The 124,110-nt window shown below is 38.8% G+C and overlaps 7 protein-coding genes and 1 pseudogene across 7 annotated transcripts in view; 3 read left to right on the top strand and 5 right to left on the bottom strand.

The window, feature by feature from the left end:
* Window positions 1-8,944: 8,944 nt before the first annotated feature.
* Window positions 8,945-13,090, top strand: LOC132149687 (transcription factor Sox-10-like). The gene is made up of 3 exons (XM_059559088.1): window positions 8,945-9,559; window positions 10,843-11,105; window positions 11,318-13,090. The coding sequence occupies exons 1-3, from the start codon at window positions 9,132-9,134 to the stop codon at window positions 12,049-12,051; spliced, it is 1,425 nt and encodes a 474-aa protein (XP_059415071.1). The 5' UTR covers window positions 8,945-9,131; the 3' UTR covers window positions 12,052-13,090.
* A 5,780-nt stretch (window positions 13,091-18,870) lies between these two features.
* LOC132149692 (DNA-directed RNA polymerases I, II, and III subunit RPABC2-like) lies at window positions 18,871-20,900 on the bottom strand. Its single transcript, XM_059559094.1, has 5 exons — window positions 20,729-20,900; window positions 20,479-20,548; window positions 20,131-20,261; window positions 19,280-19,351; window positions 18,871-19,186 (listed from the first exon to the last, which is right to left on the bottom strand). The coding sequence occupies exons 1-5, from the start codon at window positions 20,746-20,748 to the stop codon at window positions 19,096-19,098; spliced, it is 384 nt and encodes a 127-aa protein (XP_059415077.1). The 5' UTR covers window positions 20,749-20,900; the 3' UTR covers window positions 18,871-19,095.
* A 3,315-nt stretch (window positions 20,901-24,215) lies between these two features.
* LOC132149779 (GTPase IMAP family member 8-like) lies at window positions 24,216-26,853 on the top strand. Its single transcript, XM_059559179.1, has 3 exons — window positions 24,216-24,414; window positions 24,627-25,214; window positions 25,787-26,853. The coding sequence occupies exons 1-3, from the start codon at window positions 24,318-24,320 to the stop codon at window positions 26,851-26,853; spliced, it is 1,752 nt and encodes a 583-aa protein (XP_059415162.1). The 5' UTR covers window positions 24,216-24,317.
* Window positions 26,854-28,813: 1,960 nt separating this feature from the next.
* Window positions 28,814-30,996, bottom strand: LOC132148696 (GTPase IMAP family member 7). Its single transcript, XM_059557394.1, has 3 exons — window positions 30,735-30,996; window positions 30,269-30,328; window positions 28,814-30,124 (listed from the first exon to the last, which is right to left on the bottom strand). Exons 1-3 carry the CDS (start codon window positions 30,766-30,768, stop codon window positions 29,214-29,216), a joined length of 1,005 nt encoding a protein of 334 aa, XP_059413377.1. The 5' UTR covers window positions 30,769-30,996; the 3' UTR covers window positions 28,814-29,213.
* A 93-nt stretch (window positions 30,997-31,089) lies between these two features.
* LOC132149778 (GTPase IMAP family member 8-like) lies at window positions 31,090-33,833 on the top strand. Its single transcript, XM_059559178.1, has 3 exons — window positions 31,090-31,221; window positions 31,995-32,611; window positions 32,890-33,833. Exons 2-3 carry the CDS (start codon window positions 32,017-32,019, stop codon window positions 33,831-33,833), a joined length of 1,539 nt encoding a protein of 512 aa, XP_059415161.1. The 5' UTR covers window positions 31,090-31,221; window positions 31,995-32,016.
* A 12,605-nt stretch (window positions 33,834-46,438) lies between these two features.
* Window positions 46,439-71,392, bottom strand: LOC132149777 (GTPase IMAP family member 7-like). The gene is made up of 3 exons (XM_059559177.1): window positions 71,365-71,392; window positions 47,655-48,013; window positions 46,439-47,620 (listed from the first exon to the last, which is right to left on the bottom strand). The coding sequence occupies exons 1-3, from the start codon at window positions 71,378-71,380 to the stop codon at window positions 46,787-46,789; spliced, it is 1,209 nt and encodes a 402-aa protein (XP_059415160.1). The 5' UTR covers window positions 71,381-71,392; the 3' UTR covers window positions 46,439-46,786.
* An 18,521-nt stretch (window positions 71,393-89,913) lies between these two features.
* LOC132149683 (GTPase IMAP family member 8-like) lies at window positions 89,914-103,861 on the bottom strand (annotated as a pseudogene).
* Window positions 103,862-121,802: 17,941 nt separating this feature from the next.
* LOC132149682 (GTPase IMAP family member 8-like) overlaps window positions 121,803-124,110 on the bottom strand; it is a 2,775-nt gene continuing 467 nt past the window's right edge. Inside the window, exons 1-2 of the mRNA XM_059559082.1 lie at window positions 123,917-124,110; window positions 121,803-123,073 (exon numbers count right to left, since the gene is read on the bottom strand). The exon at window positions 123,917-124,110 is cut by the window's right edge and continues 467 nt beyond it. Of these exons, the coding sequence (XP_059415065.1) occupies window positions 121,896-123,073; window positions 123,917-124,110 (1,372 nt within the window). The 3' untranslated portion in view covers window positions 121,803-121,895. The remainder of the gene's footprint in view (window positions 123,074-123,916) is intronic.

The following is a 124,110-nucleotide window of genomic DNA, read 5'->3' as shown; positions in this document are numbered from 1 at the left end:
TAAATAGGTGAATAAATGTTTTATACATATTACGGATATATTTTCATTATAAATAAACATATATATATATACACGCACACATACACGCACACATATGCAAATAATATTAAAAAAGTAAATAGTTAATAACATTTAAAAAGTATATGAAAGAACTACAGATACACACACACACACACACACACACATATATATATATGTATGCAATGAAAACAAGTAAATTAGATATAAAAAATATAAGCATAAATATGAATAAGTATAGATAATTAAAATATTTAATATATATTTAAAAAGTATATGAAAGAAAATGTATAATTATGTGGTCACGCATAATTTGAAGGTTCAGTTCTCACTATTAACTGTGATTTTTTTCTTAGTAAACTAATAATTTGCTGTGTATTAATAGTTATTAATGTACTGTAAGTTTAGAAGTGTGGATTTAGGGATGTAGAAGTACTAATAAACAGACAATATTCTACTGATATAGATGATAATGTTAAACACATACACACTCCACTACAGAAATAACCTCTGAACGTCTCTGAAATACAGCAAATAAAGACGATGAAGTAAAGTGTTGTGTGTGTGCTCGAGTCAAGTATGACACAGGTGAGTCTCGCTGGTGCAGGTGAAGCTGAGGCTCCGCCCACAGGATCTCAACCCTCCAGCAACCCATCAGCTCCACCTCGTTCAGAGAAACAAACCCTGGATGCATGAGACCAGTCCATCAGCGTCTGACCTTTCCTTACACACCAGGAATTCTCCAGCCGTCAGTACTAAAGCAGACAAAGGGCAAAACCTTTCCTTCTCAGAGGAAAAATGATAAAAACTCTCCCCACTCGCATCTTTTGTTTGCCCCACTTCCTGTCAGGCCAGAAACTGGCACACATGCAGACCCAGTGTGATCAGGTGAGTGTGTGTGTGTGTGTGTGTGTGAAGGCCAGCCATCAGTCCATCACGAGACATGCATGTCCTCATACTGACCTTTTGACCCCTGCACATCCCAGTGACCGTCTCCAACGGCAACCAGCAGCAGCATCACTGTCACATGCTGCATGACTAAAACACACATATTCACACACACACACACACACACACACACACACACACACACTCATACCATCACACACCGGACACACACGCACACACACCGGACACACACACGCACACACACACACACACACACGCCGGGGACACACACGCACACACACCGGACACACACACGCACACACACACACACACACACACACACACACACACACACACACACACACACACACACACACACACACCATCACACGCCGGGGACACACACGCACACACTCATACCATCACACACACACACACACACACATTATGCAATTAAACTGTGCAGAGAGAGAAAAAACAGCCAGCAATGTTAGAGATTTGCTGAAAACAGCAGTTTTGAACAACAGAATGAACAATAATCCAGAGAAAGTTCAATAATTCACTTTAGTTTGCAGCTCTTTGGGGCAAAACTCTCCTTTAATGAAACGCTGATGGACTGAAGTGGTTAACTGCAGCACATATCATGTTTTCATCGCAAATGGACTGATATCAGTCATTTATTGGTTTAGTTAATAAGTCTAAATCACGCGCTCTATTATAACGGGGATTTACACTAATATAGTCTACGAATTAATAATAAAACTCGTGATGAAATAATACATTATTGTGTAGCACGAATACGGTCGCGTTAATGAGCTACAAACGAGCGAGTCATTTCGTTAATGCCCTGCTTCCAAATAACAATTATTTTAAGTTTTATTAAATGTTTAAAACTATTAAACATAACGGAAAACAAATTCATTTCAACTTTATTTTAATGCATTTAAATGCGCCATTGAGAGCCGTACAGAAAATGAAAACTACACAAAAACAACAATCATTGCAAAACAAGAACGACGAAATAATTTTAGGCCTATTTATATTATTAAGAATAATAAACTATTATTTACATATGAAATAGATGTTATTATTATTATTATTATTAATAACATCGAGTTCAAATAATAGTTTTTAACAATTTTTATTATATTCGATCTTTAGCAAGTTTGAAATGGAAATACAAACAGGATAATTCTGATCGGATACATGCTATTAGATGAAAACCATTTTGACAATATTTTGCTGTAATTCTGACAGTTTTCAAAAGCAAGAAAGGAAAGGAGCGAGTTAATTATTTATTAATTAGTCCAGGTAATGACGACCATCTCGCGGACCTGCGGGTTTCGATTATTTTAACTAAAAATGCGTTTTAAGTTATTATATGTAATTTGAAATAATAATTTCTGAACTATCACAGTTAATTAATTATTATTCGTATAATTAATATCGTATTTTTAAGACTTTATAAGTAGACTTAAAGACTTTATAGTCTTCTCATTAAAAAACGGAAACCATTGCTGAGAACGAATGTCAGTATCAATGACAATTTATGAAAAATGTAAACAAAATAAAAATAGCATAATCAATCGACATCAGCCCAAATTAATTTATAGTACAAATTCTCAATGTTCGAAAATGTTAATGCAGAACCAACACGCCATAAAAAATAATAATAATAAAACTCTCGCTCATCCAAAATGACCACGCGCTGGAAGAAGCTACAGGAAGACAAACATCCAGTGACGGAGCTACACAACAATTCAACACAAACAAATCAACTGCATGATGATCCCCTAATAATATTAAATCCCCAGGTCAGCACTTTATGTGTATGTCTCAGGTGCTTAGACCGAGTGACGCGCGCGCAGTCATATTCCTATAAACGACGTTTTCTCCTCACTTCCAGCTCGCGCGCCTTTCCCAACTCCCCTGACAGAGCAACCGGGAGAAACTCACATCAGAGCGTGCAGCAGGCCTCAGATCCGCGTGATCCCGCGTACATCCGAACCGCATGTGTGCGTTTGAAGCTCACGGAGAAAAGACGCTCCAAAGGGAGACGCGCGTCTTTTCTCTTTTCTGTTCTTTTTTTATATACACAGAACTGCTTTTTGTTCCTCATTTTTTTCATTTAAGAGGGTAATGGAAGGGGGGTGTTCGTTTGATCACATGATTACAATTCACCTGAGATAAAACAAAGGACACAAAGAGCGCCGGAGCCCGAGACAGAGAGATGCTCTCATGGCCAGGATCCCCTTATCAGAGTCAACATTCATGGATAATGAAAAAGGCAATGATTTTTGGCCTGAGTGTGGGGGAGAGGGAGATGGAAATACAAGAGGTTATTGTTGACCAGAACAGCGCGCGTGTTTGTGTGCGTTTGGCCCGTCGTTCGCCTCTCTTCTCGTCTTTCTATATTTTCTGTTTAAACGCATTAAATGCTCTCTCTGTGTGTTTATGTGATGCAATTATGACACCAACACGTAGCACGACAGGAGTTCATTCCAGCGTTGAGCGCGCGCCCGCGGGTCACGGCTGCAGGCCTACATGCGCGCACACCATCCCGCAGATAAAACTAAGCCTAAAATCAGCTAAAAAGTCGCAAACTAGATGAAGATACACTCATAGACGGGCTATTCCGCGCGCTATTGCGCACAGCAGGTGTTCAGAGACGCGCTTCTGGAGCTGCTGACAGGTCCGGTGTGTGGCCTCCTCCGACTCACCCCGCGGCACCCGCAGGAACAGTTGAAAGAACACCCGAAAAACCCTGTGACCCTATAATGAGGAACCAGCGACCACCTGTGAAAGTCTGACTCAACAACAAACCTGCATTATAACATTACTGACGGAACATCAGCAGCTAATGGACATTTATTTATTTTATTTATTTATTTATTTAGTTTGACAGGGACATTGTACATTAATAAAAACATTCCTGTAAATGTACCAGAATTAGCCAAGGGCTATTTTTCATCCGTAGTCCCTGGACAAGATGTTACAAGTCAACCTAAACAAAATATGATTAAGAATACATAATAGAAATTTTAATAATTACACAATACAATAAAAAAATCTATTTAAACAATTTAAGATCAATTAAAAACAATGCAACAAAATACAAACAATAAGAGGATGTAATAATATTTTAAGCAATATTATATCTAATACGCAGATATAAGATTCTAGTGATGACAGATCTGAGTACTGATTAACCAATTCTTCAATTGAGCCCTAAATAAAGCATAAGTGTCTAGATCTCTTATAGTTGTTGGAATAGTGTTCCATTCTTTTGCAGCTTTAACAGAAAAAGCAGATTGACTAAATTTACTTCGTCTAAGTGGTATGATACAGTCTTGTCTTAATGCACCTCTTGTAGAGCGATAATCAGTTGTTCTAATACGAACTAGCTGACCAAGAGGGGGAGAAGATAAACCATAAATAATGTTATACATCAAGCATACATTTGCATACTTAATCGTGTTTTCCCAACTCAATAAATTATATTTTTCCAGTATTGGACAATGATGAGAATATACCGATTTCTTATCAAGGACCTTGAGTGTACGTTTGTATAAGGACTCCAATGGTTTTAAAGTCACTGAACTCGCCTGAGACCAAGTGGTTAAACAGAAAGTCATGTGAGAGAGAACCATAGAGTACATAAACATCTTAGCTGCTTCTAATGACATGTTATCTCTAGTAATATTAAAATTATAGAGATTAAACTTAACCTGCTTGCAAACCTTTTTTATGTGAGCTTTAAATGTAAGTTTAGAATCAATCAGTATTCCCAGATATGTATATTGTGGCACTACCTGCAGCCTCACCCCTGACACATAAACATCCGGCTCTTTAATAATACTGTTAGACTTAGAGAAAAACATACACACTGTTTTGGACACATTTAGTTGCAAGCAATTCTCTTTTAGCCATGCCGACACATTAACCATAGAATTCGTAAGTTCATTTGCAACTTGTGTCAGACTATTACCATGTATATAAATCACTGTATCGTCTGCATACATTTGTATATTAGTGCCAGGACATGAAAGATGAAAATCATTTATATACATAGCAAAAAGCATTGGACCCAAGATAGATCCTTGCGGAACACCAGTTGATATACCTAAATCATTAGATAGGTGATTGTGTAGTCTAACACATTGAGATCTATCTGATAGATATGACTCTATCCAATTAAGTGTATGTGATGAGAAATTAAAACAAGCTAACTTAGACATAAGGATTCTATGATTAACGGTGTCAAAAGCTTTCTATAAAAAAAGACATCTTTGCATTCTTATATTGCCTATATATATATATATATATATATATATATATATATATATATATATATATATATATATATATATATATATATATATATATATATATAATTTCCCAAACTTTGTCAGCCGAGCAACTTATTCAGCCCAGTTATTTCCCAGACAGCAAGCTATTTCGGCCCAGAACCGGTCCACATCTGGCCAGCGTGAAATCCATGCGGGCCAAATGTGGGCCAGATCTGGGCCGAAATTGCTTGCTGTCTGAGTACATTTTTTGTTTTTATTAAAAAAATTTTTTCTTGACAACACATTCGCACGTTCACTGTCGGTTAAAATCACACACACACACACACACACACACACACACATATATATATATATATATATATATATATATATATTACTGTTTCATTGTGATTATTTTTATTTACCAATTATTTATGCATTTTTTATTCGACGTTTTATGATTTAATTTATTAGTGGCTTTTATTGGTATTCACTTTCATTATCCCATTGTGTTTTCCCCCAACTCAACTCTCTGTATTTCCAGTTTAGATTATTTTTGATTGCAAACTTTTATATGTGTTAAAAATTATGGTAGCACTTTATTTTACAGTCCTGTTCCTCATGTACATACTATGTACTTATTATAGTAATTACAATAACTATGTATTAACTAGGTACTAACCCTGAACCTACCCCTAAACCTAACCCTACCCCATGTAGTTACCTTGTATTACCAGAACGTTCTTAGATAAATACACTGTAGGTACACTATAAGTACATGTTAGTACACGTACTGTAAAATAAAGTGCAACCAAAATTATATATTCGCTAAACTGCGTGTAAGTCTGAATGATCATAAATAAGCATAAGCTTTGATTTAAAAATGAAACAGAATCCAGATTCAGATTCCTAACCGAGTTTGAATTATTACACTCATCAAAAAAGGGCGTTTTCACACTCATGCCATAAAAGTCCCAGTTCTGTTTCCCAGAGCAAGCCTACAGTTCTTAGAACATTTCCGACTATTAAGAACCTTAAAATGTTCCATGGATGTTGCAGGTTCCTTATGGAACCATCGATCCCAATAAAGAACCTTTATTTTTAAAAAGAATAGCCATTTAAAACTATTTATAATATAACAACTTTACACCAAAACGTTATAACTGAGAGCTAAATCAGTATATAAAGATCCAAATATGTGAATACATGTATAAAAATGTTTAAACTCGCAAATACAATAAAATAAAATGATTACACCCTGATTGATTGCAGCAGAAATCACCGCCCTCCGCGGAGAAACTTCAGGGCGAAGTCCAGCAGCCAATCAGAGAGCGACCCGCGAGCCTCTGCTGCTCCTTTAAGAATTTTTTTTCCTTTTTTTTTTTCCACGAACTGATTTTTTTTTTCTCGCTCCTCACACAACGAGGCTCTTTAAGCCCCGGCGCGCGACACAGAGCAGGCATTCAGAGCGCGAGCGAGGGGGCTGAACCGACGGACTCTCGCGCTGGGCGGGCGACCTGCTTCAGTGCTGTAAGAGCTTCACATTATTACCTCTCTCTCTATCACTTACTCTGTGTGGGAATATACGGCTATGTACCGAGAAACCGCTAAACACAGAAATTAGTATCAGTAATGTTAATAATAGGCTACATATGCCCTGCTTTGACTTTATTTCTCTACACCTTCTTATTTACACGTGAAGTCGGGTTTTCTCTGTGGATTGAGCTTTGGTAACAAGGGCGTAATTGTAAAGAAGAACTTTTTTTATCTTTCTGGATTAACAGTGTAAAATACTCAACGCAAGTTGGCGTCACGAGGGATAACTTTCGAGATTTGCGTGAATGTGTAAATCAGAGTCGTGTTGGGTTAATCTGTCTTTAAGGGGAAAGTTGCTTAATCAGTTTTTGACGAAACGATTTGACACAAACACTTCGGTCATTTGGCAAAATAAACAACTAAATAAAAATAAATAAAACACAGCTCGTTAAATAACGAATTTAAAGTACTTATTTCCATGTTGTTGGAGATATTATAAATAAGAGCTTTTAAAAATATAGACACTATTTTCTATAGTCTTTGAAACACGTTTTACTCGCGCATTATCGAGCAAATCCCGTTTCAAACTGCTCTACAGACCCATCTGATTTAAGTTAAATTTGCTAATATGAAAAGAGGAACACTTAAAGTAGCCTAAAAAATCTACATAATATGTTCACCCAAAAAGCAAAAGAACTCTCCGATATTCTGATAAAAAAAAAAGAGATGCAATCAACAATATCTCATTACTGGAAGCATATATATATATATATATATATATATATATATATATATATATATATATATATATATATATATATATATATATATATATATATATATATATATTATTATTTTTTTTTTTTTTTTTTTTTTTTTTTTTGCCAAATCTGAGCACACTTGTTTAAATTTTTGGGAATATTTGAATGGGATTGTTCCATTTAGGAGAGCGGTGTTTTGGCATGAGTGAATTAAGGGCAAATTATTGCCAAACCAGGCGTTATGACCCGCCCTACTGTACTGTGTGAACCTTGTCAAGAATATCCCGAAATAATGTAGCTGAAGATTAACTGAATAAGATTTAAATAGTAAACGTTAGCATTGGCGATAAAAAAAATAGCAGTAGAGTTGTGAGAGGTTAAAATGAATGAACAAAGTTTCTAAGTTCTGTTAAACAGTCGCTTTTTACTGAAATGTGCTGAACGGAAAACAGAGCAAAAAGCGCAATTAAAGAAATTGACCGATACCTGTGTTAGCCTACTAAAAACTAATTATCAAGTCTCACGAGGTGCATTATAGGCTATTTGTGTCCCAAAGAAACTTCTACTTAACACACAATCGGGAACAGATCTAAACGTTTGTATTCCAGTGACCCAGTCAAATGTGATTACTGAATTAATATTAAATGAATCTGTTAAGTCACCTGTGACTGATCTTAATTAAAACTGCTGTCAGATGGATGTGTGTGAGATCAACAGCAGGCCTAATTCAAGTCGCATCTCTAGTGTTTTGCCGTATATAAAACAGTAGGTTATCTGTTGTGTTCAGTTCAAATTTTAAGAGAAAACCTGGTTCTCTGATTGATCCTCAGTCAGACCTATAGACGCTAAATAAATATTTAATTCTGTATGTATGGTTGAGTTTTCAGAATCGCACTGCCATGACTCTCTGTGTTTTTCTGCTGGTTATAAGTCGTCACTTGTGCTTTCAGCAACAAACAGTGTGTAATTCAGCAGCGCAGCCGCCCGCTCCGTGTTTATCCAGCAGCGCGCGGAATGAAGCCCGTATTATCCTTCACTCTCTCTCCCTTCACTCTCTCTCCCGGGAGCTTGAACAAACCCACAACCCTTCAACAGTAGCTTGTTAGCAGAAGTGAAGCTAAAATAACACACTCACACACTGACGCCACCGTATGACTGCTGGAAAAAAGACCAATCCTAAATAAAGTCAAAGCCTCAGTGTTTGTAGCAGTTTTTCCTGAACAGGTTTATCTTGTTCGGAGTGCTGGGTCATGAACAGCCAAGAGGTTGTGCGGTTATATCCCATTACAACTCCGTATTTATTTTATCACACATTCAGAAAAAATACTTTATAAAAAACATGTAAAGGTAGCGTGACAACCTATGATAATAAAATAAATAAACATTTCTTTGTGTGTGTTTTTTTGCAGGTTTTTCAGCAGATCTATATCCTGAGAAAGTCGGCGGAGGGATTCATTCAAGCATTTAATTTTAAAAATTAAGCGAGTTAACGTTCCACTGGAGGACGTAAAGTAAATAATAATATATAATATTTAAAAAAGCATTGGCAACTGTTTTTAGTGAATAAACTTGAGAACCAGAGGCCCTGCGAGAACAACTAGGCCTTCCACAGACACCTGTGGCCGCAGAGCGAGGACCGATGTCGGCGGAGGAGCACAGTATGTCCGAGGTGGAAATGAGTCCCGGGGTCTCGGACGACGGTCACTCCATGTCCCCCGGACACTCGTCCGGTGCTCCCGGCGGGGCGGACTCCCCTCTTCCCGGTCAGGCGTCTCAGATGCCGGGCGTCGGTGATGATGCGGCCGGGGTCTCGGTGAAGTCCGACGAAGACGACGACCGTTTCCCCATCGGGATCCGTGAAGCGGTCAGTCAGGTGCTCAACGGTTACGACTGGACGCTCGTACCCATGCCCGTGCGCGTGAACTCGGGCAGCAAGAACAAACCGCACGTGAAGCGCCCGATGAACGCATTCATGGTGTGGGCGCAGGCCGCGCGCAGGAAACTGGCGGATCAATATCCGCACCTGCACAACGCCGAGCTCAGCAAAACACTCGGAAAACTCTGGAGGTGAGAGACAAAACATAACTAACGTTTACCTGTGTAACCCTTACTAAAGATGCTGTGGCGCCACCATGGTGCAGTGATGTTAGTACCATAGTACTTATATATAAAATATGGTAGGCTACTAAATGTTTGCCATGTCATGCACAAATTAATATTTATATCATATACTCCAAAGGTATCTTTATCTATACAGCACGTTTGCTTTTCACTTTGTTTTCCTTAAAATATTAAATTTAATCATAAAAGATGCATAAGAAATAAAATTAACAGTAAAACGTAAAAAAATGTATTGACATATAAGAGTAATTAGTAATTGTTAAAAATATAATTAATAAACATAATAAGGGGGAAAAAAGCAAAACAAAGCATCTCTATAAAATCAAGGTGACTGAATTGAAGGTCCATCTGCACATTCTCAATCCCTTCACATCATAAACCACTCAAGAAACTGCCTCCATGAATTCATTACTGCAATTCTCTCATTAAATAACTAATGCTGGAGTTTAATGGCTCTCTTGGGTTCTGCTGCCCATCTGATGACCACACTACTGACTGCACACTGCTTCGCTGGTGTTGTTAACTCAGCCTCTGGCTTTGGGTTTCTCAGGGGCTTTAGCTCAGAATAATCATTCCTTCAAGATGCCAGATTAGAAGGACAAATCCCTTCAGGAGCTGCTGTGGAAAAGAGCACACACAGACACACACACACTGGCCACAGTCTGTAAACAACACTATTAACCTGAGCTAGAAGCCCAACTTCAGCTATTACGGAGGACATTTATCTAAAAGAGTTTATTTTCATGTGGGAGCGAGTGTTTATAGCTGCAGTCTCTGAATGAGTGTCTCGCTCTACAGGTGACGGCACAACAGGTGGAGAATCACACCGCAGAGTTCGTTCAGACACCAGCTGGAATATCAGACACACAAACTGATCGTCTGCTCATGTTAAACTCTCAGATGAGAAATCTGAGCCAGTTTCAGTGTTTAACATCTCAACAATCTCAAAGTCTAGTGTCATTATAGTTTATTCAGTACTTAACTTCTGTTGATTGGAATAAGATTGTAATGTCAGTTTATATTGGTGCCTGAGTTATGAATTTATATAGGAGTTTACTGTGATGATAGGATTAGATTCTCTTTATTTGTCCAGTGATTAACTGTTAAATGTCACATTGGTTGAGCATTTCACTATTGAATAATCTGGTATTTTAAAATGCATGAATGTTTTTGCATTATATATACTGTGCAAAAGATAATCCTTTTTTTTTTTTGCATGTTTGTCTCAGGCTGCTGAACGAGTCAGATAAGAGGCCATTTATCGAGGAAGCTGAGCGTTTGAGGAAGCAGCATAAGAAAGATTATCCCGAGTACAAGTACCAACCACGTAGACGCAAGAACGGCAAACCGGGATCCAGCTCTGAGGGTGACGCCCACTCTGAGGGCGAGGTCAGTCACAGCCAATCACATTACAAAAGTCTGCATCTGGAGGTGGCACATGGCGGAGCCGCAGGATCACCATTGGGCGAAGGACACCACCCTCACACTACAGGTGAGTAACACTCACCTACACTGCTGTTAAGACATCTGGGGTGACTTTTATTCATCAAGGACGCATTAAATCAATCAAAAGTGACAGAAAAGACATTTATAGTGTTAGAAAAGTAATAAATGCAACATCGGTGAGCAAAAACCTTCAAATATATCTAAAATCTAAGTGACCCCAAACTGCTTCCTCTAAAATGCATCCATTTGTTCCTTCAGGTCAGACTCACAGCCCTCCGACGCCCCCCACCACTCCTAAGACAGAATTGCAGGGTGGTAAATCCGGTGAGGGCAAGCGTGAGGGCGGAGCCTCCAGGAGCGGTTTGGGGGTGGGAGCAGACGGAAGCTCCGCCTCGTCATCTGCTAGCGGAAAACCACACATCGACTTTGGAAACGTGGACATTGGCGAAATCAGCCATGAGGTGATGGCCAACATGGAGCCGTTCGATGTGAACGAGTTCGATCAGTACCTGCCGCCCAACGGGCACCCGCAGTCATCGAGTGGCACAAGCGCTGGGTCTTCGGCGTACACTTACGGCATCTCCAGTGCGTTGGCAGCCGCTAGCGGTCACTCCACTGCCTGGCTTTCCAAGCAGCTGCCGTCCCAGCAGCACTTGGGATCGGATGGTGGGAAGACGCAGATTAAGAGTGAGACACACTTCTCCAGTGATGCAGCGGCGAGCGGGTCACACGTCACATACCTGCCACACTACAGCGCCGCCTTTCCCTCGCTGGCATCCCGCGCGCAGTTCGCCGAATACGCTGAGCACCAGGCGTCCGGCTCGTACTACGCCCACTCTAGCCAGACCTCTGGCCTTTACTCTGCCTTCTCCTACATGGGCCCTTCACAGAGGCCCCTGTACACCGCCATTCCAGACCCTGGCTCCGTGCCGCAGTCACACAGCCCAACACACTGGGAGCAGCCCGTATACACCACCTTATCTCGACCGTGACGCGGCGTTCTGGTTTGGTATCCAGTCGATGAAGGGTCCAACAAAAGTGTGACTGAATATCATGACAAACGCTCACCTGCACCACAATCTACACAGACAGGAACCTGAGAGAAACTTGTGTATGTGTGTGGAGATCTGCAGGGAACATATTCTCACGTGCCTCAGGCTGATAAAACCTTCACAACCAACATAGATTCACTCAACGCTAGACGAATTAAAGGAGGCAGAAATTTGACACCAGTGGTCCCTCATGAAACATATTACCAAAGTTCTGAGACCAAAACATTAAACAACATCCAACAAAAATAGGTGCATTTTCATAACTCTTGAGTGGCAGTAACACTCAAACCAAACATCAGTACAGAAGTCGCTCAAACACTAGATCACTCAAGCTTCACACACACACAAACTTACAACTGATGATAGTATCTGTAAATCCATGTTGTTGTTGTTTTGTATGAATGAATAATCTCTTTTTATTAACCAAAACAAGGCCATATTGTTTTTATCAACAAATAATGACGTGTTTTCGTTGTTGTAGTCGTTTCTATTGTTGTTACTCTTGTTATTTGTGCAGCCATAACTACACTGAAAAGTCTTCACCACTGTCTAGTGTTTGTTAATGACATTAGTGTTTTATGACTTTCAGCGTGTGTAAATATCAGTGCCAGGACGTGATAATTACTCGTCTTTACCTTTTACTCCAAACACAGGCAATATTTCAGTCGCATCGGAATTAACCGTTTCCAGTTAATAAAGACATTTTTTTTAACTTAAGTGCCTCAGTCCATCAGCAACGGGTTGTCATCGAGGATAAATTTGAATTAAATCTCACAAATCTATTTTTTTTTCAGCGCGCTAAATTTATCAGCCGTTTACCCGCTATGAATATTTAAATGCCCACGTGACAAATAGTCTACATGAGTTTGAAAGAGCGCGCCGTTTGGTTTTTTATTGAAATAATGTCGTTTCAGAACAATGCCAGGCTTAACGTTTAATATATTTTTTTAAATCCTTTTTTTAAAAGAGAAATAAAAGATTGCGGCTAATAAAAACATGTCTGTCGCAGTCTGTACTGTAAACAATGTTTCCCAGATAGCACACGCACGTCTGCAAGAGGTCTGTTAAAGATCGCTTCATCTGGAAAGCATCTGCTGTGTACAAACATCTGATAGATGTCTTTAAGATGTCATATTTACATAATCATATGCATCATTTGTCATCTGAAAGGAAACGTCCTATAGACGTCCTGGAGATGTAAATGACATCTCTGTGATACCTGTGCTATCAGGGTTAGTTATTAGTTATTAGATGTTCTCTTCCCTTTGGTACTGTTATAGTTTTTGCCCTGTTCTTTAGGATTTTTCAAAAACAGCAAACAAACAGCATTCTTGTTGTATATTACATAATATTATTTATATTTGTTGTTTTGTTCGGTTTTTATCAGTAGCGTTTTATTCTGATGTTGGAAACTGTAATTTTGTGGTGGGTAAAAGTGTTGTTGTTTTTCTTTATCAGTGTAAATAGAAGAGAGCAGTGACTAACTTCCCTCACTTTAAATAAAGCTGCAGTCTGTTCAAATGCCTCCTTGTCTTCATACTTACCTGGATATTCATTTTATTCTTCCTCTTACTTATATATATATATATATAGTTATTACTATGTATACTCAGAATATAATACTTTTCTGCATTTAAGGCGGATGCTTGACATGATCTCTTTCCATAACATGCAACCCAATGAAGTCATGTGACAGCAATGTAGTTTAGATTGAGTTGTCCATGCAGTATGCTAGTATTACATTCTGAATAAATGCAGTGTTATTATGAGCTTGTAAGTTCATTCTGGTTGGATGAGACTAATATCATGCACTGCACATCTCTATACAGCCTCTGCATTGACACTGTGTGTGTGTGAATGCTGCCCTGCTTATCTGCATGTGTGTGTGTGTGTACTGAGAGTTGAGGCTGATTTCTAATTCCCCTGATTTAATCATCTGTGTGATACTTTGGTTAAACAAAGAGACTCATTCAGCTCCGGCTGAGCGAGAGGAGGGAGGGTCTCACTGGATACAAAGACACACACACACACACACTGCAGGTCTCACTGCAACAGGATTTGAACATTCCTAAACAGTGTGCATGAGAGAGAGAGAGAGAGAGAGAGAGAGAGAGAGCAGTTAGACGAGTGCAAACCATAATCTAAAAACGTTTAATTTTCTGCTTTTGTATCATCATACGACTGTGACTCCGTGAGTCACGAGGACACAATTAATTGCCCATAAACCACTGCTAATGTTTTGCTCAGAAGTGAATCTAAGTGCACTATTTACTGAATACTGAATATGTATATTGTCTGAAATGAAATCCAGTAACATGAAGGATGTGAAAACATAACTGTATGTGACCTTTCTGTATCATGTATCCAACATAGTGCGCTCAGTGTCACCTTCCATTTCCAGATTGAGGAATGAACTAAAGTGACATCTAACATGTATTTAAACCACTGCTTAGACTGGACGTGGAACGATCATATAAACACTTCATTAACATTTTCCAATAATACAATTGATATATTTTCACTAATAACACCAAAACTACGAGATTAAGTTAAATAAATGCAAGAAGTCAGAGTGTATTGCCCTTTTGGTGGGGACTATTATAAAGCTGAAACATAAGTCACATTAACCAACTGGATCTCAAATAAGAGCCAACCTCAAACAAACCATTTTACTGCTGTAGTACCAATATTTTTTTTTTTTTGTGAATGGTTCTTTTAGATGTCAGGCATCAAATAAATTCGAAAAGCAAAGTCTTACTGCAAAGTCTTTCTGTATTTCTGCAGAAGAAAAGACAAATATTCTAGTGGTAACGAGCAGTGTTGCCAGATTGGATGGACGATTTCCAGCCCAAAAGCTTACAAAAACCCGCCCACTCCAACAAAAAACCGCCCAAAACTTTAACTAACAAAATAATGTGATACAACATGTCAGTCAAAGGTGTTAAGAGCCATTTTAACTCCTTAAAACTAAATAATAAATAATAACGTTAGATAAATTTCCCATGGATCAAATGGTGGCAAATACATTAAAGACAATTACCGAATATGATTAAAATAGGTTATGCAAGCAGTCACCGTCAAAACATTTGATTGATTTACAATTGATTCACCGATACCATCGAAAAAACATATGCATCATTTTCAATGTCAACAGTCAGAATTTAAATGCATAAGTGTCCAATATAAGTGATAGGAAAAAGCAACGTAATTAGGTATTTCACACTTGTTTATGCACACATATAACAGTCAAAACTGTGTTGTCATTCATTGATAAATACTGTATGAAAATTAACAACAACAATAATAATCGCCATCCGAATCCATGAGTTTATCACTGAGGTGATATGTAAATATATTTTCACAGCGGTCCACATGAAAAACAATACCGCCCTAATAGGGGCTATAAATTAAATAATTTAACTGTGCTCTATTTTAGGAGTTCTAGTAATATTAGAGTCTTGGTGTCATCTTTCCCTCAACAGGTGTAATTCACGTTTTGAGTGTTAAAACACTCTCCCACTCTTTACCATGTAACATATATTTAGGCATTATGATCACTCATACAGTTCATACATTTAAAATTAGATCCGTTATTGCTCATGAATCAATCAATCAAGAACAGTCTTTAACCAAACTTTAATGAAATGGTACAAGGCAGACATATTCACATTAAGATCATGTGGGGATAATATTCATTGGTTAAAAATAAAGAAGCTCGTTTAATGTGTAACACTAATACTTTTTAAATGTACTTTTAGATTTAAATGTGTTCATTTTCTAACTGAAAAATGTCAACATAGACAAACAAGGTGTTTACACCGAGTCATGTGGCACATTGTCAGCCTTGCACCTGATGTTGCAGCTATATGATAAAATGTCATATGCTAAGTAGAAACACATATATTGGCAAAGATTTTATTTTTTTTATCAGTAACATAGGTCAAATGTATGTATGTTCAAATCACAGTCATCTAAAATAAAAAAGTACCTTTTATGCCTCAAGATCACTATTTTGTTGAAAACTTCAGCTGAGGTGAAACAAACGTGCACAGGCAGAGATCATAGACATAATATACGTAGACGCCTCATGACGTGCTGGAGCGTGATCCAGCGTCGCCGCCATATTGGTTGGGTCTCTCCACTCAACGCTAGCACCAGAGTCAATCGGAGTCAACGGAGAGCGAGCAATTATGCCCGTATTTTGTGCAGCTTATGGTTGCAATAACCGACGCATTATTGATACCAGATCGCATGGGATTACATTTCACAACTAAGATTGAATAAGATTGAATAATAATTTAGGTTATTTTACCATTTATACAATTATGTCATCGTAACTAACGTTACTTACGTTTAACGTTCAGCAGGAACTGGTAACTTTCTCTCATTATCTCTTGCTGTTTTTTTCTCTCTCTTCACACACAAGGTTTCCCAGTGATACAGGCTTGAGGAGGCAATGGGAAGTTGCTATAAGACGGGAGGGTTTTGTTTTTGAGAACCATCATTTTATGCTTGTGTCATTTGTGGTGTCTGTATTTCACAAAGTAAGGCTGCACCACATCGCAAAATTAACTATCCTGGAGTTACAGAGTGCAAGCATACGCAAGAAGCTGTGCAAAACAGTTCTTTTTAAAGGATTTTAGCTCCCCAGTCCCAGTTGCAAGCCTGACAGGGTAATGTAAGATGCTGGAATGACCTGGAATTATAACGTTTACTTTAGGCCTTTAAACGCCACACCACCAATCTAACCTGCACCTGCTCTTTTACTGCACTGGTCACTGTACTTTACACACATGCATTTGCACTAATCATATTTTGCACAAACTGCACACTGTTCTAGCTATTACTGTAAACTGCCTAAAGCTGTTACTGTACAAAGCACAGTAAACTATTTCTATGAAAACATCATTGCACTACTGTTATTCTGTATATACTGTAATACATTGTTTAACAATACTTTTACACACTCATCCAACTGTATTTATTATCACTGTTCTCACATTGCTGCTGTTCATAATGTATATATAATCCTACATTGCTCTGTTCATAATGTACATACAATCCCTACATTTGCATTCCTATTTATATTCTGTACATACTCTGCTCAATACTGTATATAGTAATTCCACTATACATTCTGTATATCATAGCTTCACTTACTCTGCACTTTTATGTATATAAAACACTATATTCTTGCACTTCTGGTTAGATGCTAACTGTATTTCATTAGCTCTGTACTTGTACTCTGCATAATGACAATAAAGTTGAATCTAATCTAATCTAAAAAAAAATCTGAGCTGGTACAGTATATATGGGAAGCTTGTACGTATATGTGTTACAGAAAGTGAGTGAGTGAGTAAGTGAGTGAGTGAGTGTGTGTGATAGTGTGTGCGTGTGTGTGTGTGAGAGAGTGTGTGAGAGTGTATATGTGTGTGTGTGTGAGAGAGAAATAAATTCAAATGAAAAATCAAACTTGTTTCTTTATTAAAATATAAAATTCATTCATTTATACATTTATCAATATTCCTGTGTGAGTGTGTGAGGGAGAAATAAATTCAAAATAACAATCAAACTTTAAAATATGAAATTCATTCATTTATACATTTATCAATATGCCATTGTTTGTGTGTGTGAGAGAGAAATAAATTCAAATGAACAATCAAACTTTTTTCTTTATTAAAATATAAAATTCATTCATTTATACATTTATCAATGTGCCATAGTCTACCATATGTCTTTGTTAAAGAGCGTAATACAAAGTCTTTCAACATGAAAGCAGAATTTTTCAATGTGTGACAGCGTCCTGTATCATAACTAAGTCTCTGCCGTTTGTAACAAACCAAACCGTGTGAAAATCCGGTAAAAACTCGGGGAGTTATGATCATTGTAGTTGAGGATACACCTTCCTCGGTAGAAATAAATGCGGCGGGCGGCGCATTGGGGACCCATCCAAGATGGCGCCGCGCTGATACGTCCGCTCCAATAGGCAGCGTCAGTCTATGAGGCGTCTACGTATATTATGTCTATGGCAGAGATGGTGTCGTCACTCGTATCTCGTTTCTGATTGGAGGAACTGAGCGCGTTAGTTTCCTCCGGTCTCCTCTACATGACCTTCAACTTCCGGTGAGATTCTGAAGCGCGTTCAACGGACTCTTTAACCGGGAGAATTTACGAGTGTGTAGAAACACAATACTCACCGTAGGTTACATGACAATGATAACTTGGACAATGTAATAAATCCAGAATAGAGCCATATACACACAATCATGCTATATAGAACACGCGTTTGTAACGGTACTTACTCCGTAGCCAATGTGATTTCGAACACAGACAGTTTACGGACCTTAAATTCCATCCACAGGAATGACATCAGCAGACGTTCATATATTTTGAGTAGTTGTTTCACCTCAAAAGGCAGATTCAGACCCTTTAACCAGCGCAAACGATAAATATTTACGTCAAGATCCCGCTGTTAGTGCGTCAGTCAAGTGGAAACGGTTGGTCATCGCTGATACATTCGAAATCAAACCCCGCGAAACTCTTTTCATGGCGCGAAACTCTTTTCATGGCTATGCTTAGTTTACATTAAAAAATGAAAAAAATTTTTTTTATAAATTATTTATTGTTTTCCTCACTTTTCCTAAACTCTATTTTGTGGTAATCAACAGCTTAAAATCAAACTATTTAACACATTCAGCGTGAATCTACTGATAATGTAACATTGTTTCACAACAATTTGAAAAATAAAAGCACAGTGTATAATTTTCTACAAAAAAAGTTTAATATTGCATGAATAAAACGGAAACGAATGAACAATAAATAATGAGATTGAGAGTGAACTGGTCCTCTTTGCTGAGAGTTTATCATGTGTTTGTGCTGCCCTCCTGTGGACAAACAGAGGAACTGCTTGATGAAACATGAAGCTCCAGAGCAGAAGACTTGAGATCTGAGCTGGAAACTGCTGTGTGTGTGTGTGTGTGTGTCTCAGTCAGTGATGATGAGCTCGTCACAGCCCCAGTCCTCATAACTCCCATCTGGCAGATACCGACGGATGATGATGGGGATCTTCCTGCTCCTGATCAACACACACACACCACACACACAAACTCACTTATTCTGACACTGTCAGAGATGCTGTAATATAATAAAGTGTTTTTTTTTGTCGTACTTTAGTTCTTTCATGGCGATCTGCAGTGGATCCGTCTCTCCTTCCAGCTCCACCATCACTGGTGCACACATCCTGTCAAACAGGAAGTGATGTCACTGATGATTCATGCAGAGTTATGAGCATTTAAATAAAACACAAATATAAAGCTGCTTCGAAACAATGTTTCTTTAAAAAAAAAAATGCTATACAAATAATCTTTACTGGCTTTTTATTTGTTTTATTTATTTATTTTTATTAACTGATGTTTTTATGGTTAAAAAAAAACTATTTAGAAATAAAACTATTAAACCTTTTCATTAATTGAAATAAGACTCAAATAAAACCTAAATATTGGATGAAAAGCAAACTAAATGGAAATTATAAATGCTTTCTTTGCAGCAACTTTGCATTTGAAAATAAAATAAGTTTAAGTACTACCATGACTGATACTAAATAAAGGGAAATGTTTAACAAAAGTGACAAAAGCACAAAAACATCTGAAATAAAACAAACTCAAAATATGAATAAATACAGTAATAGTATATTAATAACAGTAATCTGATACTGCTGTGTGTGATGTATATTTGACTCTCAGCATCGTAAGGTGAAGACTCAAACAGGAGACAGAACAAACACAAACTGCTGGAGACACAGACGCTGGTGAGGAGACTCAGAGACTAATGAACTCTAGACGAGAAGATCGCTAGACATTTTTTAGCGCTCGTGATTTCAGAAGATAAATAGCACAGATACTGGACAACGATGAAGGTTTCTCCTCATTCACACACACACACCAAATGAGATTTACTCTGAAAGGCTACGCCACACATTCACTAGAGTTCACTTGGGTGTGAGGGTCAGAGGTCACTCACGCGATCTGCAGCGCTCGTGTCCCTAGCACTCGTGCGCGCTCGTATTTGGTCATGTACGGAGTGGTGATCCTCTTCTGATTGGCCTGCTGTCCTTCGCCCGCCGGCAGGATCTGAACGTGCTCCTGATCCTCCTGCACACACACACACAGAGACAGAAAGAGAGATTATCAATATGCACAAAAGATCCCTCAAATACTGGAGGCATCTTAAACCTAGTCCCACAGAATCGCTACATTTTAAAGCGCTACAAACCCAATAACTGAACCCTGAAAAGAGTCCACTCGGTCAGTTGGTTCTATATATCAGATATACATTCATCAGACACGACGATATAAACTCTGTTCTCACATCTTCCACGTTCTCCAGATCATCCAGAGCCTCCTCATCTTCAACATCATCGAAATCTCCGTCGTCGAAACTGAGCAACGACAAAACACAGAACCAGACATGAACAAACAAGCAGACAAACAAACGAAATACTCGCTCGACCTCGCGCTTTAAATCCAGACAGGATTCAGAAACACATTCATAAGAATCTCGTCGTGTTTACACTCACAAACATCCCAGAAACACTCTAACAGACGCGCTGGGAACTCACTTGTCTTCGTTGTCAGACATTATTGATGTCTCGTGTGTCGTAAAAAAACTATTTAATTGTTAAATTCCTAAATAATTATAGTTTATAGTGTATAGTCTCTTCGCGAATCAAAGCATGGAATGAACTTCCGGTGGTGCTGCAGTTTCCAAAGCCCGTACAGAAACACGAGCGCAACAACACTGAACTCGTGCGTAAATAAAACCGACGAATATATATATATATATATATATATATATATATATATATATATATATATATATATATATATATATATATATATATATATTGTATGCTTGAAATGTAAGATATTACACTCTTTGAAGACAACGTTTTCATTAGTTTAGTTGAACTTATCATTGAATATACATTGAGTTAAAAAAGCCATTGTTTAAATGTACTGAGAGACTGTGAAATACAAACGTGTCAGTACGCAAATAAAATAAAAATGCGTTCATTTGAAAGCTTTAATGAGAAAATTTAAACAAAGTTGTGAAAAGCCGCCTTTAACTTTTCTCCAATGCAGTTAAAGTGAAAGGGAGTGAAGGATGAGGGTAAACAGATAATTAATATTAAAGGGATTTTAATATTAATATTGGCGCAGTAATATCTTCACTAGAGGGAGCGGGGGCCGGTGAGAGGATTTTTCATGAGTGAAGATATTACTGCGCCAAGACGAAGTGCTTACAAGCACTTGCCATGGTATTCCGCCACACAATATAGTTATCCATTTTACAAGCGTAGAAAAGCGCAACGTTTTGTTTTGTGTTACCGTCCTAGGTCGAGTTACACTACGCGAGTAACTGTATTTAAATAGGGAAAACGTGGAGGTGTTTGGTAGCTTCTCTGCGTGGCCCATATTGAATGGATGGGCTCAGCTAAGAGCTTTCAAAGTGTCACCGCGCGCCAAAGCGATTGAGTGCACGCACTGAGACGAGAGAGGCAGGCCCGGTTCTACGGGGGTGCTTGAGGGTGAATAAAAGTGAAAGCACCCTCAGATGAAAAATTATTAATAGCACACATAAACGAGATTTTGCCGAAAATAAAACACAGACGGATTTCACACTCTTGCCTATAATAGGATAGCCTACACAAAATAAATTAATTAATAAAATTAAACAAATAGATATATATTAAATTAATTATTTCGTTATGCTTTTATGTTTAATGCATTGTAGTTGTCCTTTCGTGATTGCGATACGCAAAAGGTGAAGGTGTCTCTTTAATTGCCCACTTTGCTTGCGTGCGTGCTTCCCGCTCAGAAATTTTGTTAGCTGACTTTCTGAGACGGGGCTTTAGGTAACGTAAAAATAAGTGTCCATTTTTAATCATCATGGACGTAAGAAAATGGCTCAAGAACGCACAAACATCTACATCGCAACAACAACAAAACGACACGGATGAAATAACACCACCTGCCACTGCCGATGACAGCAGCGAACCCCGCCCTACAACTTCACTTTCACCGCATGTCACCCATGATAAATCACAGCAAGTAGCATGCTCAATAAGTATTTTGTGTAACGTTATGTGTGTTGTGTAACGTTAAACTAGCGCAGCTTCTTGGTCTTTTGCTGTCAATTGTTTTGAACTGCTTGTCGTTGTTATTGTAGTTGTCATAAAGAATATAGCAGCATTACCTTGGTGTAATAACGTTACTGCAGCAGTGCTTTATCAATATGTTTATGAATAACGCTAACAATGAATGACTGATTGGGTGTTGATGTGTTGTCATATTGTACAGACTCGGCAGTCAGCGCTAGTGCATTATGGGTAATTGTTTGTTGGGAGTTGATTTATGCGTTATTACAGCAATAAGGTTGGGGTTTGTGTTAGTAAAGTTACGTGTGTTTATGTTCAAGTTAGGTTGGATGTTCTTGGTACATTTTCTGCCTTGTTATGTAAAAATGTGACTCTCCCCGTTATGGAGAGAGACGTGTGTAAGGCAGTGAGTTTTGGCCATTAATATTGATTCTAAGAGTGTATAATTGAAGTTAAAGCTAGTTAAAACAAAGGTATCACCACTGTGTAGGTAGGCTATGTGTGGCATGTTTTAATGTTTTGCAAAGTGAAGATTGCTGCTTGTGTACCTGCTATTCTATAATTTACTGCTAGATCGTATATTGATTAACATAACAGCAATTACAGTAGTATTGTTGTATACAACATTCCCAATTGTGAAATACTATGTTTCAGACTGATGACTGAGCTATTTCCTACGATTATGTAAGCAGCACCCTCACTATATTCAGAAGCACCCTCAGTGATTTGGTTCTAGAACCGGGCCTGGAGAGAGGTATGTATCAACTCGTTTCAGATAAGGGAAAAACATAGTTTAATATGAAAACACGGTGGAGTATCCCTTTAATGATAAACAAGTGTTTCGTCACAAACTCCGCCCACACAGGTTTCTGCTTTCATGAAGGGAATGACAAACTTCGACATCCTGGTATCACTTTAACTTTGAAGACACTCTCCTTGGTATATAGTTTAATAAGTAAATATAATATACGACGCAAAATGATGATTTTATGACCGTATTACGAGTGTAATTGTAACTGTATGAGTCGCAGAAATGGTTGGTTTCACTTTCATATGTGTCAGAGTACAACAATAACACAATCTAAAGTTGTGTCTATGGGCAAAATGTACAGTTGTAATTAATCCGTTCTTATTAAGTTTAATGCTTTTGTTGCATTTTGAATACATTTTCATTAAAATTGTGCACATTTCTAAACAAATCTCTCAAACAGTTCTTGTTTGGTCATTAAATCGTATGTTTAGTGTGTTAATAAGGTTAAACCAGTGTAATATCTGACAGGATGATGAAGAGACAGACGTCAGGACTCAGAGAAGATGATGATCAGCTGATGACTTAAGAAAGAACAGAAGATAAACATGTCCAGCAGAGAAAGACAAGGTGAGACTTTCAATCATATAGCTGAATCAACATTAGAGTCAGTCATCTCTTTTAAAGAGCTTTAAAAGAAAATACATTTGCAAAATGTGGAGATATACAGGTTTACAGAACATCTTCAGTTGATTTGCTTAATGAATAAAAGTAGATCATGTAAAGAACATCTGAAATTCAGTTAGAAGAGCTCAAATTTGTCCTTTTGTAAGATGAACAGCGGATTTATCTAGTTTTTCATTAAGTTTTACTCAATAACTATTAAGTACAATGAAATGTGGATAATTTTTACTTTGAGTATTTACAATAAAAGTGCTTTTTTTTAAATTTATGGATATTTAAGCATTCGTTGTCAGTCATGTTTCTGTTGATGTTTCAGGTCATGAGTGTTTTAGATTCACCAATAAGAGCTTTATCAAGAAGTTGTAACATGTCTCTAGAAAAGACATAAGTCAAAATAATCACTAAGTAAAGATGTCAAACAAAATGTCTAGACATATGGCATTGGTCATAGAGCTCATTGTAGCAGTGCCTCAGGTGTTAAAATAGATTTATTGCCCAAGGTTCACACGTACTCAAGAGACCAATGAAACCAATCACATCCTACACAGAATCATTCAGAAATGTGCAAACAGACACTTCAGTCTTCAGAGAAGCAGCTCTCCTGAGGATCTTCTGCAGATGTTTGAGGACATTGTGCAAATGAATGATGGACATCACCTGGAGTGTGCTGAAGCTGCACAGTATTTCACAATTGAGCAACAGACTACAGGAAGACGTGATATTTGATGTTTCAAATCAATTTTAAGTTTATCTGTATAGTGCTTTTTACGATACAGATTGTTGCAAAGCAACTTTACAGACAATTACGTTTCTGCAATATTTAGTTGTAGCTTATCAGTGGAGAATGTCAGTTTATATACGGAAAAACCAATCAATGAAATGTTTCCAGTGACAAATGAACATGTTTAAATCTTCTTCTTCTATCAGTTTCAGAGGCTGTGAAGCTGAATCTGGTCGTGTGTGGGAGTGACGGGAAGTTAAAATCCTCCGTATCAGAGCAGATCCTGCAGCAGACAGACGTGGAGCTTCATGATGGTCAGATCAGTGTGATAGAGCTTCCTGCTCTGACTCGTCTCTCAGAAGAGGAAGTGATGCGTCAGACTCTCAGCTGTGTGTCTCTCTGTCATCCTGGAGTTCATGTTTTTATCATTATTGTTCCTGGTGCTCCACTCAATAATGAAGACAAAGCAGAAACAGAGAAGATCCAGAAGATCTTTAGCTCAAGGATCAACAAACACCTCATGATCCTCATAATGCAGGACTCAGAGCATCAGACAGAAGAACTCAGTGAAGAAACAAAGTCTGTCATTGAGAGGTTCGGAGGAAGACATCAGTTCTTCGGTTCAAAAACACAAATGTCCACATTGATGGAGAAGATCGAGCAGATGCTGGAAGAAAACAGAGGAGAGTTTTACTCCACAGAGACATTTCTGGAGGCTCAGATGAAAAAACTGATGAAATATGAAGAGATGAAGAAGAAAATTCATTCACTAGAGACACATTTACTGTCACAAGGTAATGAGCATGAGTTTGAGTTTTAAACTATGGAGATAGATTTTTTTTTTTTCATTTGTATTTTATACATTTGTATTTTTAAACAGCAGAACTGTGACATTCAACATTTTTAAGTTCAAAAAATACAAATTCAAACATTCCGATTTTACAGAAACAAGGTCAAAGAAGGTCCAGAAGATAGAACATAAAATTTTTTTTTTAATACTCTGGAAATTTTACTGTAAAGGTTCTAATCTATTTAATAATCTTTTTATGATCTAAACCTTAAAAATATTTGTATCAGCTAGGATGCATGAATATGATCATTTATAAAAGTAAAATATCTAATGTCTGGCTGAAGCCTCTCATCATCTAACTGTAGGCATGGGGTGAGTTTCACCAAAGCTTCAACCGTTTTAAATATGGAAAAGGAAAAGGCCCCACATAAATACTTTGAATTGGTATAAATATAACAAATAACATATTTGATAATTAATGGAGAAAAGTGGCTCATCTTACCCTGATCACTCTGAAGATCTTGTGATTTCAGTAAATTACAATTTCTGTATGATTTGTTTTGTTTTAATTTTCAGTTTCAAGAGAAAACATAGATGATGAAGTGAGGATTGTGCTGCTGGGAAAAACTGGAGTTGGGAAAAGTGCAACTGGAAACACAATCTTAGGAAGAAATGCTTTTAAGGCAGAAGTATCATTTGAGTCAGTGACTAAAGAGAGTCAGAGAGAATCATCTGAAATCAACGGTCGACGTGTTACTGTGATCGACACTCCAGGACTGTTTGATACTGAACTCCGTAATGAAGAGATCCAGAGAGAAATCAGCAGCTGCATCTCCATGATCCTGCCTGGACCACATGTGTTTCTCTTACTGGTTCCACTGGGACGATTCACTCCAGAAGAAGCTAAATCAGTGGAGATCATCCAAGAGACGTTTGGTGAGAAATCTTTAATGTATACCATGGTGCTCTTCACCAGAGGAGACGATCTGAAGAACAGAATCATTGATCAGTGTTTGGGGAAACCTGGATCTCCTCTGATGAAGCTGATCGAAGCGTGTGGAAACAGATTTCATGTGTTCAATAATAATCAGACTGAAGACCGAACACAGGTGTCTGATCTACTGCAGAAGATAGACGACATGCTGAGAGAGAACGGAGGGAGTTTCTACTCATGTAAGATGTTCAGAGAGATGGAGAGAGAAAGACAAGAACAACAGATGAAGATCCTGATGGACAGAGTCAAAGAAAGAGAAGAAGAGATAAAGAAAGAACAAGAGACATTTAAACATGAAACTGAGCAACTGAAGCAAGAAATAAAGAAAATAAAAACAGAAAAAGAGAAACTTCAGATCAAGTACAACACAGAAACAGAACGACTGATGAACATAATAGAAAATGAGAGGAAAAAAAGAGAAGAAGAGTTTATTGAGAGAGAAGAACGATACAAAACACTAATGAAAGACAGAGAGGAAAAGGAGAGGAAAATGCTTGAGAAGATGAATCAGGAACGAATGCAGTGGGAGAAACAGAAACAAGATGAAAGGCAGAAAAGAGAAGAAAATATAACCGAAGAAGAAAAACTGAAATTTGACCTTTCCCAGCAAAGTTCATTAAGCGATTATGGAATCAGTAAGTTCAAATGATGGACTTACAGTCATGGCCAAAAATATTGGCACCCTTGGTAAATATGACCAAACAAGGCTGTGAAAATGCATCTGCATCATATTTCATAATGATATTTCCCCCATTTTAAATTCTTATTATCCAATGAAAGGATACATTTTTGTGATATCTTTAAATAAAAGATCAAAAGTATTAATGATACAGATGAATTTTCACAGCCTTCTTTGATCATATTTACCAAGGGTGCTGATATTTTTGGCCATGACTGTATAATTCTTTCAATATAAATATTAAAGTATATTTCTTATTTAAAGTGAAAGTGAAAGTGACGTGACATTCAGCCAAGTATGGTGACCCATACTCAGAATTTGTAAACTATATGCAAATATTTAATCTTAAAATATGTCATTCATCCTTATATATGAGTCAAATCACATCACATCACATTCGGTTATGAATTACATGAATGATGTAAATTATATTTGATCAATTCAATTATCAAATTTGGCTTTAAAAAGTTAAGTAGTTTGAATCACAGGGCATTACAGTCATCTTTGATTTGACTGGGCATTGATGAGCAGTGTTAGAGCACTGCAGAAGAGCCTAAAAATGTAACTATTACTATCTATTTTCATCCTAACAACAAACAGAATGCTGCAGTGCAGCATCAAGAATATCAAATATTGATGAGACAATATGGCCATTTCAATTTATTTTTAATTTTATTTAAATGTATTTTGACTCTGTAAAGCTGCAAAGAAAGGTGACTTGGCTATTACCTTCTCAGTGTCTGTGGTGCTTACGGCCCTGATGGAATCATTGATTAAAGATGATGATTTTACTTATTCCTCTGGGCCCTTTTCCCAGTCTATGATTGGACCAGGGGTGGAGGATTTTTGTGAGAATGTGATTTCAGGACTCTTAGATCAGTAGCCATGATAATTTGTCTCACATTACTCATTAAAAACATGAAATGCTGTGCCAACATTCCCACCACAAACTGCACCAACATCAGAAAATTGTTAATTTATTTATTACAGAAGCAAAAAAAAAACCTCTTCTTTTTAATTAATTAAACAGTTCTATTGTCACATCTGTATTTGCACCAGCTCACCAGCAGAGAAGCTCATCATTCTACTATCGGAATGCTATGCTTCTTAGTTTTACTATGCACTGTTGCAATATTTTATTCTTTAATGTTATTTAGTTTAATCAAAAGTTTTGTGAATAGGCCTTAAGCTGCAGTCACCAGAGTCTGTATTTAGACACATTTGTATAAAAAATGTATCCTGCACATAAAAAGTGAAAGTCATTACATAAAAATGACACATGATTCGACTATTTTATTTTATTTTTTTCAGAAATACAGAACCGGCACATTTTTCAAACAAAACATTTCACAGAAGACCGATAGCCGTTAAGTTAGTCACGAGTTTGTGATGACGGGTAAACAAGTAAACGCACTACTGACACAATGAATAACCAGGACTACATCCGAATATGAGAGAACCCACTGGATAAATTAATGCTTTTCCTAGGACACTAAAACCTATTCTCTGAACCAAATTCTCAATAGCCAAAACCAATTTCTCAAATAAATCTCTCGGTTGTTAATACAAGGTAACTACATGTGGTAGGGTTAGGTTTAGGGGTAGGTTCAGGGTTAGTACCTAGTTATTACATAGTTAATGTATTTACTATAATAAGTACATAGTATGTACATGATGAACAGGACTGTAAAATAAAGTGCAACCAATCAATCTTTATGCAAAACCTTAAACAAGTTCAGGTAGTTTAGACACTGTTTGCAGATAAAACTCCAAACACATTCTCACTCACTAAAACAGTTTGAACCTTGATAAACTTGTGACCCTAAACACAAGAAAGCAAAAAGACATAGATGAAGTCCTCTGATTGAAAAGTATGTATGTGTATATACTCTATATATGTATATATATATTCACCAAACTTAGGTCTTTCTTGTTTGTTTGTTTGTTTTTTTACAGTATTGCAAAATATTTACTATTTACAATGAACAGTTTTTTGTAACTACATGCACTGGACACTGTGTTCTATATTTTCTGTTGTAGTGTTTAATGAATGATCTGTAGTGTGTATATTATTGACTAATGTGTATATGATTTGAACGTTTTGTTTGATTTTGAGATTTTAAGTCAGGGGTTCTGTGAATTTAGTTTGAAGGTTTGGATTTGTGTTTAAGGTTTTGATTGATGGTTTCAAGAAATGTGTTTTAGCAATTCAGAAAAACTGTAATGAAAATCGGTATACTAAACTGTATAGCAAAAATCATTCATATGACTTTATACAAGAGAGAAAAAGAATGAAGATTACTGGCAGTCAGTGAACTCTCATTAATATCTCAGACACGAAGCTTTTGGAGTTGTATTCTGATCTCGGGGATGTTTTCTTTCACTTGTGTCTCCTCCACCTCCTGTCTCGCAGCTCTGCATTTCTGCTTATAAAAACGCAAAAACTCCTTAAAATGTGTGTCTTTCTTTTTCAGTTGCTCCTCCAACTCTTTTATTTTCTGGTCTTTTTCCTGTCCAGATTCTTTCAGGTGTTTAATGGTCTCCTCCAGTTGGGTCTTTTCTTCATTAAATGTGGCCGTTAGTTGCTGTATCATCTGACTGTATTCTTTTCTGAGCTCTTCCTCTTTGTCTTTCAGCATTTCTTCCACATGCTGAAACATAGGACTGGTGTAATATTTATCCTCATTCGTGCGCAACATGTTATCAACCTTCTCTAGGAACTCCAAAACCTGTTTGCGATCACAAACTTTTGTGTTGTCGAACACATGATACCGTCCACCACATAATTGTATGAGATGTTTTAAATCATCTTGCGCTTCATTCAGTGTCTTCTCGATGCTTTCTGAGAGTTTATCACCGTGAGTGAAGAGGATGATCGTGTGTTTATCTGCTGCTTCTCCAAAGACGGCTCTGATCTTCTCCACAGAGAGCTTCTCTTCTTTTGTGAATGGTCCAGGCTTGATGACCAGGATGATGGCGTGAGGTCCAGGAGCTGTCATGTTTATGCATTTACTCATCTCCTTTACGAGTTCTTTCTCTGAGAGAGACGTATCAAAGATCCCTGGACAATCCACCAGCATCAGCTGATGGTCAGCCACCTCTCCAGTCTCTTTCCAGCACTCTTTAGTAACAGATGAAGCACTTTGTGTGGCTCTGAAAGCTTTTCTGCCCAGAATGGTGTTTGCTGAGGAACTTTTACCAGCTCCAGTCTTTCCCACAAGCACCATCCTTCTCAGAGACACTACAAAAAAAAAAAAGTTGATATTTGTACCAATTTGTGGTCAGATTATCAAAAAAAGTTTACTTTTTTAAAATGATTGTTCTAAAATAAACATGTATTAAATCCGTATGAATGAAGACACTTTGTGTTGTGTAATATACTTACTATTTGGATGTTTAAAATCAAAACTAGCACTTCTTTTCCTCGTCTGAACATCACCCGAATCTAAAAAAGGTAAAACGTTTGAAAACACAGCCCAAATCACAGCAGGAAAAGCTTTAAAGCACTCACTTATGTTTTAGAAACTCAAGAAATTAGATTATTTTGGTAGGCCTATCTGTCTGTTCTATGGCAGAATGCAATAGGCTAGGCTAGGCTACTACATGATATCAGCTACATTATATAAAACAACACATTTTTGTAAAAAAAATGCCCTTCCATGTTTCAACGGAATTTTCTAAATAATATAGACCTACCACTCTAAAAGGCGATTTAAAATGGCAAATAACAGGATGATGTTCAGTTTTATTTAAAACTGCGATCATTCACCACGAAACGAAAGTAAAAGAGTAAGCTACCAGCAAACAGATGTCGGCCAAATTTCTTAACAAATAATCTACACGTGAATTACCTGTTGTCTCTGCTGTGGCGCTTGAAGACGACATGATTCAGATTCTGTGTAAATTACAGTCTCATTCCCGCAGAACGATGAATATTTCGGCCTCGCGCGAACAGATCACGTGACGGGAAAATGCAGACTCTCAAGGGATTTCAGATTTCGCAGTGTTTCAGATTTTTTTGTTATGTAGGTTATTCATATAACGAACAACAGCAACAATCTTATGTCCTTTGACGCACCCATAAAAACATAATAATTATAAAAATAAAGGCGCGTGTAACTTGTTGTGTAACTGTTCAATACAGTGCAAATAAAGACCGCCTCTTCGACTGAAACCTGTTACAGCATCCGGTGACAGATATGAGAGAAAAGTTATAACAATCGGGAGACTCATGAAAGCGATTTTAACAAGGGGAAACATGCAACTGCAGAATATGGCAGTTTTTGGTAAATTAATGCATTAAGAGACCTGTGCGCAATAATCTGCATGTTATTTAAGGTAAGTTTGATCATTTATATTGTGCTAAATTACGCTTTCTTTGATAAAAAATATCAGTAGGCCTAGAAGCTTTCCACAGACCATTTTAAGAACTAAAACAACTCATCTATTCCGACTATTTGACAAACATGATAAAATATATATATATATATATATTTTATTATTATTGTCGATTTTGGAGAAATTTGTGTCAGTTCAGTTAACAAGATGAAAAATCCACTGACCAAGCGACTAGAGGTTGAACAGTGTTTTGTAGTCTACGGTTTTTTTTTCTTTAATAAATGAATCTTGCATTTATTTTCATGAAACTGCTGTATCAGTTAGCAATGTATTAGCAATTTGCTATCCAGCAGCAGCATATATTTTTGCTGTGGACACACAAATAATATGTTATTTATTTAAACCTTGCTGTAACATGGCAGAAACAAAATGGCACCGGTGTTTTTCATTATGAAACTCAAAAATGTTTCTATGCACCTCCTCCTGGATGTGAAAGAACACACCTCTCTAAACGAAGCCTGTCTTGGATATGTTTTAAATGGAGTAGGCCTATTAGCCTATTGCTTGCTGCATTTTGAAAGTGTCATGCAAGACTTTTAGTGAGAGGTGCTAATTGCACTGTGTATAATCATCAACCCATTCTAAGATTAATAATAAATGATTTTACATTTTCTAGTTATAGTTTGATTAGATTTATATTTGTAAGAATATTTAAAAAATGCTTTAGTTTTCATAACTGATTGCATGTTATGTACTTCCACCCACATCTGTAGATCATTTTAAAAGAGGGCAGCTATGGATGGGGCTGAAGAGTCATCCTCTGCTCTGTGTTATCGTGCTGTCTTACTGGGAAAAACAGGAAATGGGAAAAGTGCTACTGGAAACACCATCTTGGGAAGAAAAGCTTTCCTTTCAAAGTTAAGCTTTAAAACTGTAACACAAGAAGTTAAATGTGAAAGCATCAACATAGATGGAGTGAATCTTACAATTTATGACACACCAGGATTATTTGACCCTGGCAATGAACTGAACTCTGAAGAGATGTTATATCAGGGGCTTCCAGAGTTATATACACCAGACCCGCTTGTGATTCTGCTGGTGATCAGACCTACAAGATTCACTCCAGAAGAGAAAAGAACTGTTGAGATTATTGAAGATTACTTGACAGACTGGCTCGTAAAAAACACCTGGATTATTTTCACTGCAGGAGATGAGCTGGAGAGAGAAGGTCTCACCATAGAGGACTTAATAGAAGAATCAGAGGATCTGAAAAAAGTTGTCCAGAAATTTGACAACAGATACTTTGTCTTTAATAATGTCACACAACATCCTGAACATGGTGAAGTGAAACAGCTGATTAAAGCCATTAGAAATGTTCAACCTCTGAGATGTAAGTAGTGTTAAGGTCAATATTAAACATGCCAATGCCTTAAAGCCTTAAAAAAAGTTAAAAGTTTGTTTGCAATTGTGTTTTTCTATTATTATATTGAATTGTTACTTAAAATGATTGCTCAGTATAATTACTTCATCCCTTTAGGCACACAATGTTGTTAGTGAAATTATTTTTTCATAATATGAGAGAGCGATAGCTATTAAATGTTAATATTTATTATTATTTATATTAATTTTATCATGATAATTTTATTCATCTTTTTCCATGTTGAACAGCTCCAGAGATAGACACTTTTCTACAGAGAAAGTCACCAGCGGAGCATGAAACCAGCTCCAATAACAGAAGGTTACTTCTTCTGGGGAAGTCCGGCTCTGGGAAGAGTGCAACAGGGAACACCATACTGAGACAAAAACTGTTTAAATCTGAGCTCAGCTTAAGCTCTGTAACAAAACAGTGTGAAATGCATACATCAGGTGTTTTAGGGAGAGAAGTGTCTATTGCTGATACTCCTGGGTTTTCAGATCTAGCTTTAAAACCTGAAGATTTAGCTAAAGAGCTGGCGAATAGTGTTGCCCTCTGCAGTCCGGGGCCTCATGCCTTCCTGTATGTGGTGTCACTCACAGGAAAAATCACACAGACAGATGAAAATCACATTAAAATGATTGAAATAATTTACGGAGAAGAAGTAGCAAAGTACACGATCCCTGTATTCACCCACAGCGATGAGTTAGAGGGAAAGAGTGTGGAAGATCTCATCAGAGAGAATACTACTCTTAACAGTTTTGTTCAGCAGTATGGAGGAAGATACCACATCATGAACAATAAAGACATGAGAAACAGAAAACAGGTGAAAGACCTACTGCAGAAGATTGACACAATGATAGAGCAGAACGGAGGAGGACACTACTGCAATCAGATGCTTGAAGATGTTCAGAGATTCAGACGAGAGGAAGAAGAGAGACCGAGAGATGATCTACATACTGAACCTGTGCAGGGAGCAAAGGAAAGCTGGACTCAGAGAGCATGGAAGAAAATTAAAGAATATGTATATAAGAAATTCGAAAAGCACTTTATTGCTGCAGCTCAAATGATTTATTCATTAGCCTGTAGAATTATTAACCTTGTAAGAAATGTGAAACTGACATGCATGACAGAGATGGGTCTGATGAATGGTCCTATGATTACTAAAACTGAAGAAGCTCAGGAACTAATAAATTAATGTAAGTGAGTTAGATTTAGTCTGGATTTCAGCAATATTTCAAAATTGATGTACGATGTGTACAAAGATTTTCTGACACTTTTAAACTACCAGAAGCAAATCTGCCAATGATAATGGGAGAAACTGACTTTTAAAGTTGACCAATCGTCCATCATCTAAAGAGAAAAAAATACAATACCGATGTAGATATTTAATTATATATTTACTAAACATATTTGAATGATTTGTTGCTTTCTCCTGTTTTAGGACTAAAAAAACATATAAACATATAAAATAAAAAAAATAAAAACAAACAATGTTTCTTAGTTAATATAACAAAGATTTAATCTCAATATTTTCATTTAAAGCATTAAGCAGTATCATCTGTGCATCCTTCCAGAAAATCAAAGATATCTATGATTGGTTAATTTTAGCTTGATGTGTAAATTGTGATGCATCATGGTAATCAGTATAGCCATGTATTGTAAAAACTTTATATATTCAAATAACTACATTTTTCAAGTTGAAATAATTAATATTCTAAGTAAATGCAACTTAACTTAGCCAGAGCAAATTAGATAACAAAAAGTTAAGTGAACTTTTATTTCTTTATTATTATTATTATTATTATTATTATTATTATTATTATTATTCCTAAATTTTTTAAGTTAAGGTAAAGGTCATGTTCAGTGAGGATTTTTTTTTTTTTTTTTTTTAACTGTGAAGCTGTCTGGTGTGTCTGGTTTGGTTTCATTTGGTTCAAATGTGTATTTTAGTTTTTTCAATAAAAAGCCAGACTATTCCACAATTATATAAGCCACTTGTGGTTTTTATAAGATCAGAGAGATATTCAGATTCTAGAATCTAAACATTAATTTGTCTGTTTTCTTTCTTTCTTTCTCTAAACATTTGAACAGGAGGAGGTGTTCACCCTTAAAAACACTGTCACGACACAAGCTTTCACTCAGTGTCTGCTAAAACAATTAACTTATTTAGACTCACCACCCACATGGAAAGAACCGTATATGTGGATATATGCGCATATATGAAACCTATATGCGTATATATGCCACATATAGGCAAAATTGAGGTGCATATATGTGCATATACAGGAAATATAGGTCTCCTGTATTGCTTCTTCATATCCACATATAAGCCCTATACATACAAGATGTGTCTTCTATATAGCTAATGAAAGGATCTGGTCATTTTGTAGCTCATATCCCATTTTTGACTGTCATACATGATGCCTAGCTCATATTTTCTATTATCAAGGCAAAAACTAAGAATTAATGAAAAAAAGTATGCAAGAACTTATGTGCGAACACGTGAAATTGGTATCACATGTAATTGGCATGTTATGTAATTTAACTATGGCAATATATTAACATGATATACAGAGCCGGACAGTAACAGAGTACATTTACTAAAGTACAATTATGAGGGATCTGTAATTTACTCGAGTATCATTTTTGGGGAGTACTCATGACTTTACACAACTACATTTGAGGGGCAAATATTGTACTCTTTACTCCGCTACATTTGTATCCATAACCGTAAGTACCCGTTACTTCTTCGGCCCCGTCCACACTGAGACGGACACCCGATTCCCTCGTCTCAAGAAATATCCGCATCCACACGAAACCGATGTAGTATACATGCCAGACCAGCATGTGGCGCTGTAATTCTGCCACAGAGATACACTTAAAACGGAGAAGAAGACATGGATTTGTTGATGAACCTTGCGCGTGGTACACAAACGAACATGGAACAATACATTTATTAATCCTTGTTAATGTTAGCGTTCAGTGTTTGTTCATGTTTTTGTTGCTGTTACGTGATGTAGTGGTGTTTGACTAGGGGCGAGACGTGGGCTGATGACGCCATATGTTCAGAAAATGTACGGATTCGCCGTCGAGAAGAAACGCAAAGGTGGCGTTTTCAAATATATCCACTCTGGGACCCGGTTTCAAAACATCGGTTTCACTCTTCCAAAACGCCTATCCGCTAAAAAAATTTGTGCGTCGAAAAAAAATAGTGGAAAAAATAAAAATCTCGGACACCCTATCAAACGACATTGGATTGTCCTGGAAGGAAGAGGTAGAGGAGGAGGAGGCGGCGGAGGAGGAGGTGGATGATGAGGATGAGGCGCGTCATGACAGACCTCCAAAGAATAATAAAGATACATTTTGTTTTCTGTTCAGTTTTTTGTCGTATTTTTTGTTCTTGTACTATTTGATTGTTCTTGTAAATACATAATGTACATTTCTATATTTTGGACTCTTATTTATGTTGTCTAGCAGTTTTTTTGTCTTATTTTTGTTCTTGTACTATATTTTTTTGTTTTGTACTATTTGATTGATCTTGAGTAAATAAATAATGTACATTTCTACATTTTGGACTTTTATTTATGTTGCCTAGCAGCTATGGATTTTAATTTTACTATTATAGGTGAACATATAGGTACATATATACATGCATATATGTACCTATATATGTATGCACATGTGTATGTGTACATATATATGTGTAAATATATGCATGCATATATGTACATATATGTGTTAATATATGTACATATAGGAAAACGGCCAATTTGATATATGTCTCATATATTAAAAACCTATATTGAAACATATATGTTTATATAGGTTTTTTTCCATGTGGGCATCTCCCATGACAGCCATTGAAAAGTAGCATGAAACTTGAAAGTATAACATTTTTGTTAACACTGATGATTTATCGGTTAATTTCACACATTTATTTATAATAACTTTCCTTATTATAATTTAAGTTTTCATGCAGTACAATATTAAACAAATGTAGGCTACTGATTCTGCTTGAAATTCTCTGAACTTCCCTATGCAACCACTGGGGGCCAGCCTTGTAATATTATCACTGTATTTCCAACATTTCTTACAATATAGTGTTTCTTTCTTTTTAGTGTAGTGATTATTTTTAATTTGTGTGTGTGTTTGTGTGTGTTTAGTGTATTTTCTTTTGCTGCGTCTTCACCTTACTTTCCCTTGATATCACACTTTATATGATTCTTTCATTTTGTTGATAATGCAAGATAATTTATTCTCCTTTACTTTTTTTAAAATTAATTATTTTAAGTTCACATGATAGCCTACAAAAATGGATTTTTTTTTTAATTAATTATGTGACCATCAAATAATAGATTTCTTTATGTATTTAGGATAGACTTTAACCAAGTGAGGCACACTACAGCCTATAATAACTAGCTGGAAAATAGTAGTGAAAGAACAGAATTGAATGTGCATGTGTGTTTATTTTATCATTAGTTTAAGATTATTTTCTCATTCCTCTAGTCCTTCATTGTTTAAGAATTTTCTTAGCCTTATCAAGTTTTATAAAATCCACCGGTCTAAACCTAACTAATCCCGATTACCTCCATGAAAAAAAAATCTATGATTTGATGACAGGCAAACAGACAGCAACTTCAGCGAAACACAATCGTCAGACTTATGTGTAGCTCAGTATCGCCCTCCGAAGGGCACTTCCGAGTGAACACTATCATGGCTGCCATATTGAAGAGTTGTTCCAAACATAAGTGTTCAAAACTGGTCACTTTAAAGGGCCCTTCAAAATGAAGGATCTCGAAGGGTAGGCTACAACTGAAGATTTAGCCAAAGAAATGGCGAATAGTGTTGTCCTCTGCAGTCCAGGACCTCATGCCCAGAGGTGGGTAGTAACGAGTTACATTTACTTCGTTAGACCGGGTATGGTTGTAACACTTTTTACTTCAGTAACTATAACTCACAGAATTTTGTAGCTAGAGTTCTCAAATTTTTATACAAAGTACCCACAAGTGTTCACTACAAATGGCACCAATTAAATCCTCTACAAGAATATCACAGAGTTGGTGTCAAATACATGAAGTACCTTCGTTACAACCTACCCCAATACCGGGGTAGGTTGTAACACATGCTGGGGTAAGTTGTAACAATTACACAAAAGAAGCAAAAATGGATGCCACACTATAAGATATGCTTCAAAAACAGGTTTATTGACATAAAAGAACAATGTCTCAATCCCTCTTTGAAACAGACTGTCTGATTAACTTGTGTGTGTGTGTGTGTGTATGTAAATGTGTCTACTTGAACGAACTTACTTAACAGTATACTTGATAAACAAACTACAATTTCTAACAAAAAAACGTGTGTGTGTGAGTGAGTGAGTGTGTGAGTGTGTGTGTGTGAGTGTGAGTGAGTGAGTGTGTGTGTGTGTGTGTGTGTGTGTCTTAATCAGAGTCACAGTGCTGACAAATGAAAGCCGGTAACCCAGGAGTGCAGGCTTTGTGGGCCCAGAGACTGCATAGGGCACATTTTTCCCAGACCTCCTTTGGCTTTGAGTTGCCATATGGCTCCATGCAAACAACACAAAAGTTTTCCTCATCTGAGATGTCAGAATCCTCAAAGTTCAACATTTTCTTGGTGGGCTTTCTCTCCTTTTTCTGTTTTTTGCCTTTATTCTTACCAACAATGCTCTGTCTTTTCTTACCTCTTCCCTGTTGTTCATTCTATAAAAATATTAAATCAATCAGTTGTATGATAGGGGATGGTTGTAACACTTTTTCAACAAGTGTTACAACCCACCCCACCCCTGTCAGTCACTGTTTAGCTAGCTGTAATAGCACAATGGTTTCAAATTAGCAGGGGAAAACTGCATCACATTTTGCCTAAGAAACTAAATTTTAATCTAATTTAAGTCAAAATTATTTATCTGCAATAGTAAGATACTAGACAAAAAATAGTCTTGATCAAAAAATTTACTTTCTTACCTTAAAATCAGTTTTTTTCTCAATATCTTCAGATTGCACCAGTTTTCAGACTTGACAACCACCATGCGTTGTCAGGGAGACAGTAGGTAAACATTGAAATGATCACATGACTCCTATCTTATCCCCAATTGGTGTAAATGGTGGTGTTACAACTCTCCCCGTGTTACAACCATACCCGGTTTCCCCTACTTGAGTAATTTTTTGGGGTAACTAATACTTTTTGGAGTATATTTAAAGATGGGTACTTTATACTCTTACTTGAGTAAATTTTTTGGGAAAAAACCTGTACTTTTACTTCGTTACTGTGGGCCACGCTCCTCTCGTTACTTTATCTTAATGCAATAAATGTTATAAATGCTTCAGTTTATTCCAAACGCGCCGTCTACTTATCTCTGGACAATGAGCGATGCTCATTCGCGAATGATTCATTCTTTTGAGTCAATTCTTTTCAAAGGCTTGATCAAACCAGTTGGCAAACGAGTAAATTTGTTCATGAATCAGTTTGAATGAGTCGTTCAGTTCCCTGCCGCACGCGCTGAGCGTCTGAAGCGGGTAACTCAGAGTTGTAAAGTATAAGAACATCAGCAGCGTTGAAAACGTGGCTATGGAACTGCATTGAATAGAACGCAAATCTGCAAAGGCTATTATTTGTGATGGAGATCCTTACTAGATGAACACCACATGTGCTGTCTACTGTTCAACAGGTAATAACTTGGGCTACATTCGATTACAATACACGATACCACTGTGACATTAGTTTGTTGTACGTGTGTGGCTTATAACAGAGGGGAGTCAAGTTGAATGCAGCTTCCAAAAGACAAAAAATAGTCGATTAAGATTTTATTAATATTAATACAATCACACCGGTGCGAGTACGTTCATCAAGTCATATCATCAGCTGCTAATTTCAGATCTGTGATCGCTTGCTGGCGCTGAGCCAGAGACAGACGCGTTTTTACAGCGCTGCGCATTATAACCAATCACACATGATTCTTTTGAGCTTTTGAATGCAATGGCCAATTAGAGGCGTTCAGATGAGTCATCGCTAAAATAAAGTTGCTTCCTTGACTCGCTCACTGACTGAATACCTCTTTCTGGCGAATTCTCTCATCAGAAACAACAAAGTGCAGATGTGTGTACGAATCTATAATTAAGATATTGATTTCACAGTGTTAACAGTTTCAGTGATTTTAATTGGAGTTTCTGAGAGTGATTGAAATCTAGACTGTCAGTGAAAATGATCTTTAATAATGTAAATGTTATTTGCTCTCTTTCTGAACAATGAAAGATTAGTAGCAATTTTTATATCACATTAACTTTCAATGTTAAATTCATATTTAATATAAAGTCAGTCGTATTAAAAATATGTTATGGCATGACACCTATATCTGTTACTTAAGTAAACAGACTGGGTTTTATAATAAATTACATAAATTGGAGTAAAGGCTGATGAAATATATACATTTATGCACACACACATACATTACATACATTTTATCTATATATCTAAATAAAAATAGGCTCAGTATATATGACCCAAAGTAACTAGTAACTAACTACTTGAGTAGATTTTTTATCCGATACTCTTTTACTCTTACTCAAGTAACTATTCAGACTAGAACTTTTACTTTTACTTGAGTAAATATTTCTAGAAGTACTTTTACTTGAGTACAGTTTTTGGGTACTCTACCCACCTCTGCTCATGCCTTCCTGTATGTGGTGTCACTCACTGGAAAAATTATACAGGAAGATACTTTTGGACACTTCAGCCCCCATGATCCTTTGCACAGGGAAGTTGTTTGAGTGTGACTTGTGTGTCTAGTATTTTTATATACTATATTTATTGAGTTATATTTAGTAAACATTATTGTTACGTCCCGCATATGTCTAGGGGTAAATGTGGACGCAACGGACGAGAGCTTCCTTTTCGATGGTACTGTAGTTTCTTTGGCACCTGGAGAATTTCTTCGAAAAGTAGCATACTGGATGTTCAATTCCCGCTTTGTACTCTTGCACCAACACTGCCCCGGCACCCACGCCGCTAGTATCCACCTGTAGCTTAAAAGGCAAATCAAAATTCGGAGCAGACAACACAGGAGCATGACATAACAGATATTTAGCAGAATAAAATGCAGCTTCACACTCAGCATTCCACACAAACTTCTGTTCTGCTTTAAGGAGATCAGTTAAGGCTGTGACAACAGTAGCAAAGTTCTTACAAAAGCCAAGGTAGTACCCTTTCATCCCTAGAAAACGGCGCAACTCCCAATTGTTACTTGGCTGTGGGAAATCTATTATAGCCTGTATCTTAGCTTGCACAGGCCTCACTTGGCCCTGGCCAACTAATTTGCCGAGGTAGGTCACTCTAGCAAATTCACACTTAACTAAGTTTAAGGTAAGATGGGCTTCCAGCAATCGTTTGAGCACCAACTCAAGACTTTGTACATGTTTCTCCCATGTTGCAGAGTAGATAACTATGTCATCTAGATAGACTTCACAGTTGGGCACACCCGACAGTACCTTTAGCAGCAACCGCTGGAATGTTGCTGGTGCATTTCGCATGCCAAAAGCCATGGGGGACTGGGTTTCAGCAAGATGAACTTTAGCTAACTCCCACGCTATCTGTAGATGCTCCTGTACAGTACTCACATAGTCTAGCACAGACTTATGAGGAGATTCCTTAGCTAGTAACTGCTCCCTTAGGAGTTTTAAAGGGCTGCTAACTGAATGGCCAAAAACCAGCTCAGCAGGGCTAAATCCCAGGGATTCTTGAACGGTTCCTCTCACAGCAAACATCAAAAATGGCAAACCCTCCACCCAATCTTTAAAAGTCTCAGTGCAGTATGTACGCAGAAGAGACTTCAGGGTTTTGTGGAACTGCTCCAGAGCTCCTTGTGTCTCCGGATGATATGCAGTGGACAACTGGTGCTCTAAGCCCAACTCTTTCGTTACCTCCTTAAATAATTTAGAGGTGAAGTTGGACCCCTGGTCACTTTGGATGACTCTCGGCAAGCCAAAAACTGAACAGAACTCGATGAGCTCACGGGCTACAGTTTTAGCTTTGATATTCCGCAAAGGAACAGATTCAGGGTAACAAGTACTAGCACACATAATTGTTAAAAGGTATTGGTGTCCAGTTTTAGCTTTAGGCAATGGGCATACGCAGTCAATAATAAGCCTCTCAAAAGGTTCTCCAAAAACTGGGATGGGCTGTAGTGGAGCAAGTGGAATTGTTTGATTTGGCTTTCCACCTAACTGACAGACGTAACATGAGCGTACGAACCTAGACACAGCGGTTTTCATGCCCGGCCAAAAAAAGTGTCTGGCAATTTGATGATATGTCTTTGTGACACCCAAGTGTCCTGAACATACATGTTCATGGGCCAATTTCAAAATCTGATTACGGTATGCCTCAGGTAACACAATTTGGAACACAGTCAAAAATTCTGCATTTGTGGCACATGGTCTCCACCAACGAATGAGAATATCATCATCCCAAAAATAACCAACTGTTATCTGAGGGATTACAGCCTTGTCCACAGTACCACCAATACATGTAGCAAGTGACGGATCAGAACGTTGTTCAGTAGCTAACTGGGTTCTATTCACTTTTAAAGGGAGTTTACCTTCACTACTCCTGCCACTTAATTCTGATGAAACAGGACCGATATAGAGCTCACTCTCTACAGTCTGTGGGGATGACAGAAAGGAATCAGAGATATCGATCACATTTTCAAACTTCTGTGATTGAGCACGAGTTACGGCGCATGCCGGAAAAGTAGTAGAATGCTGCATTAGGCTGTTTTGAGCAGACCAATCAGGATCTTCAGACACAATTGGAGAAGGAAATACTTTGCCGCCTGCTAAATCATTTCCTAAAATCATGCCTACCCCTTCGACAGGCAGTTGTGATCGCACCCCAATGTTCACACAACCAGAAACAAGATCAGACTTTAAATAAATACTATACAACGGAAGTGGGATGCAGTCCAATTCAATCCCACGGACTAGTACACTAGAACCAGTGTAAGAATCAGCGGAGAATGGAAGCACGTTGTCTAAAATTAAGGACTGCGCTGCGCCTGTATCTCTAAGCATCAGGATTGGCCTAAAGTCAGAATCTTACAAATGGACTGAAAGTACTCGGGCCAAATTGTAAACTTACAGCACTATCAGGAACACCATTAACGAATGTCACGCTTTTAGATTTAGCAGAGTTTTTCTGTTTCCAGGCTTTGCAATTTGAAATAAGATGCCCTGGGTAGAGACAGTAAAAACATACCCGCTTATCCTCAATTTTCCTGGAGCCTTGGGAAATTGGTTTAATAGGGTTAGCCACCGACAAATTCTTAGCGACTTTCTCCTCGGAGAAGAAAGTTTTAACAGAATGCATAGAAGGAAAAACAGTTCTGTGTGTAAGCACATACTCTTCTGCCAAAACTGCCGCCTCAGCAAGCTTACTCACTTTTTGTTCATTCATATGAATTACGACGCCCTCAGGAACACAAATCTTGAAATCTTCCAGCAACAAAAGTTCCTGGAGTTCTTCAAAAGCCATGACCCTGCTTGCGAAGCACCACTTCTCAAACAGTACCCGCTTTACTCTTGCGAACTCAGTAAAAGTTTGGTTAGGCAGCTTCGAACACAGCCTAAACTTCTGCCTGTACACTTCAGGGACTAATTCATAGGCACTGGAGCACGGCGGATTTAACAGCATCATGATCTAACGAACTCTCAACTGGCAATGCCGGACACGCCTCTTAAGCTTTGCCAGCAATATTGCTCTGCACCAAAAGAGCCCACAAATCCTTTGGCCAGTTCAATTTTGTGGCGATGCGCTCAAATGCTACAAAGTACGCATCCACTTCACCTTCACGAAAGGGAGGTACCAATCTCACATACCTACTCACATCAAACTCTGTTTCCACTCGTGCAAAAGCACTGGCTGAGGGTGGACGAGACCTAGGCAAAGGAATCGGCCTACTATGAAGAGTGTGAGCTTCGAGATCCAACTTTCGAAGCTTAATATCTCGATTTGCCTCAATTTCCAGAGCTTTCAACTTTTACCGCTGAGTTTCATGCTCCTGCTTCTTGAGCTCAAGCTTGAATTCTTTTAAACGAAGTGCAATCAAAGGATCAGAACTCGAATCACCACCTTTACTAGGAGAAGAAATAGACTCTTCTGCCGTAGCTTCCCCACCCACGTTAGAATCTAATGGCAAAATACCTTCTTGGACAAGCTTTCGGTACAACTCATCTTTAATACGTTGTTTCTTTGCCTCCTTGCTGACAGGAATGTTAAACTCTGCAATCACAATCAGATCTTTTTTTCTTAATCTTTTATTGAATCAGTGTTTTCATTCTTTATTGAAATCTTTATCACACTGTTAAATAATGTTTAAATTATCTTATCAAAGTGCCAGTGAAAGTTATGAAGAATGAGTCAACGTCAACCTATTAAACCAGTTTTAATGAAACCACATTCAATTTTTTATCAATTTGGCCCATCCCTTGCTGAAGGAATGGCTGCTCTCAGAGCATCAGAAGAACAAAATGTTTTAAAAGTTCTTTTGTTTCAGTGGCTATTAGTTTGATGAATTCTTAATTCGACCGGTGTTTTAAGTATTATTTTTATATGTCTGTCAATTATGTGTCTGTATGTGTTGTGACTTACTGCAGCAAAACTAGTTTCTCCTAAGGGGGACAATAAAGTTAAACAACAAAAGGATTTTTCCATTTAATAACATTATTTGTCTCTGTTGTAAATGTGCATAATGTTTTCCAACGTAAATGTTTAAATATTATTAAATTAACCCCTTAACTGTCACTCAAGTTTTTGAAGATAGACTTGAATGTGCATGATACAAACCTAAATTTTTATAATTCATGACTGAAAACATTTTGTAACATGATATTGATGTACCATTTCTATGGTAATGCAATGTTTGATTTTAAAATGGGTTTTAAAGGATGAATTTTGAAATTTTAAGTTTTCAGTTGATATATAACATCTGATGATTTCTAAAATGTGATGGAGAAAAAGGCAACGAAGAAGTCTTTTTTTTTAAACAAAGGTCAAACCTCCTGTTATAATTTAGATTTTTGAGGGTGCACTCTTGTCATAAATTAATCTATTACTTTTCCTACATCATTTTTAACAAAACACATTGGTAAAATATATATTTGGGAGTCTTAGACCTTTCCAATGATATATAGTTTGTAAAGATTAGATTAGATTTGATTGTAATATAGTGAAGTAACCATAGGCGTCCCGTATTCGGGACGGGGTGACAGTTAAAAAGAGACATTTACTTCAGAGGAAATATGCAGTATGAATTCATACATATTTATTTCATTTGTTGCAGGCATTGCAAAAAGTTGATTAAACGCATCACAAGATACATAATTCAGTCAGAGAAAATCATACAAAACATTCAAACTAGATTATAAATCAAATTAACTAATGACAGGTTAAGTTGTCTAACAGATGCTGTAGAAGAAATTAACAAATTAAAAATGAGATGAGAGATGTGAAATCAACAACAAAAATGTAATTTCAACAAAAAGCAAAAAGGCTTTAAATCTTATAAGAATAATGGCATTCAACATTTTATATGTTTTAGAAACGACTGAAAAAGATTGGCATGGTAATTAATGAACATAGCAATGTTAATGTATTTGGTCTTGGTGGAATAGATCTGATACTCTGCTACTGCTGAGACTGATACCTGCTACTGCTCAAAACATCCATAACATACTGCTGTGAGCATGTAGGAAATACTGCTGCTGCAGATTTAACATATATGAATAACCACCATAAAGCATACTAAATCACCCCATAGCAGATCTATACAGGTGGAGCTGGGGAAGGTGGAGGGTTTCAAATGTACGCTGCAACTGGTACGGAAAGCACTAGCCAAGTATTTGAATATTGACCTACAAACTCATTGGCTGCTGATACAGAAGAGAACTAATCAGATATGAGAGTTTTAAGATATTGCTGCAATTTTAATTTAAAGGAGTAAAAAGACATTTTATTGGTCATAACTTCTGTAGAAATATAGTACAGACTCTGAACTAAGAGGAAGATTTCTAGAGTGTGTTGACTGCCAGCATTCATGTAAACTATTAAATGAAGTATAATTTGAAACGGGTGGACTTAGAGAGATTTGGGGGCCCTAAGTAAATTTCAGGTATGGAGCCCCAACACAATAACTATGTGCTCTTTTACAACTAACCCTTATCTCTCTCTCTCTCTCTCTCTCTCTCTCTCTCTCTCTCTCTCTTTCTCTCTCTCATTCTCATTCTCTCTCTCTCTCTCTCTCTCTCATATATTATATAGTTTATTTACCTTTTAACTTCTAAAGCAAATATACAAGGCATATTTGTTTCGGATCACAAAATAAGATATTATTAAAAAAAAAATCCTTGCACTTGTGCATTTAATGAATTGAACTGATCTTTACGAAAAGTCAAAATTATCTCATGCAACCCATTCCGTATTCCAAGTGTTCTGAAGGCATACATTAGGGTATACAACTTATAGGTTCTGCACTGAATTAGTTCACATGTTTTGAGTCTTCGGGTTTTTCGAGTCACTCGTTCATCACGTGACAGCCCCATATGCATAACAAATGCAGTCTAAACCAGAAAGTATTGATTAGTTAATCTCTCTAGTCTTCGGGTTTGAGTCGTTTGTTTTTTGTCATGTGACGTGACAGCATTGGATAGAGAAATTAGTTAATGTAGGGGGCTTTGGGGGGACAAACCCCTGCCCTTTTTCAAAATTATTTGAAAGTGCCCCTCTCAGACAAATTGTATATTGTACCAACAGCTCCACCAATAGCTGCCCCAGCAGCTCCACCAACAACTGCACCAACAACTACACCAGCAGGTCCACCAATAGCTCCAAGAGCTGCACCAAGAGCACCACCAACAACTGCACCAATACCACTATGCTTCGTACCAGATATAATAGCTGAAAAAATGAACCTTCGCTCATACTGCCTATAAAATTCTTCAAATTCAGGGTTACTTTGTGCTCTGCTCTCCTGTTGTTTTCTCCATTCTTCTGCTCTCTGTCTCTCTGCTTTAAGTCTTTCCATTTCAGATCTCTGAGCTTCATACTCTGTTCTCATATTCTGTATTTGGATTCTGACTCTTTCAATCTCTATTTGTTGTTTTCTCCATTCTTCCTCTCTCTCTCTGCGTTAAGTATTTGAGCTTCATTCTCTGCTTTGTTATTCTGGACACTGACTCTTTTATTCTCCACCTTTCTCTTCTCTTCCTCTCTCTTTCTCCTCTTTTCTTCCTCTTGTCTGTATCTCAGAGCATCTTCATACATCTGATTACTGTAGTATCCATCATTCTGCTCTATCATTGTGTCAATCTTCTTCAGCAGATCATTCACCTGCTCTCTGTTATTCTGATCTTCATTGTCAAAGACATGAAATCTGTCTCCACACTCTTGAACTAGATGTCTCATTCGACTGTTCCCCTTAATGAGATCCTCAATGGACTTTCCTTTCAGCTGATCTCCATGAGTGAAGAGAATGATGGAGTATTTTAACACCTCCTGACCAAACATCATCTCAATCATTTGAGGAATCTGCTGCTCATGTTCAGTGAATCTGTCAGTTGCAGGCAGAACAATTAGAAAAGCGTGAGGTCCAGGACTGGACAAATAAACACTTCTCGCTATCTCTTTCTTTACCTGCTCATCTGTGTTCACCTCATCTCGTGTGTCAAAAAATCCAGGAGTATCAACTATAGACACATATCTTCCTGAAAAAGTGGCATGATTCACTGAACATTGACGGGTTACTGAATTTAAGTTAATCTCAGATTTAAACACGTTCTGTCCCAGTATTGTGTTTCCAGATGCACTCTTGCCACAACCAGTTTTACCCAGAAGAACAATCCTTCTAGTTGAATGGTTAATGACATCAAGATCAAGAGTGAAGGTTGTGACCGTTGTGATCCGTCTGGGCAGTGTCCCTCCTTCTGATGCTGTATTTAACACAAAAGAGATGTAAAAATCTCTCAATCTTCTCCACAATTCTTCTCTCTTCTGCAGTGATTCTGTCGGCTTTGATGACCAGCAGAAACACACAGGAACCAGATTCACACTTCTGGAAAAAACTCTTATATTGGAGTGGCATCTGATGATCACTGATCTGACTCTCATATAACCCTGGTGTGTCATGAACAGTGACTGGAATCCCAAAGACGGTCTCGGATACAACAGCAACATCTTGTCTGACTGAATAGTGCCTTTCATTTGTCACAAAAGCTTGTCGTCCCAGTATTGTGTTTCCTGACGCACTCTTTCCAGATTGTGCTGTCCCCAGTAAAATCAGGTTTAAATGTGCATTTGATTCCATTACTGATGTGTGACCTAAAATTAAGAAGTAAATACTGTGAGACAGCATACCAACATGGAAAAAAAACTTAAAACTTAAAAAAACATATATGTTTCAATATAGGTTTTGATATAGGATTTTAATATATGTCTGTCCATCCATCCATCCATCTTCTTCCGCTTATCCGGGGCTGGGTCGCGGGGGCAGCAGTCTAAGCAGAGAACCCCAGACTTCCCTCTCCCTAGACACTTCCTCCAGCTCTTCTGGGGGGACACCGAGGCGTTCCCAGGCCAGCCGGGAGACATAGTCTCTCCAGCGTGTCCTAGGTCTTCCCCGGGGTCTCCTCCCAGTGGGACGCGCCCAGAACACCTTCCCGGGAAGGCGTCCAGGAGGCATCCGGAACAGATGCCCGAGCCACCTCAACTGACCCCTCTCTATGTGGAGGAGCAGCGGCTCTACTCTGAGCTCCTCCCGGGTGACTGAGCTTCTCACCCTATCTCTAAGGGATCGCCCAGCCACCCTGCGGAGAAAGCTCATTTCGGCCGCCTGTATCCGGGATCTTGTCCTTTCGGTCATGACCCAAAGCTCATGACCATAGGTGAGAGTAGGAACGTAGATTGACCGGTAAATTTCTTCACCACGACAGACCGGTACATCGACCGCATTACTGCAGAAGCTGCACCGATCCGTCTGTCAATCTCCCGTTCCATCCTTCCCTCACTCGTGAACAAGACCCCAAGATACTTAAACTCCTCCACTTGAGGCAGGAACTCTCCACCAACCTGAAGTGGGCAAGCCACCCTTTTCCGACTGAGGACCATGGCCTCGGATTTGGAGGTGCTGATTCTCATCCCAGCCGCTTCACACTCAGCTGCAAACCGCCCCAGTGCATGCTGAAGGTCCTGGCTTGATGAGGCCAACACGACAACATCATCCGCAAAGAGCAGAGACGAACCAAGCTCCTGCTCCGGTCGTACAGGGACCGGATAGCCCTTAGCAAAGGGCCCCGGACCCCATACTCCCGGAGCACCCTCCACAGGCCGCCGCGAGGGACACAGTCGAATGCCTTCTCCAAATCCACAAAGCACATGTGGACTGGTTGGGCAAACTCCCATGAACCCTCCAGCACCCTGTAGAGGGTATAGAGCTGGTCCAGTGTTCCACGGCCTGGACGAAAACCACACTGTTCCTCCTGAATCCGAGGTTCTACTATTGGCCGGATTTAATATATGTGACATATATAAAATTGGCCGGTTTCCTATATTATATGTACATATATGCAGTGTTGTGCCTGAACGTTGGGCGAACGTGAACTGAACGTGCTGTATTACTGTCTGATGGACGTTACTGTGAACTCGTTCATTCTGGTGTCTGTAAACGGCACACTCTCTCAGGTTAACTTCGTTCAATAGGGTGCCAGATTTCTATAGAGCCTTCCAGGCGAAAACCCGGCTAAAACACACCGTAAACGGTCTTAATATGTAGCGGAAAAACACCCAATCTGGCAACACCAGCCACCAGTGTCGCACCGCCATCCGCTGACATGCGTGACGCGTCATCAAAAAAAAAAAAAGCATGGAGGCGACAGCAGCATGTAGCAAGAAGGCGTATGATCATTTAAAATAATTTTATGATGTTTATGACAAGGTCGGTGAGAATGGGAGACAAAGCATTAAAGCAAGAATGGGGAAATGCTGTCACTTCAATGCTAATGTAAACCCTGGTTGGATAAGGATTCAAAATTGGATATGAAGATGAAATCTGACGCATAGCTCCATTGTTAAAACTGATAAAATAATTGCTGTCTGTGATTCTATATGGGCTGTTGCAACAATTTTGAAAAATAATAGCTCGCAGCAACATTTGGAAAAAAAGAACTATGAACTAGTTCATTTTTGGAACTGTGAACTTAGTGAACTTAGTTCCAAATTTTGTAGTTTGAACTATGAACTGAACTAGTTCATTTTAAAATTTGTGAACTGAACTTTGAACTAGTTCATGTAGAAAGTGAACTTTCCCAACACTGCATATATGTACATATATGCACACATATATATGTATACATATATGCACACATATATTTACACATATATGCACACATATATATGTGCATACATATATCTATATAGGTACATCTATGAACGTATATATGCACCTATATGTTCACCTATAATAGTAAAATTAAAATCCATAGCTGCTAGGCAACATAAATAAAAGTCCAAAATATAGAAATGTACATTATTTATTTACTCAAAAACAATCAAATAGTACAAGAACAAAAATATGACAAAAAACTGAACAGAAAAAAAAATTATCTTTATTATTCTTTGAAGGTCTGTCATGACGCGCCTCATCATCCTCCACCTCCTCTTCCTCTTCCTTCCTGCACTATCCAATGACGATTGATAGGGTGTCCGAGATTTTTATTTTTTCCTTTCTTTTTTTCGGCACACAAATTTTTTAGAGGATAGGCATTTTCATCCACACGAATCTGGCGTTTTGGAAGAGTGAAACCGATGTTTTGAAACCGGGTCCCAGAGTGGATATATTTGAAAACGCCGCCTTTGCGTTTCGTCTGGACGGCGAATCCGTACATTTTCTGAAAATATGACACAATCAGCCCACGTCTCGCCCCTAGTCAAACACCACTACATCACGTAACAGCAACAAAAACATGAACAAACACTGTATTGTTCCATGTTCGTTTGTGTACCACGCGCAAGGTTTATCAACAAAATGTCTTCTTCTCCGTTTTAAGTGTATCTCTGTGGCAGAATTACAGTGCCACATGCTGGTCTGGCATGTATACTACATCGGTTTCGTGTGGACGCTGATATTTCTTGAGACGAGGGAAAAAAAGATCGGGGGTCTGTCTCCGTGTGGACGGGGCCGAAGAAGTAACGGGTACTTACAGTTATGGATACAAATGTAGAGGAGTAAAGAGTACCTCTCAAATGTACTTGAGTAAAGTCATGAGTACTCAATGATACTCCAGTAAATTACAGATCCCTCAAAATTGTACTTAAGTACTGTACTCAAGTAAATGTACTCCGTTACTGCTCCGGCTCTGTATATCATGTTAATATATTGTCATAGTTAAATTACATAACATGCCAATAACATGTGATACCAATTTCACATGTTCCCACATACATAAGTTCTTGCATAATTTTTTTCGTTAATTCTTAGTTTTTGCCTTGATAATAGAAAATATGAGCTAGACATCATATATGACAGTCAAAAATGGGATATGAGCTACAAAATGACCAGATCCTGCCATTAGCTATATAGAAGACATATCTTGTATGTATAGGGCTTATATGTGGATATGAAGAAGCAATACAGGAGACCTATATTTCCTGTATATGCACATATATGCACCTCAATTTTGCCTATATGTGGCATTTATGCGCATATATGCAGCATAAATATTATCATATATGTGTATATATGCAGAATATATGTGCATATACACTGCCTATTGGTTTCATATATGTGCATATATCCACATATTGTCACGGTTCATGAATGCACCGTCTCCTGCTCGTCTCATGTTACGTCATGTTGATTGTTTCATGTGGGTGTTACCGCTGATCATCATCCTACTTAATGGCCTGTCTTTCGTCTCTTGTTTGTCAGATCGTTATTTGAGGTCCTCCGTGCTTCATGTCTGTTCATCCTCCAGTTCTACTGCTTCGTGTCTTGTTTCCTGTTCGGTCAACCTTGGATTACAGCCATCATCTCGGATCTATCACCAACACCACCTCCACCAGCGCACTCAAACACCTACTCACCTGTCTGTACTGCCGTCGAGGTCCCTGCGTCACCCTCCAGCATCTCCTCATCATTTACTCATCTACCAATAAACATTCTATACTTGCATTTGCCTCCTGTCCTCCATCATAACGTAACAGAACGATCTGACCAACAATGGAGGCAGTGAGTAACCAATCATCCGCCCTGGAAGAATTTCTCAGCGCCAGTGCTCGGAGGATGGACTCCCAGGAGAGGAATCTTAACGACACTGGTCGCACGGTTCAGGCTTTGGTGGTGTGGTTCCCACTGCGCCGCTCACACCGCCCGTTCCTCCCACACCACCGGAAGCCCCCTCCCAGCCGGAACCACATCTCCCCATTCCGGAATCCTACTCGGGTGAGCCTAACTTTTGTAGAGCTTTCTTAACCCGATGCGATATGCATTTCTCTCTCCAGCCTAGAACCTTCGCCAACGAACGTGCCAAGGTGGCTTTCGTCTTGACCCTGCTCACTGGGAGGGCGGCATTATGGGGAACGGCGGTGTGGGAGAACCAAGATCCATGCTGCACCTCGTTTCAGACACTCTCTGCCGAGATGAGGCGGGTCTTTGATCGGGCCGTCGCCCGGGAGGGAGGCAGCGAGGATGCTCGCCGAGTTACGTCAGAATGAGAGATCCGTCTCTGACTATTCCATCGAGTTCCGTACTCTGGCGGTGGATTGTCATTGGAACGAGGAGGCGCAGTGGGACATGTTCCTGAATGGGCTGGCAGACCGCGTCCAGAAAGAGATCTATGCCCTGGATCTTCCAACTTCACTTAATGGGTTCATCGAACTAGCGTTGCGGGTTGATGCACGTCTGACACGAGTGGAGCAACAGAACCTACCCAGCTCCACACCCAAGGCCCAGACAGACGTGCGAGTCATCATCATCTACGCTCCTCCCGGTAAGACTAAGATAGTCAGCACAGATTCACGACTGTCAAGCACTACTGGACTCAGGGGCAGTAGGTAATTTTATGGACTTGCACACACTTGCACACAGACTTCACATTCCCCTCAGACCCCTCACGCACCACGGTTCACGCCCTTAATGGACAGAAGCTACCGGTCTTCTCTCACATCACTGAAGACATCACCCTCATCACATTAGGCAACCACTCTGAAACCATCTCCTTCCACATCCTTGACTCTCCCCTTGCACCCATAGTCTTCGGTCACCCCTGGCTCCTCCTTCACAACCCCAAAATAGACTGGCAATCCAATTCCATTTTGGCTTGGAATAATAAATGTCATGAGCCTTGTCTAGTGTCTGCATGTCCGTCTGTTTCTATGTCTGTGTTTCAGGAGGAGGCAGTGGATTTGTCTAACATGCCCGCTGAGTACCTCCACCTGAAGGAAGTGTTTAGTAAGTCTCATGCTGCTTCTCTTCCTCCGCATCGTCCCTATGACTGTGCCATAGAATTACTGTCAGGTAAGTCTCTATATTCACTTCCTGTTCCTGAAAGGGAGGCTAGGGAGAAATATATTTCTGAATCTCTAGCTTTCGAAGTTCATCCGCCCTTCCTCTTCTCCAGCGGGGGCGAGGTTCTATTTTGTGGGGAAGAAAGATGGATCACTGCGACCTTGCATTGATTACCGGGGACTGAACAACATCACAGTAAAGAATACTTATCATTTGCTGTTAATGTCTTCAGCCTTTGAGAGGTTGCAGGGAGCGTTGATTTTCACGAAATTGGACTTACGTAAAGCTTATCATTTGGTCCGCATCAGGGAGGGGGATGAATGGAAGACCGCTTTTAACACCCCCAGGGGGCACTTTGAATACTTGGTCATGCCCTTTGGGCTCTCCAACTCCCCGGCGGTCTTCCAGGCATTCGTCAATGACGTGCTGCGAGATATGATTGATCAATTCATATATGTCTACCTGGACGACATATTGATTTTTTCCTCTTCTCTCCAGGAACACGTGCAGCACGTTCGACGAGTGCTTCAGAGATTGCTAGAGAATGGGCTTTTTGTCAAGGCAGAGAAATGCGAGTTTCATGCACAGTCAGTTCCGTTTCTTGGGTATATCGTGTCGACTGAGGGAATACGCATGGATGCCGAGAAAGTTAAGGCTGTGGTAGAGTGGCCAAGCCCAGATTCCCGTAAGGCCCTACAGAGGTTTCTGGGGTTCGCCAACTTCTACCGGTGTTTTATTCGCAACTTCAGCCAACTAGCCGCACCTCTGACCGCCTTGACCTCCCCCAAAACTACGTTCAGGTGGTCAGACACAAATATATTAGTACTGCCAAAAGGTTGAACTCCAGGCAGGCTCGGTGGGCCCTTTTTTTTTTGTGGAAGTTTTGACTTTACTCTCTCGTACCGCCAAGGTTCCAAAAATCTTAAACCCGATTCCTTGTCACATATTTTTGACCATTCCGAATGCCCGTCCACTCCCGAGTGCATTTTTCCTGAGACATTAGTGGTAAAGACAGCCTTAGAAGGGGTAATGCCTCCGCCCGGGTGCCCACCGAATCGGTTATTTGTGCCGGAGGGGGATTACGGTCCAACGTCATCCAGTGGGGGCATTGCTCCAATGTGGCTTGTCATCCAGGAGTTAACCGTACTAGATTCTTAGTCAAGCAACGATTCTGGTGGCCACTTATGGCTCGCGATATTCACTGTTTTGTTTTGGCTTGCTCGGTTTGTGCCACTGGCAAGACTTCCAATCGACCCCCTGACGGGTAACTTCAACCGCTGCCGGTCCCTTCGAGACCCTGGTCCCACATCGCACTAGATTTTATTACCGCCCTCCCGTCCTCCCAGGGCAACACGGTAGTTTTGACTGTGGTGGACCGGTTCTCGAAGGCCGCCCACTTTATTCCCTTGCCCAAATTACCCTCAGCCAAGGAGACAGCGTTGACCGTTGTAGATCACGTCTTTCGTTTACATGGCCTCCCGATAGACGTGTTTTCCGACAGGGGACCCCAATTTGTGTCCAAATTTTGGCAAGGGTTTTGTAGGTTACTGGTTACTTGTAGTTACTTGTAGGGTTTCATCCCCAGAGCAATGGTCAAACCGAGAGAGCCAACCAAGATTTGGAAAGGGTGTTGCGATGTTTGGTTTCCAAGAATCCTTCCTCATGGAGCCAACAATTGTCAATGGTGGAGTACACCCACAATACCTTACCAATATCAGCTACGGCCCTATCTCCATTTGAGTGTAGTGTAGGTTACCAGCCACCTATTTTTCCCAGTCTGAAATCCGAAGTCGCGGTCCCCTCCGTCCACGCCTTCGTCCAGAGGTGTCACCGCACTTGTACTAGAGCCCGTGAGACTCTATTCCAAGTGGGTGCGCGCACCAAGGCTAAAGCCGATCGCCACCGGTCTAGGCCTCCCGTATACGTCGTGGGACAAAAAGTGTGGCTTTCTACTAAGAACATTCCTCTCCATTACGTCTCTAATAAGTTGGCTCCCAAATTTATTGGCCCGTTCACGGTCACCAAGATCATTAGTCCGGTGGCAGTCCGCCTCAAACTTCCTCCTGCGTACAGGAGAATTCATCCCGCCTTTCATGTATCTAAAATAAAGCCCGTATTTCATTCTCCTATTAATCTGCCTACCCCGCCCCAACCCCCCCCCCCCCCCGGACTCGTAGATGGGGAACCCACTTATTCGGTCAATCGTATTTTGGACTCCAGATGGAGGGGACGCGGATTTCAGTACTTTGTGGACTGGGAGGGTTACGGTCCGGAGGAGAGAAGTTGGGTGCCTGCTAGAGACATCCTGGATCACTCTCTTATCGATGATTACAATCGACAGGTAAGGGAGTCTGGGGACGCCAGGAAGCGTCCTTAGGAGGAGGGGTACTGTAACAGTTCATGAATGCACCGTCTCCTGCTCGTCTCATGTTACGTCATGTTGATTGTTTCATGTGGGTGTGCTGCAGCTCATTCCACCAGCCTACTTAATGGCCTGTCTTTCGTCTCTTGTTTGTCAGATCGTTGTTTGAGGTCCTCCGTGCTTCATGTCTGTTTGTCCTCCAGTTCTACTGCTTCGTGTCTTGTTTCCTGTTCGGTCAACCTTGGATTAAAGCCATCATCTCGGATCTATCACCACCACCATCTCCACCAGTGCACTCAAACACCTACTCACCTGTCTGTTCTGCCGTCGAGGTCCCTGCGTCACCCTCCAGCATCTCCTCATCATTTACTCATCTACCAATAAACATTCTATACTTGCATTTGCCTCCTGTCCTCCATCATAACTTAACACATATAGGTTCTTTCCATGTCGGTATATGATTGAAAAAGATGTATAATATTGCCTCTAATCTCTTCTCTTTTTTTCATTGGATGCCTATAAAATTTTCATTTTTACTTTTACAGTTCTATTACAATTTTACGTTTTGGCAGCACTTGAAATAAATGTTCATTTTTGTCAAAGTTAAAGAAACATCACTTATTAACAGGCAAATAAACCTTTTCTACATTAGTTTCATCAACAGCTTATGAAATGTTTAGAAATATGACGCATGCAAAAAATCATAATGCATTAACATGAAAGAGAACATTTGTTTTTACAAACACTATTTGTACATATCAAGGCACTTTGATCTATATCTGAGTTTTGCTGAAGCTAGTTGAAAAATCATTTAGTTGCAGAATGTATCAAATGGGTGGAAATGTGCAGATGAACAGATGAACAGATTGACTAAAATTGGCAGTTTACATGCGCAGTGCAGAGAGAGTGAAAACCAAATGTGGTAATTAATATTGCTATTTAAATATGACAGGCTCATAGCTCGTAAGATATGGGAAACACAATTGCAAACAGACTTTGCATTTCCATTTTAAATTTGGCAGACACTGTGCGTTCGCTTAAACAAAAATGCAAACGGAAATGCGTGATTTGCATTTATTTTTTTATTTTTTTTGACTGTAAAAATATTTGCATTAACATGCAATCATGAAGTCTGTTTTAATTTATTATTTAATCAATTAATTATTATTTAACATAAAATGCAAGTTATAAATTAATATTATTACTATGTTTTCATCAATCATAGTTTATCTTGTTTTACTTACTGTTGGGACAATTACCAGGTGGGCTTTGGTGTATCTTGCTTTCTATAAATTAAAATAAATAAATAAAATATCTGCATAATTATCCTTACTGACTAGAGCAAGTTAAGCCAAAGGACAATGCACACATTACAAAGCCATTTTTTATTTCTAATTCAATGTGAAAGCTTCAGTCTGCTTGAACTCAAAGGCGCAGAATTGAACATAATTGATTCTTTTATATGCAAAGAATTGCATATAAAGGCGCAATATTGAACAAATTAATAGTTTTAAGGCAGCAATGCAAATATTACAGATTTTACAGTTTAGCATTCATCAATAATTTAAGATGTAATATTTTAAAGGACTATTTCACTTTCAAATGAAACTTTTCCTGATAATTTACTCACCCCCATGTCATCCAAGATTAACTATATGCTTTATAAACAAAAATATTCACCTTGCACTGCTCTGTGATGCACATCCATGACTTCAGTTAATACATAATTATTTTGAAAAGATCACCTGTGACTAGTGCTGGCAGATATGGGCAAAAAAAATCATATATCTGTGTTTTTGGCCGATTTGTGATATCTGATATATATCTCAGAACAGAAGGCTCATGCACTTCTGACAGAATTTTTTTTTAAATATATATTTCCAGCTTTCTAAAATGTACAGATAATGGATATACCTGTTATGAAAGTTATGCATTCAGGAAGACAGCACATCTCAAACACTTTAAACAGCACGAGTAGCCTGTGTCTCATTTAGAGGCACACACAGCCTCTGATGCATATGATGGTTGAGCCGCTTAAACCAATGCAAAAGAAACTATAAACTATGTCTTACCACTGTAGGAGCCATTTATATATTCACCTTCTCTGGATAGGTTAATATTGCTATTATTATTCTAGCCACTGGGTGGGAGTGTTGCACTATGTGTGACACGTCACTGGGAGGTAGATATATTAACAGGTGTTGCAATTAGTTAGGAAAGGGTTCAGATAACGTGTCAGAAGTATGCAAAATGAGAAAGGAAAACACAATGAATCAGTATCCTGGTGTGTTAGACTGGAGGGAAAAAACTGATGATACAATTGATGAACCTTTTAGTATGGCAGAGTTGATTAGAGCAATAAATAAAGCTAAACCAACATCTCCAGGAAAAGATCAGATATGCTACGTCATGCTAAAACATCTAGGGAAAGAAGCACTCTTAAAGTTGCTGAACCTTTATAACAGAGTGTGGGAGGAGGGAAGATTACCGAATGCATGGAAAGAAGCAGTAGTTATTCCAATAAGGAAACCAGGCAAGGATCCTTCTAAACCCACAAGTTATAGACCAATAGCATTAACATCAAATGTATGCAAAATTATGGAAAGGATGATAACAGAAAGGTTATCATATATACTAGAAAAAAGTGGAAAACTAGCAAAATATCAAAGTGGGTTTAGGAAAGGGAGGAGTACCATGGATTCGGTTATAAGACTAGAAAATGAAATAAGAAAGGCTCAGGCAAATAAGGAATCAGTCATTACAGTGTTTTTTGATATAGAAAAAGCGTATGACATGATGTGGAAGGAAGGATTGTTGATAAAGTTGCACTTGATGGGTCTAGGTGGAAGAGTTTTTAATTGGATAAAGAATTTTTTGTTTGGAAGAAAAATTGAAGTACGAATAGGGTCAGACATATCAAGTCAGTTCGATGTGGGCAATGGAACACCTCAAGGCAGTGTGATTAGCCCACTACTTTTTATCATCATGATTGATGATGTCTTTACTAAGGTACCAATGGATATAGGGAGGTCACTGTTTGCGGATGATGGGGCGTTGTGGAAAAGGGGAAGGAATATGGAGCATGCAATCAGGAAAGTACAAGGAGCAATTGATGAGGTGGTGGAGTGGGGATATGATTGGGGGTTTAAGTTTTCAATAGAAAAAACTCAAACAGTCTTTTTCACCAAGAAGCAAATTAAGGAAGGGATGAAGTTAAATATGTATGGGAAAGAATTAGAAAGGGTTGGAACTTTCAAATTTTTGGGGATTATTTTCGATTCACGGTTAACATGGGTAGATCATATAAAGAAAATAGAAGGAAAATGCAAAAAAGTAATTAATGTAATGAGATGTTTGACAGGTAGGCAATGGGGAGCTAGTTGTTATGCATTAAAAACAGTATATGTGGCATTGATTAGATCTGTGTTGGATTATGGGAGTGTAGCTTATGGGTCAGCAGCCAAATCTCTATTAAAGAAACTAGATGGGATCCAGGCACAGGCATTAAGAGTGTGTAGTGGTGCTTTTAAAACTTCACCAGTACCTGCACTGCAGGTAGAAATGGGAGAAATGCCGTTAGCAATTAGAAGGAGGCAGCTGATGACAAATTATTGGGCTAATTTGCAGGGTCATAATGAGTTCCACCCCACAAAAATAGTGTTGCAGGAGACCTGGGAGAATGCAAGTTACAAAGGAGAGAATTTTAGTAGAATAGGCAACGAGGTAGCAAGAGAATTTGGAGTATTTTATATGAAGATGAGCCCTACTGTAGTATATCCAATGGTGGCTCCGTGGTTACTTGTTTGGCCTGATATTGACTGGTATTTGTTAGAATTAAAAAGGAAGGATGATGGAAAAGATCAGATAGATTTGGTAAATGCATTTAAGTACCTTATAAATAAAGATTATAAAGAATTTGTACATGTGTATACAGATGGTTCTAAGAAACCTGAGACAGGAGTGACAGGATATGGGGTGGCAATACCTGCTAAAGGAATAGGAATTAATAGAAGAACATCTGATTTTTTAGGAGTATATACAGTGGAAATGGTGGCAGTATTAGTTGCGTTAAGGTGGGTGGAAAAAACAAGTCAAGAAAAGGTTCTGATATGCACCGATTCATCCTCAGTCCTTGAGAGTTTAAGGTCTTTTCACTCTAGCCGTCAAGATGTATTATATGAAGTCCTTCAGTCAGTAACAAGAATAACAAATCAAGGAGGACAGGTACAATTTATGTGGGTTCCAGCACATGTAGGGGTGAAAGGGAATGAGCAGGTGGATGAATTGGCAAAGAGGGCTTTAAAGAAGGGAAATATAGAAATGCAAATTAAAATAAGTAAAGCAGAGGTCAAAAGTATCATCTGGGAAAAAACTAACCAAATTTGGCAAGAAAGGTGGGACAGAGAGGAGAAAGGAAGGCATTTATATCAAATTCAAAAGAGTGTAAAAATAAATAGGTTAGGTGGTGGGCACAGGAGAGAGGAAACTGTAGTGACAAGGTTAAGGCTGGGGCATGGTGCTTTAAACAGATCACTGAAAATGATAGGAAAACACGAGACAGGCTTGTGTGAGTGGTGTCAGGAAGAGGAGTCAGTGGAGCACATAATTATAAGATGCAGGAGGTATGAGGAACAGAGAGTAACAATGAGGAATAATTTGAGGGAAATAGGGGTGCAGGATTTAACATTAAAAGGAGTGTTGAGCATAGGTGATAGAGCACAGGTTAGGATATTGTTAACTTTCTTAAGGGAAACTGGTTTGTTCAATAGGTTATGAAGATAAAATAGGGATATGGGTAAGTGTGTTGGGTAATGAATGAAAGTGTTTTTTTTTTTTTTTTTTTTTTTTTTTTTTTTTTTTTTTTATGTCGAAACTAGATTGTAAGCCTATTGTCTGATTCACACTCCGGAGCAGAAGGGGGCGGTAATGCACCAAAAGCTGGTTGCCAACCGCCGTTAAAAACAAAGAAGAAGAAGAAGTAGTTAGGAAAGGGTGTGGATGGCAAGGAACACACGGTTCTTACCGTAGCCGTGAGCACTCAGCTTACCAACAGCATGACAGCACTTTAATATTCAGCACTGGGTGAAGTATCATTTTATATAAATTATCCCCTTTTTTACCTTCATAATAAACGGGAACACCACCCAAAGAGAGCTAATGTTTGGAATTTTCTGCTACGCGTTGAGAACACCATGCCATCTATGCCAAGGCTTATAGGATAGCCTCAACACTGTAAGAACCTATTCCTTTTCGTTGGGAGATGCTTCTGAATTGGACAGGAGTGGCCTGATCGCTTGGATATTGAAAGGATTGCCCATTTCATTGGATTGCTTACCTGTCACGGAGCCTGGAAGTTATAATTGAAACATCTGTAAGTCCTCACGCAGACCGTAATCACGGAAAGCTGGTGGGTACACTTTCATATATTTCTGCTGATGTATGGAATTGGAAAAAGGTGGATTCTCGAATTTGAAATGAAAGACTGTTTCAGTGTTGTTGCTTCGTAAAATTGAAAGTGCTATGTTGTGTGTGCTGTTGGTTGCCTCTGCATGAGCAAGTTTAATTGTGCTGTTATCATTGAGTGCTTTGAACTGGATGCGCTTAATGCATAAAGATGATTGCAGAGGAAGAAACTGAGCTCGATAGAGCCAAAATTGCTTCTGTGGCTACAGATAAAAATGATATTTCTGATAAGTCGAGTGTTGCTGTTGATGACTCGGGGAAACGCATAAGAAATTTAACAGCTAAGGGATTTACAATTTTGTTCGAAAATCTGCAAAAAAATCGGAAATCCCAACTTATGCAAGCTAATAAAATTAAGCAGAGGATTAATGAGGTTCTTTCTGGAAAAATAACATCTCAAACTGTGTTTGATGTGAAGAAATGTCTAAACAAATATACCACGTTGTGCAATGAGGCTTTAGAAACCCAAACTACGTTGCTGGAAATGCCTATGCCAGATTCTGAATACGACAAACAACAACATTGGCTTGCACATAAAACAGTGGAATTTAATATATTTGAGAATGACGTGATGAAGTGGTTGGCCGATGCTGCTGCAAAAAATGATGACCGGAATCTTGATGTGCTGTCTATAACAAATGTTGATATAAGGCCTGAAGATAGTATTTCCAATCTCTCAAGTAAAGGGTCAAAACATAAAGATCACTCTTCTGTCCATTCAAAGGCTTCCAGTATTAGTTCTGGGCATTTAAAGGCAAAGGCTGAAAGGGCTGCACTTTTACAGTCTGCAGCTGCTTTGAGAAAAAAGCATGACATTGACGCCGAAGAAGCAGCCCTTCAAATGGAAAAGGCAAAGCTGAAAAGGAAAAAGGAACAGCTAGAGGTTGAGGCCAAATTGGCTGTTGCTACGGCTAGATTGTCTGTGTTTGAAAATGTGTGTGGTGGTGAAGATGTGGATGAGTATGAAGAGGATAATGGAGAGGATGCCATGAATACCTATCTTCATGCTCATTTGAAATCACAAACATCAAGTTATGCGAACACCGTTCCTGTCTTGCAACTTCCTAAAACTGTCTCTTCCCAACAGGACCATTCCCTGCCATTGGCTGTACGGCCTAAGGAAAGGCAGCATATTCCACAAGCCCAGTCTTCTGACAGATCCAGACTCACTAACGCTTCAACAGCAGGGTTTCAATCACTGACCTCACAAGGGAGTACATGTATGCAATCACAGTCGCACCATCATTTCTCTGTTGACAATGTTCAACACCCTACTTTGTATGACCTTATGCAACAGCAAACTAACATAATTGGTCAGCTGGTACAGAACCAAGCCTTAGCCTCTCTTCCGCCACGAGTTATCCTAGAGTTTGATGGTGATCCACTTAAGTATGCTGCCTTCATTAGAGCTTTCGAGCAAGCAATTGAAAGGAAAACTACAGATAAAAAAGAATGTCTTTATTATCTTGAACAACATACCAGAGGGCAGCCCAGAGAACTGGTTCGGAGTTGCTATAACATGGCTCCTGGGGATGGCTATGAGAGAGCAAAGAGTCTATTGAAAGAATTCTTCGGAAATGAAATAAAAATTTCTGTAGCTTATATGGAGAAGGCTATGACGTGGCCTACAATGAGGGTTGATGACATTAATGCTCTGCAGTCCTTTTCAATCTTTTTAAGGGAAACTTTCTAATGTTATGGAAGATTTACAGCATATGGAGGAGTTGAACGTGCCATCCAATCTTCGCCTGATAATGATGAAGTTGCCATATAAACTGAGGGAAAAATGGAGGTCTGTCGCCTGGGAGCTACAGGAGCGCCGTGGTTACAGAGCTATGTTCCCAGACTTTGTGGCCTTCATTGAGCGTCAGGTAAAGATTCTGTCTGATCCTCTCTTCCGTGACCTACAGGGTACGCCATCAGACTCTTCCTCTAAACAAAAGAGTAGACATACCGGAAGAGGTCAAGCTACTGTTGCTGCCATTAATACTGCCTTAGGATCAACCACATCAGCAGCTTGGTACCAACAGCACAGAGGGCCAGCTTCACAAAGGAATGACGAAGAGTCATGCTGTGTTTGTAAGAGTCAGCATTCAGTGGAGAAGTGTTCACAGCTTGATGAGATGTCACACAGGGAGAAATTGGAGGTTTTGAAGGTTGGCAGAGTGTGTTTCAGCTGTCTGAGGAGAGGTCATATGAGCAGGGACTGTGACAAGACTTTGACTTGTGATATATGTAAACACAAACATCCAACTGTCCTACACATTAAACTTAAAACACATGAAGTGTCAGTCAATAATGCATCTGTGTCATTGGAGACATGTGGCCATACTGGGGCCGGAAGTGATGAATGTGTTCTCTCTATTGTGCCTGTACAGGTGAAGGCCAAGTCCGGGAGCACGATTATGAACACCTATGCCTTTCTAGACCCTGGGAGTTCAGCTTCTTTCTGTACTCAACATCTCATGAGAAAACTGAATCTTTCAGGAGTCAAGACTAGCATTCTTCTTCGTACTCTTGGCCAAGAGAGGTCTGTAGACACATTCTTGTTTAGTGGTCTTGAGATGTCTGGTTTGAATGAAGAAAACTTCCTTGACTTACCTGAAGTTTATACCCAGAAGACCATGCCTGTGAGCAGAAATAACATTCTCACTCAACTGGACCTAGAGGGATGGAAATACCTAAAAGGCATTACAGTTCCCATTCTTGAGGCAGAGGTGGAATTGTTGATTGGCACCAATGCACCGCAGCTCATGGAACCATGGGAAATAATAAATAGCCAAGGCAATGGACCTTATGCTGTCAGGACTCTACTGGGGTGGGTCGTGAATGGCCCGCTGAGAGGTGGTGAGCCGCCTAAAGGCAAGAAAGGCCTTCCTGAAGTCACTGTCAGTAGGATCTCAGTCGCCAAGCTACAAGACTTACTGGTTTCCCAATACAATCAGGATTTCAATGAAAAATCAGACCATGTTTGCCTTTCTAGAGAGGATCAAAGATTTATTTAAGGCTAAAGATGTCATCTTGCCAAATAATTATAGCATCGCAAAGCAGCATCTTTTAAGTCTTCACAGGAAGTTCAAGAGGAATAAAGATTATCATCAAGAGTACACAGCTTTCCTCTCCGAAGTCATTGAAAAGGGTTATGCTGAGCTTGTACCGCATCAGCGGCTGAAGCGAGATGAAGGCAAGGTGTGGTATATTCCCCATCATGGGGTATACCATCCAAAGAAGAAAACCCTTCGAGTTGTCTTTGACTGTGCTGCTGTGTTTAAAGGAATTTCATTGAATTCTCAGCTCTTGCAGGGGCCTCACCTCACAAGCACCTTACTTGGCGTACTTACTAGGTTTAGACAAGAACGAGTAGCCCTGATAGCAGACATCCAAGCCATGTTCCATCAGGTGAGGGTGACTCCGGAGCACACAGACTTTTTACGCTTCTTGTGGTATCCTGATGGCGATACAAGACAAGCTTCCATGCAATACAGGATGAGAGTTCACCTCTTTGGGGCCGTGTCTTTGCCCAGTTGTGCGAACTATGCACTGCGGAGAATTGTGCAAGACTACAAAGACAACTTTGAACCTAGTGTTCTGAACACAATACTCCAAAATTTCTACATGGATGATTGTTTAAAATCTGTGTCATCAGAGGCTAAAGCCATAAAAATGGTGCATGAATTGACTGAAGCCTGTGGGAAGAGAGGATTCCTCCTGTTGAAGTGGACAAGCAACAGCAGTGAGGTCTTGGCTAGTATTCCTCAGTCACAGCGCTCCAAGACCACCAGGGGGCTTAACCTGGATCAAAAGGCAAGTCCTGTTGAAACAGCTCTTGGTCTTCATTGGTGCATAGATACAGACATTCTGACCTTTAGGATAGCCATCGAAGAGCGCCCACATACAAGACGTGGCATATTGTCTGTGGTGTCGTCTATCTATGACCCTTTGGGTTTTCTTGCACCATTTACTTTACCTGTTAAAAGGATGCTGCAGGATATGTGTAGGCTGAACATCGGCTGGGATGCCAACATACCTCGTGTCTTCTCCGAGCAGTGGTCTAAATGGCTGGCTGATCTCCATCATATCACTGATCTCACTGTGGAACGGTGCATCAAGCCGAAGGATTTTGGAACACCTACTCACCTGCAGTTGCATCACTTCTCCGATGCCAGTGAGTATGGCTACGGAACTGCGTCATATCTCAGGATGGAGAATAAGAGAAATCATGTCAGTATTGTTTTTATCTTGGGCAAGGCCAGGGTTGCTCCTTTAAAGCAAATAACAATTCCTCGCCTTGAGCTGACTGCTGCTGTCCTGGCTGTCCGGGTGGACAACATGCTGAAGAGGGAGTTGCAGCTGGATTTATACCCATCAGTATTCCGGACAGACAGTACAACTGTTTTAAAGTATATTGGAAACGAAATCAGGAGGTTTCATACATTTGTAGCCAATAGGGTGGCTGTGATTAGAAATGAAACGGATGTTGCACAGTGGAGACACATTGGCACAAAACTTAATCCAGCAGATGAGGCCTCCAGGGGTCTAAGTGCGGAAGAATTTCTTGCATGCAGGCGGTGGCTGAAGGGACCAGACTTTCTCTTGAGGGGGGAGATGGAATGGCCTAAGACCATCATGGAACAACCTCTAATCCCTTTGGGTGACCCGGAGGTAAAGAAAGATCTACTGGTGAATGCCTTTGTATCCCATTGTCCACTGAATGCAACAAAGATGTTTTTAAGCTACTTTTCAGATTTTAAGAAGCTGAGAACAGCTGTGGCATGTTCAGACTCAGAGATCTGCTTCTAACCCTGTCCAAAAGGAGAAAGGTTCTTGAAGCCTCTAAAGGCATTGGCCACGATAATGGAAGCCGAAGAAGCAACTACCTCTATGCCGAAATGCAAAGGGAAAAATTGTCACTTCGTGGACAGCCACTGACTGCAGGTGACCTTGAGAGGGCAGAAAGTGCCATCATCTGTTTTTCCCAGCAAGAAAGGTTTTCCGATGAGATTGCAGTTTTGAAAAACGGAGGATTTGTCAAAAGAAACAGTGACCTCTACAAATTGGACCCAGTGTTGGAGGATGGATTGCTGCGTGTGGGAGGAAGGCTTAGTAGGGCTGCCATGCCAGAAATTGAAAAACATCCTGTCATTCTTTCTAAAGAGCAGCATGTGTCCAAACTCATCTTAAAGTATATCCATCAAAGACTGGGTCACGCAGGTAGAAATCACATGCTCTCTTTTCTCAGGAAGCAATACTGGATTACTCATGCCAATACTGCTTGCAGGAAGGTCATCTTTGAGTGTGTAGTTTGTCGCCGTCTCCAAGGAAAGACGGGGGAACAAAAAATGGCTGACCTACCAATAGAGAGGATTGTGCCAGATTTACCTGCTTTCACAAATGTGGGAGTCGACTACTTTGGGCCAATTGAGGTGAAGAAGGGCCGGGGCAGAGCAAAGCGCTATGGCGTTGTCTTTACCTGCATGGCGAGCAAGGCAGTTCATCTCGAAGTTGCTTATGCTTTAGATACTGACTCATGCATAAATGCCATTCGCCGTTTCATGTGTCGTAGAGGTCAGGTGACACACCTGACATCAGATAATGGCACCAACTTCATAGGAGCTGAGCGGGAGTTAAGGGAAGCCATTGCGGAGTTACAACCCGAATTCCGGAAAAGTTGGGACGTTTTTTAAATTTTAATAAAATGAAAACTAAAAGACTTTCAAATCTCATGAGCCAATATTTTATTCACAACAGAACATAGATAACATAGCAAATGTTTAAACTGAGAAGTTTACAATTTTATGCACAAAATGAGCTCATTTCAATTTTGATTTCTGCTACAGGTCTCAAAATAGTTGGGACGGGGCATGTTTACCATGGTGTAGCATCTCCTTTTCTTTTCAAAACAGTTTGAGGACGTCTGGGCATTGAGGCTATGAGTTGCTGGAGTTTTGCTGTTGGAATTTGGTCCCATTCTTGCCTTATATAGATTTCCAGCTGCTAAAGAGTTCGTGGTCGTCTTTGACGTATTTTTCGTTTAATGATGCGCCAAATGTTCTCTATAGGTGAAAGATCTGAACTGCAGGCAGGCCAGGTTAGCACCCGGACTCTTTTACGACGAAGCCATGCTGTTGTTATAGCTGCAGTATGTGGTTTTGCATTGTCCTGCTGAAATAAACAAGGCCTTCCCTGAAATAGACGTTGTTTGGAGGGAAGCATATGTTGCTCTAAAACCTTTATATACCTTTCAGCATTCACAGAGCCTTCCAAAACATGCAAGCTGCCCATACCGTATGTACTTATGCACCCCCATACCATCAGAGATGCTGGCTTTTGAACTGAACGCTGATAACATGCTGGAAGGTCTCCCTCCTCTTTAGCCCGGAGGACACGGCGTCTGTGATTTCCAACAAGAATGTCAAATTTGGACTCGTCTGACCATAAAACACTATTCCACTTTGAAATAGTCCATTTTAAATGAGCCTTGGCCCACAGGACACGACGGCGCTTCTGGACCATGTTCACATATGGCTTCCTTTTTGCATGATAGAGCTTTAGTTGGCATCTGCTGATGGCACGGCAGATTGTGTTTACCGACAGTGGTTTCTGAAAGTATTCCTGGGCCCATTTAGTAATGTCATTGCATCACTCATCGGCATGATTGTGTCAGTGTCGCCTGAGAGCCCGAAGACCACAGGCATCCAATAAAGGTCTCCGGCCTTGTCCCTTACGCACAGAGATTTCTCCAGTTTCTCTGAATCTTTTGATGATGTTATGCACTGTAGATGATGAGATTTGCAAAGCCTTTGCAATTTGACGTTGAGGAACATTGTTTTTAAAGTTTTCCACAATTTTTTTACGCAGTCTTTCACAGATTGGAGAGCCTCTGCCCATCTTTACTTCTGAGAGACTCTGCTTCTCCAAGACAAAGCTTTTATAGCTAATCATGTTACAGACCTGATATCAATTAACTTAATTAATCACTAGATGTTCTCCCAGCTGAATCTTTTCAAAACTGCTTGCTTTTTTAGCCATTTGTTGCCCCCGTGCCAACTTTTTTGAGACCTGTAGCAGGCATTAAATTTTAAATGAGCTAATTAAGTGGATAAAAGTGTAAAATTTCTCAGTTTAAACATTTGCTACGTTATCTATGTTCTATTGTGAATAAAATATTGGCTCATGTGATTTGAAATTCCTTTAGTTTTCATTTTATTAAAATGTAAAAAACGTCCCAACTTTTCCGGAATTCGGGTTTTAGACCAACAGAAGATTCAGCATGTCTTATTGCAGAAAGGTCTGACATGGTCCTTTAACCCTCCAGCTGGGTCTCACCATGGAGGGGTTTGGGAGCGTCTTATTCGTCTTGTGAAAAGGGTCCTTTCTTCCACGCTCAGACTCCAAACACCGGATGATGAAGGGTTTCATACCATTATTTGTGAAGTCGAAGCCATTCTCAATAGTCGTCCCATTACAAAGGCTTCTGATGATGCGAATGACCTCAAAGCACTTACACCCAACCACATCCTGCTCTTAAAGTCAAAGCCATACCTCCCTCTTGGGCTCTTTTGTAAGGATGACCTGTATCTGAAAAGAAGATTGAGGTAAGTGCAGTTCCTATCTGATCTATTTTGGAAACGCTGGGTGAGGGAATACTTACCACTACTCCAGGAGAGACAGAAGTGGATGAGACCAAAAAGAAGCTTTTCTGTTGGAGACATTGTGGTCATAATGGATCCTGTCGCTCCACGAGGGTCCTGGCTGATGGGAAAAATTACGCAGACATACCCTGACAAGAAAGGCTTTGTTCGCTCGGTGCTGCTGAAAACAAAAACGGGTCAGCTGGAACGGCCAGTAACAAAGATCTGCCTATTGATAGAAGTCGAAGTGTCACAGATGAGGTCCTGACTAGCTGATCTGCCTACAGATGTCCTAAGCTCAAGAAAAGAAGATTGTACTTAAGATTATCATTGCACAAATGGGTCCTTTAGTTTAAAATTGGTAATTTGGGTAATTATGGTTAAAGTAAATATTCACAATTATGGGGCCGGGGTGTAGGAGCCATTTATATATTCACCTTCTCTGGATAGGTTAATATTGCTATTATTATTCTAGCCACTGGGTGGGAGTGTTGCACTATGTGTGACACGTCACTGGGAGGTAGATATATTAACAGGTGTTGCAATTAGTTAGGAAAGGGTGTGGATGGCGAGGAACACACGGTTCTTACCGTAGCCGTGAGCACTCAGCTTACCAACAGCATGACAGCACTTTAATATTCAGCACTGGGTGAAGTATCATTTTATATAAATTATCCCCTTTTTTACCTTCATAATAAACGGGAACACCACCCAAAGAGAGCTAATGTTTGGACTCAGAATTTTCTGCTAAGCGTTGAGAACACCATGCCATCTATGCCAAGGCTTATAGGATAGCCTCAACAACCACTTTAAAAAAAAAACCTTTATATGAAGCTTGTCACATGTTAAGAACAAACTGGATTAAGCTCTTTCTCCACAGCAGCTCAGTCTGTGTCCTCCACTATATTTTCAGATGTACTCATATCAAACTACTGTATATGGATATCAACGTTAATAACGCATATTGAATCGCTTATAAATAAAGTGTCGATATATTGTACAAATTTGATATACCATCCAGCCCTACCCGTGACGTAGGCGGAAGTACCAACTCAGTCAGTGTTTACAAATGTAAAGGAGGACCGTTCAAAAGTTGTTGTATGCTCAATGAGACATATTCAAATTTTGTCGTAAACATCGTTTGACTTATTCTTTGATAGTTTGTACTTCCGCCTACGTCACACATGACCTTTTGCAAGGCGCGCGGGTTATTTTTAGAAGATGTCCAGTCATTTCACTAGATAAGACCCTTATTCCTCATCTGGTATCGTTATATGAGTTATATGAAGCTGAACTGAAACTGTAATTTTGACCTTCAACCATTTGGTAGCCGTTGAAGTCCACTATAAGAAGAAAACTCCTGGAATGTTAAAACCTTAATTTCTTTTTGACTGAAGAAAGAAATACATAACATCTTGGATGACATGGGGGTGAGTAAATTATCAGGAAATTTTTCTTTGAAAGTGTACTAATCCTGAATCAAAATTAATCCTTGTATCAAAATGTTAATGAAGATCAGATCCCCTCTTTATGTCTAGATTGTGACTGAGACACTGGTAGATCAAGTACGACTATAGATAGAAACAGACAAGTATTTTTTATGTCTGAACAATTAAACTTTCTGTGGTCAGACTGATTGCTGATCTCTGCCCAACCCTGTGTTAAAAAGAAAAAAGAAAAAACACACTGTCTCATGGTCTAAATGTTAATTTAAAAAGAAAATAAGAGAGATCATAAAGAATTGCATTTTGTTTTGACTGCATACTTCTGGTTAAGAAGAAGATGTTTCACATTTTTTAAGTTACAGCAGGCCACGTTTCTCTTGAGCCCATAAGTTTGAACAGACCTAATGTGTGTGGTGGGGACTAATTGAGAATGAATGGGGGAAAGTCACATGTATACATGAAATCTGTTGTGCAAAATATTGTTAATTGTTATTATTTCGAAAACACTAACTTGAGATTTACTTTTGGTTTTAATAAATGGAGCAATACACACACACTTTTCTATTTGTTAAAACCAAAAGTAAATCTCAAGTTAGGGTTAGTTGTATAAATAAACAGTAATAATAACTATATATATATATACAGACACACCTGCACCTGCACCTGATCTATATATATATATATAACTTTTGATAGTATAAATGTTTATTTAACCAGAAAGTAACTGGGACATGCATTCATATAGTGTATAAAAAAAGGAAACCTGTGAGGTCTTTGTCTCCTTATTTCTGAATGCCACAGCAGGCCTCTGATGTTTACATACAGGAAACTAAAATAATTAAAGACAACTAAAAGACATTTTAAATGTTTGCATGCACTTTTCCCTAGTTTATAAAATTGGGAAAACATAGTGTTGTTTATTTATTTTTGCTTTCAGAGCAAATAAGAACACATAAATAATATTATATCCCAACACTTCGGCTTAAACAAACACAAAAACCTCAGTAATCTGTGGCAGATCATTCATACGCTCGGGAACAATGTAGTTTATAAAGTTCATCATTCATTGTTTGAGGTTGCAGTATTGGTGCTTTAGGTTTAAGTTGACGACTTGTTCATGGTTGTTTTTTAGGCCATAAAACATAGACTTGCTTTGTAATATTAAATGTTAAAATTAACTAATGGAAACAATCATTTATACTAGCAACACTTAAATAAAACAGGGTCTTTAAACAAAACACATTAATTTGTTATAATTTGATACTCACGCAGATGTTGTGCCATTTCTGCCTCCAAGTTTCAAAATCAAATGAGAAATGTGGCTGAGGGGAAAAACAAGCGCTTATCAGTAGCAAACATATGGACGTTTATTGACCGTTGACAAGATGTCCCTCCGAAACGTGCCGTGATGGTTGAAAAATAGTTCCAAAGTGAAAGTTGAACGGATGTCTTTGACGTCATCTGGCCGTGAATTGCACGTCTTTTCTGCACGTCTACATTTGTTGTCTTCTGGATGTTTAAATGCGCTGATTCATAGTTTTAGTGGTTGTGTGTGTGTGTGTGTGTGTGTGTGTGTGTGTGTGTGTATGTATACAAGCCTGCATATAAAATAATCCCACACCCATTGTGTAAAATTGTGAAAGGCAATCAATTGTGTTCTGAGGTTTAACACATCTTGAGAAGTTCAAAATCGGTCCAGTCAGACCAGTACGTCAATAAAATGTCTTAATCACGTGTACATCACAAACAAGAACACATTTGTGGACAAATGCAAAAAAAAAAGCATGATCGGATTTAGTACATTTTATTATTTTTGAACAGTTTAGCATCTGTTAACCAAACTAAAATACCAATTACAAAATACTGAATTATTTTATAAAGGGATAGTTCACCCAAAAATGAAAATTATGTCATTTCTCACCCTCATGTTTCAAAACTGTATACCTTTCTATGTTCTGACGATATTGTTTTCACATTTGCTTTACTCGTGCTTTATCTAGTTAAAAAAAATAGTTTTTCGTTGTAATCTTTTATTCATTTTCGATTTCTGAAATAAGTTTACAGGCCTATCATTTTCATGAGAAAAATTATTAAATGACTGTTATCACAGAATAAAAAGTGCTGAAATACTCAATCTTGAACTATTATTAATGACAAAAATGTATATTTTCGCAGTATTTTTTTATTATTAATGTTTTATTAAATAATAATAAAATAGTTTAATTGCATTTATTTTTAAATACTTTAATCATATTTAAAGATATATTTAGATATATAGAATATTATTAATATTTGAACATGTGGCATAATCACCTTGGAGGAGCCATTGATGTCATCTGACAAGAAAATCATAAAACATAGAAGACCCTCATCATAAAATATGTTTGAAATCATTGCTATTTATAAAATCAAAGTGTTGTAAGCAATTTTAAACCGTACAGAACTGACATGCATTCAAATATTATATTTCTGAGAATGCGCTCATGTGTGTTCTACTAGAATGTTAAAAGACAGTTTCTTTTTATCATGTCTGTATTAATCTTGTCATTGACTTACACAATTGTCTAATAAACACAAAGATATTTGGAACAATGTTTGTAAACAAGCAGATCTTACAACCCATTAACTACGATCGTTGGAAAAATAATTATGATAGTTAATGGGTTGTGAGATCTGCTTGGTTACAAACATTCTTACAAATATCTTTGTGTTTATCAGAAAATAGAAAGGTATACAGGTTTGAAACATGGGGGTGAGAAAATGACAATTTTCATCTAACAACATGTAACAAGATGAATGAACCCATTCTTACTCCAAAGGCATCCAAAACCGAAGCATGGTCATGGGTTGATGAATCATAAATGAAACATTACAAAAAGGTAATCAACATGCATTAAATTTTATTTTATTTTATAAAAGAAGTTCTGCTTTAAATGGGTATTAGGTCAGTTGGGGGAAAACAGCATTTGTCCCCTCCCTCTTCAATATCACTGTGGTGCCTTTGAGAAGGACCCTTAACTATGAGTGTTACCGAGAGAAAGTCCCTTAACTAGGTGTGTAACCGTGAGAAAGTGAACAGGACCTTTCTGATAAAGACAGGTGATGTCCAGAGCTGGGTAGATTACTTATGAATTGTAATCAGTTACTGATTACATATTACATGAAAAAAATTGTAATCAGTAATATAATCTCTTAGATTGCACATTTTTTGTAACATAATCTGATTACTTTTGGATTACATTTAGATTACATTTGTTCTAACCCTTATTTGATATCACATATAGTCAGTTAGCCTAAGCTTGTACTTTTTTTTTGAAAATGTATATATATATATATATATATGTATATATATATATATGTATGTGTGCGTGTGTGTATATAATCAGAGGTGGGTAGTAACGAGTTACATTTACTTGAGTAATTTTTTGGGGTAATTAATACTTTTCGGAGTATATTTAAAGATGGGTACTTTATACTCTTACTTGAGTATATTTTTTGGGAAAAATCTGTACTTTTATTTCGTTACTGTGGGCGACGCTCCTCTCGTTACTTTATCTCAATGCAATAAATGTTATAATGCTTCAGTTTATTCCAAACGCGCCGTCTACTTTTCTCTGGACAATGAGTGATGCCCAGTCGTGAATGATTCATTCTTTCGAGTCAATTCTGTTCAAAGACTTGATCAAACCAATTGGCAAACAAGTGAATTTGTTCATGAATCAGTTTTTGTATGATTCGTTCAGTTCCCTGCCGCATGCGCTGAGCATCTTAAGCGGTTCACTTCACTCAGAGTTGTAACGTTTAACATCAGCAGCGTTGAAAACGTGGCTGGAACTGCACTGAATTGAAAGCAAATCTGCAAAGGTTATTATTTGCTTGCGATGGAGATCCTTATTAGATGAACACCGCGTGTGCTGTCTACTGTTTAACAGGTAATAACTTGGGCTACATTCATTTACAGTACACGATACCACTGTGACATTAGTTTGTTGTACGTGTGTGGCTTATAACAGAGGGGAGTCAAGTTGAATGCAGCTTCCAAAAGACAAAAAATAGTCAATTAAGATTTTATTAATTTTAATACAATCACACTGGTGCGAGTACGTTCAGCGAGTCATATCATCAACTGCTGAATTCAGATCTGTGATCGCTTGCTGGCGCTTAGCCAGAGATAGACGCGTTTTTACAGCGCTGCTCATTATAACCAATCACACACGATTCTGTTGAGCTTTTGAATGCAATGGCTAATCAGAGGCGTTCAGATGAGTCATCGCTAAAATGCCGGTGCTTCCTTCACACACTCACTGACTGAATACCTCTTTCTGGCGAATTCTCTCATCAGAAACAACAAAGTGCAGATGTGTGAACGAATCTATAATTAAGATATTTATATCACAGTGTTAACAGCTTCAGTGATTTTAATGGGAGTTTCTGAGAGTGATTGAAATCTAGACTGTCAGTGAAAATGATCTTTAATAATGTAAATGTTATTTGCTCTCTTTCTGAACAATGAAAGATTAGTAGCAATATTTATATCACATTAACTTTCAATGTTAAATTCACATTTAATATATAGTCAGTCGTATTAAAAATATGTTATGACATGACACCTATATCTGTTACTTAAGTAAACAGACTGGGTTTTATAATAAATACATAAATTGGAGTAAAGGCTGATGAAATATATATATTTATACACACACACACACACATTACATTTTATCTATACATCTAAATAAAAATAGGCTCAGTATATATGACCCAAAGTAACTAGTAACTAACTACTTGAGTAGATTTTTTATCCGATACTCTTTTACTCTTACTCAAGTAACTATTCAAGACTAGTACTTTTACTTTTACTTGAGTAAATATTTCTAGAAGTACTTTTACTTTTACTTGAGTACAGTTTTTGGGTACTCTAGCCACAATAGCTTCTTTTTCAAGTGCAATATTTGGAAAGTTAATACTTACCAAATACTAACACGAATTTACCTTGCGGTTAGAGTTTCGTGCACCAGAGAGACACAGGAGAGAGTAGAGATCCAATCGCTGGTATTTATTCTCAATACAGGGTAATCCAATTCGTGGTCAAACAAGCAGAGGTCAAGGCCAAACAGACAGTTCAAAAATAAACAAAACAAATAAACAAGGGAGGGAACAGGAAAGGAACTCGGAAGACGGGAGGTAGGGTGAATCTCGGGAGACGAGAAGGCTAGATACACGAAGGGTAAGGACTCCATACAAACAACAGGGAAAGACTGGTATTTATAAGGAGGCTAATGACAATCAAGGAACTGCACCTGGTGCAATTAACAGGAGTACAATTAATGTGAAGACAGGACCAGACAAGAGTAATTCTAGTGCCTACGGTGAAGTGCCTAAGGGGAATTGAGCCCACTAGTGGACACCCAGGGAAACACAGACTAGACAGCGTGACAGTTTGCTAGTAACACTGGAAAAAACTAAATCACATCTTGTGATTTTAAAGCATATTTACTTATAATTAAGAAAATTTAGAAAACAAATATTGAAAAACATGAAATTCACACCAATATAACTACTAGGTAAAATATTTAATTAAAAAAATAAAAAACATCAAACAATATAGCTACATTGCGATCATGAATTTTGAAAAAGACTAAACTCACAAAGACGCATACATTTCTATCCATCTCAAACCATTGTAAGTGCAAAGTAAATTAAACTAAATTAGAATAATAAGACATTATGGTTGTTGTTATTATTAAAATGAAATCAGTAACAACAAACTCCATCTGTCCAAATGAATAAATTATGTTATTAGATTGATGTTTTACTTTTTTGACATACAAAATATGAAATGTTGGAAAAATACACTGATACTTTTAAATATGATATTAAACCACCAGTAGGTGGTGACAAGTCACTGTCTTAATGAGTGAATCGTTGATTCAACCGATTCAGTCAAACGGCTGATTCATTCAATAAATGAAGCAAGTAATAACGCTTTTATGAATGGCTCACTGAATCATTGACTAATTTAAAAATGAATCATTTAGTGACGAAAGACCTTTACTCGCAGATGTATGACTGTTCTGCTTTGGCTTTGCTTAGAACTATTTTTTGTTTGAAATGGAACAAAAATGACCCATGTGTCTAAAATGTAAGTCAGTTAATATTACTTGTTTATTTAACTGAAGATGTATAAAATCAATATCACATTTGCAATCGAGCTGAAAGTCGGAAAAACATCACTCCTGGTCGTGTGATGTTGCACATATTATACAGAATATTTATATTTTTTCAACCGCAGTGTTTCTTTGTGTGTGCTGTTCTTATAGTTTTGATTTCTCCACAATTATGACAGACTGCACGAGCCTCAACTGACGAGACCTTGATACTGTCAATACATTATCTGTTATTAGTCACCGTTTTACACTGAAAGTAATAAAATCAGAATCATTCTCTTCAAAGTTTCGGTGATGCCCTAGTTATTGTTAGTTATTAAAATTTTGATCAGGTTACTTGTCTGTTCGGGCAAGTACAATTCTCTTTCACTTGTCCTTTCACAAAATCCACTTGTCCCGGACAAGCGTTAATGTCGAGCCCTGGCTAATATATAGAGACCATTTCCAGGTCAAATATTCCATCTCAAAGCACTTGAAGTGCATAAGGTAACATTAGTAACAATGAAGAAAAATCAACATTACAAAAATATATTAAAGGACATGAAATTCCCAGCAATAGCTTTGATAGGTCAAAGAATTCCATTGACAGCAAATTAATCCTTGGTAGGCAGAGTTTACACTGAATAGTGATATTTTTCCCGTGTCTTTCTTTAAAAATTAAATGATGTCTTAACATCCAGTGATTAAAGGCTGCGTTCCCCTCCATTTTCCATTATCTTGTTGCTGATTTATTCTGAGCGTGATTCTGACCCCCCTCCCCCTCTCCGCCGGAAAAACTCGAAGAATCACGCACTTATATAAGCGGCAGGTTTATTAGGAAAAAATATAAATGTAAAAAAAAAATAATAATTTAGGAGAATCAATGAATTGTGAACGACTTTTATTGCCATTGTGTAAATAATATGTAATCATGTAATCCATAAAAGAATTAACTGTAGTCTGATTACGAGTATTTTAAAAAGTAGTTTACTCTAATTACAAGTACTCGGGTTTTGGAATCTGATTACGTAATCCAGATTACATGTAATCCGTTACTACCCAGCTCTGGTGAGGTCCCCTGTAAAGATAAAGCATAACAATAAAAATTACATCAATATACAAGGAGCAAGGCTACATTAATAGCTTTGACTGTATCATTAAACATACTTTATACTAACTAACTTTAGCTAATTTTAGCCATACTCTGTAAATTTCAGTTGACAATGTGGGCATCATTTCTCTCTGTTCCTTCGTGTCAAACAAGTAAAACTCAAGCACGTTAATCAAATAATGCAAAATGTACTTCCCCAACAGTAGATTTTTTAACTCCATCCTCTCCTCGTGGTTGTTCAGTGTTCTGGAAGAACGTGTCGAGCAGTTATTTTATTTAAACTGATTGATGAGGTGGTAGAATGACATCAGTTCCATGCTGAATGAGATAGTTAGCAGACCAATGCTGCACAAAGTGACTGGTACATGCCAACGTATGTTAGTGGGCACCTGGGGATGTGGGATCTGGGGATTCATAGTTCTGTGGTGCCTGGGACAGAAGAAGGAAGCCTTGGTTTTATCTTGGACTCTGAGCTAAAAATGGATAAACAATACTGTCAGGGGTCTGGCAAGCCCGGGCCCCACCAATCACCAACGCTCTCAATCACCTGACTATTAACCAGACACACCTGCCACGTATCACGGAACCAATCAAGAGCACTATAAATACACTCACCCGCACCTCAGTTCCCCGTCAAGCCTCCAATAGGAAAGATCCTCGCAGAGTTGTCTCCCAGCGCCTTCAAGTCAGGCGTAATGTATACTCACCTCAGTATTATGCTAACCTGTGTTCTTGTTCTGCTGTTCCCAGGACTGTGGATCATCGTGCGATGCCATGTGATTCTATGGTTGGTGTATTCTCCCATGATCATTCCGAGTGGATACTATCTTTGGCTTGTGAGAAGGAAGCAAAAATAAGTGAGCGATCTATAACTGTGGCTGTAACATCTGAGATTCAAACTCTCGCACCTGTGCGATTCCCCTTTCCACAAACAATACTGCCTGCACTGGATGAACGGAACTTCACTGTCCAAAAAGGACCGAAGATACAATGAGCACTTAAAGTCTTTATGATAAACACCATTCTGAATTCACCTTTACCTCTGTGTCCTGAGTCATACTTGACAAATACATTCTGTGGTTAAATCTAGTTTTTTTTTTTGCAAAACATACAAAATGCTGCAGCCAGATTGATTAAGTCAGCCAAGAAAACGGATCATGTTACACCTTTATTGAGATCCTTGAATTGGCTGCCAGTCAAGTATAGAGTACATTAAAAGACCATTGTTCTGGTTTTTAAAGTACTTCATAATTTGGCACCACCATACCTTTCTGAGTTGTTGTCTGTATACATCCCGTCCAGGGGAGCGTTTCCCAAAACCATAGTTGCAGTTAGATCAGAAAATCTAAATCTACTTGTGACTGTAAGAACAAATTTTAAACGTAAAGGTGACAGAGCGTTCTCTCGAGTCGGTCTTATACTGTGGAATGATCTCCCACACTCAGTCAGATCAGCAAAGTCGTTGGCTGTGTTTAAGTCGTTGTTGAAAACCCACTTATTAGATGTAGCATGGGGGTCAGTTTGAAGTGGCTTGGCCCTTGTGTGAAAGTGATACAGTATGTAGCTGTCTCCTGTCTTAATGTTTTTTTTTTTGGTTTTTACATTGCATTGCTTGTATGTAATTTTTAATTTAGTGTTTTATCCTACTGTTTGTGAAGCACCTTGGGAAACGCCTGTTGTATTATGTGTGCTACATAAATAATAAAAATAATAAAAAAGGGAAGTTCGGGAGCGAGTCCAGCTTCCTGACAGCCCTATGAATGAAGCTGTCCTTCAGTCTGCTGGTACTGGCCTGGAGACTCTGCAGCATGCTCCCTGATGGCAGCAGACTGAAGGAGCTGTGTGACGGGTGTATGGAATCACCTGCAGTGCAGAGGGCTCAATGGGTGAGACAGGTTCCACACTGTCAGACATGCAAAAGAAATCTAATGTATCTCTTGCTCTGGCTACTGTGTATAGACCACCAGGGCCGTATACAGAATTTCTAAAAGAATTTGCAGATTTCCTCTTAGACCTTCTGGTTACAGTTGATAAAGCGCTAATCATGGGAGATTTAATATTCATGTTGATAATACGAATGATGCATTAGGACTTGTGTTTACTGACCTAATAAACTCTTTTGGAGTCAAGCAAAATGTCACCGGGCCCACTCATCGTTTTAATCATACACTAGATTTAATTATATTTCATGGAATCGATCTTACTGCTATAGATATTGTACCCCAAAGTGATGATATTACAGACCATTTCCTTGTATCGTGCATGCTGCGTATCACTGATATTAACTATATGTCTCAGCGTGACCGTCTGGGCAGAACTATTGTCCCAGCCACCAAAGATAGATTCGCAAATAACCTGCCTGATCTATCTCAACTGCTATTTGTACCGAAAAATACACATGAATTAGAAGAAATTACTGACAACATGGGCACTATTTTCTCTAATACATTAGAAGCTGCTCCCTCCATCAAATTGAAAAAGGTTAGAGAAAAACGTACTGTGCCATGGTATAACAGTAATACTCACTCTCTCAAGAAAGTAACTCGTAGTCTTGAACGCAAATGGAGAAAAACTAACTTGGAAGTTTTTAGAATTGCATGGAAAAACAGTATGTCCAGCTATAGACAGGCTCTAAAAACTGCTAGGGCAGAGCATATCCACAAACTCATTGAAAATAACCAAAACAATCCAAGGTTTTTATTTAGCACAGTGGTTAAATTAACAAATTACCAGACGCCACCTGATTCAAATATTCCACCAACGTTAAATAGTAATGACTTTATGAATTTCTTCACTGATAAAATAGATAACATGCTAATGAGGTCTCTATTTGTTTCTATGTTTTGCCACAGGATTTACACAAGCTCCAGTCTGGATCCAGAACACCTGAGAAGAGATGATGCTGACCCTCATAGGACCTCAGATGATGCTAACCCTGAATCAGCAAACATAACTAACAAATATAAGTGTGACTGCATCATAGAATAATATTTATAATGTTCATTGTCTGGCTGACTACGTCTTGTATACATTTTTCTACAAATCCTGTCATACGTGCACAAACTGACAGTCACCACTTACAAGCTAAAACTAAATATTGTAGAAACATAATTTTCTGTAAAGTTGCTTTATAACGATTTGTATTGTAAAAAGCGCTATACAAATTTGAATTGAATTGAAAAATGTCCTGGAGGGAGGGGAGAGAGATACCAATGATCTTCTCAGCTGCTCTCACTATACTTTGCAGAGTCTTCCTGCAGGACGCGTTGCAGGCGCCATACCACACAGTGATGCAGCTAGTCAGGATAATCTCGATGGTGCCTCTGTAGAAGGTGCCCATGATGGAGGGGGGGGCTCTTCTCAGTTTGCGGAGGAAGTAGAGACGCTACTGTGATTTCTTGGCCAGTGCTGCGGTGTTGTCGATCCAGGAGAGGTCCTCTGTGATGTGCACATTTTTTTTTTAAATCTAGATTAAAGACCCATCTCTTTAACCTGGCATACACATAACATACTAATATGCTTTTATTATCCAAATCCGTTAAAGGATTTTTAGGCTGCATTAATTAGGTAAACCGGAACCGGAAACACTTCCCATAACACCCTATGTACTTGCTACATCATTAGAAGAATGGCATCTACGCTAATATTTGTCTGTTTCTCTTTTGTTCCGAGGTCACCGTGGCCACCAGATCCAGTCTGTATCCAGATCAGAGGGTCACTGCAGTCACCCGGATCCAGTTCGTATCCAGACCAGATGCTGGATCAGCACCTAGAAAGGACCTCTACATCCCTGAAAGACAGCGGAGACCAGGACAACTAGAGCCCCAGATACAGATCCCCTGTAAAGACCTTGTCTCAGAGGAGCACCAGGACAAGACCACAGGAAGCAGATGATTCTTCTGCACAATCTGACTTTGCTGGTTTTTTCTCCATTCTGTCACCGATGGAGTTTCGGTTCCTTGCCGCTGTCGCCTCTGGCTTGCTTAGTTGGGGACACTTCATCTACAGTGATATCGTTGACTTGATTGCAAATAAATGCACAGACACTATTTAATTGAACAGAGATGACATAACTGAATTCAATGATGAACTGCCTTTAACTATCATTTTTTCATTATTGACACTGTTTTCCTAATGAATGTTGTTCAGTTGCTTTGATGCAATGTATTTTGTTTAAAGCGCTATATAAATAAAGGTGACTTTGACTTTTGACTTTGCACACCCAGGAACTTGGTGCTGCTCACTCTCTCCACAGTTGCACCGTTGATGGTCAGAAGAAAGTGCTGAGTGTGTGCTCTCCTGAAATCAACAACAATCTCCTTCGTCTTCTCCATGTTCAGAGAGAGATTGTTCTCACTGCACCACCAGGCCAGGTGGCTCACCTCGCTACTGTAGTTTGTCTCATCTCTGTTGCTATTGAGACCCAGGTCAGTTGTGTCATCCGCAAACTTAATGAAGAGGTCGGAGTTGTGTGACAGTGTGCAGTCTTGTGTCAGTAGAGTGCAGAGGAGGGTGCTCAGCACACATCCTCGGGGGGCCCCAGTGTGATGGTGCTGCATGTTTTGCTGCCGACCCATACTGCCTGAGGTCTTCCAGTCAGAAAGTCCAACACCCAGTTGCAGCAAAGTGTTGTGTGAGTGCTGAGTGGAGGCAGTTGTGATGACATCATCGGTCAACCCGTTGGACTGGTATTCAAACTGAAAGGGGTCCAGGGAGGGAGGGCAGATATGGTGCATGACTAGCTGTTCAAAGCACTTCATGAGGATTGGAATACGTGCAACAGGATGGTAGTCATTGAAGCAGGATGGAGATGGCGTCTTAGCGACTGGAATGATGGTGGTAGCTTTGAAGCATGTGGGAACAACAACCTGACTAAGTGAGATGTTGAAAATGTCTGTGAAGATATCAGTGAGTTCTGCTGCACAGTCTCTCAGTACACGCCCAGGGATGTTGCGGTCACAGGTCTGCAGTGGGGGCTTGTAGTCTGTAATGGTCTGTATCCCCTACCACAGGCTCCGAGTGTCTCTGCTGTCGCTGAAACGATGGGCTATCTGTAATGACAGGAATGGCAAGGAAGCAAATGCAAGTATACATACTATTTAATGAGTAGAATAAACAAATGACCAGAGGATAACCAGCAGGAACAACAGGATGGAGAGAGATGAAGTCACAGGTGAACAGGAAGTTGAGGTGGGATGGGTCAACTGGAGAGCGTGACACAGAAACAGGGACGAGAAACCAGGCAAGTAAACAGGGAGCTTCAAACAATGATCTGACAAACACAAGACGAAAGACAGGGCAATAAATTTAGAGCAGGTAATGAGTGGCAGCTGCTGCTGATGAACAATTAATGGAGACGCCCCCATGAAACAATCAGTGCAGACAAGAGACACACATAACTCCACCCACATAGTGATCAACAGAGACGATGGCTCTATTAACAGTGACAGTATCCTCCTGGAGTGCTGTCTCTTAGACTCTCTGATGCCGTTGGACAGGTTGTAGGCTCCCCTCTTTGTGGTGTAAGCAAAGTCTAAAATGTTATTACCTCGTTATGTAAAGTTAATGTGTTGGTGTATTTTTGGAAACACACTCTTTAAGTCAGCATGGTTGAAATCCCCAGCTATTATAAAATAAGAATCCATGTGGGCTGACTGCTGCTCACTGATGTACTGGTACAGTTCATTTAGTGCATAGTTCCTGTTGCTGTTGATGTTTTTCGGGGGAATGTTAACTGAAATGACCAGTATGGCAGTATATTATAATATAAATCCACCACAAGAGGGCACCGGTCAAAATATTCACATCCTGTATTAAAATCCTGTATTATAATTTTTAACAGAGCTTATTTCGTTGGGATGAATTAACTTAGTTAAATGCAATTTGAAAGATCATATTTAAATTGTTGTTTACTTACACAGATGGACTCATATTAACAACATTAGTTCAGATTATGGATGATATCCGTCTCGCTTTGTGTTTGCATTTTTTAACATATAGCCTAATGATAGAAGTAATTTATAATGCATTGTGGGTTACACAATGTCACACCACCATCAGCTGTGTTTACCTGCTGCTAAAGTAACAAACTGATGAAGACTGGATAAAAAGTACACATGCGTTTTTTTTTTTTTTTAAGAAAAAATACACACACAATATAGCCAATTCTGACAAACATTATTGGACTTAAAATTATTGACCCAAAAAATATGAACAGATTTATTGTCTAAGTGAAAGGCTTCAAATGCTACTATGGTTCTCTGCGTTTGAAGTTCTGCTGGATTCCTCAAAGTCTTCTCCAACAATCCTGTTGAACTCAAGCGTGATTTATGATCCATGTTTCAAATGCTGATGAAAAGCTGGTCTCTCTGCTCTTTAGTCTGGAAGACAAGGCATGCATGGTTTCCAAAATGAACATATCATTTTTTGATTCATCTGACCACAGAATAGTTTTCCACTTTACCTTCTCTATTTTAAATGAGCTTTGGCTCAGACAAGACAACAGCATTTCTGGATCATGTCCAAAAATAACTTCTTCTGTGTTTGACAGCGCTTTAACCTGCATTCGTGGACCTTGTTCATAGACAATGATTTCTGAGCCCATGCAGTGATCTCCATTACAGAAGCATTGCTGTTTCTAATGCAGTGCTGCCCGAGGGCCTGAAGATCTGATGTTCACCCTTGTCCCTTGTGCAGAGATTCTCTGAATCTTTTGATGATATTATGTACTGCAAATGATAAGATATTCAAAGTCTTCACAATTTTATTTTGAGTAACATTATTGTTGCACAATTTGTGGATGCAGTTTTTCACAAATTGGTGAACCTTAGCCCATCTTTACGTCTGAGAGACTCTTTTTATGTCCAAAGTCAAAGTCAAAGTCACCTTTATTTATATAGCGCTTTAAACAAAATACATTGCGTCAAAGCAACTGAACAACATTCATTAGGAAAACAGTGTCAATAATGCAAAAATGATAGTTAAAGGTAGCCTGGCCAGCCAGACTTACATCAAGATGTTTAGTCTGGAAACTCTCCATAGACGAGGCTTACTCCGAGGGGCGGGATAAACGGCTGTCTCTCAAAATCCCTCTGCACGCAATAGGATAGCGCTACAACCAATCAGAGCAACGAAGAATTCCAAACACATCTTCCTTTTTTAAAAATGACTTAAGTGCCGTTCTTTGCTCTTTTCTTAAAGAGAAACTTAACTCCAAGTCATCCAGAGTCGCGGCCAAAGCCGATTCAAAAGATCGTTGTTCGACAGCTGCAGCCGCCATTCTTTGTTTTCAAGTGGCAGCCGTCGCAACTCTCTGTCGTCACATGTTAAGCCCGCCCCGCCTGCTCTATACACGACGTGATTGGCCTGACCCAATCTGGGTTTTTGCTGTTAGAAGGTGTATTGAGAGTTGCTAGACTGTACTCTAGGCTGCGAAATACATTTTGCTGCCGCTAGGGTGCGTCTAGATTTCTAGGCTAAGTTAAAGGCAGTTCATCATTGAATTCAGTGATGTCATCTCTGTTCAGTTAAATAGTGTCTGTGCATTTATTTGCAATCAAGTCAACGATATCGCTGATGACCCCAACTAAGCAAGCCAGAGGCGACAGCGGCAAAGAACCGAAACTCCATCGGTGACAGAATGGAGAAAAAAAACCTTGGGAGAAACCAGGCTCAGTTGGGGGGCCAGTTCTCCTCTGACCAGACAAAACCAGTAGTTCAATTCCAGGCTGCAGCAAAGTCAGATTGTGCAGAAGAATCATCTGTTTCCTGTGGTCTTGTCCTGGTGCTCCTCTAAGACAAGGTCATTACAGGGGATCTGTATCTGGGGCTCTAGTTGTCCTGGTCTCCGCTGTCTTTCAGGGATGTAGAGGTCCTTTCTAGGTGCTGATCCACCATCTGGTCTGGATACGGACTGGATCCGGGTGACTGCAGTGACCCTCTGATCTGGACACAGACTGGATTTGGTGGCCACGGTGACCTCGGAACAAGAGAGAAACAGACAAATATTAGCGTAGATGCAATTCTTCTAATGATATAGCAAGTACATAGGGTGTTATGGGAAGTGTTTCCGGTTCCGGTTTACCTAATTAATGCAGCCTAAAAATCCTTTAACGGATTTGGATAATAAAAGCATGTTAGTATGTTATGTGTATGCCAGGTTAAAGAGATGGGTCTTTAATCTAGATTTAAACTGCAAGAGTGTGTCTGCCTCCCGAACAATGTTAGGTAGGTTATTCCAGAGTTTAGGCGCCAAATAGGAAAAGGATCTTCCGCCCGCAGTTGATTTTGATATTCTAGGTATTATCAAATTGCCTGAGTTTTGAGAACGTAGCGGACGTAGAGGATTATAATGTAAAAGGAGCTCATTCAAATACTGAGGTGCGAAACCATTCAGGGCTTTATAAGTATTAAGCAATATTTTAAAATCTATACGATGCTTGATAGGGAGCCAGTGCAGTGTTGACAGGATCGGGCTAATGTGGTCATACTTCCTGGTTCTAGTAAGAACTCTTGCTGCTGCATTTTGTACTAGCTGTAGTTTGTTTACTAAGCGTGCAGAACAACCACCCAATAAAGCATTACAATAATCTAACCTTGAGGTCATAAATGCATGGATTAACATTTCTGCATTTGACATTGAGAGCATAGGCCGTAATTTAGATATATTTTTGAGATGGAAAATGCAGTTTTACAAATGCTAGAAACGTGGCTTTCTAAGGAAAGATTGCGATCAAATAGCACACCTAGGTTCCTAACTGATGACGATGAATTGACAGAGCAACCATCAAGTCTTAGACAGTGTTCTAGGTTATTACAAGCGGAGTTTTTAGGTCCTATAATTAACACCTCTGTTTTTTCAGAATTTAGCAGTGAGAAATTACTCGTCATCCAGTTTTTTATATCGACTATGCAATCCATTAGTTTTTCAAATTGGTGTGTTTCACCGGGCTGCGAAGAAATATAGAGCTGAGTATCATCAGCATAACAGTGAAAGCTAACACCATGTTTCCTGATGATATCTCCCAAGGGTAACATATAAAGCGTAAAGAGTAGTGGCCCTAGTACTGAGCCTTGAGGTACTCCATACTGCACTTGTGATCGATAGGATACATCTTCATTCACTGCTACGAACTGATGGCGGTCATATAAGTACGATTTAAACCATGCTAATGCACTTCCACTGATGCCAACAAAATGTTCAAGTCTATGCAAAAGAATGTTGTGGTCAATTGTGTCAAACGCAGCACTAAGATCCAATAAAACTAATAGAGAGATACACCCACGATCAGATGATAAGAGCAGATCATTTGTAACTCTAAGGAGAGCAGTCTCAGTACTATGATACGGTCTAAATCCTGACTGGAAATCCTCACATATACCATTTTTCTTTAAGAAGGAATATAATTGTGAGGATACCACCTCCCAGAAAAGGGAGATTCGAGATTGGTCTATAATTAACTAGTTCTTTGGGGTCAAGTTGTGGTTTTTGATGAGAGGCTTAATAACAGCCAGTTTGAAGGTTTTGGGGACATATCCTAATGACAATGAGGAATTAATAATAGTCAGAAGAGGATCTATGACTTCTGGAAGCACCTCTTTTAGGAGCTTAGATGGTATAGGGTCTAACATGTTGTTGGTTTAGATGATTTAACAAGTTTATACAATTCTTCCTCTCCTATGGTAGAGAATGAGTGGAACTGTTCCTCAGGGGGTCTATAGTGCACTGTCTGATGTGATACTGTAGCTGACGGTTGAATGGTTGCAATTTTATCCCTAATAGTATCGATTTTAGAAGTGAAAGTGAAAGAAAGTGAAAGTGAAGTGACATTCAGCCAAGTATGGTGACCCATACTCAGAACTTGTGCTCTGCATTTAACCCATCCGAAATGCACACTCACAGAGCAGTGAACACACACACACACACTGTGAACACACACCCAGAGCAGTGGGCAGCCATTTATGCTGCGGCGCCCGGGGAGCAGTTGGGGGATCGATGCCTTGCTCAAGGACACCTAAGTCGTGGTATTGAAGGTGGAGAGAGAACTGTACATGCACTCCCCCCACCCACAATTCCTGCCGGCCCGGGGCTCGAACTCACAACCTTTCGATTGGGAGTCCGACTCTCTAACCATTAGGCCACGACTTCCCCTAAAGTGTTCCCCTAAAGAAGTAAAGTAGTTCATAAAGTCATTACTGCTGTGGTGTTGGGAAATGTCAACACTTGTTGAGGCTTTATTTTTCGTTAATTTAGCCACTGTATTGAATAAATATCTGGGGTTATGTTTGTTTTCTTCTAAAAGAGAAGAAAAGTAATCGGATCTAGCAGTTTTTAATGCTTTTCTGTAGGATATGTTACTTTCCCGCCAAGCAATACGAAATACCTCTAGTTTTGTTTTCCTCCAGCTGCGCTCCATTTTTCGGGCTGCTCTCTTTAGGGTGCGAGTATGCTCATTATACCATGGTGTCAAACCTTCCTTAAGCGTAAAGGAGCAACTTTATTTAAAGTGCTAGAAAAGAGAGAGCTGGATATGCTAAGGAATTTGGTTACATCAGGAAGATAACTTAAAAAGCAATCTTTTTTGTTAGAAGTGATGGTTCTTCCATACTTGTAACAAGAAGTAGAATTTACAATTTTGGCTATATGAAGTTTGCATAGAACTAAATAATGATCTGAGATATCATCACTTGGCTGAATAATTTCAACACCATCAACATCAATTCCATGTGACAGTATTAAATCTAGAGTATGATTTCGACAATGAGTAGGTCCTGAAACGTGTTGTCTAACACCAATAGAGTTCAGAATGTCTATAAATGCTGATCCCAATGCATCTTTTTCATTATAAACATGGATATTAAAATCACCAACTATTAAAACTTTATCTGCAGCCAGAACTAACTCGGATGTAAAATCACTAAACTCTTTAATAAAGTCTGTATGGTGCCCTGGTTGCCTGTATACAGTAGCCAGTACAAACATAACAGGGGATTTATCATTAACATTTGTTTCTCCGAATAATGTTATATGAAGCACCATTACTTCAAACGAGTTATACTAGAAGCCTGCCCTCTGAGAAATCCTGAAAACGTTGTTATAAATTGAAGCAACACCTCCACCTCCACCTTTTCCTTTTAGACTCATTTTTATAACAGTGATCTTGGGGGGTGGACTCATTTAAAATAATGTAATCATCAGGTTTTAGCCAGGTTTCTGTCAAACAGAGTACATCTATATTATGATCAGTGATCATATTATTTACAAAAAGTGTTTTCATAGAAAGGGATCTGATATTCAATAAGCCAAGCTTTATCATTTGTTTATCCATATTTCTTCTGTTTTTTTATTTGTTGAACCTCAATTAAATTGTTAATCTTAACTTGGTTTGGACGTTTTTTGTATTTTCTAGTTTGGGGAACAGATACAGTCTCTATAGTGTGATATCTAGGTGAAAAAGTCTCTATGTGCTGAGAATTAACTGACCTCTGTGACGGGAGGCAGCTAGCAGACGGTCAGTTTAGCCAGTCTGTCTGCTTCCTGACCTGGGCCCCAGTTAGTCAAGTATAAACACTAAGACTATTTGCCATATTTCTAGAGAGAAGAGTGGCGCCACCCCAGGAGGGATGAAGACCATCTCTTTTAAACAGGTCAGGTCTGCCCCAAAAGCTCGTCCAATTGTCTATGAAACCTATGTTATTCTGTGGGCACTACTTAGACATCCAGCCATTGAGTGATGATAATCTGCTATGCATCTCATCACCACGGTAAGCAGGGAGGGGACCAGAGCATATTACAGTGTCTGACATCATGCTTGCAAGTTTTAGTGATCTCCGACTGGCGAAGTCGAACATCATTAGCGCCGGCATGAATAACAATCTTACTGTATTTACGTTTAGCATTAGCCAGCACTTTTAAATTTGCCAAGATGTCAGGAGCTCTGGCTCCCGGTAAACATTTGACTATGGTGGCTGGTGTCTCTATATTCACGTTCCGTACAATAGAATCACCAATAACTAGAGCACTCTCATCAGGTTTCTCAGTGGGTGCATCACTGAGTGGGGAGAACCTGTTTAATGTTTTGATCGGAACAGAAGAGCGGTGTTTTGACCCACGACTACGCTGCCTCACCGTCACCCAGTCGCCCTGCTGCAGGGGCTCTGTTTCCGGAACCGAACAATGTACAGGAATCCCTGAGCTAGACGCATCCAAAGCTGTATCTAGAGCCCTAACATTCTTACTGTTCTCAATTAAAGTTTGGATGCGTGTCTCTAATTCTGAAATCTTCTCTGTCAGCCTAACTATTTCCCTGGATTTATCACATGTGAATCCCTCATCAGCGACAGAGATAGATAAACTGTACATGTGGCAAGAGGTGCAAGTAACAATGACAGGAGAAGCCATTACTCACCGTGCTTGATGAAATATTCTTACTGCGGTTATTTGATGAACTTGTGAAAAACTGGAGAAAAAGGAGAGTAGAAAAGAAAACAGCGATAGGTTCGAATGAAAACGCTAATGACAAGCTAATGAGTGCTAAAGCTTTCCACACTTACTGTATGTTACTGACCTGTTGCCAATTAACCTAATAAGTTGTTAAATGTTCCTCTGGCTGTTTCTTTTTTAGAAACACTTACTCTTCCAGTTTTTCTTGCCCCGTCCCTGCTTTGAGATGTGTTTGCAGCTATCAAATTCAAAATTGCCTTTTTCCCCTTAAAATGGTACAGTTCCTCAGTCTAAACATTTGGTATGTTTTCTATGTTCTATTGTGAATAAACTTAGGGTTTATGAGATTTGCAAATCACTGCATTCTGTTTTTATTAACATTTGTGACCCTGTCTGTGAAATGCAGGCTAAAGTCTCAAACTCTAACTATGAGATAGCAAGCATCAAAGTTTGATTTCAACCATTCATTTCACTATGATTTCAATCTTTAAGAGGCATGATTTTATGTAGACAACAGTAAAACACAAAGAATAACTTTAACTGGGTCTTCACAGGCAGGGTCACTTTTTGCGCAGTGTCCCAGTTTGTTTGGAATTGGGGTCGTTCCTGAGCTCATCCTTCAGTTAGCTGTTGAGTTTGACATTTAGAGTGTGTGCTGGTAATCCAGCACACGAGGTCTTCAAAAGAACCAATAAAACTTCCAGCGGCTGCTCCGATAAACCCTTCGAACTGACTCCAGTCACGAGCTCGTTTTGCACTGCGTGGTAGTTGTTTTTCAGCTTCTTTTAAAGCTTCAGCTACTTCTTTCCAGTTTTATCAGTTATTCACACTCTGCTTGTTCTCGTGCTTCACGCTATATCTTCTCCTTAAGTTTTTGTTTTTCTTTCTTGTGCTTTTCCAAGTATTTTATGAAGTTCTTTTGTTGTTCTCCCAAAGCCTTTTTTTTTCTTTTATTTTCTTCTTCAAATAGTTTCTGGTTCTCCTCCAGTTTTCTCTGCAGCTCTTTCTGTAGATTTTCGTCTGTTTCTTTCTTGATCTCTTCTTCTCTCTTTTTGAATTCTTCCTCACTTTTTCTCAATTCTTCCTGCATTTCTTGTCTTTCTCTCTGATTTTCTTTCTTCATTTCTTCTTTTTCTGCTTCATACTTGGCTCTCAGCTCCTCTTCTTTTCTCTTGATCTCTTCTTCTCGCTCTTTCATGATTCTCTTTTGGTCTTCTCTGATGTTCTTCTCCACCTGCTGGAACATCTCATTGGTGTAGAAATTCCCTCCATTTGCTGCCACCATACAGTCAATCTTATCCAGCAGCTCAGAAACCTGCGTCTGATCTTTAGTGTCTTTGTTATTGAACACATGGTATCTGTGACCACACTGTTTGATGAGGTACTGTAAGCTATCATCACCTTCAATAAAATCTTCAATCCTTGTTCCTCTAAGATCATCTCCTCTGGTAAAGAGCACCATGGTGTACATTCTGGATTTGTCTCCAAACATCTCCTGGATCATCTTGACTGCATCTTTCTCCTCTTGAGTGAAGCGTCCCAGTTGAATCACCAGCAGAAACACATGTGGTCCAGGAGCTGCCATTGAGACGCACTTCACAATCTCTTTCCTGGTCTCAACATTATCGACTCCAGTATCAAACAGGCCTGGAGTGTCGATCACAGTTATCCGTCTTCTGTTGAATTCTGACGATTCTTTCTCACACTCTCTGGTCACGGAGCGTGAAGTCAGTTTCGATATAAAAGCTTCTCTTCTCAGTATTGTGTTTCCTGTTGCACTTTTCCCAACACCCATCTTTCCAAGAAGCACAATCCTCACAGCAACATAATTGTGTGATATACCTGGAAACAGAAAGAGAAGACCAATTACTGATATTAAACACGAAAGAAAAATCAAATCACATTTACTATTGCAACCATGTTTCGATTTTTCCATTTGTTTGTTACACTTGGCAATTCTAGGACAGGACCAACACCAGCAGATTACCTGCCAATGCATTTCCTTTGGGGGGGGGAGGGGGGGTCATGGTTAGAGAGTTTGACTCCTAACCCTAAGATTGTGGGTTTGAGTCTCGGGCCAGCAATACCATGAGAGAGGTAACCTTGAGCAAGGCACTGAACCCCCAACTGCTCCCTGGGCGCCGCAGCATAAATGACGCCCACTGCTCCGGGTGTGTGTTCACAGTGTATGTGTGTTCACTGCTGTGTGTCTGCACTTTGGATGGGTTAAATGCAGAGCACGAATTCTGAGTATGGGTCACCATACTTGGCTGTATGTCACGTTACTCACTCACTCGGATGACATTGAACCCCAAATCATCACAGACAGGGGAAACTTAACACTGGACTTCAAGCAGCTTGGGCTATGAGCTTCTCCACCCTTTCTGCAGACTCTAGGACCTTGGTTTCCAAATGAAATACAATACTTGCTCTCATCTGAAAAGAGGACTTTGGACGACTGCAACAGTCCAGTTCTTCTTCTCCTTAGCCCAGGTGTCTGTGGTTCAGCAAATTGTTTGTCACGTCTGTGTGTGGTGTCTCTTGATGCCTTAACCCCAGCCTCAGTTCATTCCTTGTGAAGTTCAATCAAATTCTTGGATCGATTTTGATTGACAATCCTCATAAGGCTGCAGTTTTCTTTTGGTTGGTTATGCATCTTTTACTTCCAAACTGTTAATATGCTTGGATACAGCACTCTGTGAAGAGCCAGCTTCTTTGGCAATTAATGTGTACTCATGAGAGGTAAGATTAGCAGCCTCTCTGCATGTTCTCTATGATATCCTGCAGCTAAAGTTCTGCGCTCGGGAATATAACATTTCTTTTGGTCGGCTTGGGTGCGATGTGTGCAGCTTGAACTATGAGGACAGTGCTGCACTGGAGTTTTCCACTTCGCTGTGTGTGATAAAATCAGCAGAATTGCTTTTAACCCTCTGGAGTCTAAAGGGGGTCGCACACCGGACGAGAAGCGCAGCGCCGCGTCGCATCGCGTCGCATCGCGCCACGTCTTTAAAATTCGAACACATTATTCTCTATGAGTGTACACACACCGGCGGCGCAGTTCGGCGTCTGTCCGCGGTGCCCAGCTACGACTCAGAACGCTGTTCGAATTTCTGCCGCGCCACAGAGCGCCATCTGCATAGTTTTATATTAAAAACATCATATTTGTTTCAAATCGTTGTTCATACATTACACCAAGATACCACTGCTGCAAAATAATACTTATATTAGTTGTACAGCTATGTTTAAAATGTAAACATATATAATTAAATGTATAATAAACGTAGTGCTTTTAATATTTTATTTTTCTCTTGAGACATTTTTACATACGCAAAATATTAAAGTATTGGCCTGTGTAACATTTGCCTGTCGTGATTACATTAATTGTTGTCGGCAGCCACCTAGTGGATTTACCAGGTCACAACCTCTATACACAACCGTCACAACACACTTCAGGTCATTTAAATAGCGGAGGAGCGGACCGCGATGGACGACGAAAAACTAATCAACGAAGTAGGAAAATACCCAGAGTTATATGCAACAAACCATAGATTTTTCAAAGACAACATAAGGAAGTCATCATCATGGAGGAAGATTGCCGATGTCATCGGTTTTTCAGGTAAGAATGTCTATTTTTCTATCTGAGGTAACGTTAAAATGTTCAGTGACAGTCGTTAGCAACAACTGTATGTAATTGTACTACAGTACAATCATAAAATAATGTACAGTACATACATTGTCTTAATTTCATAATGTCTTTAAAAATATCATTAATGTTTATCACAAACTGACAATTGTTATTTTAAGTAAACAAATACTCAAGTTGAATTAAGAAAAACTACCTCAACGGTAATATGATTATAATTAAATAAGCATACCTTATGCAAAGATTATGTAGCATCTTTGTTTTAATTAAGCAAACAAATCAATATTGGTAGTTACAGCATAAGAAAATGTTGAAATTGCTTATAATAATACAAAAACTTTTATAACTATTATAATAATACAAAACAATGCTAATAATTGATGATTGTTAATCTAGAATGCTAATGATAATCAGAGATTAAATTATGAGCTAAGAAGGAATACGATATCTAGGAAGTGATCAAATCTAATATCAATTAAATTATTAAGGTCAGTAAGGCCACACTATAGTGATCATTACACCATTTCATTCTGCCAAGACACATGTCCTTCAGAGTTGAAAAAAGAGCAGTATTTATCTCGAACAGTGTAGGCCTCCCTTGCACCACGAGGTCCACCAGCAGCAGAGATGCTCTCAATTGATCCAGCAATTGGAGCACTGGTATTTAGCCACCTCTCTACTTCCATTGGCTTGAGAAGAAAGTTGTGCAGGAGGCATGCTGACAAAATAAGGCTGTTTATTTTGTCAGGGTGTATGTTGTTCCTGCTATGCAGGATCCTCCAGCGAGATGACAAAATTCCAAAGGCATTTTCCACCACATTGCGCGCTCGAGACAATCGGTAGTTGAAGATGCGTTGTTGTTTGGATATGTCTCGACCAGGGTAAGGCCGCATCAGGTAGGTTTTTAATGGGAATGCTGCATCCCCAACAATGGTGAATGGCATGTTCCCCAGATGCTCTGCTCCTGGTAGCTGCTGATTATCTGGCACCTCCAGCTTTTTTGCATCCAATGCCTGTCCTATGGCTGAGCCAGCAAAGACACCCCCATCACTTGACCGTCCATACTCTCCAACATGGACTAGACGGAAGCGATACTCAGCATCGACCACAGCCAATAATACTACCGAGAATGTTTTTTTGTAATTGAAGTAAAGGCTGCCTGAATGAGGTGGTGCAAAGAGGAGGATGTGCTTCCCATCTATCGCTCCTATGCAGTTAGGGAAATTCCACCTAGATGAAAACTTCGAAGCAATATTCCTCCACTCCTGCTCAGTAGGTCTTGCTAGGTGTGTATCCATCATGCACCTGTTAATTGCAGCACATGTGTCCTTGATGGCTTTAGTCACTGTGCTCTCTCCCATACGGTAGTGGAAGGCAAGCGTTCTGACTGAATTTCCTGAGGCCAGATACCTGTAAAACAAACATTAATATAAACATTTCTATCTCTTCACAGAAAATCAGTGCAGGACAAGATGGAAGTCACTTCGAGACAACTACATCAAGTGGAAAAAAAGACAGCAGTTGCCAAGTGGCTCTGGAGCAGTGCGTCAAAAGGAATGGAAATATGCTGCTGCGATTTCCTACCTGAATGTATTTCTACAAAATAGAAGGTTAAATTTGTAGTCATTTGTAGTAATGCACTTTCAATTAACTTTGTAACAAAGTGCATATGACTAAAGTATGTCTTGAAGAAGACTTTTAAAGGGATTGTTTACCCAAAAATGTTAATTCTGCCATTAATCACTCACCCATTTAATTAAAAATATCTTAATTTGTGTTCTGAAGATGAGTGAATGATTTTTGTGAACTATCCCTTTAATGGTGGTAAAAAAAATTGTCCCTCTGTCTTTTCCCCAGTACAATCAGTAATGTGGATTTTGAAAACTTTATGGATGGGTCGATCCATGAAGGTGATTTAGACACACAAATTATATCAGAAGAGGAAAGCCCAGTACCAGAGACAGCAGGGACTGAAAGTGAAGAAGTTCAAGAACAGCCTCTGATCAGAGACCCAGAAAAAAAGAAGAAACGACTCAAAAAGTTCAAACACACAAATAAATGAAAAACTTATGGACTTTTTAGTAACACCAACAGTGCCACCAAAACAACATGATGAAACTGAGCTTTTCCTTCTAAGTCTAGCACCTCAAATGAGATCTCTGGGGAAAAGAGAACAAACCAGAGCGAAAATAGAGATGCTACGTATCCTGGATGACTTGGATGCACAGAGTCAGACACATCATGGGCTAGGTGTGCCTAGTTACCACACAGGACCACTGTTTGGTAGCTGGAATACTCCACATTAAAATTCAGCTTCCTCAACATATAATGTGCCATATTCATAGTTATAATTCAATGAGATGTAATATATTTATTTATTTACATACTTATAATTCAATGAGGTGTAATATATTTATTTATTTATATTCATAGTTATAATTCAATGATATTTATTAATTTATTTGTCTCTCTGTCTTTCTGTTTGTCTCTTTTGCATGTTTCGTTGGTTTATTGTTTGGAAATAGTTTCCTAATCCAGTTTTATGTTTTAGATTATATTATTGATACTGCTCCTGCAATTATTTTTATTAAAAGTATCCATGTGTACATTACTGTGTTACCTTGTCATATGGCTCACATGGTAAAGTCCATTTAATGAATTATTGTTTTGAATTTAATTCTTCTTTCTTCCAACAACATATTATTAAAGCGTAAATCAGATATCGTGGCCTATCGTAGGGAAGTCGTGGCCTAATGGTTAGAGAGTCGGACTCCCAATTGAAAGGTTGTGAGTTCGAGTCCCGGGCCGGCAGGAATTGTGGGAGGGGGGAGTGCATGTACAGTTCTCTCTCCACCCTCAATACCACGACTTAGGTGCCCTTGAGCAAGGCATTGAACCCCCAACTGCTCCCCGGGCGCCGCAGCATAAATGGCTGCCCACTGCTCCGGGTGTGTGCTCACAGTGTGTGTGTGTGTGTTCACTGCTCTGTGTGTGTGCATTTCGGATGGGTTAAATGCAGAGCACAAATTCTGAGTATGGGTCACCATACTTGGCTGAATGTCACTTCACTTTTTCACATATACAAATAGGTTAAATAGAAAATTGCTTACCTCAATGTCACTGCAAGTTTTTCCTTTGGCCCAATTGGTGTCCGGTAATTTATAGACATCCCTCTGATGTCAGGTCCAATAATTGACAGCAGGTCCTCCATTTGCTGTGTACTCATTCTGAAGTACTGCAGGTGCTTTTCCGGGCTCATCTGCAGCTCCTGAACAAGGTGGTGGTAAGCGCCATATTGTGTCCTTTTTTCATTTAGAGGATGTACCCAAATGCGCCTGACTCTTTTGTTTTTGTTTTGTATTCTTCGACGTAAAAGTAGCAGTGCAGTAGTTTTTTTGTTGTCAGACAAAATTTGATCTGTTTGGGAAGAACAGGAGAAATGGGGCATTCATTCAAAAACTTTAATATGTTAAATAAGTTAATTATTATTAAGATATTAAGATTATTATTTTGTATATTGTGAATTATATATAAGGGAATATCTTTATTACCAGAAAATTTAAAATATATATTAAAAAACCCAGATGTTATAAACTGAAACTTAAACTAAAATACAGTACATTTGTTTCATTGAAATAAAACATTACAAAGTGTTTGGTTACGTTTTCACTCAGGCTGGCTAACTAACGTTAGCGAAACAATATTGTAACAAAGTTGCCTAGACAACAGATACAACAAAACAACAGATATTATAACACAGATTCTTTTCATTAATTAACGTTCAAAACTCAGCTTTTATCAATTAAAATCATATATTTAGAATAATAATAATAGATGAAGTTAAAACTCACCCATCTTGCTGCGAAATTGAGCTCACGCATATAGAATGTGCGCGTCCGGTGTGCGATACCTCGAGTTGTCCTACATGTGGCGCGACGCGACGCGACGCTTCTCGTCCGGTGTGCGACCGCCTTAAGGGTATTTTTTGGGGCCTGGAGAAGTTTTGTCATGCCCTGACATTTGTGCTTTTTTCAGTTTCTTATACACATCTAAATGGCTAAAGTCTAGTCTTACTGTAATCAGCACAAACCTTGCTATAATAATATATGAGCAGCATGTATGTACATGATTGTGTTCTTAAGAGAAAAAAATGTCATGCGTGGTTGGTGAAAAACTAAAAATGTTAAATCGCTTGAATAAGGCCATAAAACACATACAGAACATTGGTTCCCGGGACTTTTGAGAACTGGAGCTTATGGCCTATAATTTTTCTTTCTAAATGATGTGAAAATCATCTTGTTTACTCACTCACAGAAAACAATATATTGATTTAAATTTTCTAATACACTTTTTGTTGGTAAAAGTCATATGCGAGTAGGCGTCAAATTTCATGAATATCATTGTGATTTACACCTGAGAAGACAAAGGCCTGCATAATGAGCTGTATAATGAGCTGCATAATGAGCTGTTCAGTCAGCTGTGCCACTGAGAGGGAAGAGTTACAAGAAAGAATGTGAGGACAAAATAAATCTATATAATTTTATGTTTGTAGTTTATTTAGAATATATTTAATTATCCAATAACATAATTTAATATCCACTTGCGAGTGCAGCTAAACTGTTTATTAGGAACAATCAAAGCTGACTTTGAAACTGAATTTCTTGAATCATTACTCCAGTCACAGAATCCTTCAGAAATCCTTTTAACAATCTTATTTTCTACAAATAAACAACAACAAAAAAATACAAAAACACATTTATTGTTATTATTATCATTACAATTATTATTATTATTATTAATATTGAAAAGAGCTGAGAATATTTCTTCAGTTTTTTTTTGGGGGGGGGTGAATTGAAAGAACAGCATTGTTTGTTACATTAGTTACAGTTACTATTTTGTTACATTTATATTATTTACATTAAGCTTTTGAATGGTATAGTATTGTATATTGTTATTGAAACTTCATAATGTTCCACTTGATTATACATTTAGTCAGGAACTATAATTTGGAAAAAGTCTTTGGAAAAAGTCTAACTAGTAAAATGTTTACACGTTATGTGAAAACTAGTAAAAGCATATAAATAAATAAAAAGACACTTACTCATGTTTATGATCTCTGCTGAATAAAGTGCTTCATTCTTTTTCTTCTGAGGAAATCTAAATCTCAAATCCTCAACCACATAACATCTTTTTGGGGTGAATTATGTCTTATTCCTCTCATTGCGAAGCAAACAGTAAAATAAAAGTCTTGATGCGCTGCTTTCTGTTGTGTGGGCGTATTCAAGCTGCGCGCTTCAGTGAAACATTAGAATCTGAATAGAGCGTTCAGAGTGGGGGCATGGTCAGATTAGAAGATAATGAAGGGAGATGTGAAAAACAGACATCGCGTTTTCATATGGATTACTTTATCACAGAATATTTGTTTTCCGTAGCACTTGCTTAGTTTAAAAGTAGACATGTCAGGCTTTCTATAGATATATCTCTCATGTCTTTTCGTTGAGTGCACACAGCTTTGTCGTTATTTTGTCTGTATACAAAAAAGTAGACCCTTTACAGATTTGATTGATGTATTGCTCTTATCTGTATGATCAAAACTGAAAGTGTAATTTAAGTTCTTTTCGGGGTTATCAGGAGAAAATGCCTCATAACGCGTATACGCGTTAATCGACTTCAGACGGTTAACAAACAATGTTTTGCCCACCACGGCTTACGCATCTGGGCAGATGCACAACTAGTCTGTTGACTCCTTGAACATTTACAAATGCATCGACACAGTTCTGGCCCCGTTGCAGCTCCAGTGCATTCATGAATTAAATTACCTGGATGACTGGCTGGTGTTCACACAATCGTAGACTCAAACACACTCTCATTGGGATTTTGTGCTGAATCATATAAGCAGCCTGAGCTTTGGTTTTAATCCACTCTCAGCAGATAACCTTTTTGGGAATAGACTAGGACTGTCGTGCGATGACAGCAAGATTGTCTCTCCAGTGCGTTCAGTCTCTCACATCATGCCTTCGCCACTTCAAAGCAGGTCGCTCAGTATGGTGAGTTTGTGCCTCAGACTTTGGGTCTAATGGCAGCAGCATCCCCTGTAATCCATCTGGGCTTACTTCACATGCACCCATTTCAAAAGTGGTGGAAGAAAAGCCGAAGGATTTCACCCTGTTGTTTCCCACATTGAACGATTTCGGTGACACAGAGGTGTATTATGACAATGAAACTTTGGATGTCAACAAAATTCCCTCAGACTGGAGTTCGATTGGGGGATTTGTTTTTGCCTTGAGACTGTCATGGCAGACGCATTGTTGACGGGTTGGGGAGCTGTTTGTCAATGATGCCCAGCTCACGAAGTCTGGATGGAGACAACGCGGCTGGCATATAAACAGATTGAAGTTGCTGGTGGTTTTTCTAGCTCTCCAAGAATCCAGAATACGGCTGAACAAAGTCGAGCAGCTGCAGTTGGTGGCTCCGTTGTGGCCCACTCAGCAGTGGTTTGCGGAACTGGTTAATCTGCTAGTGGGCTCTCCGTGGAGATTCCCCTCAGACAGGACTTACTGTTGCTAGCATGGGGAATGATTTCGCACCGAAGGCCAGACCTATGGAAGCTAGTGGGCGTGGCCTCTGAGCGGGGTGAGTTTATATGTCCCGGTCTCTCAGTTGGAACTACCGAGACTATAACAAAATTCTAGAGCAGCTTCTACGAGATGCTTATATGTCTTCAAATGAAAACTGTTTACTGCCTGGTGTGAAATTCGTAACATGGATCCAGTTTACTGACCTGTGGCTTCAGTACTGGAGTTTATTCGAGACCGTTTTTCAGATGGAGTAACACCAGCCACTCTTAAAGTGTACGTGGCAGCCATTTCAGCTAACCATGTATATATAGATGGTACTTCAGTGGGCCGTCATCCACTGATCGCTCGCTTTACGCAGAGGCCTTTCCACACTGCACGAGTTCCATTGTGGGATTTATCTATTGTATTGCAGGGTTTATCAGGACATCCGTTTGAGCCCTTGGAAACTGCAAAAAAAAATCCTACTCTAAGACATTTCTTCTTTTGGCTTTATCCTCCCTCAAGACAGTTGGGGATTTACAGGCTCTTTCGGTTTCGCCCTCATGCATGGACTTTCGTTTCCAGCAAGTAGTCTTGGAGGCTTTCTCCACTGCAGAGGTGAGTCTGACCAGCTGTTCTTCTGTTTTGAACATGAAAATAGAGGCCGTGGTGTCACAAAGCAATGCATGTCCCATTGGCTGGTGGAAGCTATATCTTCAGCCTATGAGACGCGCGGGCTTGCTTCGCCCTTGGGAATTAGAGCTCATTCCACGAGAGCAGTGGTTTCATCGCAAGCTTTTCTCAGTGGATCCTCAATAGATGATATTTGTGATGCGGCAGGATGGTCCTCACCAAGCATTTTTGTAAAGTTTATAGTCTTGAAGTGAGGACGGCTCACGGCTCCTGGGTTCACTCCGCTTGAGCAGATGCTTTCCTTAGATCTCAGCTATCTCAGGTACGTCAAGAGTGATGGTATAGGGTTCACGTATGGTTACGTCACCGCAGCATTAAAGTGACCTATGAAAGGGAACATCTTGGTTACATATGTAACCACAGTTGCCTGAATAGGGAAAGAGATGCTGTCCTGGCCATTCCGTACCTTCATAGCATTTCCTCAGTTCATGAAATCAGAGTGAAATAGCACGCTGCACCCAGGGATATAATATGCGTATGCATGCGTAGGGGGGTGCCAAGCTCTATTTGGCCAATGAAATTGGCGGGATGGTACAGGGCTTCAGACATTCATCACACCAAAGGTATTCCAACGCATTATCATCCCAAGGCGTCATATACTGACCCTCTTGACATTTCGTCAACATCCTACGCATATGGCACCCTCTAGCGTCAATATGAGACACAGATTATGGGTTAAAGTTAGGGTTAGGGTTAGGGTTAGACCGCTAGGAGGCGCCTTATGGCCCATTTTTATCTGCTTCTAATATTGACGCTAGAGGGTGCCATGTGCGTAGGATGTTGACGAAATGTCAAAAGGGTCAGTACATGACGCCTTGGGATGAGAACGGTCTGGGTATTCCCATACGGTGACGTCACCGCATCATCTCGTTCTGTATTCAGGGAACTATGGACACATTTGTAAACAAGATGTTTTCTGTTATTCTTCTAGAAAATATTCACAGAAAACAGTTACTTGTATATTACAAAATTAGGTAGATGTATATAACATTTTAATTCACAGGATCTTCATGAATTGAATAAAAACAAAGCAATGCACATTATTTATTCAGTTTTTTTTTCTTTTTATTTTGTTATGATAATTTTTCAAAGTGATGTGAATTAAAACAAATTTCCCAGGAAGACCTGATAACAATGTCAAACTCATACCTGCTGTTGACTGAGGTTTCATTAAAGATCTTCTCAGTTCCCCTATTTCAGCTCTGTGTTTGTTTCTCTCCAGTTCTACTCGAGCCTGAAGGTACATCTGAGTAGATGAAATATTAAGTAGACTACTTTTGCTACTAAAAAGTTTACGAAACATGTTCTTCTCTTGGATTATAAGAACCATGAGGTGGTTTTTTATCCTCGAGCTGAATATCCTCTGGATCTCTTCCATTTCTGCTTTGTCTTCATCAGTCAGTGGAGCATCAGGAACAATGAGGAGGAAAACATGAACTCCAGGATCACAGAGAGACACACAGCTGAGAGTCTGACGCATCACTTCCTCCTCTGAGAGACGAGTCAGAGCTGGAAGCTGCACCAGATTCATCAGATGAGCATGAAGCTCCACATGTTTCCACACACACTCTTTCTCTTTCAGGTGCAAGGGGGAAAGAAACTGCTTTTTTCCTCTTATGAGATTTGATACGGAGGCCTTCAGTCTTCCATCACTTCCACACAACACAACACACAGCTTCTGTTTCCTGCTCACATTTACACTTCCTTTAACAAAAACACCAAAAACAGGTTACTGCAACATTTTCAGATATGTTATATTAATGCTACAGCAGTTAAAAAACTTACTTGGTTCATAAACTTACTCTTTGATTGATCACGCTCATGTCTCAGATCTGGAGTACTAACTGTAATAAATGAGTGAAACATTAATAAAACAAATCTCAGTCTCAAACCTACGTATGATGCTGCCTACAATTACTATATTTAACCTTTATTCACTGTGCATGTATTTATGAAACATTGCATACGATTCAGTATGCAATGATGCATCCTAATTGAAACCATTGTCCATTACAGCATCTCATATGAGCGTCTTTGATCACATTTAAATTACTGAGAAAGATATATTTATATGAACTGCTTCTCTATTAAACAATCTGACCCTGATAAAGAAACCTGGTGTTTCTGAATCCACTAGAGAGTTTTGAGTAGCTCTGATCTATCATGCACAAATAAATCAATCAAATGGCTATACATAAAATGACTTGTCCTGAATTATACAGCTATATACTGTAGTCTAAGCATAAATCTCAATACTACTAACAATATTATGACAGAATCACTGTTTTTGGCAACCCACCCAAAACAGTTGAATGTTATATAAGTTTCTAGTATTCAGCAACATGGTGCTGAATATGTAATTACAAAAGTAGGAATACTTACAAAATGATAATTTTGGTATATTATGAAGATAACCTTTGGCTTCCTTTTTCTGTATATGAGTGTCTTGGATTTTTCCATTATCGTCTTCATCTGAATCTTCCTCTTCGGTTTGGAGTGAAACAAAAGATCTGCTGTGATCTTCATCGACTGATGATCCTTCTGCATCATGATACAGATACTCTTCACTGTTCTCTCCGAGGATCTTCTCTAATCGCTGCAGTATTATAGAGCTCCATTCCTCGTTTTTATGATCTAGCTGCAGATGTCCTCCTCCACATTCAGCAGTTAATCTTTGAATGAATTCATTAGCTTTCGTCTCTTCATCAGTCGTGATCACGATAGAGCGTTTAATAGCCTCTTCACTGAATCTGTCCAGCATATATTTCACTCTTGTCAGGTCCTCTTCGGTGAAGTCTTTATGCTGCAGTATGATTATGAACCCATGAGGTCCTGGATCAGACAGAAACACACACTCTCTCACTGTCTGTGTGATCTGATGATCTGAGATGTTCGTCTGGAGCAGCTGAGGACTGTTGATGATCATCAGGTGTCTGTCCTTCAGTATTCCTCCGACTCTCTCTACAACATCTGGAGCAGCTTCACTATCAAACGCTGCTCGTCCTAAGATGAAGTTTCCTACTCGACTGTTTTCTGACATGCTCGATCCCAGAAGAACAATCCTCAGATCACTCACTTAAACACACAAAACATGCGAGAGAAGGAATCCACAAATAGGCCTATCCTACTGGTGGACTATGTTTATATATATGGGTTCTTAGACTATGGGCATTTTTATATTCTTTGGTCATATTTTGACAAATAAATATAATTTTTGACAAATTCCTCTTTCTTTGTCAAACTGACAATAAAACCACCTTAAAAACTTTATTTATTTATTTATTTTTATAGGTGTCAAAATCACTGTTTTCTCCTTGTACACACCCAGACTTATAAACTTCAACAATGAAAATACAGTTAAATAATACTTATCTGCAACTATTAATGTACCTAAATTAAGCATTAGCAAAAAAAAAAAGAAAAAGAAAATGAAGACCACTATCATTATTACTTTTTACTGTATACAAAATATAGCTGTCGCACAATATTGGTGTCATTTATGGAAATGTTCAGGTCACATCAGAGCATATGTTGGAAATGAAGGGAATTAAAATTTTCCTCAACAACAGATGAAGAAAAATCTATGTAAATATTGCTTGATCAGTTAATATATTTATTGTACTTCATTTCCAAACATGCTGTAGCTTCAAGGGTGTTTTCAAAAAAGCTCAATATTTTACGTTAAATAAGACTCTTTTGCATACATGAAATGCTAAGTATAAATTCAAAGCTATTCAGTGAAGCTATCTTCCATTTTTTCACAAAATAAACTATAGATATGTCATTTCCACCACACAGCTCTCTGTGCTGGAAATGACATTTATGGTTACAAAGTACAACTGATATGGATTGCAATAGTAGATATATATTATGTTTAATATATAATATATTACAGAACTTTTTTATATTTATATATGATATTTTTATTTCTAAATGATATACAATTTATATTAATTGATTTCATTTTTATCTATTTTCAAGATGCCACCTAAGACAACAAAATAAAAGCTGACCCCATTAAATATGAAGAGAGACTTAAAAGAGACGGAGAGAAATTAAAGAAAAAGTATTAGTTAAAGCAATTTATCTGGCAAATGCTCTCGATCTCAACACACACACACACACACACACACACACACTTGCAGACATACAAACACTCACACATTCAAGGTGATCAAAATGTTCCACATCTATGTTTAAATGATACAGTTTCGGGTGTTCTTTACAGTTACTCTTTACAGAAGATGAGTGTTCATTTATAAGAGCAATGAAAACATTTCAGTATCAAATTCTCACAATTATATAGCCTCATAATTATCTCACAATGATTAAATTTTGATGCATCATTTATTACTTATATTTTTGCCTTGCCATTAGTTGTGTCAGTTATTTACAATATGCACTGTAACGTTTCATCTGTGAGACAATCTGTTTCTCTACATTCATGTTAATTCATTGTCATTTCCACAACACCTTGTCATTTCCATCACCACACACATTTAAAAGAAAACAATTTAAAAAGTTCTCATTACACATTAAAAATTTATCCACAATTTATGAGATCATGCTCTACTTAATATAAAAATTGAAGTTATTTATTTTCTAATAAGCTTTTACCCAAACCAATATGAAATTTCATAGTGAGTGTGACAGATGTACAGTTCAGCATTTGGTCCCTAGGGCAGTTAATTTATCTCATTGACAAATGTATAATTATTGTAACTAAAACAAAACTACTTAGATTTTTTTTTAATAAGAGCTGTATATTGAGCTGATGCGGTGTAAATGACATTTGTTCATTGCAGGTTGGAAAAAAATGTAAAATATTAACAATTCCTCTTGTAATCTAAGTTTGTCCTCTTACAGACCTTAAAACTAGACAAAATATTTAAACTTATGAAACTGTTGTGACTTTTGAAAAAGTTTTTTTTATTTTTTTTATTCAACTTCACAAGGCTAAAAGTGCCCCTAGTTGAAGAAACGCCAATATATTTGCGTCTCTGTGTGTGTGTTCACTGCGGATGGGTTAAATGCAGAGCACGAATTCTGAGTACTGCTGTGTGTGTGCACTTTGGATGGGTTAAATGCAGAGCACGAATTCTGAGTATGGGTCACTGGCTGAATGTCCATTTCACTTTCAAATTCAACACACTCTTCGTCACAGCCGCCCCCAAATTTGTTATACTATATTTGCCACTCTAAGAAGGACTGACCGTATCAGTGTCTGGTATGGCAGGCAGAGCTACAAGGGGAGCCACAGGCCTCGTGTTGATTTTGTCCTTGACTTTGACTACTGCAGTCCTGACTCTCCCATCAGTTCCTGGAATAACTTCAGTGACATGACCTAAAGGCCACTGCGCTCTGGGCAGTTGGGGGTCCACCACCATCACTATGGTTCCAGTTTGCAGCTGAGCAGGATCCTTTTGCCACTTAGAGCGTGTCTGAAGAGTCGGGAGGTAATGTCGTATAAAGTGGGACCAAAACTGGTCAGCCAGCACCTGAGTATGCCTCCAGCTCAGACTCAGCATACACAGCCTGTGGAAAAGAGGGGTTGCACTGCCCCAAGTTGGGGGTCACTGGGTCAGCATCAGCCACGTCTGTTGACACGTAACCCAGTGGTTTAGAATTTAAAATCCCTTCTACTTCAATAAGTACCATCCGCAGGACCTCTTCACAGTCTCTTATTGGATGGTGGCATACAGTGCCGTTTTAACAGACTTGTGATGATGAACACATAGGTTATCATCACGTGAACATCAGTTCACGGTGTTATTGTGTATATTGATTTACAATATGTTATGATTTGTGTATAGAGACAATGTCATGTCTATATTCAAATTGTATTTTGTAGGCAAGTACAAGAATTGAACAGAGACTTTGAAGTTTCCACATTTATTTTATGGTGCATATGTTTATTGTTCAATACATTTCATAGTATAACTTACCTGTCTTGTCCTGTGTTTGGAACAGGAGAGTTTTGATGATGTGAACATCCTGATCTGCTAGGTTAATTAGTGGTAAATTAGTCAATTTTCTCGGACAGAGATGAATATGGATGCTTTGAAATGGTAATGGTATTATTTAGATGGTGTATTGTTTGTATTTGATCAATGGTGATATTCATGATTATGATTGTGTGTTTAAATGTGTTATGTGACTTTGGCTCTGTTTCAGAACTTTAATGTGTATTCTTTGTAATGAGTGTTGATTTACCCCTACAGTTGGTATTATCCACTAGGGTTTGGTGGGAAGATCACATATAAATGATAGATCTGTGTTTGTGGAGGGGAGGGAGGCCGGCCTTGGATGGCCAAGGGCTGTTGCATGTGAAGCCCAATGCATATCACGTGGCAGTTTGGACATCAGCCGTGTCATATTTGAACCACAGTGGAGCTCAGTCTTTCCACTGTCCCCAAGCTGGTCTAACATTGCCACGACTTCTCTCACTTTCAGGGTGAATCGCTTAAACCCACTGGAGTCACCCCGTGCAATATTAGGGGGCCTCCATTAGATCAGCTATTTTCCTGAGATCTAGCTAGTGAGGCTGTCCATAATGCTCAATTAGGCTTGTCATAGTGTCGGTGTAGGGCTGAGTGAGTATGTATATGAGTCCGCTATTAGAAGGGCCTCCTCATACTTCAGGTGATCCACCAGGATCTGGTATTTAAAGCGCTCTGTAGCATCAACAGGCAATAGGTTCTCCAGAGCAACCTTAAAGGAACACTCCACCGTTTTTTGAAATAGGGCTTATTCACATTTTTTCCTACATTTAGATAGGTGGGCAAATGCATTTTTGTGTCAGTGCATGTATTGTTTTAGTTTGACTGGGTCGGCGTTAGCTTAGCTTAGCACAATGAATGGAATCCTTTGTTGCCAGCTAGCATGGCCTGAGTAAAAGTGATCAAAAAATTTTTTAAAAACCCACCTAATTACTTCTTGTGGCCTGCGTATTCACAACGAGTACAAATAGCGATCCAGATTAACACTAAGCGATTTCCTAGGCAGATATTGACTTGGGACTATATTATGGGGAAGCACAGGCGAAGCACTGCTACTTCGGTGCAGAGATATCACGCAACACATGAAATCCCACGAATTCCGTCAACATAGCGGCGTGCAACGCGTCAAAAAAACAGAAGAAGAAGAACATTCCGGCGTGACCTTCACCGAGTGTCTTCGCTTTTGGATGATTTATTTTGAGAAGTTACAGCAAACATGGTTATTACCTGCATAGCAAAAGGTTGTGAGAACAAGCAAAGGACATACACGAATGTAATGTTTCACAGAATTCCACCTAATGTGGAACTGAGAAATAAATGGCTAGCAGCTCTGGAGATCTGTAGTTCAACGCCTCTCAACAAAATAAAGCAGTATCGTGTTTGCGAAGAACATTTTGCACCAGAGGACTACTTTGAAAACACAGGAAGAACAAAGTGCACATGTAAGTTGTCTTTTATTTCTCTTCCTATATAACCTATATTGCCTGTGAAAACATCAACTCTATGTGAATACAGCTATAATATGGGTCGATCTATACATGCGTCATGATTAAAATAATTAGCAGTGCTTCGCCTGTGCTTCACCATAATATAGTCCCAAGTCAATATCTGCCTAGGAAATCGCCTAGTGTTAATCTGGATCGCTATTTGTACTCGTTGTGAATACGCAGGCCACAAGAAGTAATTAGGTGGGTTTTTTAAATTTTTTTGATCACTTTTACTCAGGCCATGCTAGCTGGCAACAAAGGATTCCATTCATTGTGCTAAGCTAAGCTAACGCTGACCCAGTCAAACTAAAACAATGCATGCACTGATGAAAAAAATGCATTTGCCCACCTATCTAAATGTAGGAAATAATGTGAATAAGCCCTATTTCAAAAAACGGTGGAGTGTTCCTTTAAGCCTGGCAAACTCTCTCAGATCCCCTTTGGTGAATGCAGGGATTGTGGGTTTAGGCCCGCGGTACACTGTCTCACGGTAGTGAGAGGGTTGCAGCTCTTCGGGCAGCGACTCACATCTTTGTGGGGTGTAGGGTACATAGTACTCTGGTGTCTGTACCCCGGGCACTGAATGATGAGGCTTCAAGAGCTTCAAGGACTTCAGGCGCTGTGTCTGGGCCAGGCCTCGATTGGGCCGAGGCAGGCGTACTCTGAAAGGCTTCCGCTCCCCGACTGACACTCAATAAAGCAGTGGTGGTGTGAGCGGCGTCATCCTGGTGTGTCTCTCTGGTTATCTAACCATGCTGTCGTAAGGCCGCTGTTGCTCACAGGTTAACCAATTGATGAGGTAAACAAGAGGGCGGCTGCAATGCTTGTAGGGGAATGTCCTAGTCTTCCATCCAGGCTGGTCGCCAGGTCTCTCGGCAGGGTCGAGCATCTACTTGGTGTGTATACTGATCCGAGAACATCTCTAAACAATCCCTCGGTGACCACGTGTCATCCGGCTCAAAGGGCTATTGTTATGGTGACTGGTAAAGACTGTATAATTGACTGGTCTTTAGAAAATTGTGACCATCAGGGGGCATTGATTAGAATGCAGACGAGATGTTCCGTTTAGGTGTTTTATTGAGAAAACGGTCTAAAGTGTGTGTGTGGTTCTGAAATGGAGATACAGACATAAATCAGTAAATGTATACTCTCTATGTAAATATCAAACAATTATTACATGCCTACCAGGTATATAATAAAACAAACACAATTAAAATTTAATTATAGCTTTGTTATGTATGACTTGAATGCAGTGTTATAATAAATGCTTATTACTAAGTAAATACAAACTTAGAAATGCAGTAGTACACGGTATCTCTGTTCAAAGATTACTTTGCTTCACATTTATTACAACAATATACAACATGCCAAATTCAGCTGAACATATAACAATTATAGGCTGCAGAGTTACTCCTTAAATAAACAACGTTACACATTGTGCAAGAACAACATCAATTGAGGCAGATAATGAACGTTTACGCCCACTGCTGGATCGGTTCTTGTTCTCAAGTTAAGAACTGGTTGCATCGGTTTTCGGATCACCAGTAAACTGAACTGAGAACCGTTTTTGTCGGACGCGTACAATTTGAGAACCGAGGAGCTGATGATACTGCGCATGTGTCATTCAGCGACAGCTTGTGTGATCTGAACTACCGAACCAAACAGTAATGACCGTCACAGCACAGCAGCACTGCCCTGCCCTGTGTAGTCTGAATTCTGAACTGGACGACTTATGCCATCGTGAGTGTGGGTGAAACGAGGATAATGGGCCAATCTGGCGAAAAGTAAGTTTACTTAATTACAAATAAACCGTAATTAATTATACATAGTAAGTGGAGCATAGTTTCTGCGCCGCCAGTTTTTTCAACCTGTTTATTGAATCGAACTGCCCGAAAGAACCGGTTCCCAGAAAAGAACCGAACTTCGCATCACTACAACCTGTCACATGCACAGATGACACAGTTTTACTCTGCAATTATTGAGTCTGTTCTGTGTTCTTCTATAACTGTCTGGTTTGGGTCAGCCATCAGATCAGACATAAGAGGACACCGACGGACTGTTAGGACCACAGAAAGAATCATTGGTTTGCACCTGCCCAGTCTTCAGTACTTGTACAACTCCAGAGTAAAGAAACAGGCGGTAACATCAGCATAGACCCCTCTCACCCCAGACACAACCTGTGTGCACTTCTACCCTCAGACAGATCTCTGTGCACTAGTACATTTACACATAAAAACAGTTTATCCCCCCATCTCCAGCTTAATCAGCTAACACATGAATCATTACCTGTGTTCTGTAATTCATTTCCATAATTCATTCTACATCAGTAATTATTGCCTCTTACCGAGCAGCAACCTCCTGCTCTCTCAGTGCTGTCACGCTAAGTGGGAGCGGCTTCAGCAACCAGTTCCCGCATTTTTGCCCATTTTCGATTGTCCGGGAGAGTCGCATGGTGATGCGCTGCCAAGATGGCGACGGCCCGCTCTGCACACTTTGAGCCTCAGAAATGCTCTTGAGGAGTCTACAGGTGACATCACTGACACTACGTCCATGTTTTTATACAGTATATGTCTCTTACTCAAGTATTATGTAAATACCTATGCATATCTCGGCCTGTTATGCATCAAATTAATATTGATGTTGAGACAAAATGCAATGCCATCAAGTTAGCATTTTAAAATATTTGCTCACTAAAAGATAAATAATTTCTAATCAATTACTTTATAACCACAAACAATCAGGATTTTATGTTTCTAAATGAAACATGGCGAGAAGACAGCTGCAGTGCAACAGTCCTCAATGAAGCAGCCCCTCCTAACTTTACTCACATGAGTGTCTGCAGGACTGCTAGGAGAGGTGGGGGTGTAGCTGCTCTATTTAAAGATGTCTATCAATGCAAGCAAGTGTCACTTGGCCAGTACTTGTCTTTTGAATATCTAGGGATTGTGCTGAAAGGTGCTTCATGCATTCTGTTTCATACAAGCCTGATTCCAAAAAAGTTGGAACACTGTACAAATTGTAAATAAAAACAGAATGCAATGATGTGGAACTTTCAAATTTCAATATTTTATTCAGAATACAACATAGATGACATATCAAATGTTTAAACTGAGAAAATGTATAATTTTAAGGGAAAAATAATTATTTTAAATTTCATGGCATCAACACATATTTAAAAAGTTGGGACAAGGCCATGTTCACCACTCTGTGGCATTCCCTCTTCTTTTTAGAACAGTATGCAAATGTCTGGGGACTGAGGAGACAAGTTGCTCAAGTTTAGGAATAGGAATGTTGTCCTATTCTTCTCTAATACAGGCTTCTAGCTGCTCAACTGTCTTGTCACATCTTCCTCTTTATGATGTGCCAAATGTTTTCTATGGGTGAAAGATCTGGACTGTAGGCCATCCATTTCAGCACCCGGATCCTTCTTCTACGCAGCCATGATGTTGTAAGGGAAGTTGTGGCCTAGTGGTTAGGGAGTTTGACTCCTAACCCTAGGGTTGTGGCTTAGAGTCTCGTCTGACAATACCACAACTGAGGTGCCCTTGAGCAAGGCACTAAACCCCCAACTGCTCCCAACATAAATGGCTGCCCACTGCTCTGTGTCTGTGTGTTCACTGCTGTGCGTGTGCACTTTGGATGGGTTAAATGCAGCGTGCAAATTCTGAGTATGGGTCACCATATGGATGTCTGAATGTTACGTCACTTTTTATGTAGTCTGACATTGTCATGTTGGAAAAGGCAAGGCTTCCCTGAAAGAGAAGACGTCAGGATGGGAGCATATGTTGTTCTAGATCTTGGATATACCTTTCAGCATTGATGGTGCCTTTCCAGATGTGTAAGCTGCCCATGCCACACGCACTCATGCAACTCCACAAGGTTGTCCTTGTCCTCTTTAGTCAGGATGACATGGCTTTCAAATTTTCCAAAAAGAACTTCAAATTTTAATTCGTCTGACCACAGAACAGTTTTCCACTTTGCCACAGTCCATTTTAAATTAGCCTTGTCCCAGAGAAAATGCGCTTCTGGATCATGTTTAGATATGATTCTTTTTTGACCCATAGAGTTTTAGCTGGCAACGGATTGTGGTGGATTGTGTTAGCCGACAATCTTTTCTGGAAGTATTCCTGAGCCCATGTTGTGATTCCCATTAAAGTATCATTCCTGTATGCGATGCAGTGCCGTCTAAGGGCCCAAAGATCACGGGCATCCAGTTTCGTTTTCCGGCCTTGACCCTTGCGATCCTAATGTTTCACTGCAGCATTGGGGGAATTGGTGATCCTCTGCCCATCTTGACTTCTGAGAGACACTGCCACTCTGAGAGGCTCTTTTTATACCCAATCATGTTGCCAATTGACCTAATAAGTTGCAAATTAGTATTCCAGCTGTTCCTTATATGTAGATTTAACTTTTCTAGCCTCTTATTGCTACCTGTCCCAACTTTTTTTAAATGTATAGCTCTCATGAAATCCAAAATGAGACAATATTTGGCATGATATTTCCAAATGTCTCACTTTCAACATTTGATATGTTATCTATATTCTATTGTGAATTAAAATCTCATAAAAAGTTTTTGAGATTTGTAAATTATTCCATTCCTTTTTTACTCACAATTTGTACAGTGTCCCAACTTTTTTGGAATCAGGTTTGTATTATTCACAGGCCTCCAAAATACTCTCCAGCCTTTGTTGAAGAAGTCACAGAAATGTCTTCAAAATGTTTTCCTCAGAGTTTGACTGTTTTGCTATTGCAGGGGATTTTAATATTCACATAGATAATGCAGAAAACATCACTACAAAATAAATAATAACTGTTTTAAACACTTTTGACCTGATTCGGCCTGTGCATGGACCCACACACAAAGGTGGACACACTCTAGACTTAATCATCAGTAGGGGTCTAAACATTTCATCCATTGTTACTAAGGACGTCTGATCACTTCTGTATTTTTATTTATATATTGATCTCTGCTACAACTGAATCTTGATCGGTCTCTGCCAGAAGGAGATGCATTAACTAGAACACAAGTGTACTATTTATGGAGGCTATATCTTTAACACCAAGAATTTCTGCAGACTCTGTTGATATTCTCCATGATTCCTTCAACTCAAAAGTTAAGAATGTTATTGATAATATTGCTCCAATAATAGTCAGTAAAAAAAAAAAACAGACAGAAATCAGTTTGGAGAAGATCAACAGCAGTTCAGACTATGAAAAGACAATGCAGAAAAGCTGAGAGGATGTGGAGGAAGACGAAACTTGAAATTCACTATAACATCTATAAAGACAGCCTTCATGCTTTTAATGTGAAACTAGCCACAGCTAGACAGAATTTCTTCTCAAACCTTTTAAACAGTAACTTAAATAACACTCTTTTTTTCATTTACTCTTTTAAATGATACTCTTTTTGCCACTGTTGAGAGACTGACAAACCTCCCAAGTCAGATTCCCAGTGAGACTGACATGCATGACCCCCAGTGTCCCCAACTAAGCAAGCCAGAGGTGACAGCAGCAAGGAACCGAAACTCCATCAGTGACAGAATGGAGAAAAAAAACCTTGGGAGAAACCAGGCTCAGTTGGGGGGCCAGTTCTCCTCTGACCAGACGAAACCAGCAGTTAAATTCCAGGCTGCAGCAAAGTCAGATTGTGCAGAAGAATCATCTGTTTCCTTTGGTCTTGTCCTGGTGCTCCTCTGAGACAAGGTCTTTACAGGGGATCTGTATCTGGGGCTCTAGTTGTCCTGTTCTCCGCTGTCTTTCAGGGATGTAGAGGTCCTTTCTAGGTGCTGATCCACCATCTGGTCTGGATACGTACTGGATCCGGGTGACTGCAGTGACCCTCTGATCTGGACACAGACTGGATCTGGTGGCTACGGTGACCTCGGAATAAGAGAGAAACAGACTAATATTAGCGTAGATGCCATTCTTCTAATGATGTAGCAAGTACATAGGGTGTTATGGGAAGTGTTTCCGGTTCCGGTTTACCTAATTAATGCAGCCTAAAAATCCTTTTACGGATTTGGATATTAAAAGCATATTAGTATGTTATGTGTATGCCAGGTTAAAGAGATGGGTCTTTAATCTAGATTTAAACTGCAAGAGTGTGTCTGCCTCCCGAACAATGATAGGTAGGTTATTCCAGAGTTTAGGCGCCAAGTAGGAAAAGGATCTGCCGCCCGCAGTTGATTTTGATATTCTAGGTATTATCAAATTGCCTGAGTTTTGAGAACAAAGCGGACGTAGAGGATTATAATGTAAAAGGAGCTCATTCAAATACTGAGGTGCTAAACCATTCAGGGCTTTATAAGTAATAAGCAATATTTTAAAATCTACACGATGCTTGATAGGGAGCCAGTGCAGTGTTGACAGGACCGGGCTAATATGGTCATACTTCCTGGTTCTAGTAAGAACTCTTGCTGCTGCATTTTGGACTAGCTGTAGTTTGTTTACTAAGCGTGCAGAACAACCACCCAATAAAGCATTACAATAATCTAACCTTGAGGTCATAAATGCATGGATTAACATTTCTGCATTTGACATTGAGAGCATCGGCCGTAATTTAGATATATTTTTGAGATGGAAAAATGCAGTTTTACAAATGCTAGAAACGTGGCTTTCTAAGGAAAGATTGCGATCAAGTAGCACACCTAGGTTCCTAACTGATGATGAAGAATTGACAGAGCAACCATCAAGTCTTAGTCAGTGTTCTAGGTTATTACAAGGGAGTTTTTAGGTCCTATAATTAACACCTCTGTTTTTTCAGAATTTAGCAGTAAGAAATTACTCGTCATCCAGTTTTTTATATCGACTATGCAATCCATTAGTTTTTCAAATTGGTGTGTTTCACCGGGCTGCGAAGAAATATAGAGCTGAGTATCATCAGCATAACAGTGAACAGTGGCGGTCATATAAGTACGATTTAAACCATGCTAATGCACTTCCACTGATGCCAACAAAGTATTCAATTCTATGCAAAAGAATGTTGTGGTCAATTGTGTCAAACGCAGCACTAAGATCCAATAAAACTAATAGAGAGATACACCCACGATCAGATGATAAGAGCAGATCATTTGTAACTCTAAGGAGAGCAGTCTCAGTACTATGATACTGTCTAAATCCTGACTGGAAATCCTCACATATACCATTTTTCTCTAAGAAGGAACATAATTGTGAGGATACCACCTTTTCTAGAATCTTGGACAGAAAAGGGAGATTCGAGATTGGTCTATAATTAACTACTTGCTTTGTTGTTCAAGTTGTGGTTCTTTCAGAATCAGAATCAGAATCAGAATCAGAAAGAGCTTTATTGCCAAGTATGCTTGCGCATACAGGGAATTTGTTTTAGTGACATAAGCTTCCAGTACACAGAGACAACAACACACAGACCAAAAAAAAAAAAAAAAAAAACAAAGAAGATGATTTACAAATTGGCAAATGAATAAGTGTATAAACCATTGTGCTATAAATGATAATGGAATAGGATTGAGTGAGATGCAGGAATGTTCTAGGATGGAGGGTTAACAAATAAATAAATATAAGGATATTGCACATTTATAAGCATAATTGGGGAGCATTTAACTGTTCATGAGGTAGATTGCCTGGGGGAAGAAACTATTCTTGTGCCTTGCTGTTCTGGTATTTGCCGGCCAGATGGCAAAAGTTCAAAGATGGGGTGACTTGGATGTGAGGGATCCAGAGTGATTTTCTGAGCCTTTTTCTTTCTTTCTTTCTTTCTTTCTTTCTTTCTTTCTTTCTTTCTTTCTTTCTTTCTTTCTTTCTTTCTTTCTTTCGAACATAAGAAAGTGCTTTCACTCAGCGTCTGCTGAAACAATGAGCTTATGTTGACTCACCATCTCCACTGACAGCCATTGAGAAGGAGCTGTATTCTGATGAAATTATTTAGTTTGCATTCAACATTTAACATGAACGCATTTCATTCATGTTAAGATTGATGTTTTATCAGTTCTTTTAACCACTTGTAAAATTCAATTGCACATATTTGTGAGAGTTAATACCTTTTACCAGCAGAAGTGTGTCACATTTAGTTGGTTTCCATGCATTACAATAGTAAGCAACTGTACTGACTCTGCGTGACATTGTCTGAACTTCCCTATGCAACCACTGGAGGCCAGCCATGTAATGTTATTATCATTGTATTTCCAATATTTCTTGTGTATGTGTATATGTATATATCCTTCCGGAGAGAAACAGCGTCACGTGACTCAAAAGTGAAAGTGAAAGTAAATGGTGTGACATTTTGTTCAAGCTCTCTTCTAATGGGAGACATTTCACCTCGATGTTTCCTTGATAATCGACGTTTGTGATCAGTTTTCACCTAGAAATTCAGTCTAAATTTAATGATCACTTGAAAATTTGAGTCAGACTAAATACGGAGTTACACTAAAGTTGAAACAAAATCCTCATAAATACAGTGAATTTTGCAGTAACTAAAGTAAAATCTACACACGTCATTATAAGCTAAAGGGCTGCATTAAGGCCCGAGGCTATGACTTACTGCAAGGCCCCGTAAAAAAAAAAAAAAAAATTATACTTATGCTTATACTTAATACAAATAGACCTACTTGAAACACTTAAAGCACTGAATAATTATTTGAATTGTGCAAAATAAATGTACAAATAAACGGTATAGCCTTCGCTGTATAAATGTAATATAAATTCATTCCTATTTATTTTACAAAAATGATTAGGTCAGGGACAGTGAGTGATTTTCTTTCTAATGTTTGATTAACATTATTGACAAATTTTAACAGCAGCTAAATTAAGCTGCTTTAGGGGAATAGCTCTCCCAAAAATTAAAGGTCTGTTGTTGTTCTAAACCTGTAAGGGTATGTAAAATTATTTATTTGAAACAATACTGGTAACCCAACAGTTGCTTGGCCTCCATGACTCCTATAGTATGAAAAACAAAATACACTACTGAAGTCAATGGGGACCAGAAACTTTATAGTTGCAAACATTCTTCAAAATGTCTTCTATTTGGAGGAGAACAAGGAGGTTCATACAGGTTTAGAGCAACTTGAGGCTGAGTAAATTGTGACAGTATTTTCATTTTTGAGTGAACTATACCTTTAAAATCTTTATATCAAACTGTTACGGTTTGTATAAGACTCAAATGAGTGTGTGGACGAGGAGACATTGCAACACATAGGCCTAACTGAGAAAAGAGTTGCAAAAGAAAACAAAAAGTCTTTCATTATGTAAAACATGAAGATACATTTCCAAGCATTAGCCTATACTGTAAATAAAACAGCTTGTGAATAGCTATGATTCACGTAATGTTATTTACTTCAGAAAAATCAACAAGGGCTTAAGTCCATAACGTGTGTGTGTTGGGGGGGTTATCAATATATAGGCTATTAATATGAACATGTAGAGTAGCCTACAACAAACTGCTCTTGTAATAAGCAGCTGTATGACATGAGCAAATAACAAAACTCTGAACTCTGAAATAATAGACATCTGCTGATCATACAATTATCTAATTTTCAGAAATGAGGTCTACTGTATAGTGAATATTTTTTTTCTTTAGAGAAGTGTTGTATTATCTATTACCAGTTAGTTCATATGTGCTCCGATGAACATTAGCCTATATTATTATATTGTATTATTTTATTTAAACTGTAAGTGTGAATATATTTGAACACTCCATGTTAGTCACTGAATAGGTTTACATGATTTTCAATAGATTTGAGGTGATATTGCTTGAAAAGTGAATTATAATAGGTGCTAAAAGAAAAGAAATGCAGTTAATTTTAATATCAAAACCTATGTGATAACATAACCTGAGGCTAAAAGCTGTGATATTAATGTTGCCCACAGGCTAAGGAATAGGCTTATTTAAAGATTATTTGAAAAAATCAATAAATCATAACCAGATCTTTTGTCAATAGGTATATTATCAAATATGCAGATGACTCCATGATCCTCCATGATAATGAGTCTTCTACAGGAACAGGATCGAGGGGACAGTCCTGTAGTAGAAGGCTCTGTGAGGTGTTGTAATAAATTCAACCTTCAAATAAATGTGGAAGAAAAAGAAAAACATGGATATGTTAATTGATTTTGGAAGATCAACACTGAGTCCAGGGTTGATGAACATAGATGGAGAGGATATCAAGTTGACTGACAATCATAAACATCTTGTGATTATAATCAATGACAAAATAAGCTTTAAGGGAAGGAAGGTGTGAGCATTCAATATATGCACCAACATGTTGACTTGATTCTATTAAGTATTTTATTTATTTTAAGTGTTTTATTGAATCAGTGATTTTATTCTGTATTGAAATCTGTATCACACTGCTAAATAGGAATAGGTTAAATAATCTTGTCAAAGTGCAAGGGAAAGTTATGAGGAATGACTCAATAATAAATAATAAAGTTAGACCATCCTTTGCTGAAGGAATTTCAAAGGCTGCTCTCAGAGCATCAGAAGAACAAAATGTTTTAAAGATTCTTCTGATTCAGTGGCTATTAGTTTGATTAATTCTTGAATTCTTAATTCAACTGCAGTTTTAAGTATAATATTTATTTGTCTGTAGATTATGTAATGTCTGTATGTGTTGTGACTGACTGCTGCAAAACTAGTTTCCCCTAAGGGGTACAATAAAGTTAAACAACAAAATGAGTTTTCCATTTAATAACATTATTGTAAATAATAATGTTGTAAATGTGCATAATGTTTTCCAATGTAAATGTTTAAATATTATTTAATTAAGAGACATTTACTTCAGAAGAAATATGCAGTATGAATTCATACATATTTTATTCAGTTGTTGCAGGCAGTGCAAAAAGCTGGTTAAAAGCATCACAAGATACATAATTCAGTCAGAGAAAACCATACAAAGCTTTCAAACTAGATTAACAATCAAATTAACTAAAGACAGGTTAAATGGTCTAGATGCTGTAGAAGAATTAACAAATGAAAAATGAGATGAGAGATATGAAATTAAAAACAACAACAACAACAAAAAGTAATTTCAGCAAAAAGGAATACAATTTCAAAATCTCTTCAAATGTTTTAAATCTTATAAGCATAAAGACATTAAACTCTTTTTTATGTTTTAGAAATGACTGAAAAAAATGTTAATAAATGTTTTCACTCTGCTACCAGCACAAATTAATGAATATATATTTCTGTTATGACAACTCTTGGAAAGACTGACATGGTAATGTACATGACATTGTTAATGTTTTTGGTCTTGGCGGAATAGATCTGCTACGCTGCTGCAAGTCAGATACTGTTATCATATATGAATAGACTTTTTCATTCATATTAACTTCCCATAATGCTGTATTTCTTCAGATTTTAAAATATTTAATAATTTCCTGCTTGTGTGTGTAGACTCCAAGGCCTCTGGGAGTGAAGATTTTATTGATTTATTTATTTTGAGGATTAAAAGGTAATTAAGCGAATTAATAGTTGTAATTGTAGTTGAGCAGCTTATCGTTGTAAACTATTTTGCAAATAATGGTTCATTTTAATATATGCACACATTTGTGTGTCCAATATGTCAAAAATGCTAAATATTTCTTGTCTCATCACATTCAGTTATTAATTTCATGAATCATGTAAATGAAATGGGCTACTTTTAATTAATTAATAATAAAAAAAAAGAAATCTCATTGATAAAAGTTGAATATTTAGCATTACTGGTCATTGAGGCCAAAGTATAATTTTTATGTGTAAGCTAGCATATGCCTACAGTGCGTGACAAATTTGGCCATCAGAATAGTACACACATACTGTATGTGCACCAACCGATTTTTGGAATGACGTGTACAGGTCGCATGAGCACATTAAATTAGTTTTGCACTATTGAGTTGTTCGACAAGGTAGCACCACTGGCCGGGCCGTTGTTTCACAGTAGAAAATTAAACTAAAGAGACGGAACAACAACAGCAACAACATAGCGAAGTCTGCAACAACAACGGCCGCATCGACAAGCGCTTGTGCAAGAGTTTTATGAGATTGCTCATTTTAATTTAAAAGAGTAAAAATGTATTTTTATTGGTCATAACATCTGTAGAAATATAGAACAGACTCTGAACTAAGAGAAAGATTGTTAAATTAAGTAACCTTTGAAACAGGGGTGGACTTAGTGATTTGGGGGCCTTTAGCAAATTTCAGGTATGGGGCCCCAACACAATAACTATGTGCTCTATTACGCCTAACCCTTATTTCTCTCTCTCTCTCTCTCTCTCTCTCTCTCTTTCTCTCTCTCATAGTTTATAGTTTTTTCACCTGTTAACAACTTATAAAGCCATATACAAGGCTCACCATCATGTCGTTCCAAACCCGTAAGACCTCAGTTTATCTTCAGAACACAGTTTAAGATATTTTAGATTTAGTCCGAGAGCTCTCAGTCCCTCCATTGAAGCTGTGTGTACAGTATACTGTCCATGTCCAGAAAGGTAAGAAAAACATCATCAAAGTAGTCCATGTGACATCAGAGGGTCAGTTAGAATTTTTTTAAGCATCGAAAATACATTTTGGTCCAAAAATAGCAAAAACTACGACTTTATTCAGCATTGTCTTCTCTTCTGTGTCTGTTGTGAGAGCGTACAAAACAAAGCAGTTTGTGGTATCCGGTTCGCGAACGAATCATTCGATGTAACCGGATCTTTTTGAACCAGTTCACCAAATTGAACTGAATCTATTGAACTTGTCAGTCTTTTGTTCATTATCTGGCTCGGCTCTGTGTTCATCTTCAGTTCTCTCTTCACAGCAGTTCAGTCAGTGTACTGTTTGAGTAAATGAATTACTCCGGGATATTAGTTTGTTTGAACTCAGAGGGAGTGTCAGCCACATTAAAAAAGTTAACAGCTTAAGTCATTTGTGGATTAATGCGTATTAGAGACGCGAACCGTTTAAATCAATTCAGTTCGATTTGGTGAACTGGTTCAAAAAGATCCGGTTACATCGAATGATTCGTTCGCGGAGCAGATATCACTAAACTGCTTTGTTTTGAACTCTCTCACAACAGACACGGAAGAGAAGACAATGCTGAATAAAGTCGTAGTTTTTGATATTTTTAGACCAAAATGTATTTTCAATGCTTCAAAATATTGTTACTGACCCTCTGATGTCACATGGACTACTCCAACTTAAATACTGGAGTGTTTGCCAAATATGTCGGGGTCACAAGTGGCCACTTTCTGTGTATTTCTCACTTATTGGTTAAGTCTGCTCCTGCTTCGAAAGGCTACGTGTTCGGCTGTACGTATATGCTAATGTGCACATACAAAAATTAATTATACTTTGGGCTTTACTGTCAGTCGTTAAGCATTTCTGTCTTAAAACAGTCAAATGTAAAATGTTTAGCTACTTACATCTAACCACACACTCTTCCACCATTAAAACTAAGTATCATGTTGGAATTCATGCTCATCTTTTGTGTAAAGTCCTGCCCTAATTGATTGGATTGGCCATCTCACTAGTTTTGACATTGATGAGCACTGTTAGAGCCCTGCAGAAGATGCAGTAAAGTCACTGCAGAACTTTCAGTCATCCTAAAAAGCGGGCACTGCGTAATGTGCAGCATCACAAATTTTATTGGTGGGTTATGTCCCTAAAGGTTCCTTCATTAAAGAATATGTTTTACTTATTCCTCTGGGCCCTTTTCCCAGTTGAAGAGTGGAGAATTTTTGTCTGAATGTGATTTTAGGACTCCTACACCAGTGGCCATGAGAATTTCACGTTACTTATTAAAAACTCTATGAAATATTGTACCAACAGCTCCACCAACAACTTTACCAACAGCTTCACCAACAACTCCACCAACAACTTTACCAACAGCTCCACCAGCAGGCCCAGCAATAGCTATACCAATAGCTCCACCAGCAAATCCACCAACAGCTGTACCAGCAGGTCCACCAATAGCTCCAATTGCTTGACCAAAAAAACCACCAGCAACTGCACCAAAACCAGTTTGTTTCTTACCAGTTATAGAAGCTGAAAAACCGAACCTATGGTTATACTGCCTATAAAATTCTTCTAATTCAGGGTTACTTTGTGCTCTGTGTAACATTTCACCTTTTTCCTTTCTAACCCCCTCAGTCTCTTGTTTTCTCCATTCAAGTCCTTGAGTTTCATACTCTGCTGTGATATTCTGGACTCTGACTCTTTCATTCTCCACCTTTCTCTCCTCTTCCTCTCTCTTTCTCCTCTTTTCTTCCTCTTGTCTGAACCTCTGTGCATCTTCATACATCTGATTACTGAAGTGTCCTCCTCCATTCTGCTCTATCATTGTGTCAATCTTCTTCAGTACATCAGTCACCTGCTCTCTGTTATTCTGATCTTCATTGTTGAAGACATGAAATCTGTCTCCACACTCTTGAACTAGATGTCTTAATCGACTGTTCCCCTTAATGAGATTCTCTATGGACTTTCCTTTCAGCTGATCTCCATGAGTGAAGAGAACGATGGAGTATTTTAACACCTCCTGACCAAACATCATCTCAATCATCTGAAGAATCTGCTGCTCATGTTCAGTGAATCTGTCAGTTGCACGCAGAACAATGAGAAAAGCGTGAGGTCCAGGACTGGACAAATAAACACTTCTCGCTATCTCTTTCTTTACCTGTTCATCAGTATTCACCTCATCTGGTGTGTCAAAGAATCCAGGAGTATCAACTACAGACACAGATCTACCTGAAACAGTGGCATGATTCACTGAACATTGAAAGGTTACTGAATTTGAGCTAACCTCAGATTTAAACACGTTCTGTCTCAGTATTGTGTTTCCAGATGCACTCTTGCCACAACCAGTTTTACCCAGAAGAACAATCCTTCTAGTTGAATGGTTAATGACATCAAGATCAAGAGTGAAGGTTGTGACCGTTGTGATCCGTCTGGGCAGCATCCCTCCTTCTGATGCTGTATTAAACACAAAAGAGATGTAAGCAGTCATTTAGATGCTTTTGAGCTCACTACTGGATGTAAGTTGTAAGTTGGTTGCACACAAAAACTAGCACTGAGATATATCAGAGAATCAGCTGAATGTAAACTAAAATGATATTAGCATTTTTCCCGTTTTGATAAAAAATCGAATTGTATTGATTTGGTTGACCTGGTTTGAATAGTGAATTTGCTAGTTTACCAAATCTAAAATGACAACACTTTATTGAAAACATCAATATTAGAAGTAAATTAACTTCAAAGGCCCATAAAGGTAGTAAAAACACCATGGAAGTAGTGCAAGTTACTCCACTGCATGGTTCAACTGTCATTTTCTGAAGCGACGGGAATGCTTTTTGTGTGGTAAAAACAAAACAAACAAAAAAATATTATGCCTATATTCAACATTTTCTTCACTTCCGTTTCATTTTCCAATGCGCATTCACAAAAGCTTCACAAAAGTACAGTTAAACCACTGGAGTAAGAAGGACTACATTCATGATGTTTTCGCTGCCTTTCTGGGCCTTTGAAGTGAAAGTTGCTTAGGCTGTCAATGGAGGGACAGAAACTTCTCAGATTTTATTTAAAATATCTTCAGCTGTCTCGCGCACAGCCCCTTCCACACAGCTTTCAGAGTACCAGTGATGTGACATCACAAAAGAACACATGACTAGAATTTTGCTATTAACAAGTAAAAAAATATATATGTATATATATATATATATATATATATATATATATATATATATATATATATATATATATATATATATATATATATATGAAATATTACATAAAAATTGTATTTTTAACAACACCCACCATTTACCAGACATGATGTTTGGAAAATGTTAGCAAGCAGCAGTTTGACCTGGTCACTTGGTCCTTTCTTCATGTTGTTAAACACATGGTATCTCTGATCATACTTCTCAAGTGTCTTCAGTGCTTCATTTCTCACAAGAAATTCTTTTATTGTCATGTTTCCTTTATCCAGTTTGTCTCCTCTGGTGAAGAGA

The sequence above is a fragment of the Carassius carassius genome, chromosome 9 (assembly GCF_963082965.1).
Source record: "Carassius carassius chromosome 9, fCarCar2.1, whole genome shotgun sequence".
NCBI lineage: Eukaryota > Metazoa > Chordata > Actinopteri > Cypriniformes > Cyprinidae > Carassius > Carassius carassius.
Note: the sequence above shows the minus strand (reverse complement) of the source record. Positions and strands in the feature narration are given on the sequence as shown.

Excerpts from the sequence above, each read along its gene's own strand:
- LOC132149687 (XM_059559088.1), top strand. The coding sequence starts at position 9,132 with ATGTCGGCGGAGGAGCACAGTATGTCCGAGGTGGAAATGAGTCCCGGG. Across the intron at positions 9,560-10,842 it reads ACACTCGGAAAACTCTGGAG|GCTGCTGAACGAGTCAGATA; the intron begins GTGAGAGACAAA and ends TGTTTGTCTCAG. Across the intron at positions 11,106-11,317 it reads ACACCACCCTCACACTACAG|GTCAGACTCACAGCCCTCCG; the intron begins GTGAGTAACACT and ends TTGTTCCTTCAG.
- LOC132149692 (XM_059559094.1), bottom strand. The coding sequence starts at position 20,748 with ATGTCTGACAACGAAGACAA. Across the intron at positions 20,549-20,728 it reads ATGTCTGACAACGAAGACAA|TTTCGACGACGGAGATTTCG; the intron begins GTGAGTTCCCAG and ends GTCGTTGCTCAG. Across the intron at positions 19,352-20,130 it reads ACACGAGCGCTGCAGATCGC|GATGTGTGCACCAGTGATGG; the intron begins GTGAGTGACCTC and ends CCTGTTTGACAG.
- LOC132149779 (XM_059559179.1), top strand. The coding sequence starts at position 24,318 with ATGTTTGAGGACATTGTGCAAATGAATGATGGACATCACCTGGAGTGT. Across the intron at positions 24,415-24,626 it reads GCAACAGACTACAGGAAGAC|TTTCAGAGGCTGTGAAGCTG; the intron begins GTGATATTTGAT and ends TTCTTCTATCAG. Across the intron at positions 25,215-25,786 it reads GACACATTTACTGTCACAAG|TTTCAAGAGAAAACATAGAT; the intron begins GTAATGAGCATG and ends TTTAATTTTCAG.
- LOC132148696 (XM_059557394.1), bottom strand. The coding sequence starts at position 30,768 with ATGTCGTCTTCAAGCGCCACAGCAGAGACAACAG. Across the intron at positions 30,329-30,734 it reads CGCCACAGCAGAGACAACAG|ATTCGGGTGATGTTCAGACG; the intron begins GTAATTCACGTG and ends TACCTTTTTTAG. Across the intron at positions 30,125-30,268 it reads TGATTTTAAACATCCAAATA|TGTCTCTGAGAAGGATGGTG; the intron begins GTAAGTATATTA and ends TTTTTTTTGTAG.
- LOC132149778 (XM_059559178.1), top strand. The coding sequence starts at position 32,017 with ATGGATGGGGCTGAAGAGTCATCCTCTGCTCTGTGTTATCGTGCTGTC. Across the intron at positions 32,612-32,889 it reads AAATGTTCAACCTCTGAGAT|CTCCAGAGATAGACACTTTT; the intron begins GTAAGTAGTGTT and ends CATGTTGAACAG.
- LOC132149777 (XM_059559177.1), bottom strand. Across the intron at positions 47,621-47,654 it reads TTGTGGAGAAGATTGAGAGA|GAAGGAGGGACACTGCCCAG; the intron begins TTTTTACATCTC and ends AATACAGCATCA.